Source organism: Monodon monoceros, unplaced genomic scaffold, assembly GCF_005190385.1.
Source record: "Monodon monoceros isolate NGI ecotype Baffin Bay Population unplaced genomic scaffold, NGI_Narwhal_1 Super_Scaffold_21, whole genome shotgun sequence".
In the NCBI taxonomy this organism is placed as follows: Eukaryota; Metazoa; Chordata; class Mammalia; order Artiodactyla; family Monodontidae; genus Monodon; species Monodon monoceros.
Window position 1 is genome coordinate 19,017,788 of NW_021703778.1, and position 144,179 is coordinate 19,161,966.

At 39.0% G+C, this 144,179-nt stretch overlaps 2 protein-coding genes across 11 annotated transcripts in view; both read left to right on the top strand.

Moving 5' to 3' along the window:
* Positions 1 to 915: 915 nt before the first annotated feature.
* Positions 916 to 90,289, top strand: ANKRD26 (ankyrin repeat domain 26). Of its 10 annotated transcripts, none has more exons than XM_029237769.1 (35): positions 916 to 1,285; positions 9,613 to 9,727; positions 9,890 to 10,063; positions 14,068 to 14,174; positions 17,987 to 18,057; positions 22,666 to 22,699; positions 25,141 to 25,213; positions 26,125 to 26,185; positions 26,275 to 26,474; positions 29,796 to 29,922; positions 30,225 to 30,286; positions 33,143 to 33,236; positions 35,279 to 35,377; positions 35,998 to 36,026; positions 36,119 to 36,191; positions 44,022 to 44,279; positions 46,719 to 46,801; positions 50,781 to 50,929; positions 53,237 to 53,404; positions 55,194 to 55,227; positions 55,511 to 55,652; positions 58,743 to 58,956; positions 60,824 to 61,007; positions 61,626 to 61,763; positions 64,606 to 65,562; positions 66,950 to 67,102; positions 69,959 to 70,029; positions 70,368 to 70,461; positions 74,837 to 74,949; positions 76,538 to 76,667; positions 82,368 to 82,658; positions 83,244 to 83,461; positions 84,846 to 85,074; positions 88,411 to 88,456; positions 89,645 to 90,289. In XM_029237769.1, the coding sequence occupies exons 1-35, from the start codon at positions 1,056 to 1,058 to the stop codon at positions 89,779 to 89,781; spliced, it is 5,358 nt and encodes a 1,785-aa protein (XP_029093602.1). In that variant the 5' UTR covers positions 916 to 1,055; the 3' UTR covers positions 89,782 to 90,289. The 10 variants fall into 10 exon arrangements, 9 of the variants coding, with proteins under 9 accessions (XP_029093602.1, XP_029093601.1, XP_029093603.1 ...); XM_029237768.1 differs by having other exon boundaries at positions 917 to 1,285; positions 53,234 to 53,404; positions 89,645 to 90,286; XM_029237773.1 differs by having other exon boundaries at positions 1,271 to 1,285; positions 14,068 to 14,094; positions 53,234 to 53,404; positions 89,645 to 90,284.
* A 50,281-nt stretch (positions 90,290 to 140,570) lies between these two features.
* Positions 140,571 to 144,179, top strand: part of CCDC3 (coiled-coil domain containing 3) — a 102,951-nt gene continuing 99,342 nt past the window's right edge. Inside the window, exon 1 of the mRNA XM_029238369.1 lies at positions 140,571 to 140,944. Within this exon, the coding sequence (XP_029094202.1) occupies positions 140,571 to 140,944 (374 nt within the window). The remainder of the gene's footprint in view (positions 140,945 to 144,179) is intronic.

The following is a 144,179-nucleotide window of genomic DNA, read 5'->3' on the forward strand; positions in this document are numbered from 1 at the left end:
AAATAATGCAGAGGTAAACATTTCCAAGAGAATACTGAAAAGGAAGAATAAGGAGGGGAACCTTGGACCTGTAATAGATATTTATATTTTATACACTACTGACGCTAGAAGAAGCAGACCAGAATGGAAAACCCAGAAACAGAAAAAACATCCGAGAATTAAATGTAAGATTAAGGGGTAAACTAGGTGAGGAAAGATGGATTGTTTGGGACAACTGGATAACCATTTTTTAAAAAGTTCTCAAACGTTACACCATGCTCCAAAATAAATCTTGAATTGATTAAAGATTTAATTAGGGGAAAATAAAAGCAAAAACTAAAATATAAGTGAAGAAAATGTGCAGACGGAACGCTGGGCCACAGGGGAGGGTCAGGAGGCATGCGGAAACGCGTCTTCATTTCATCAGGAGAACCTGCGTTGGTTTCTCCTAAGTTTGCACTTGGTGACACCTGTTGCCACAATCTCTGGAACCATGAAAACAGCTTTCTGTACGTACATCTGTTAAATTCCATGGAGAAAGCCTGGGGCCCAGAGGGATGTGGAAAGGAATAAACTGAGGGATAAGGAGATTTAGAGAGTATTTTTAGGGGAGCTCTCTGGGGGACGTGGCTTTCAGCATCCTGAAGCTCCACGCCGCTCTAGCCCCAGTCGCATGCGAAGACGACTTTCTCACGGGAGATTCTAACATTTGCAAACGTCCAGAAACGCTCAGCCAGCTCGCACCAACGTTGGAAAAGAACCCAGCGCGGCCCACAAAGAATCGCAGAGATTTCAGACGCTTGGGCCTCGCACATGCGCACTGGGCACTCCTGGTCTCCGGTCCTCTGTGCGCAAGCGCAGTGACGCCTTCTTACAAGGCGCGCACGCGCACTGTGTTTAGCTGTATCGCTTGGCTAGGGTTAGTCTGGGCTGAAACATGAGAAACCGCGGAGTTTCCCAGCTGGGATGTTGTGGCCAGACCGCGTTGGCTTATCTGTACCGCTAGTGTTAGGCTCAGGAGACTGTGAGAAGCCGAGGGGGGAGGTGAGGTGTGTCTGAAGCCTGTAGGCTCTGCGATGAAGAAGATTTTTGGCTTCGGAAGTAAGAAGGGCGAGTCGCCCTTCGGCTCCTTCACCAGCTCGCGGAGAGAGAGCGGTAATCGAATCAACTCCCGGCCCGAGTACCACATCCGAGACAAGGATCTCGGGAAGATCCACAAAGCTGCCAGCGTGGGCAACGTAGCCAAAGTGCAGCAGATTCTGTTGCTTGGGAAGAATGGCTTGAACGACAGGGACAAGATGAACAGGTAACCGGGGCGGGCGGGAGGAGGCGGGGCGGGCCTGGGTGGGGTCGCTGCTGTCAGTTTCCCCTCCGAGGCTCGTGGACACCTACGTGGGATCCCGCGCCCCGCAGACTTTATAGGCAGCAAAAGCCTTAGCTGGTTTCGGACCCGCTCATGATTCCCCTTATAGAGCACTTTACTGACAGTTTTAAAGTCATTTGACTGAATGTCAGTAACCACAGAAACGAAATTAAACATGAACAGTATCTTTTTAATGTACACATTTTTATACCGTAATGTTATATGTTACAGAGAAGTGCATAATGAGGAAAATGATGTCTCGTGACAGATAAACTAATGGACTAAAAATTCTTCAGATACAATCCAGTATCTTTTTGTAAAAAAAAATTTATTTATTGCTGTGTTGGGTCTTCATTGCCGTGCGCGGGCTTCTCATTGTGATGGCTTCTCTTGTTGCAGAGCACGGGCTCTAGGCGCGCGAGCTCAGTTAGTTGTGGAACGTGGGCTAGGTAGATGTGGAACGTGGGCTAGGTAGTTGTGGCTTGCCGGCTCTAGAGCGCAGGCTCAGTAGTTGTGGCCCATGGGCTTAGTTGCTCTGCAGCATGTGGGATCTTCCTGGACCAGGGCTCGAACCCGTGTCCCCTGCATTAGAAGGCGGATTCTTTTTTTTTTAATTAATTAATTTTAATTTATTTATTTTTGGCTGTGTTGGGTCTTCACTGCTGCACGTGGGCTTTCTCTAGTTGCAGCGAGTGGGGGCTACTCTTCATTGCAGTGTGTGGGCTTCTCATTGGGGTGGCTTCTGTTGTTGTGGAGCACGGGCTCTAGGTGCGCGGGCTTCAGTAGTTGTGGCATGCGGGCTCAGTAGTTGTGGTTTGCAGGCTCTAGAGCACAGACTCAGTAGTTGTGGCACACGGGCTTAGTTGCTCCACGGTATGTGGGATCTTCCCCGACCAGGGCCCAAACCTGTGTCCCCTGCATTGGCAGGCGGATTCTTAACCTCTGTGCCACCAGGGAAGCCTGCAGTATCCGTTTTATATCAGTGTACACCTATGTATATATGTTCTCTACGGAAGGACCTTAGAAGACAGCTTTGAAGTGGGAAGATGGCTGTGTCCTTGAATAGGAAGACTCATTTTCTTAAAATATGGTCTTCCCATATTTAAACCAAATAAGCATATGGTGGTTTAAAATTTTTTGAGTTTCACATGCTTTCTTTATTTGTTGTGATGAAATTAAAAGTTTTATGTAGTAGACAAAGATTTGCCCTTCTAGATATCAAAATGTGCTGTAAGTTCCCACAAATTATTCGTTTACTAACAACTGAAAAGACAGATAAGTGAATGGAACAGAATAGAAAATGCCCAAACACCCAAATATATGTAAGACTTTAGAACTTGAACTGATGACATTTCATATTAGAAGGAAAAAATAAATTGTTTGTAAATGGTGGAGAAGTAAACTGCTAACTATTTAGAGAAAAGTAACTAGATTTTTATCTCACAAAAATAAGTTTCAAATGGAGTACAGATCAAAAATTTTAAATATTCAAAGTGAGAAAACGACCAGAAGAAAACAAAATTCCTATTTGTACATTTTTTGTGCTGACAAAGACCTTCCTAAGAATGACTTCAAAAGCAAGAATTCTGGAGGTTGATTTAACAACATAAAAAAATTAAAACCCTCTGTAGATCAGAAAAGAAGATTAACAAAATAAAAGACAATGAACTTTTAAAATATATCAACATATTTGTATCAGGCAAGAAAACATATCTTCATTTTACAGAGAATTCTTTGAAATCAGTAAGGGGAAAAAACCTCTAATTTGAAATTGAGCAAAGTACTTTTTTGCATATCCATAAGTGACCAATGGATATAGGAAAAAAAATTAGCATTTCTGGTAATAAAAGGAATTTAAGTTAAAGAGGAATGAAAAACATTTTCCCTTCACAAGGTTTGTGACGATGAAGAACAGTGGTACTTATACTGCTGTTTAAAGTCTAAGTTGCTTTTGACTTTTCATATAGGCAATTTGGTGATAAGTAACACATTTAAAAAATGTATATTCCCTTTACACATCAATTCTCTTTATACAAATTAGAGGTAAATAATTAGAGATAAATTAGAGATAGGTTACATACAATTTGTTGTTCTCAACACTGCTTAAAATAGCAATGTATTAAGACGAACTCAAAGGATTTTAAAAATAAATTACAGTGTATCTGGTATGGAGTAATATGTGACCATTGAAGGTGGCATAGATAACAGATGTGTGTTGACCTGCAGAGATGTACTTTGGTAGAACATTGAGAAAAAAAAATCAGTTTCATTATATATAAACACAAGAAGACTATGGTCTTATCTTAGCCAAAAATATGATAAAATTTGTTATTTCTGCACACTTATATTATAAGTGAAGCTTTCTTTTCCTTTTAAAAAAACCTGTGGGGCTTTCCTGGTGGCGCAGTGGTTGAGAGTCCACCTGCCTATGCAGGGGATGCGGGTTTGTGCCCCGGCCCGGGAGGATCACACATGCCACGGAACGGCTGGGCCCGTGAGCCGTGGCCGCTGGGCCTGCGCGTCCGGAGCCTGTGCTCCGCAATGGGAGAGGCCACAGCAGTGAGAGGCCCGCATAAATGCAAAAAAAAAAACAAACAAAAAACTGTAATTTCTACAGTGAACATGTACAAAAATTCTAGTAAATGTTTAGTATTAGTGAAATAATCCTGGGAGAGAGCAGGAATATGAATCTTGTACAGATAAAAATAATTCCTCACTTTCTTTTTTTTTTGGAAGTTTTTCAAGGATTGATATCTTCTGACAACTTTTAACCTCTTCAGAAGTAAAGGGAATCTTTTTATCCATGCCTGTAGATTTTACTAGGTATATATTTCGCTATATACACGTTTTTGATTTTGTGTAACTTTATTACCTATAGTATGTAAATGATTATGGATTAATCATTTTACTTTATTGCAGTCTTATGAAAATAAAATATAGTAAATATAAGTGGTGATTATTACTATTGCAAAAGTTTATAGAGTTTTAGTTGTGTCCTTATGAAAATAAAAAATCAAAAATACAAATGTAAATGATTATTACTATTGCATAAGTATTGCTTTACTTCCCAAAAGTTTTCTTTAAAAATATCGAACTCTCCAAAGTAACAACTGACATCAGAAATACAAAGAATCATGAGAGATTACTACAAGCAACTATATGCCAATAAAATGGACAACCTGGAAGAAATGGACAAATTCTTAGAAAAGCACAACCTTCCAAGACTGAACCAAGAAGAAATAGAAAATATAAGCAGACCAATCACAAGCACTGAAATTGAAACTGTGATTAAAAATCTTCCAACAGGGCTTCCCTGGTGGCGCAGTGGTTGAGAGTCTGCCTGCCGATGCAGGGGACACGGGTTCGTGCCCCAGTCCGGGAAGATCCCACATGCCGTGGAGCAGCTAGGCCCGTGAGCCATGGCCACTAAGCTTGCGTGTCCGGAGCCTGTGCTCCACAACGGGAGAAGCCACAGCAGTGAGAGGCCCGCATACTGATAAAAAAAATAAATAAAAAAAATCTTCCAACAAACAAAAGACCAGGACCAGATGGCTTCACAGGAGAATTCCATCTAACATTTACAGAAGAGCTAACACCTGTCCTTCTCAAACTCTTCCAAAATATAGCAGAGGGAGGAACACTCCCAAACTCGTTCTACAAGGCCATCATCACTGTGATACCAAAACTAGACAAAGATGTAACAAAAAAAGAAAACTACAGACCAATATCACTGATGAACGTAGATGCAAAAATTCTCAAAAAAATACTAGCAATCAGAATCCAACAGCACATTAAAAGGATCGTACACCATGATCAAGTGGGGTTTATCACAGGAATGCAAGGATTCTTCGATATACACCACTCAGTGTGATACACCATATTAACAAACTGAAGAATAAAAACATATGATAATCTCAGTAGATGCAGAAAAAGCTTTTGACAAAATTCAACACCTGTTTATGATAAAAACTCTCCAGAAAGCAGGCATAGAGGGAACTTACCTCAACATAATAAAAGGCATATATGACAAACCCACAGCCAACATTGTTCTCAATGGTGAAAAACTTAAACCATTTCATCTAAAATCAGGAACAAGACAAGGATGCCCACTCTCACCACTGTTATTCAACATAGTTTTGGAAGTTTTAGCCACAGCAGTCAGAGAAGAAAAAGAAATAAAAGGAATCCAAATCGGAAAAGAAGAATTAAAGCTGTCACTGTTTGCAGATGACATGATACTATACATACAGAATCCTGAAGATGCTACCAGAAAACTACTAGAGCTAATCAATGAATTTGGTAAAGTAGCAGGATACAAAATTAATGTACAGAAATCTCTTACATTCCTAAACACTAATGATGAAAAATCTGAAAGAGAGATTAAGGAAACACTCCCATTTACCATTGCAACAAAAAGAATAAAACACCTAGGAATAAACCTACCTAAGGAGACAAAAGACCTGTATGCAGAAAACTATAAGACACTGATGAAAGAAATTAAAGATGATACAAACAGATGGCGAGAGATACCATGTTCTTGGATTGGAATAATCAACACTGTGAAAATGACTATACTACCCAAAGCAAACTACAGTTTCAATGCAATCCCTATCAAACTACCAATGGCATTTTTCACAGAACTAGAGCAAAGAATTTCACCAGTTGTATGGAAACACAATAGACCCTGAATAGCCAAAGCAATCTTGAGAAAGAAAAATGGAACTGAAGGAATCAGGCTCCCTGACTTCAGACTATACTACAAAGCTACAGTAATCAAGACAGTATGGTACTGGTACAAAAACAGAAATATAGACCACTGGAACAGGATAGAAAGCCCAGAGATAAACCCATGCACATATGGTCACCTTATCTTTGATAAAAGAGGCAAGAATATACAATGGAGAAAAGACAGCCTCTTCAATAAGTGGTGCTGGGGATACTGGACAGCTACATGTAAAAGAATGAAATTAGAGGAATGAAATTCCTCTAAAACTCTTAGAGGAAAACTTAGGCAGAACACTGTATGACATAAATCACAGCAAGATTCTTTTTGACCCACCTCCTAGAGAAATGGAAATAAAAACAAAAATAAACAAATGGGACCTGATGAAACTTAAAAGCTTTTGCACAGCAAAGAAAACCATAAAATAGATGAAAAGACAACCGTCAGAATGGGAGAAAATATTTGCAAACGAAGCAACTGACAAAGGATTAGTCTCCAAAATATACAAGCAGCTCAATATCAAAAAAACAAATAACTCAATCCAAAAATGGGCAGAAGACCTAAATAGACATTTCTCCAAAGAAGGTATACAGACTGCCAACAAACACTTGAAAAGATGCTCAACATCACTAATCATTAGAGAAATGCAAATCAAAACTGCAATGAGGTATCACCTCATACTGGTCAGAATGGCCATCATCAGAAATCTACAAACAGTAAATGCTGGAGAGGGTGTGGGGAAAAGGGAACCCTCCTGCACTGTTGGTGGGAATGTAAATTGATACAGCCACTATGGAGAACAATATGGAGGGTCCTTAAAAAACGAAAAATAGAGCTACCATACAACCCAGCAAACCCACTTCTGGACATATACCCTGAGAAAACCATAATTCAAAAAGAGTCATGCACCACAATGTTCATTGCAGCACTATTTACAATAGCTAGGACGTGGAAGCAACCTAAGTGTCCCTCAACAGATGAAAGGATAAAGAAGATGTGGCACATATATACAATAGAATATTACTCAGCCTTAAAAAGAAACGAAATTGAGCTATTTTTAATGAGATGGATAGACCTAGAGTCTGTCATACAGAGTGAAGTAAGTCAGAAAGAAAAAGACAAATACCATGTTCTAACACATAGATATGGAATCTAAAAAAAAAAAAAAAAAAGGTTTTGATGAACCTAGGAGCAGGACAGGAGTAAAGACACAGACGTAGAGAATGAACTTGAGGACACAAGGAAGGGGGACGGTTAGGCTGGGATGGAGTGAGAGAGTAGCAGTGACATATATACACTACTAAACGTAAAATAGCTAGCTAGCGGGAAGCAGCTGCATCGCTTGGGAGATCAGCTCGGTGCTTTGTGACCACCTAGAGGGGTGGGATAGGGAGGGTGGGAGGGAACGCAAGAGGGAGGGGATATGGGGATATATGTATACATATAGCTGATTCACTTTGTTATACAGCAGAAACTAATAAGTCATTGTAAAGCAATTATACTCCAATAAAGATGTTAAAAAATTATTGAACTCTCCAGTTATGTTTATCCATTGTTTAATCCATTTGTTCATCAAATATAACTTGAATACCTATTATGTAGCAGATGCTTTCTACTCAGGACCCTGCATCTATCTCTCAGAACTCTTTCATCCTTAAAAACTTCATGTTGCCCCCATGAGCAAGATGAGAAATTTAAAATTTGAAGTATTAAGGCTTAGTCTCAATTGAAGCTTTTCTCCCTTCTTTCAAACAGAAGCACTTCTGAAGGTAGGAAATTGTAAAGGATAACCTTTACTTGTCCTTTTGAACATTTATAACGGTATTAAATACTAATATTGATCGTTGGAAATGTCTGATTTCACACAATCTATAAATGTAAATATTGAATAAAATGAGCCATTCCTATTCATTTGAATCCTGAATTTCCTTTGGCTTAAAGTTTCCTGAAAATCAGAGTTAGAATTACTTTTTAAAAAATTCTTGTTTTGCTTGTTATTTTAGTTCTCTTTCCCCGTGCTGCTTTTATTTTATTATTTTTTAAAAATTGAAGTATAGGTGATTTACAGTATTGCTCATCATGCCTTTAAGAACTAAAAGTTATTTAAGTGCCAACTGTGTGACTAGAACTGCAGTAGACCTGTTATATAGACCATTATTTCATTTGATGTGAGGCACCATGGATTGTATGATGCCCCACTATTTTATATATTAATATAGAAATTTTTTTAAATGTTACCAACTCACAGATATAGAGAACAAACTAGTGGTTACCAGTGGGGAGAGGAAAGGGAGGAGGGGCAAGATCGGGGTAGGGGATTAAGAGGTACAAACTATTAGGTATAAAATAAGCTACAAGGATACAATGTACAACATGGGGAATATAGCCAATATTTTATAATAACTATAAATGGAGTATATAACCTTTAAAAATTGTGAATCACTATGTTGTACCCCTATGATATATAATTTTTATTTTATTATTATTTTTTTATTTTTGGCTGCGTTGGTTCTTTGATGCTGTGCACAGGCTTTCTCTTGTTGTGGTGAGCGGGGGTTACTCTTCCTTGCGGTGCGCGGGCTTCTCATTGTGGTGGCTTCTCTTGTTGTGGAGCACGGGCTCTAGGCGTGTGGGCTCAGTAGTTGTGGCTCGCGGGTTCTAGAGCGCAGGCTCAGTAGTTGTGGTGCACGGGCTCAGTTGCTTTGTGACACGTGGGATCTTCTGGGACCAGGGCTCGAACCTGTGTCCCCTGCATTGGCAAGTGGATTCTTCTCCACTGCGCCACCAGGGAAATTCCGTAATATATAATATTATACATCACCTATACTTAAATTTTTAAAAATGGCAACTTTAGGCACAGAGACAGAGATAATTAGACCAACAGGAAAAATGAGAAACGAACAGACAAAAAATGCTACCAATTATAGTTGTAACACATCATGAATTATAAATTTCATTCCAATGTCAGAGATGTTAAAATGTGAGAAAATGAGCATATTAGAATCATTGAAGTACAGTGTTCTCTCTAGTCCTCAAGATATATCTTCAAAAGAGGTATAATATCCTTTTACTTAATTGAAATGTTGCCCTTGTAAAATAATAGTAATAATTATGATAATATTATCTAATAATTATTGAGCTGTTATCTGTGCGAGGAACAGTTCTAAACCCTTTGCATGGGTTCTCATTTAAGCATCACAGTGGTGTCCTGTGAGATAACTACTGCTCTATCCCCATTTTGTTGATGAGGAAATTGAGGCACAGAAAGGCTAAGTGACTGCTAATAAGTGACACAGTTAAAGTCAAATTCAAACCCAAGTTGAGCTGAATCTCAAGGTCATGTTCTTTCTGTTCAAGCAGGTTGTTCTTTCGTTAATGTGGAGAGTAAGAAGAGCTAATATATATTGTTCTTTCTCCAGAAGAAAACTAAATATTTGTTTTAAAGGGATAGGAATAGCATGCTATTAAATGTTTTCAATCACATGAACAATTGCATGTTTTGACATAGTGCACTACAGTTTCCTAAAAACTCCTCTCGGTTTCGTAGGACTGCTCTCCATTTGGCCTGTGCCAGTGGCCATCCAGCAGTGGTAGCTCTCCTAGTGGAGAGAAAATGCCAGCTTAACCTCTGTGACAACGAAAACAGGACAGCGCTGATGAAGGTACATAGTAGCCAACCATGTCAACGTGAGATGGATTTGATTTAACTGCTTAGAATAAAAATGGATTTATCTCATTTAAATAAAACGAATTGGTGAAACTTCTGGAATGTTTACTCTGAATTCCTAGAATTTACAGTCTGTGTCTTGGCATAACACTTACAGGCCATACAATGCCAGGAAGAGGAGTGTGCAACTATTCTGCTGGAACATGGTGCCGACCCAAATGTCATGGATGTCAGTGGCAACACTGCTCTCCACTATGCTGCCCTTTATCAGAATATATCACTCGCAGCAAAGCTGCTTTCACATGACGCCAACATTGAAGCAAGGAACAAGGTATAGCTCAACTGTATTTACAAAATATTTGCAATACATGGTTGTTTTTTTTTGTTTTAGCTGCAGATGTTTTATCTATAATAATATGTATACTGAATACCACCCATCAGGGCCTGTTACCATGGAAACAACTCCAAAGCCAAGTCACGGGCTGGAGGAAGGTGGTGCTCACAGAAAGAGCACAATTCTGTCTCCCAGCCACCCTTCTACCCCAGAAGGAAAATCTTCCCATTAGGATATGCCTGGGAGTGGGTGGTGGTCTCAGAGCCCACACAAGACAAAGACCTGGGGGGAGTGAGGTGAGGTGGCGGCTGGCTGCTTGCAGGGGCTCAGGGAATGGGTGCTGTTGGGGATGGATGGGAGGAGGAAGGAGACCCAGTACCCAGCAGGGAGAGCTGGGTGAGTGCAGGTGGCCAGGGCAGGCAGCAGGCTCTGAGCCCTCCAGGACCCCAGGTTCTAAGATCGGGGAAAGTGGGGCAGGTCGTATTTGACACCCAGCAAGGGTGTTCACTTATGCTGGTGGCCATTTGGTCCACCGTGTACACCTTGGGGTCTTCCACGCTCAGCCTCGGGTGGCTCCTCAGCAGGGTTGTAGCTGTGCATGGGGAGCAGGTGATGGCGAAGCTGCTGTTCCTGCTTTTTCTTTGGGATACACATTACCTCCTCCTGCTGCAGCCCCACCAGGAACTCCCTCTGCTGACATAAATGGGGTCAGTTTTACATATTTGGAAGCTCAAGCATTCCCTGAGTGAAAATATTTTGAAATAACTTAATTATCTAAGATTTCACTTTAAATCATTATATTTCTAAAGGAGCATTAGAGGGTATAGCTTTCTTTTATGTGTCTATAGCAGATATTTGTGAAAACATTGCATTTGTTAAAGGTAAGACTTTTTTTTTTCCCCAAATATTTTTTCCCCCGCTCAAATTTTTTTCCTGATTAGTGTAAAACAACACAGAAATGCAAAACTTGCCTTGGAGATAGACTTTGTCCTAAAACTCAAACAAAACAAAAGCATTTTACAATAATAGCAATCTTGCTGCTGTTGACAAGTTCCTATTTTATTAAAAAATGATTTATGTAAAAATGATTTCTCTCTCATTGCCTAAGGCTTCAGAGGGAAAAAGGAAAAGGACAGAGCAGTTGAAATATGCAGGCTGGGCTTCCCTGGTGGTGCAGTGGTTAAGAATCTGCCTGCCAATGCAGGAGACATGGGTTCGAGCCCTGGTCCGGGAAGATCCCACATGCCTAGGAGCAACTAAGCCCGTGAGCCACAACTACTGAGCCTGCACTCTAGAGCCTGTGCTCCGCAACAAGAGAAGCCACTGCAATGAAAAGCTGCGCACCGCAAGGAAGAGTAGCCCCCGCTCACCGCGACTAGACAAAGCCCACGCGCAGCAACGAAGACCCAACGCAGCCAAAAATAAATAAATAAATTTTAAAAAATAAATAAATATGCAGGCCAATTTGGAAATTTGGCAGTTAGGAAGTGCCAAGAAGAGGTTTTTGGGTTTTTTTTTTCCCCTTCAGTTTATGTATTTAGGCAAAGTTCTTTTCAGGTTTCGGGGATAATAATTCTTATTTTGGGAAAGAGCCTAAGTGAATTGTAACCTTGCCTAGAGATCAATTTTAGGAGGACTCAGAGGAAATCAGATTGGCAGTGAATGTGTGGTGATTAAATGGGAAATAAGGGAGAAGAACAAATAATTAACTGACATATTATCCTGTTTTGGCAGAAACAGCCACTTAGATAAGAGTCTAGACTCTGCTCTCAAATCTAGAACGTCTTGATGGGAAGTAAAGGGTTTAAAAGTAATGAGATCAAGTTGCATTTTGAGTTTACTCGTCCCTGTTCTACCTATTTACCCAGAAAAATTAAATGTAGTTTTGGTGGCTCTTATCTCTTACACTTTTCTTTTTTTTTTTTTCAAATCCTCAGTTGAGAAAAGGAATTGGCCACGTGGGTAGGAGATGAGACCGACATGGTTGCTACACTAATTCTCAGCTAGAACTGTGCTCGTGAACCACAGTCACCTGGGAGAGCTTATAAAAACCTTACAAGCCTAGGCTCTCCCCTGAAGATTTTGACTGAATAAATCTAGGAAGGCCCAGACATGTGTGTTTGGAAATATTTCCTCAAGATTCTGATACAGCCCTTGGTTAAGAACAATGGAATGGATGAGTGTGATTTATAAATTCACAGATCTCAAAAATAAGAAATCTCTAGAAGAGTTGGAGTTTGATAGATGCTACTTCCATCAACTCCCTCCTTTCCAACAATATTAGCCTGACTTTTATGTTTCTCTGCCTCTGTGATTGAGAAGGTAAAAGGGATATTATTGGCAATATCTATTGGCTTGAAGAATAACTCCTTTTTCCTTCCAACCACTAATCATTCACTGGCACTCAGAGAGTCTTTAGAAATTTGCTTATGGTGAGTCATTTAATAAGTAGAGTATGACCCTTTGCGATTTTTGCACCTTTTGTTATCATCCAGGTCATTAGGTCAGCAGATGTCTATCACAAACAGGGTTTTCCTGACTGCAGTAGTAGTAAAGCATGAGCCTTCTTCTGGTGAAAGCTGCATGACAGACTCTTGCAGTGTGTCTGTTAGGTTCACTGGGCCCTGGCATAAGCAAGATGATAGTTTTAAACATCAAAACCCATGAAGTTAGTAACAGTACAGATAGGAATTGTTTTAATAATTTAGTTTCAGCAGTCTTATGAACTAATTATCCATTTGGTTAACATCAGGGAGAATTATAGAAATAGATTGTAGTTTTCTTTGGCATGTGGGATCCTCCCGGACCAGGGCACGAACCCGTGTCCCCTGCATCAGCAGGCGGACTCTCAACCACTGCGCCACCAGGGAAGCCCATAGATTGTAGTTTTAACAGGCATTGGAAACATTCTTGAAGTGGATATTATGAATCTTAATAGAAATTTTTATTACATGTTGGGACCCACTTTTTTTTTGTAAAACACATGATACTAAAGAAAGGAAAGGTTTTACATGCAAATATTTGCTTTATACCCACCCGTTTGGAAACACTCACAGCAAACATAACACAAGTGGGCTATAGACTAAATGTGGCCCCTGGATGTGTTTAGCTTTCCTCCACAAATTGAGTCAGCATTTAAAATTTAGGAGACTCATGCAGAAATCTGCGTTTCAGGCTTCTCTTAAGGAATCCAATCTGGTCCCCCTTGAGCCCACGCTACTGTTTGGTCTGCCGTGCAAAGGGTGCCCCTTCTGTATGGCGCGCGTTCTCCGGTTCGCTGGCCTCACCTGGGTTCTTCACTTACTTGGGTCGCCTACTTTGCCTCCATAAGCATCTGTGTTTCCAGTTCCTGTATTCCAGTTTATTTTGATAAATATTTCTAGATTTTAAAACAGTCATTAATTTATAATCTATTTCATATTTTAAAAGAATCTCTTAAGAATGGGATTGAAATTTTCAAGTTAGAATTTATAAGTTGGTTTTTTAAAAAAACTCTTTTTCTTTACATGTTCATGTGAAGAATCACATTCCCATTGGAATGTCTGTAAACCTTATGAGGTTAATTGGTTATCGTTGGATAGGTTATGCATGTTGCAGACAATATTATATCTTTCTCCTCAGCATTGTTCCTAAAATATGCAGTTGATTTAATAGTTAAATGATTATCTCTGGAGGAGTGTTTAGAGCGTATAGACTAGTATAGAGCAATAAAATAACTACCGTATACCTGATAAATACTGTGGTAGAAGCAAAGATCCTTGGAACCGGTAAATGTTGGAAGTGAGTTTTAGAGAATGACTTTGCAGTTAATCATGTGAAGAAGTGAGGAGCATTTTAAAGAGAAGGAAGCAGCACAGGGTGGGTGAGAAGGAAGGGGCTTCTTTTTATTTACTTTCTATATTAGATGTTTAAGTTCAGAGAATCTATTATAAGTTTTAAAATTCAGTTTAGAAACATGTAACTTTGTACCTTCTGTATAAAGTGTTTCTGCTGTTTTACAGGAGGACCTCACACCACTTTTACTTGCTGTAAGTGAAAACAATCAGCACATGGTGGAATTTTTAGTAAAGAAAGAAGCAAATATACATGTAGTTGATAAGATGAAAAGGTACGGTAGTTTGTTCTTTTTCTTTTTAAAAACCTTAGTGCTGTTCTAGAGTGGTGACAGAAAGATTAAATTAGTAAGAAGAGGATTAATGTATAATCAACACACCTTCAGGTGGAAAAGCAATTACTCTGACTCTGTATCATGAAAAATAATGTATAGCAGGATTCATATTCCTTTATAATATTGACTGATGTCATTTGCAACCTGATTTTTTTTTTTTTGTTCACACGATCTTATAATAGCTAAGGGATTTTGTATTAGTTTTATTAGCTTTATAAAATATGGATTCTACTTTTTAATTTACCTTATGACACAGTATTGAATTTCTTAATTCTTTTAGAATAATTTTTTAACCTCTACTTTGTGTATATATTTTTCCTTAAAAGATGCATGTCTTTGGGATGACTCTTTGCTTTAAATTACTTTCTTTGAAGAGTACTGATGTTATTAGGTTATCACTAAGTGATTGTTAATCACTATTACCAGACACTTTGGGCTCATCAGTTTTTATCCTTTTTCATTTCTAATACATTTTTGGGGGGGGTACGTGGGCCTCTCACTGTTGTGGCCTCTCCCGTTGCGGGGCACAGGCTCCGGATGTGCAGGCCCAGCGGCCATGGCTCACGGGCCTAGCCGCTCCACGGCATGTGGGATCTTCCCGGACCAGGACACGAACCCGTGTCCCCTGCATCGGCAGGTGGACTCTCAACCACTGCGCCACCAGGGAAGCCCCATTTCTAGTACATTTTGATGTTCTTATTTTTAATTGGTGAAGGTAGAGGAAGAAAGATAGCTTTAATTGGATAAACATTTCCTTCAATGAAGACAAGTCATAGGTGGGTGATAAGGAGGAAAGTGATGGGCTTTAGATTCAGGCTGGGTTTAATTCCTAGTTTTCCTACTTATTAGGTGTATGACCTTGGGAACGTTACTTATTATCAGCAAATATGTTTCCTGATATGAAAAGGAGGATAGTAGTATATCCTTCAAGGGTGGTTGTGTGGAAGAAAGATTACATATATAGTATTTCATTTAGTGCCTAGCACATGCTTATCAGCAACATTAACTGCAACCATGACTATTTTTATTTCATTATTATTAATATTATTGTTTTAAGCCTGCAAATAGCTTTTCCTTAACCTGACCTCTAGCTGATTTTGAAGTATAATATAACAGACTAAGGAAGAAATGGGGAATTCTTCCTTTATATACTCACCTGCTTCAGATAAGTGACCTCAGCATAGTTTCTTGTCCATCAAGGACTTTAAATTAGCAATTTCTTCTACATGCCATCTGAGTGGGACAGGAGGCTTCTTTTTTGTCCCTTCATTTTAGCCTTGGAGGTAATTTACAAAGATGAACACTTGAATGTGTAAATGGTCAGTTCTGCATGGATGGGCAAGATATTAACTTGGTAAAGTATATCAAATTAGCTGTTAAAGTTAGCTAAAGTTCCTAAGGGTGAAGTTATCTCTCTGTTATTTTAGAACAGCCCTCATACTTGCTGTAAGCGATGAATCAACAAATATAGTCAGGCTTCTTCTTCAGCAAGGTATTGATGTCTTTTCTCAAGATATCTATGGATGGACCGCGGAAGAATATGCTCTTATTAGTGGTTTTAATATGTAAGTGCTTACATTAAAATGCCAGTTACCACTAAACTGTGGTTAAAAATAATTTAACTGTTACTTGTTATGTGACAGGTGAGAGTTCTAGTTTGGTGCAGGCAGCTTGGGAATGGTGGTGAGATGTTCCCCATCATCAGCTGGAAACCAGCCGAAAGGCCAGACTAGTTAGATGTAGCAGTGGGCACAGGGTTCTTTATCTCAGGACTTTAAGACTTTATATCCTTAAAGATCGTAACAGTATCCATTTCATTCCAAGTGTAACCCCTGTGCATGGGGTACAAGTAGTGTCGCAGCTCTGATTTTTCTAACTTGTTATTTGGGTCTTGAAGTGTTTAGTTCATAGTTCAGCAGACTATCCTATATTTTCTCTTGGGGACTTACTTCTATACTCTCCCTCTTAAATTTTGCAAGAACCTAAGGGATTCCCTAAGATCAAAGAGACAGTCCTCTTCCACAAGTCATTTGGAGGGGAAAAAAAGTGCATTCTCACCGTTCTGTTGATTGCATTGATTCTATTGCTGCAGTGCTGCTACTAAAACTGGTCTTAGCAGGGTCTCCTTGGCAGCTGGATCTGGAGTCTGGATGTTGCTCTATAAAGACCTTTAATAACTTTAAAAGAAAAAAGAAACTGGTCCTGCAGTCGGGTCACGATCGACCTTTGCTCCCAGGATGCCCTTGCTGATCCAGATTCCTCAGTCTTCATGGTGATTCACACTTAGACTTCAAAGTGACAACTTTTTTAGTTCTCATACATATGCCTGTAGCTCAGCCACTGTTCCAAAGCACCAGCACCCAGTTCTGGCACCTGGGCCTCCTAGCTTTAGCCACACACACCCTCCCTGACACACTCAAAAACCTTATGTAGCCCACATCTTAGCCCAGATCTTCACGATGAGTTACCCTCTTACTTGTCTTTTCTGCTAGCAGATGTCAATGGGAACCGTTTTAGGCTTTCAGAGAGGTTCAAATGCTCCTGCCGGGAGAGAGCTGACTTTCCTTTTTCCTTTGTTACCAGACCTGAACCTCAAGGCTGCTTTATATCCTGTGGGACACTTTTTCTTAGGTCGTGGAAGGTCCCATATCATCCTCCTCAGAGTAGTGGGTGCCAGCTTGCCTGAGATTCCATAACTGAGGTTGGCCCCTCAAGTGATCTGTTTTCCATGATAATGAAAATCTTCTAAATGATTTACATCTGCCTCAACCTTCAAAGTATTTTCAGATTCTGCCTCATAAGGAACCCATTCACCAGAAATCCCTGAATCTCAAGTAGGTTAGTTGGCATTAGGAGAGGTAAGCCCTGTCCAGGACTTGTCAGCATCCATTGTAAAAGTAGGGTTATGTCTTCCAAGTGAATTGGAAATGAACATGGAGCTTAAGCATCATTCTAAGAAAGATCTGTTGGTTCAGAGTTTGAGTAGGTAGAGAAGGAGTAGTAGTGGTCCAAGCCAGGTCTGAACTTTGATTAGTTTTCTACTCTTGGTGCGATTAGCTGCGATAATGGGGGACAGTTATGTTATCTAATTTAATGAGGTCATATATTTATAAATAAATTCAGTTACAAATTATAGAATAGCTGAGAGTCCTTGAATTACAAACCACAAAGAAAGGACAGCTAATCACCCTGATTACTGACATTTTTCCTGAAAACTGCAACATTAGAATGTTAAACCTATGAAAAGACACGCACATTGGGTTTTTAATATGATTTTTTTAAATTAATTTATATATTATTTATTTTTGGTTGCGTTGGGTCTTTGTTGCTGTGCGCGGGCTTCCTCTGGTTGCGGTGAGTGGGGGCTACTCTTTGTTGCAGTGTGCGGACTTCTTATCGTGGTGGCTTCTCTTGTTGTGGAGTTCGGGCTCTAGGCGTATGGGCTTCAGTAGTTGCGGCACGTGGGCTCAGTAGTGGCTCGTGAGCTCTAGAGCTCCGGCTCAGTAGTTGTGGCGCACGGGCTTAGTTGCTTCGCGGCATGTGGGATCTTCCCGGATCAGGACTCGAACCCGTGTCCCCTGCAATGGCAGGTGGACTCTTAACCACTGCGCCACCAGGGAAGTCCCACAATTGAAGTTTTGATAATAGCTCTGACATTGTCTGAAGTGATCTAAGAATTTAATATATTTGGTAATTGTTTTTCATATTAGTATTAAAATAGTAATATTATTTATCACATTTTTAATACATAGCAATCGCCAACTGATTTCTGAATATAAAGAAGAAAAGAGACCTAAAACTCCATCTCAAAATAGCAACCCAGGTAAGACGTCTGATAGTAAATTACTCTTGGTGACCCTACCATAGATAAAGTAAGAGTGAGGAAGTTTTAATAATGAAAAAGCAATGAAAAAAAGCAGTGTGTAAACTCCATGTATATTTTTATTTTTTTAATTAATTTCTTAATAGTCTAGTATTCAGAATTGTTTAAGAAGTTAATTGTAGGTAATTTAAAATCAGAGACAGTATTGTCTGAAAAGAAATCCACCTATTTAATCATGGCGCCTAAAATCCCATATTATATCTTTGTGTAAATAAGAAAAAAGATTTTTCGGTTAGTATGTTGTATGTTTCCTCTATAATCACATGAATATTAGTTATTGTACAGTGATTAGCCTCACTAAAAAAGTTACCAACTTTAAGCCTGGGAACTCAACAGTACCTTCCTGGTACTTTAAACAGATGGCAAACAAGAAGAACTGCAAAGCTGAGCCAGTGTGCAGCGTACCAAGAAGAGATTATTTTTGAAAGATACCTACTGATAGTACAGAAGTCAGAAAAGCAATGCCTGGTAGAGAAGCACTGGTTATTTTCCATATTATTGTACCAGCGAGGTCTCGCTATTACCAACTTCATTTCTCACAAGTCCAGACAGAGTGAGATAGGCTGACTTCATCAGAACCAGATGTTTTCTTCTGTGTGTTGGATAATTGTCATGACACTATAATTTTGTTAGAACGAGATGGTCTGTTGCCATTAGTTAAAGGATTATCATAATATTCAAATAGCCCAACTGGAGACTCAGCAAATTCTAGTAAAAGCACAAAAATACTTCACATTAAGAAAAACACTATTGTGTTCCCTAGATGTGGCACCTAGCGCGTTGTACAATCTGTATGAGGACACCTCTAACATAGTAGACCTCTGTCCATCAAAGAACTTCTGTAGGTTGGTTTTACACATTAGAGGAGATACAGAGATGAAATAGAGCTTTGGTCTTCAAGGTGCCCATAATAGAGTTGTCCCTGGTTAATTTCTGTATTTTTTTAAATGGAATTTTCAAAGAAAACATTTATTTATTTGTTAATTTGTCCACAAATTAACTATCAAGTATCTTTTAGGTACTAGGCACTATTCTGATGTCACAGGATGCAAACATGTAAAAAACACAGTCCTTGGGCTTCCCTGGTGGCGCAGTGGTTGAGAGTCCGCCTGCTGATGCAGGGGACACGGATTCGTGCCCCGGTCCGGGAGGATCTCACATGCCGCGGAGCGGCTGGGCTCGTGAGCCATGACCTCTGAGGCTGCGCGTCCGGAGCCTGTGCTCCACAACGGGAGAGGCCACAACAGTGAGAGGCCCACGTACCACAAAAAAAAATAAAACGAAACAAAACAACAACAACAACAAAAACACAGCCCTTGCCCTCCAGGAGCTTGTTATTATAATGATCATTTTTATTATTTAGTATACTTTATTCTGTGCTTACTATGTCCCAGAGCCCACTAGGAGTTTATAAATTGTCTTTATGTATTTTTTTAAATTGCTGTTTCATATGTGCCAGATATTTTAAGTCCATGGTGAGGGATTCGAGTTTTTAAGAAGTGCATGGACCTTAAGGTAAGCGTGCAGAGTGAGAAGCTTGCCAGGTAGAGAGGCAGAAGGACAGCGTTTGGCTGGAGGAACATCTATCAATATCACATGTTTTGCAGAAAGAACAGCAGTGTACAGGCTAAGATGTACGAGTGGACTTGGCAGGATTTATGAGCAGTTCAGTTTTGCTGGTGCAGAAAGGGTGCTGTGGGGATGGTTGGTAAAGAACACTTGAGGAGGGGCTGGAGAAAAGTAGGGCAGGCACTGAGCTCCACAGCGGGACAAAGGGAAGGTCTCCTGGGGACAATCTGAGTCACATACTGCAGGGATCCTCCTCTAGGAATTTGAGTACCAGCCAATGATGAAAAGATGTCAGTGAATTATAAAGCCCTTAACTGAGGACTGAGGGTCTTGAGATGGAGGGAAGTATCATTATTCCACATAGATCAGTTTCTTTTTTTTTTTTTAAATATTTATTTTTTTTGGCTGCGTCAGGTCTTAGTTGTGGCGTGCAGGCCCCTTGTTGCAGCGTGTGGGCTTCTCTCTAGTTGTGGCGCGTGGTAGATCAGTTCCTATATTTGTTCATCTGAGTGTGCTAAATAAAACTCTCCTTCAAAATAAAAACTAAAAAGGAAAAACAAAAAAAAGAAAAGTAGGAGAGAATGGTGGTGATGTTGCAAAAATTTTTTTTAATGAAAATTTCAAGGAGGGAGTATCAATTATATCAAGTAAAATTACTGAAAAGAAAGTTGGATTTAACTCTTAAAAGTTCTTTGGTGGTAACCTTTTCATAAGGACAATTTAAGAGTCATAACATCTACTTTTTACATGAGTGGTACTTCTGATGTCCAAATATGGAAAAATTATCACATCTACCAAGGTCCTACCTAAGTTTTTCATAACAGCGGCAGCTGCCCACGTAGGGTCAGCGAAAACAGTCTGGCCTGGTGAGTACGCTTGCCTGCGTCTTCCCAGAGTTGTCAAAACCTGGGAGTGGGACTTCCCTGGTGGTCTAGTGGTTAAGACTCCTTGCTTCCACTGCAGTTCTCTATGGGTTTGATCCCTGGGGAACTGAGATCCTGCATGCCACTCGGTGTGGCCACAGAAACAAAAACAAAACAAAAAACTTGGGAGTCAACTGTGAGGAATTAAACCCTGCTTAGTTGGAGAAAATTAACTGATCTTTTCATTTTCTTTATAGGAACTTTCATACTTTAGAACATATTGTCAATCATCAGAATTCTTTGGTTTTTTTCTGGTTGAAATAGGATTGTTGCTTGTTTCAATTAGTTTCTGATGTCACTGTTTCATCTATCCCTTTTATGCCTTTATTCAAATGGATATAGAAATACAGGAATCTCCAAGGCAAATATCAAGAAAAACAAATTTGAGGAAGGTTATTCTGTGAAATAACCTGACTGTAATCACATATAACACATCAACCCAAATAATACAGACTTCATGTAAACAATGCAACTGTTTGAGAGGTTCCCCAAACCACACCAGGTTTGGCTCTTCCATAGAACTCCCAGGACTCAGCATGTGGTTGTACTCATGCTTGTGATTTATTACAGTGAAAGAATACCAAGCAAAATCAGCAAAGGGAAAAGGCACACGGTGCGAAGTCTGCAGGAAACCAGGCGCAAGCTTGCAGGTGTCCTCTCCCCGTGGAGTTACTGCATGTACTTCATTCCCCCAGCATCAGATTATGACAACACATGTGAAATGTTGTCCAGCAGTACCAGAGTCTCTCCCTCCCTCCTTCCCTCCCTCCCTTTTTTTGTTCATCAGCTTAAGATACGATGACATATGCCTTACAAGCTGAAGAAGCATGATTTCTATAATCATTTGCCACATAATGGGAAGGGTTGAGAAAAATGACATCCCTCACTACTACACAGCACTAACTGTTTGGACCGTGCTGCTCTATGTGTTGGGTCCAGATAGACTCTTGAGCAATGGAAGGACACAGTCTCAAGGGATTATACTTTTAAAATGTATATATATTTCAAACTTAAAAAAAATTCAACTTCTCCATCCTCACCATCCAGTTGACCCCATTTGCCCTTCCCTGCCTCCCTTTCAGGAGATTATCCTTTATAAAACTGGAATTACAAAGTCTTTCATGCTTATCTTGCAATTGGAAATAGGGCCAGAAAGAGTTTGTTTCCTGTGTTTTGCCATGCTCTAAAGTACAGTGCCTGTAGACCAGGCTTCCTTGTGACAGGGCGTTTTTACCCTGAACTGAAGAGCCGGAGAAGTTGTGTTACGTGATGGCAAAATACATGTATTCTCTATGCACTGCTCTGAGTGATGGAAGTCCAGAAATATCATGCTATTTAAGTTTGCTATTGTCAGTTTATGGTACTGATTCTACTAATGATATCATTTTCTGTCAGTCTCACAGTTTGGTTAGGATTATGGTCATTGTAAGCAGCACTTCACTTTTAGGTATCAAATTTTGATAAGTACTGTTCTTTTTTTTTTTTTCATTTCATAAATGTAAAGGTGGGGAAATGGCTCTCATGCATAATTAATTGCCTAGCAGTGGTATAATCAACATTCACTCTAGTATACTTTCCAGGTGTGGTTCCAAAGGAATACTTTTTTTAAAATAATTAATTAATTAATTAATTTTATTTTTGGCTGTGTTGAGTCTTCGTTGCTGCACGTGGGCTTTCTCTAGTTGCGGGAGTGGGGGCTACCCTTTGTTGCGTCATGCGGGCTTCTCATTGTGGTGGCTTCTGTTGCAGAGCACAGGCTGTAGGCGTGCAGGCTTCAGTAGTTGCAGCGTGCGGGCTCAGTAGTTGTGGCTCATGGGCTCTAGAGTGCAGGCTCAGTAGTGTGGCGCATTAGCTTAGTTGCTCCACGGCATGTGGGATCTTCCTGGACCAGGGCTCGAACCCCTGTCCCCTGCATTGGCAAGCGGATTCTCAACCACCACGCCACCAGGGAAACCCGCAGAGGAATACTTTTTAACAAAGCATCAGTCTTACACTTTTAATATTCTGTATTTTTCTATTGTTGATTTAAAATGTGTTTTACTTTTTCCTTTAATAGTGGATGAGAGTTCTGAAGAAGAGTCTTTAAGCAGGTAGGATTTTATGGATTTTTAAAACTTGTGTGTTTAACTAAGGGAACATGGAGAAAAGAAACTAACGTTTGTTGAGTGTTCTACTCTGGGTTAAACACTGTATTATGTGCTTAAATTTGTTACATCATAAAGTCATCACAACCGCTTTGCAAAGTAGCTGTGCTATATAGCTTACTTTAATTAATTAGGCAGCTGTGGTTTGGAGGGCTTGGTTAATTGACCCATGATTCCATAATCAACAAGTTGCTGACCTGTGATGTGACGGTCAGCCCCAGATCCACTCTCATGTCCCTCAGCAGAGATTGATAAGTACCCGTGTAGCACTGAGGTCAAGATACCCAAATCAGATCAACTCAGAAAGTCAAATTTAGTTATGTATTAACTCTGATTTAGAGTTTTCCTAAGAAGCCTGGTTAGTCCAAGCCTTTGTCCTGATATATTTGACAATTGCAGTGGTAACTAGTACCTTGTATTTACCATTAAGGTGTTATGGCAGATCTCAGGTAGCTGAGGCCTCAGAACCATAGGGTTTTATACAAGCAAGACCTCATTAGGCAGGTCTTCTTAGATATAACGATGTCTACTCTCCTTAAGGTGAATTAGTTTTCTATAAGAGAGAAGTATCTGCCTATAGACCATGTTATGTTAATTAAATTCAACATCTACATAGAGCATCTGTCTAGTTGATTTCTCTACTTACTGCCTTCCCAGTCTGGTTTTGGTTTTCCCTTCAGGGTAGTACCCTTGCCTGGTTTTCTGAAGTTTTTTCTTTTTTCCAAGAGTCTTTTTTCTTTTCTTTTTTTTTTTTTTAATAAATAAATTTGTTTATTTTTGGCTGCATTGGGTCTTCGTTGCTGCGTGTGGGCTTTCTCTAGTTGCGGCAAGCAGGGGCTACTCTTCGTTGTGGTGCACGGGCTTCTCATTGCAGTGGCTTCTCTTGTTGCGGAGTGCTCGGGCTTCAGTAGTTGTGGCACGTGGGCTCAGTAGTTGTGGCTCATGGGCTCTAGAGCACAGGCTCAATAGTGTGGCGCATGGGCTTAGTTGCTCCGGGGCATGTGGGATCTTCCCAGACCAGGGCTCGAACCCGTGTCCACTGCATTGGCAGGCGGATTCTTAACTACTGTGCCACCGGGGAAGTCCTGAGCCCATCCTTGATTCAGGAACCATTGCCTTCACAGGCTGAAATCTTAAAGGTTGGAGGCTGCTATTGAACAGGACTCAGGGGTGAGGCACAATGGTGATTTGGGAGGGGAGCCTATAGGAAGGAAGGTATTTAGGCAGTACATAGGGAAAGAGAGGCACAGCTGCCAGGACTCTGTTTCTACAGCACTGTCTCTGCTTGGGGATCTGAGTGCCTATGAGGGTTTTTAAGAGCTAGCTGTTTATGTGGACCTGAATAAGGCAGGACCTCTATAGGAAAACTAAGTAGACTTTATAATTTTTAATGTTTTAATCTCTCTGGGAATAGTTTAACATATAAATTAAACATATAAATTTGTTCTTTGACTTTTCTACATTTAACTTTCAAACATTTCAGGGGACTCCCTGTACTGTTTTAGAGTAAAGGGGAGGAATGGGGCCTTCTTTTTTTTTTTTTTTAATGAATTTATTTATTTATTTATTTTTTGGCTGCATCGGGGTCTTCATTGCTGCACGCGGGCTTTCTCTAGTTGCGGCGAGTGAGGGCTACTCTTCGTTGTGGTGCGCGGGCTTCTCATTGTGGTGGCTTCTCTTGTTGCAGAGCATGGGCTCTAGGCGTGCGGGCTTCAGTAGTGGTGGCGTGTGGGCTCAGTAGTTGTGGCTCGTGGGCGCTAGAGTGAAGGCTCAGTAGTTGTGGTGCACGGGCTTAGCTGCTCTGCGGCATGTGGGATCTTCCTGGGCCGGGGCTCGAACCCGTGTCCCCTGCATTGGCAGGTGGATTCTTAACAACTGTGCCATCGGGATAGCCCGGGGGGGCCTTCTTTAATAAGTGGTTTCCCTGCTGGAGAACCAAGACTGCCATTTTTGACGGACACAGATTAGTCTTTGAACCAGGCACGGACAATGGAGAAAGAACAGCATATCCTTCTACTTTGTTTTAGGTCATCAGGTTTGTTCCAGTTCTGGTAAACAAAAGTTATGTTACCCATTAATTGGGTTTTCAGTTCAGGTTTTAGGACTTTTGGTGGAAACAAATTATTCTCAGGCTCTGCCAGTATATTGGCTGTCACCCTTTGTTATGGGAACTGAGAATGGGTCTTAGCTAGATATTTCATAGGCTGGGAGAGGTGGAAGCAGAAATAGGTAACTAAAAGCTTTTCTAAAACAGAGGCCACATTTTAATGATGTCAAGAAACATCATTTAATATATAGACAACCAACCTTTCACTTGATTTTTGTTTGTTTGTTTTTGGTTAAAGAAATGAAGTCACTCATTTTTGTTACATATTTTTGCTCTGAAGGCTTTCCAACAAACCTGGTGTTGATGATTCATGGCCTACATCAGATGATGAAGACTTAGATTTTGATACCAAGGTAAAGTTCTCTCCTGTGAAAATTAGTTTTCCTGCTTTGAATTTAGTTTTGTGTAGTATTAACTTTTAAAGTTTAGCAGTGGTCTACCTCTCATTGTTTTATGTTTGTAATAGAAAGTTGGTCAGAGCAAACCATTTTATAAAAATATGACTAGTTGAATTTTTTTTTTACTTTGCTAAATACTGAACGTCGGGGCTGAAGAGAAAATGGGCTGGGAAGTAGATAGTAACAGGAAAAGTGTATTGAGAAGCGCTTTCCCACAAGGGAGGAAATACGAAATTTGGTCAAGGATAAGGATTCTTACTGTGACTTTTCAACCATACTGACGTGATTTATATAATACTCATGCTTAAATGAAATCTTTAGTGGTTACAGTTACTTACTGTAATAATCATAGAATTTTCCTGGGGCCTTTCAGTTCCAAAACTATATAGCATATATCATCTAGTTCTTTTTTCTTGGACAATTTTTATTTTGGTATCATAGAGTTGTTAGGAGAGAGCTTTTTTTTCTCTGTTTCTGTCTTTGGTTCTGCATTAAGCCTAAAATAACAGTCGAAATTATGGAAATTTAGAAATTAAAATTCTGTTTCTCAAAATCCATATTATGAAGGGATTTCGCTGTGTTTTCTGAAGCATTCCATTAAGCGTATATTCAGGGAATTCCCTGGTTGTCCAGTGGTTAGGACTCCACGCTCTCACTGCCAAGGACCCAGGTTCAATCCCTGGTCAGGGAATTAAGATCCCACAAGCGGTGCAGGATCTTAGTTCCCCGACCAGGGGTTGAACCCGTGCCCATTGCAGTGGAAGCATGGAGGTTTTTTTTTTTTTGGAAGCATGGAGTTTTAACCACTGGGTCACCAGGGAATTCCCAATACTTCTTATTCTTAAAGCTCCTGTTTTCTTCTCTAGAATGTCCTGAAACCAAGCTTAACAAAGCTAATGAGTGCTTCTCGGCAATCCAAGAAAAACAGTAAGTTATTTGAAGACTGTCCTTCTTGTGTTATTCACTGATTTGAAATTATGGATGTTCTCATGGACTCCACTTTGTTTTCACTATAGTAGAAGCAAAATGTGGCATCGTGAGACCAGAGAAGAGAACCTTCTTTGAGGACAATAGTTCTGATAGTGAAAATGAAGATGTGGTCGAAACCTTTCCCAAACCATCAATCAGACTCCAAAGCGTCTCTCATCCTGCTTTCTCATCACCTGAACCTCTCCCAAAACCTCTCAAGTCTTTAGCAGGCCCTGGTCTTACAAAGGTAAGTTGTTCTGTTTTGTTTTTAACTTTTTTTTTTCTGTGCTTTTTCACATACCAGACCCCTGATTCTTACAATGATGAAAAGAATCCCTTACAGAAATGGAATTCCTCAAGATCACGAGAGAAAACAGTGTAACAACAAGAGCAACATATGTGCAGGATTGAGATTTATGAACGTTGGTGGCAGTAAACCATTCTGAAGTATGCCATTATGAAAGGAAAGAATTAGAAAGCAACTAGAAAGAACAGCTAGATGAATATGAAGATGGGGAGGGGGATGAAGGGGAAGAATTCATTTAAGAAGGACAAGATGAATTTAAAGATTGAATGAGGGTCAAGATGAGAGAGATTATTATACAAACACAACAGAAATAGTGGGGTTAAGTGAGAGCAGGAACTCTATAAAATATGATAGAAATTATTTCAAATTCAAATTAACAAGAGAAAGTCAGGTCATGGGAAAAAGTGCTCGTACTCTTTTGAATGACGTATAGTTGATTTTTATGAAGAACTGAAAGAGAATTTGATCCTTACCTTTTTTGGTTGTTGTTGTTTTTTAATTGAAGTATAATTGATTTACAATATTGTGTTAGTTTCAGGTGTACAGCAAAATGACTTGGTTATACATATGTATATATCTATATTCTATTTTTTTCAATTCTTTTCCATTATAGTTTATTACAAGGTATTGAATATAGTTCCATGTGGAAGTTAGTTTTAATCTGAAGTGTTTTCCTTTTTAAAAAATTCTCACTTTTAAATTAGTAAGGTTATGTCTTATATTTAATCTAGCAAAACCTTTGTTCATAGATAATGCAAGATGAGCTCTGTTTTAGGCCTTATCAGATTTATTATGAATTAAGAATTTTTGGCCCTTCTGCTTCTTGTGGTTTCTTACTGTTTGGTATATACTTAACTTACTTAACTAATTTATCTTACTGTTTGGTATCATCTTGGTAGGCATTTTAGATCTTTTTGAGAATAGACAGAGAGGAAATAAATAAGTATTTTATCTAGTTTTTCACTAAGATTATAATTTCTAATTATGTAAATGAGGTTCTTAATTTCAAGTCATTAAATGAGAAAATTTTAAACTGCCACAGTCTTAAAGAAAAAAATATAGAAATCTTTTTTTCTGGAGAGATTCTGATTTATCTTTTCCTAGTAATATCTGTACATAATGGGCACATATACACGCATCAAATGAATGAAATCACAATTTATGATTTTTTTCTAATATAAACTACTTATTATTATAAAATAATAAGGAAGGAAAAATTACCAGCAGAGTGTACAAAATTACCTCTGGAAGACAATTTTTTACTTTTTAAAATATCTCCAGCAATAGGTACATTTCATGTTATTCTTGAGAAACTTTATTAACTTCAGTATTTATAGTTAAACTAGCATGTAAATATTTTGTTATACAAGTTAAACTAACATGTAAATTCTTTCATATCTAAAACTCAGGAATCCTGGTTACTTGATTTTTTAGTCCCTTTGTTCTTCCCTCGTGTGAATATTGGGTCCTATTTGTTAATCATAGATGTATCTGAGAACTTTTAAATCTCCAACTTGGATAATCATAGTTTTACTAATTTTTTTTAGTACTAAATCATTTCCGCAATCTTTAACTGCCATTCTATAAGGCGTAGATAGGAAGAGTTATTAGCGTGCTGTTCACAGGTGAATAAGAAAATCATGTGAATTTTAAAATAGGGTTTTATGTTTCTTTCGTACATCATAGTAGTACTTAAAAATGCCTTATAATTCCATAATCACATAAACATTCTCTTCTACAATTTTTTTTTTTTTTTTTTTTTTTTTGCGGTACACGGGCCTCTCACTGTTGTGGCCTCTCCCGTTGCGGAGCACAGCCTCCGGACACGCAGGCTCAGCAGCCATGGCTCACGGGCCCAGCCGCTCCGCAGCATGTGGGATCTTCCCGGACCGGGGCACGAACCCGTGTCCCCTGCATCGGCAGGCGGACTCTCAACCACTGCGCCACCAGGGAAGCCCTCTTCTACAATTTAAAACTTGTCTTTTAAGATTAATTTTTGAAAAGGAATCTTCTTGTAGTCTCTTGAGTTGGTGTTTTACAATTAAATCTTTTCATTAAACTTAAAAATGCTTATTGCTATTATATCCCAGAAATGAATATTTGCACATATTCATGAAAGAGTATATTTTATATCCTTAAACAAATGTTGCAATATATAATCGAAAAATTGAAGCTCATAGTTTTCTTCCCCAGTCTTGTTTATATTTTCAAAAGTTCAGAACTCTGCATAGGTTTGCATCATTTAATTATACCAGGTTAGTATATTTTACAGATATTTATCTTAACATCATATGCTTTTCCTGAACAAGTTTATCTATTACTAATCCAAATGCATTTATCCAAATCATCTCCCCTGGGTGCCTCAAATTTCTTATGCCCCAAGCTGAAGACATTGTCCCTGATGCTTTCCTCTTTCCTGACTCTTTGTAAGCTACTCTGTCATCTGTCTTCCCCATCCTAGTAGATAACATCACTGAAATACCGAAGCAGGAAAAATCCTGGACTCCATCCCTCCCTGAAATCACCACATCCTGTTGCTCATCAAGTTCAGTATTTTCTACCTGCTTACCATTTTTCATTTCCTATTACTTTCTCACTTATAATTTTGAGATGCTCTTTTCTAGTTTTGCTCCCCTGATGTTCATCTTTATGTTGCTGCCAGAGTGACCTTTCTAAAATATATTTGTGAAGATGTAACGCCTCTACTTATGTAGTGGATCCCCATCACGTGAAGGAGAAAGTTCATGTTCTAGGAGGACACTTGCTTTTTTTGGTTTGGCTCTGATCCTCCAGTTTTGTCTCTTCATACCATTCCTGGTAACTGTGTTCTGGTTTTCCACGTGACTTGTTATGTTGCTTCACGCCTCGTCCTTTTGCTCAGGCTGCCCTTTCTAGAATCCCCTTCACATCCCCGCTCTACACTGTGTCTGTCTTTTAAGACAGACCTGTCTTTGCAGCATTTCCTGAGCTACCCAGATACAGCTGACTCCTCTTTCCTTTGTGCCCTTCCTGTACTCTGTTCACATTAATTGTAGAGCTTTTGAATGATACTTTTCTGTTCTTATTTGTTTTCATGTAGCTCTACTTCTCCTAGAATACAGAGCAGAATCGGTCTTCTATTTATATTTCCAGCTTTTCCCCCAGGATAGTGCCTATGATTTGATAGATTCAGTAAATGTTTGTTGTCTTACTGATTGATTGAATGATCAAATGAATGAATATGATGTTTTCTGGAATTAGGTGTTTGTTTTATTTTTATAGGAAGGAGCAACAAATCCAGAAATTGGAGAAAAAGAAAATGATACTGATATTGAAAGTGCTCCACAAGAGCAAACAGATCATAACAATTTGACTTCTTTTGATGGAGCACACAAAAATAATAGGAGTGGTAAGTTAGTGAATATTTATGAACTTTTTTCTATGCTTAAAGGCTAGTATAAAAACATCTAAAGTGTGTAGATCCAAATATAGTATCCATTTCTTTTTAAGTATGTTTCTTTTGCTCTGTTTCTTCAGAAGTATCCCAACTACTACCAACTTTTTCTTCCTGAAAATGCCTCGACCCTCTGAAATTCTTTTCTGCTACTTTATTTTATTTAAATATTTGTGGATGGAGATAGACTTATACAGGTATTTAAAATTCATAGTAGTAAATGTTCTCATTAATGGATCTGTGGCTGCATTTTACAGATATGATGTCAGCGTTAGGATTAGGAGAAGAGGAAGGTATAGAATCACCTTGGGATTCTGAGGTACTGTCTTCTATTATTTTTTTTTTTTTTTAAATATAAGCACTGAGTGATGTTAAAACATAAAAGGGGGATGCTTTGACTTTACTTTCTCACCTTTGCATTTGCCCATCAAAATTTTTTCCTTATATTTTTAACCTGTAATTAATTAAATAATTGTGTGCTAAATATAATAACTACCACATAGTGCACTTTTGTTAATTTGCAAGATTCACCTAATGAAACCAGTGTAGTATAGAGCAAAAACCAAGGCTCAGAAGTCATAAGGAATCAGTTTGGGTTCTGAAGTTAAATTTATCTAAAAACTGAAGCATTATTCCAGGTCAGCCTATGGCCAAATGTATGTTTCTTTTCTTTTTTTTTTAAATTTTTGTTGGAGTATAGTTGATTTACAATGTTGTGTTAGTTTCAGATATACAGCAAAGTGAATCAGTTATACATATACATATATCCACTCTTTTTTCGATTCCTTCCCCATATAGGCCATTACAGAGTATTCAGTAGAGTTCCCTGTGCTATACAGTAGGTCCTTATTATTGATCTATTTTATATATAGTAGGGTGTATCTGTCAGTCCCAGTCTCCCAAGCAAATGTATGTTTCTTTGGTACATATAGATGTGTGAAACTCCTAGTGAGGTTCAGAGAGAAACAGGTTGAAATGTAGTTTTTTACCACTTAGACCTGAAAAAGATAGTGCCTGAGACTTGAAAGTATTATTACATTTGGATTGTCAAATAGATCTACAAGGAACATTTCAAGAGAAGCAAAAGAATGGGGAATAATAAGCATGTGGCGTTATAATAACCACAGTTTGGTTTAGCGATGCTTTAATAGGTACACACCATTTTGGATAGTTAAACTAGTGTGCGTTGAGTACCTTTATGGCAGCCGTACTTGAAGTAACGTAAATATAAAGTAATGATGACCTGTTGTAAAGTGACAGCTATGGAAAGAAATAAGAAGGGCCTGATCTGTTAGATATAGGCAGCTGATGCAGTGATACAGCACTGTTTAAAGTCAAAAGACATGGTAGCATCCTGGTTCTGTCACTAGCTGTGGGATCTCGGAAAAACTTGTCTACCCTGTTTGAGCGTCAGTGACCTCCTTTGTAAAAATGGTACTGGTACCCACTTCTCAGGTATGTGTAGGGAACAGATGTGGTAACAGCTGTGAACACACATTGTAAACTGTAAAGGGTGCTATAGAAATGTAAGACAAAAATGATCACAGTCGCAATTAGTGACTCACTAAATGCTGGGGCACTTTTTTAAAACCTGAAGGACAATAAAATGACGGTAGTGTTAAGAATAGGAAAATTAGAACGGGCATGTGGATTTCTAGTTTGGGGTATGTTAAATTTCTATAGACTGTTATCGGAGATCTCCTATAGGTATCAAGTGCTTTGGTACTTGAGGTGCTCTCGACATTTTAAATGTTTTGATCTTAAATAAATTCCTGTCATTGAATACCAACTATGTGCTGGGCAGTTGGACACTGACTGTACCAATTGAGGGGTTAGGCTGTAGTGGTGGGAACATAAAACCAAACAGGAATCCTTTATAAGTCACTGTTAAGTCCTTCATGTAAAGAAACTGGAGAGGGCTTCCCTGGTGGCGCAGTGGTTGAGAGTCCGCCTGCCGATGCAGGGGACATGGGTTCGTGCCCTGGTCTGGGAAGATCCCACATGCCGCGGAGCGGCTGGGCCCGTGAGCCATGGCCGCTGAGCCTGCGCGTCCGGAGCCTGTGCTCTGCAACAGGAGAGGCCACAACAGTGAGAGGCCCGCGTACCGCAAAAAAAAAAAAAAAAGAAAATGGAGAATGTTAAGTTAGACAACATTGAGAGAGTTTGTAGTTCGCATGGGGATGGGAGTGGGAGTGGAATTAGGTAGTCAGAAAAGATCTGCATGTGGGAAAAGCTACCAAGGGGAGGATGGGAAGGAGCCTGTCATGTGAGGGTCCAGGGGAGGGACATTCTGAACAGAGAGAACAGCAGATCCCATCTCTTCGTCATTTCACTCTCGCATCTTGGAATGACCAGGAAACAGGAAGTGGGGTAACTGTCCTTACAATCATTTTTATCATTGTTGTTGTATGTAGAAAGTAAAATGTGCATAATAAAAGCTTGGCACATTTAGATGATTAATAAATAAATGTTCTTATTCTTCCCTTATTAAAGCTTGCTGTACTTTTTTGAAGAGTTGCATAACTATATTTAAATTTTTTGCTATTATTTAAACATAAAAGTTTTTCTTACTACTTCGCTATTTTATTCAACTAGTTTTCCTATCAATAAAAATTTTATCAAATAACAGATTCTTGTAAGCCCTTGTTTACCTAAGTGAAGCAGCTTCTACAGTGTTCTGTTTATGCTCAACATGACATACTTCATGGTTTCTTTTCATGCCAAGTATATTATTTTAATACTAAAAAATTTCTGTCTTTAGAAATATTTTAAATTTATAGCAAGTGTACTTATTAAAGAATTTATTTAAATACATATTTTTTAAAAATACTCTCTTCTTTTGACAGGGAATGCAAAGTAGAGTTAGGTATTTTGAAGTTAATTCTTTGCTGAAATGTGCCTGTAAGTCAGTATTTTGTCTGTGAAAATAATTCCTCTGGCTTTCCATGCTCAGTTTACAGAGTCAGTAGCCAAATGAAGATAAAAGATATACTTGATCTAGAGAGTGTGTATGAAGTTTTCTATTTAAATGTTTGGGTTTTCAATCCATGCTTCTCTTATTTTTAAATCTAATTGCTTGTAAAGTAGGAAATTTTTAAAAAGTAGGGTATTTTCAGGTATTAGAAGGGGATTAGGAAATCTTTATGCAACTCATTATTAATATCAATTTTAACAGAGTATCTCTGAGAGTCTTCCACAGAAGTATGTTGATCATTTATCTGGAGCTGCAGGTCAAAGAGGAAAAAATATATTAAATGGACAAGTAGAAGGTAAGAACTGTATTTTTATGAAAAAGTCATTTGGCAGCATGTTGATTTAAAATGGGAATTCTGATATATTCTAATAGCCAAAGAAAATCACCTGTCGGTTAAGAGGAAGAATCATTCCTCACACTGATTTCAAGTTGAACTGAGCCTGTCTCATTCTGGAAAAGAAGTGCTGTATCAGAAGAACTAAGCAGCTACATCTTTTTTTCTAGTCAAAAATCCATCAACAGTTTTTAGGCAGTTTTTATTTGGCCAAAAAGCAGTGCTTGAATACTTAACTGTGTGCTGTGTTCTATTTAAGTTCTGACTGTCCAGATGTTCTTTTGTAGATGACATGCCATGATATAATCATCTATCTCCATGTCTGTTATCAAGTTACACTATGAAGTGTGCCACCCTTTTGAGGTGGTCCTCAAAGACACAGTTTGCTTTTTGTTTAACCAAGTGTCCTAAAGCATGTACCTGAAGTTATATCATTTTTTATTCTAAAAAGCTATGCAGCTTATATTCTGAAAACTATTACAAAATATAACACTGTTGATGTAAAAAAAAAAAAAAGAAAAGAAAATCACCTGTCAAATGCATAGTGAGGAAAAAGATGAGAAAAGGAGGGAAGCTGTGTATCTTATCTGGTGTCAGCCACAGATTAAATTGAGAGTCCCCTTTAAGGAGCTAAATTATTAATTCCTTTTCAAGGTACTCTACAACCTAAGGAAAGTCGGGAAATGAGGAAGAGGAAAGAAGGAATAAAGAATGAGAGAGGCAGCGGTTACAGGGAGTAAATGAAGGAAAAGGAAGCAGGGGTCTGTGGAGGACGGTGGCAAAGTAAAATAGGTCTTTAGAAAAAGGAAGAGAAGAGTATTTGAAACGTGAGACAAATTTGAAGTGAGCTTCCAGCACCAAAACTTTTCAGAGACGAACAGTAAATCTTTCCCACTCTTACTGTGGGAATGTAGAAGCAGACTCATAGATCAGAGTTTCTCAAATTTTAATTAGTCCCCTGGGGACCTTGTGAAAAGTGCACATGCTGAGCAGCAGGTCTGGGGTTGTGCATTTCTGACAAGCTCTCAGAATAGCAAGGGTGTAGGCTTGCATTTAGAGAAATCTGGAAGAGGAGCCACTGGATAGTTCAAGACAGAACAGGATCAAGGAAAAGCATTATTTTCTTTTTCTTTCTGAGCGTGTTTATAGCCAGAGGGTAGCAAAGCGTTGAAGTAGAACTTATAGATGTAAGGTACCACTGCTAAGCAAAGAGGAAAAAAGAAGTGGTGGGGATGATCCATAAAAAGAATGTAAAAGGGGAAGAATTAAGACCACAGATCCAGAGACTATCTTTGAAGAGGAAAGAATATAGTGAAAGGAAAGAGGGAGGAAAGAAGGATGTTAGGGAGGTGATTGTGGAGGTGATGAGGAAACTTGAGAGAACTCTTGTTAGATGACTTCAGTGTATTTACACTGAAGCAAGGTTACGTCATTGCTGCCCCAGAGAATACTGGAAGCAGGAGTGGGTGCTAGAATTGAGGTAAACCCCAGCTCCTCCTTGTAACTATCAGGCATCAAAGATATATGTTGTGTTGGTATGTGTTATTCAAATGAGATTAATTTGAATATGGAAGCATTGGCTGTTTTTTTTTTTTTCAAGATAGGTTTTTTTTGTTTGTTTTTTTGGCTGCTCGGCTGGCATGTGGGATCCTAATTTCCCTGACCAGGGATTGAACCCGTGTCCCCTGCAGTAGAAGCATGGGGTCTTAACCACTGGACCGCCAGGGGAGTCCGTAAGATAGCTAATTTTTTGATGATAATTGTTTCACAAAAATCCTTTTAAACATTAGCATGATATACTGAACCAAACTAATTTTGGAAACAAAAGCAATTAATAGGGTTCATTCCCTAAATGCTTAAATTGTTATTTTTAGTAAATACTACACTGATTTTGAAATATTAAAGATTTTTAATATCTAATAATTCTGTGGCAGTAAAATTTACTTTTTCCTTTTTGATAATCGTACTTCGATATTGAAAACTTATAATACATTATTTCTTAGATGTGCCTTATATACCTTCTTGCATGAGTGGATCGAGAAACTTTAAGATGACTAAACTAGAGGATCCAAGAAATGTAGGCATACCAGTAGCCCACATGGGTATGGAAAAAAAATGAATATTTTTATGAACTATTATTCTACAAGTGTATATCCAAGCTGATCAGTTCATAACACTTTCTCTGATGAGAAATGTATTATATACATTCAACTGAACTGTCATCCCAACTGTGCACTTCCTAAATTACAGGACAAATTGAAGAACATGATAAACACTTGTAGTATAATGGTGTAAATGATGCTGCTGTATTGCATTCAAGATATGCTGTTGCATTTTACCATCAGCTTTCACATTTACCTTCTCGGGGTCATGATTTGTTCCTCTGATTAAAGATCACTTTTCTCCTCATCCATCAGCATGTTCACATTGGTACATGTGCATTTTTCTATTTTATAAAGGCTTTTGGAACATAATCTTACTTTTGAAATCTTAACTGCATGTTTTATTAAACCTGTACTCCTATTTTTTCTTCAGTATCTATAGTGGATTCATATGTCTGTCTTGTTGCCGTCCTAACTTCCCCCAAGAAACAAAACACCAAAACCTAAAGTATTCACTGCCAAGGCCAAGCATGAGGATTCTGCTCAGTACTAACTGCATGAATATATAGGTGGCTTTCATAGTTACGTGTAATTGATTCTATGTCCCTTTTGCCTTTTAGATTCTCCTGAAAAATATCCTCACTTGAAGGTAAAAACTTATATTTTTATCTTGAATTATTAACTACAGATTGTATCAAATGTGCATTATTTATTAATCAACTTGTTTCAAAACCCATTCAGCCTGCAGTTGGAGTGAAAGATTCTGTTCCTAATAAAACAGTAGGAATGAAGGATTTGCAGACATCCAGATCAGGTAAATTCTGCAGTGCAAATTTCCCTCTGGAGAGAGGTACACTAAAATATTTGAAATGCTCACAGCCTTCGTATTCCTAATTCTTTTTTCTTTTGTTTTTGCAAATTTAATTGAAGGATTTGACGTAAATAAGGCACGTGTTATTGTTGGTATCCATGTTTTGAAAACAGGATATTTACAAGCATAAGAAAAAGATATTTTTAAAATGTAAGCTTTAACTCACATGTTTCTATGTATGTTTCAATACCCTAAAGTTCCCAGTTTGGAATCTCTGTACTTCTTAGGGATTCTCAGAGGTAAATTATTAGAGTCTAAGATTTTTCCAGTTTTATAAAATGCTTATTTGAATTCTGACCTTTACCTAGAGTAAAGCTTCACTTGCTAACATGTCAATTGTATTTCAACTTTAATTATTTCATTTTAGTGGTGTTACACGGATGAGCTTAAGCCAACCAGATGTTTTGATTAGCAGACTCTGTGTGTGTGTGTGTGTGTGTGTGTGTGTGGTCTTTGATTATTAAAAGTGGGGGAAAGTAATCATACCTTAATGATGATTTGATAGACACAATCTTTTAAAACAGTAATTCTGAAAGTTTTTGGCTTTAAGATCCTTTTATTTATTTATTTGTTATTTTTTTATGAGGCAGATATAGGATCCTTTTATACTTTTAAAAATTATTGAGAATTCCAAGGAACTTTTGTTTAAGTAGGTTGTATCTACTGATGTTTACTGTATTGGAAAATAAAACTGAAAATTTTAAAATACAAGCGCACACAATCATACATTCTATTAGCCATTGGAACTATGATGTTATCACATATCTTGACTCTGGAAAACTCCACTGTACATTTAAAACAGAATGAGAATGGAAATAACGTTTACTGTTATTGTGAAAATAGTTTTGGCCTCTTGGACCCCTTGAATGATTAGGTCTTGGGACTCCAGGGATGCTCAGGTGACACTTGAGAACCACTGTTTTAAACCATTCACAGAGCTTATGGATGTGAAATGATAAAGGGACCCTTGTGATGAAACAGGATTTAAACTTTCACTTTTACATTTCCTGCTTTTTTCTTTGATTTGTCTTTTTTTTTTTAGGTTTTTTTCTTTCTTTTTTTTTTTTATACAGCAAGTTCTTATTAGTCATCAATTTTATACACATCAGTGTATACATGTCAATCCCAATCGCCCAATTCATCCCACCACCATCGCCAACCCCCCGTGGTTTTCCCCCCTTGGTGTCCATACGTTTGTTCTCTACATCTGTGTCTCAATTTCTGCCCTGCAAACCGGTTCATCTGTACCATTTTTCTAGGTTCCACATATATGTGTTAATATACGATATTTGTTTTTCTCTTTCTGACTTACTTCACTCTGTATGACAGTCTCTAGATCCATCCACGTCTCAACAAATGATCCAATTTTGTTCCTTTTTATGGCTGAGTAATATTCCATTGTATACATGTACCACATCTTCTTTATCCATTCGTCTGTCGATGGGCATTTAGGTTGCTTCCATGACCTGGCTATTGTAAATAGGGCTGCAATGAACATTGGGGTGCATGTGTCTTTTTGAACTGTGGTTTTCTCTGGGTATATGCCCAGTAGTGGGATTGCTGGATCATATGGTAATTCTATTTTTAGTTTTTTAAGGAACCTCCATACTGTTCTCCATAGTGGCTGTATCAGTTTTCATCCCCACCAACAGTGCAAGAGGGTTCTCTTTTCTCCACACCCTCTCCAGCATTTGTTGTTTGTAGATTTTCGGGTGAAGCCCATTCTAACTGGTGTGAGTGAGATGATACCTCATTGTAGTTTTGATTTGCATTTCTCTAATAATTAGTGATCTTGAGCAGCTTTTCATGTGCTTCTTGCCCATCTGTATGTCTTATTTGGAGAAATGTCAATTTAGGTCTTCTGCCCATTTTTGGATTGGGTTGTTTGTTTTTTTAATATTGAGCTGTATGAGCTGTTTATATATTTTGGAGATTAATCCTTTGTCCGTGGATTTGTTTGCAAATATTTTCTCCCTTTCTGAGGGTTGTCTTTTCATCTTGTTTATGGTTTCCTTTGCTGTGCAAAAGCTTTTAAGTTTCATTAGGTCCCATTTGTTTATTTTTGTTTCCATTACTCTAGGAGATGGATCAAAAAAGATCTTGCTGTGATTAATGTCAAAGAGTGTTCTTCCTATGTTTTCCTCTAAGAGTTTTATAGTGTCCGGTCTTACATTTAGGTCTCTAATCCATTTTGAGTTTATTTTTGTGTATGGTGTTAGGGAGTGTTCTAATATCATTCTTTCACATGTAGCTGTCCAGTTTTCCCAGCACCACTTATTGAAGAGATTGTCTTTTCTCCATTATATATCCTTGCCTCTTTTGTCATAGATTAGTTGACCATAGGTGCGTGGGTTTACCTCTGGGCTTCCTATCTTGTTCCATTGATCTATGTTTCTGTTTTTGTGCTAGTACCATATTGTCTTGATTACTGTAGCTTTGTAGTATACCCTGAAGTCAGGGAGTCTGATTCCTCCAGCTCCGTTTTTTTCCCTCAAGACTGTTTGGCAATTCGGAGTCTTTTGTGTCTCCATACAAATTTTAAGATTTTTTGTTCTAGTTCTGTAAAAAATGCCATTGGTAATTTGATAGGGATTGCATTGAATCTGTAGATTGCTTTGGGTAGTATAGTCATTTTCACAATATTGATTCTTCCAATCCAAGAACATGCTATACCTCTCCATCTTTTTGTATCATCTTTAATTTCTTTCATCAGTGTCTTATAGTTTTCTGCATACAGGTCTTTTGTCTCCCTAGGTAGGTTTATTCCTAGGTATTTTATTCTTTTTGTTGCAGTGGTAAATGGGAGTGTTTCCTTAATTTCTCTTTCAGATTTTTCATCATTAGTGTATAGGAATGCCAGAGATTTCTGTGCATTAATTTTGTATCCTGCAACTTTACCAAATTCTTTGATTAGCTCTAGTAGTTTTCTGGTGGCATCTTTAAGATTTATTTCTTTTTCTTCTCTGATTGCCGAGGCTAGGACTTCCAAAACTATGTTGAATAATAGCGGTGAGAGTGGACATCCTTGTCTTGTTCCTGATATTAGAGGAAATGCTTTCAGTTTTTCACCATTGAGAATGATGTTTGCTGTGGGTTTGTCATATATGGCCTTTATTATTTTGAGGTAGGTTCCCTCTATGCCCACTTTCTGGAGAGATTTTACCATAAATGGGTGTTGAATTTTGTCAAAAGCTTTTTCTGCATCTACTGAGATGATCATATGGTTTTTATTCTTCAGTTTGTTAATATGGTGTATCACATTGATTGATTTGTGTATATTGAAGAATCCTTGCATCCCTGGGATAAATCTCACTTGATCATGGTGTATGATCCTTTTAATGCATTGTTGGATTCTGTTTGCTAGTATTTTTTTGAGGATTTTTGCATCTATATTCATCAGTGATATTGGTCTGTAATTTTCTTTTTTTGTAGTATCTTGTCTGGTTTTGGTATCAGGGTGATGGTGGCCTCATAGAATGAGTTTGGGAGTGTTCCTTCCTCCGCAATTTTCTGGAAGAGTTTGAGAAGGATGGGTGTTAGCTCTCCTCTAAATGTTTGATAGAATTCACCAGTGAAGGCATCTGGTCCTCGACTTTTGTTTGCTGGAAGATTTTTAATCACAGTTTGAATTTAATTACTTGTGATTGGTCTGTTCATATTTTCTATTTCTTCCTGGTTCAGTCTGGGAAGGTTACAGCTTTCCAACAATTTGTCCATTTCTTCCAGGTTGCCCATTTTATTGGCATAGAGTTGCTTGTAGTAGTCTTTTAGGATGCTTTGTATTTCTGTGGTGTCTGTTGTAACTTCTCCTTTTTCATTTCTAATTTTATTGATTTGAATCCTCTTCCTCTTTTTCTTGATGAGTCTGGCTAATGGTTTATCAATTTTGTTTATCTTCTCAAAGAACCAGCTTTTAGTTTTATTGATCTTTGCTATTGTTTTCTTTGTTTCTGTTTCATTTATTTCTGCTCTGATCTTTATGTTTTCTTTCCTTCTGCTAACTTTGGGTTTTGTTTGTTCTTCTTTCTCTAGTTCCTTTAGGTGTAAGGTTAGATTATTTATTTGAGATTTTTCTTGTTTCTTGAGGTAGGCTTCTATAGCTATAAACTTCCCTCTTAAGACTGCTTTTGCTGCATCCCATAGGTTTTGGACTGTTGTGTTTTCATTGTCATTTGTCTCTAGGTATTTTTTGATTTCCTCTTTGATTTCTTCAGTGATCTCTTGGTTATTTAGTAACGTAGTGTTTAGCCTTCATGTGTTTGTGTTTTTTACGTTTTTCCCCTGTAATTCATTTCTAATCTCATAGCATTGTGGTCAGAAAAGATGCTTGATATGATTTCAATTTTCTTAAATTTCCTGAGGCTTGATTTGTGATCCAAGATGTGATCTATCCTGGAGAATGTTCCATGTGCACTTGAGAAGAAAGTGTAATCTGCTGTTTTTGGATGGAATGTCCTATAAATATCAATTAAATCTGTCTGGTCTATTGTGTCATTTAAAGCTTCTCTTTCCTTATTTATTTTCATTTTGGATGATCCATCCATTGGTGTAAGTGAGGTGTTAAAGTCCCCCACTGTTATTGTGTTATTGTTGATTTCCTCTTTTACAGCTGTTAGCAGTTACCTTATATATTGAGGTGCTCCTATGTTGGGTGCATATATATTTATAATTGTTATATTTTCTTCTTGGATTGATCCCTTGATCATTATATAGTATCTTTCCTTGTCTCTTTTAACATTCTTTATTTTAAAGTCAATTTTATCTGATATGAGTATTGCTACTCCAACTTTCTTTTGCTTTCCATTTGCATGGAATATCTTTTTCCATCCCCTCACTTTCAGCCTGTATGTGTCCCTAGGTCTGAAGTGGGTCTCTTGTAGACAGCATATATATGGGTCTTGTGTTTGTATCCATTCAGCAAGCCTGTGTCTTTTGGTTGGAACATTTAATCCATTCACGTTTAAAGTAATTATCAATATGTATGTTCCTATGACCATTTTCTGAATTCTTTTGGGTTTGTTTCTGTAGGTCGTTTTCTTCTCTTGTGTTTCCCACTTAGAGAAGTTCCTTTAGCATTTGTTGTAGAGCCTGTTTGGTGGTGCTGAATTCTTTTAGCTTTTGCTTGTCTGTAAAGCTTTTGATTTCTCCATCGAATCTGAATGAGATCCTTGCGGGGTAGAGTAATCCTGGTTGTAGGTTCTTCCCTTTCATCACTTAAGTGTATCATTTCACTCCCTTCTGGCTTGTAGAGTTTCTGCTGAGAAATCAGCTGTTAACCTTATGGGAGTTCCCTTGTATCTTATTTGTCGTTTTTCCTTTGCTGCTTTCAGAAATTTTTCTTTGTCTTTAATTTTTGCAAATTTGATTACTGTGTGTCTCGGCATGTTTCTCTTTGGGTTTATCCTGTATGAGACTTGCTGCACTTCCTGGACTTGAGTGGCTATTTCCTTTCCCATGTTAGGGAAGTTTTCGACTATAATCTTTTCAAATATTTTCTCGGGTCCTTTCACTCTCTCTTCTCCTTTTGGGACCCCTATAATGTGAATGTTGTTGCATTTAATGTTGTCTCAGAGGTCTCTTAGGCTGTCTTCATTTCTTTTCATTCTTTTTTCTTTATTCTCTTCTGCTCAGTGAATTCCACCATTCTGTCTTCTAGGTCACTTATCTGTTCTTCTGCCTCAGTTATTCTGCTATTGATTCCTTCTAGTGTAGTTTTCATTTCAGTTATTGTATTGTTCATCTCTGTTTGTTTGTTCTTTAACTCTTCTAGGTCTTTGTTATACATTTCTTGCATCTTTTCAATCTTTGCCTCCATTGTTTTTCCGAGGTCCTGGATCATCTTCACTATCATTATTCTGAATTCTTTTTCTGGAAGGTTGCCTATCTCCACTTCATTTAGTTGTTTTTCTGGGGTTTTATCTTGTTCCTTCATCTGGTACATAGCCCTCTGCCTTTTCATCTTGTCTGTCTTTCTGTGAGTGTGGTTTTTGTTCCACAGGCTGCAGGATTGTAGTTCTTCTTGTTTCTCCTGTCTGCCCTCTGGTGGATGAGGCTATCTAAGAGGCTTGTGCACGTTCCCTGATGGGAGGAACTGGGGGCGGGTAGAGCTGACTTTTGCTCTGGTGGGCAGAGCTCAGTAAAACTTTAATCTGCTTGACTGCTGATGGGTGGGGCTGGGTTCCCTCCCTGTTGGTTGTTTAGCCTGAGGCAACCCAACAGTGGAGCCTACCTGGGCTCTTTGGTAGGGCTAATGGCAGACTCTGGGAGGGCTCACGCCAAGGAGTACTTCCCAGAACTTCTGCTGCCCATGTTCTTGTCCCCATGATGAGCCACAGCTACCCCTGCCTCTGCAGGAGACCCTCCAACACTAGCAGGTAGGTCTGGTTCAGTCTCTCCTGGGGTCAGTGCTTCTTCCTCTGGGTCCCGATGCGCACACTACTTTGTGTGTGCCCACCAAGAGTGGAGTCTCTGTTTCCCCCAGTCCTGTCGAAGTCCTGCAATCAAATTCCACTAGGCTTCAAAGTCTGATTCTCTAGGAATTCCTCCTCCTGTTGCCGGACCCCCAGATTGGGAAGCCTGACGTGGGGCTCCGAACCTTCACTCTAGTGGGTGGACTTCTGTGGTATAAGTGTTCTCCAGTTTATGAGTCACCCACCCACCAATTATGGGATTTGATTTTGCTGTGATTGCACCCCTCCTACTATCTCATTGTGGCTTCTCCTTTGTCTTTGGATGTGGGGTATCTTTTTTGGTGAGTTCCAGTGTCTTCCTGTCGATGACTGTCCAGCAGCTACTTGTGATTCTGGTGTTCTCACAAGAGGGAGTGAGAGCACATCCTTCTACTCCACCATCTTGGTTCAGCTCTGATTTGTCTTAAGAAATTTAAATCTGACAATTTTACTTTCTTTAAAAAAAAGAAAAATATTTTTGTTATGTATTCATTTCCTGTCTCATGGCACTGTATGCTTTTTTGATCTAGTGTGGACCTAGACTTATCCTATTTTTACCTGGAAACAATTAGTCACTCAAGGCTATCATTTCTTTTGTAAATTTATGATATTTATCCAAGGCTTAAAAAATGATTTCTAAAGATACATTGGTACATTGAGGAAAGTCCATCTCATTGTAATTAAAGTAGTACCATTCATTAAAAGATTTTTTAAAACCCATGTCTCTGGAACACACAATACTGTCATGCATATTTAAACATAAAATAAATGGTTAGACATAATTTTGTTAATGAAAAAATTCATATGTTGAAGAAACATAATTATTAATAAAGTTCTTATGGTATACAGAATATATAATAGAGATTGATGGGTGAATCAAAGTAAGTAATACTAGAAAATTAAAAAGTAGAAAAAATGAGGGGCTTCCCTGGTGGCGCAGTGGTTGAGAGTCCACCTGCCGATTCAGGGGACATGGGTTCGTGCCCCGGTCTGGGAAGATCCTACATGCCGCGAAGCGGCTAGGCCCGTGAGCTGGCCGCTGAGCCTGCACGTCTGGAGCCTGTGGTCTGCATCGGGAGAGGCCACAACAGTGAGAGGCCCGCGTAAGGCAAAAAAAAAAAAAAAAAAGTAGAAAAAATGAGAGGCAGTAGTTAAAATATCTATATGAATGGCAATGACGTGTAAGATACAATAAGCTATGAAGGAGTAGTGTGTTTGGGGGGAGAGGAGGACATGGGACTGCTTCTCTGAAGAAAGAATTTGTTCAGGTTAGTCAAATTTGTATTAGTATTCACATTCTAATAAATGGAAACTTTGTTTTCAGATTTTTCAGATTGGGATTCTGCTAGTTTGACGCTCAATAATGAGACTTGTCAGAGAGCCGGGCATTTGAAAGTTGATGATAAATATCCATTTGTGTCACAATCAATGACCAAAAATCAGTCAGCAGCCACAGAATTTGGACAGATGACCTTAATAGATAAAGAAAAGATTAATATCGGAGCGGTGTTTCTGTTAGGGAATTACACGCTCCATGACCTGTGTGAGTCACAACTGCCAGAAAACAGAGAAAGCAAACAAGGTAATAAATAAGCACAGAGCACTCAACCGTAGGCCACCTCGGCATGGCTTCACCATAATCCTGATGTTTCCAAAATCATTTTGTGGCAAAATCTGCTTTGTGTTTACTCCTTTTATTCAACCTGCAGCCAAACGTCTTTTAGCAAGACGTTTGCATTCTTCCTCTGACCAAAGCAACATAATAAATAACAAAGAGAATTAGGAGAGAGATTCGTTAGGCTAGTATTTAGCATACACCTGAGAGTGGGTAGCAGGATTATATTTAGAATTTTGGGACTAGTTGGGAAACCTAGGTAGACATCTCAAGATTCCTTTCTCAAAATGTAGTTTTTTTAGCTTTATTTTTGTTTAGCTCTGAATTCATTAGTATTAGTTATAACTATATTCAATGTAACTAAAAAAGCACCTCCAAAACCAAACACTAAACTATTTCTTGTATTTTCTATGAGTTTATATATTTTAGAATTGGCTTTCCCGGCGGTAATGGGAGTCATTGGGGATTGCTACATAGTCCCTCCTTCTTAGCTGTGTCCGCATAGTATATCAACTTATTATTTTTAATGAATTAATAGTTCACAAGGGATATTGGTTTTAAGGAGTGCTGATCATTTAAAAATAGTATATGGAAAATCAATTCTAATTCTACTAGGATGCCCAGTCTATTGATTAACCACACCTAATATATGTTCTACATAAATACCAATTAATTTAGTGCCCTTGATCCATCACATGATCAGGGCTATAGTAATAAATCATACACTGTTTTCTTTTTCCAGTCCTATAGTTTTATCCTCTTGTCTTTCCTTACCTGTAGAATTAATGTTACATTTACAAAAGATTCTCAGTTATCTCCTAGAGTAGTGACTACAAGCTATAAACTCAAAGTTTTTTTTATCTATACAAGTGACTTGTTTGCTCTCATTTCTCCATGAGCTTGGTAGGTCCAAGAAGCACGAATTCAAACGAAACACCTACACGAGCCCCCTCAACACAGGAAGATGTGAAACAGGAAAACTGGAAACTAAATACAAGCAACTTAAAAGAGTTCATGCAGATCATTTCTCTTCTCAGTTGATACCTTTTAAAGTAATAAGCAGAGTCTAGTTCTTGAGGGACCCAGGATTCGTGCATTTATTTATTTAATAAAGATTTATTCTATGCTGGGTCCTGGTAATTTTATATCTTAAATATTTCTGGAAACAGTCCCTCAGTGTAGGCCTGCATCATCTTTTTTTTGCATTATAATGCCATCAAATTCGTCTCCCTCTATTTATTTGTATGGCCTTCAAATTCATCCCTCCCGCAGCATTTAGAGTGATCTATCTCAAATGCACCAGTGATCGTGAACCACTCTTTAAAGCATATTAATGTTCAGCCATCTTAGAATGACACGAGGCTTTCATAATCTAACTTCTACCTGACTCTCCCTCTCTAGCCCTTTCTGTCTGTCCTTTGCTCTGGAATTCTGAACTGCTGGTGATGCTCTCTCATCTATCCCTGTATTTTAGACAAATATTCACCCTGTTTTATGTATGCTTCTCTCCCTGTCTTGCTACAGCTTTCCATGCTCTCTCCCTTTCCTGTCCTCTATTCCCTTGAATCTGACTGACCTCACTGTGTAAGTCTCAGCTCAGGCATTATCTCTAGAAAAGCCATCCCTGACACCTTTTATCTACATTCTTCTTTAAACTGCAATGTTTAGTACTGAGCAGGAACTCAGTAAATAATTATTGAGTAAAATAAATAAAGACTGTGTATATAAAGATGATTTCAAGAGATTGTTCTCTACAGTCTAGGAGCAAAGAGGATAGTCGTGAAGAAATAATTTACAGTTCAGGTGATGAAGATACACTAGAAAAATCTATAAAGTACTAAGGTAGCTACTAGGAAAGAGATACCTATTTGGGGAAAGAGAACTGTAATCAAGGAGGACTTCACAAAGCAGGCTGGGTCTTAAAAGATGAAAAGAAATTTGTCAGAAGAGTAGAGGAAAGCATTTCAGATTAAGGAACTGATAAAAGCATGAAAAGTAACAGTAATTTTGGAAACCATGAATAACGTTGCAGTTGAAGCTTGGTGTGTTGTTAAATCGGTACTATTATGAAGTAGAGAACAGAGTATATTGTGACTTTATATGTTTGTCCTGTATTTTTAAATTTTGTTTGGTTTTTGATTGTTCTGTTCATTGATGTTTGGTGGATGAATTTGTAAATGAATCTTTGAGATGTTTGTGTGCCTGTAACATGGTGACATCTGGTATTTCCCAGATGGTTAGTTGAAGTTTTAGGTAATTAGAAGTATTTCTTAAAGAAGTAAATATTCAGCTAAAGATTAAGCTTAATTTAAATTGTCATTTGATAAATTTTTTAAAATCTATTTTTATAAAGATTATGTCTTTTATCTAACTGTTCTAAATAGTTAATTTTAACTAAACATATAGATTTGTCAGCAGAACTAGACTTAGAAATAACATCGGAGGAAGCACAAGAAAGGCTTGATGGAAGTGAAAATAACCACTCACAGGTATGTAAAAATGTAAATGTAAATTTCTGGCTCAATATTGTTTTCTATGCTTTAACGACATAACAGAGTTCAAATGAAATTACCTTTCAAAATTAACCTCTTAGAATCAATAGATAATAATTTAATATTTAGTTTTTATAGTGCTTTAATTACAAAGCTTAAAATATTGTTAGAATCTATTATAATTTATAGTTAAACTTTGTCCTTGGAATTGAGGCAAAAAAATTTCCTGAATATTGTTTGCTTCTTCCTTACATGATAAAGAAGGTGATAATCAAATACTGAATTGTATGATTAAGCAGTTGAAATTATGAACAATATATCAATGATGGTCCATGAGTTAGATTCATGGAAGGAGAAATCATTCCCAGCTGTTCAAAATTTGCAGTTTCAAATTGCCAGTCACTAATGCCAAGATTAAAGATTTATTCTGTCTTGTGACCTCTATGTAATCAACCTAAGGAACTACATTCAGGGAGAGAAGGGGTCATACAATCAACCCTATTGCTTATTAAGGAATCAAACCTTCCAGAATTGGACCTTTGTTGTTAGGGTACAAACAATAACTTTCTAAATTATTTCATTTCAGGGTAGGAAACCAGTAAATATTATTAAACAATGTTTTATCCACTTTCATTAGTGGATATTAGAATAAAATATAACTGAATGAAAGCAGGTATTATATCAATATATAATACTATCATAGTATATAATTTGCATTAAAATTTAGGAATTTGTTCCTCTTTCTGATTGGTGTTAATTGATTTTGGCTCCTAGTAATTTAAGGTTTGTCTATTCTCCAGTTACTAGTCCTTAAAAAAAATCCTTATGTGCACATAGGGACTCTTAAGGTACGGTGAGGTGAAATATTTTTAAGTAAGGAAGCCTTTGTAACATTAAAAATCATCTCCTAATTAATTTTTGGTAGATTTAACATATATGAATTATTTAGTTCAAACAAACAGTGACAAAATTGGGTTTGTGAGTTCATGTTTTTCTCCTGTTTTAGGCTAAGGCAAGTTATTTTTCACTTCTTAGTTGTAATCCAGTGATTTGTGAGTAGCTAAACATAGATTAAGAAGTTTAACGGTTGAATTTTAATTATTCTCTAATTTTTCTTTGTCCATACTTGATTACTTAAGGATAAAGTTATTTTACAAACATGTACCCTGACAGAAAAGACATCTGAAAATCAAATGAAGCCAACTAATCTTCCGCTTTTGCATCTGCAAAAAATGCCTCAAGAACCAGAAATGAATAATGAATGTGATAGAGAGGACATATCTGTATGTTCAGGACTTCCTTGTGTACAAAAGTATGAGGAAATGTGGACCAAACCAGGCAAATTAGAGTGGAAAAATAACTTAAAACTCATCACAAATGAGTTAAAGCAGAAGTTTGGTGAAATTTTTGAAAAATACAAAATTACTGTTTGTCCTGAGGAAGAGCCACTACATGATACCCCTAAAGAAGGAGCAAACATAAAGGAAATACCTTCTAATTTGACAAATAATATACCTGACTGTGAGGCAAAAGATGCATTTGGAGTATCTGTCTCTCTAGCATTCCAAACATTTCCTGAACAAAAAGAACCCAGTCTTGAAAATGTTTTTCCATCTTATTTAACCTCTGGGTACTGGGGACATGCTTGCCCATCATCTTCACAGCTTTATTTAAATGAAAATAAATTAGACTATGAAAGTGATAAACCAGACACTGAACATGTTTTTAACAAAAATGAGGAGAGTTTTTATAATGATACAAAAAATAAAAAAGTAAGGGACCCAGTAGTTACATTTGAAGTGCAAGAAGACCAAGAGTTTGATATGCAAATGGTACAAAATATGAACCAAAATAACACTAATTGGAAATTAGACACCGGATGTATACCTCAGTCTAGTGATCCCCAAAGACTTTTTGATTTATGGCTTGCCCGCTCCAATGAAATGAGACACATGATTCAAATAAAAAGTCGTGATATTTCTGCTGTTACAAATACTTATAAGAAAACCAAACCAATACAAGACTGGTTCCAGAAGCCATTGCTTGCAGATAATTGCAGTGCTAATAACTATAAAAGCATGGAACCTGAATTAGAAAATGGGAGTTCTTCTCCACCGAATAGTAACAGAACATCCAAAGTGTATCTAAATGAAGAATTACAGCAAGATATGCAAAGGTTTAAGAATGAGATAGGCATGTTACAAATACAGTTCCTGGCTTTGGAAAAAGAGAAAATTCAACTTCAAAAAGAGGTAGAGGTTCATTTGCTGCTACTTTGTTCTTTCTCTTTATCAATGATCTGATCCATTCTGATTTTCCACTTATTAATAAAATGGGGTCAGCTAAATAGGTAATTGTGTAGAAATAGATTACTTCTGCCATCTAAATAATAGGAAACTATTTTCATGGCTTTTGTTCCTTAATCAACCTTAAGTCTCTCTCTGTCAGTCTTTCATATGAACTGGGAAACTAATTTAGCTACATACCGTGTGACCTTCTGAGCCAGAATAAGCACAAAGGAAATTGCTTAAGAAATATAATCAGCTAGGGTTTGGAGGTTTTTAAAAATCTATTGGGTTTTAAATATAAATTACACTTCTATAGTATGGGAAGGAAGCAGTGACTGAAAGAAGGGACATAAACACGTATTCCCGCTAAACTAGTCTCTTTATTGTGCTTTAGTGTGTGCGATCTTCTCTGCTTTACTCAATCCCTTGGCACTTAGAATTCCAACATGGCCACTTCAAGATATTTTTAATAACAAATACATGTACTCCCACGTATTCTTTAATCACCACTCTCAGATGTTTCTGTTGAGTCAGACCTTTACATTATGTTGTTTAATAAAATGTGGTAAGTTTTGACATGTATGATTTTATCATATAGGTAGTATAAACCCTCAGCAAAAAAAATCAGTATTTATCTCCAAAGGAGAAAACTGAGTTTTGACGTGCGGTGAGTTTTTTTTTCCTTCCAGTAATAGATTTTTTAATTTGTTTGTTTGCTCTTTTGTGTAAGAGGTGCATTGACTGAGTTTTAATGATAGACAAAAATCTGTAGATATTCTCCTTTAAAAGAAAAAGAGATGAGCCCTACCCCCAACTGAGGCATTAAATTACTTTGCCAAAGTCACACTTTTAACTTATCTGATTAATTTGATGAATTCATTTGGTAATTTATCAGATTCAGGGTTACAGAATTGTATCATCTCTTTTGGTGCCATGAAATGCTAGGAAATGCCACTTTAGGGGCTTTGGACAAATCATTGAACCTTTCTTGGTTTTATTCCCATTATTGGTAAATAGTGGAGCTAAAGTAGATAATTACTTCTATACCCTTAAGCTATAAAATTTCATGGTTATTGAATGTGAAATTGGGAGGCATTACTCATTTTCCAGAGTTCCACACTAACTAACAATTCATTAATTTCACTCTACTCCTGTTTTTTGGTAAACTTTGGTTCATATATTTTAGTGAACACCGTCACTTTTTTGATATTCCCAGGATCCAAATGGAAAAAGAATTGTAAAAGGCAGTGGGGGAAGAATAGCTTCAGTGCAGAAAGAAGAATGTTTCCTTTTTGTTACTGAAGCACCAACGTGTCACATCCTCTAAATTTGGCTGTTTAATGCAAAATCCAGGCGGTAAAGACCGAAGAGGACAAATTTTGTGTCTTTGTCTCTTTATTTCTCTGTCTCTGCCATCAGACGGGGAAGAGTGGATGTGAATAGCTGCACAACATTAAAAAGCCCTTTTTGAAATTTTTAAAACTTTATTTCTTTTCCTCAAACAGAAAGAAGCAGAATTTACAAAAATTTCAGTGACTTGTAATTAAAAAAAATTAAAGTAAGCACAAAACTATTTTTATTGCTTAAAACCGGGGCAAACTCTGAGTCAAATAATTAATGAAAATGAAAAGGTCTTTATAATGAATAAGGTGATAACAGTTATATGTAGTGTCAAACTTTCATTAAAGGTTGAAGAAGAAAAGAATAAGCACAAAAGTAGTGAAATGGAAGTATCAGAAAACATATATGATGATGATAGTGGACTAATTCAACAGAGAAAGAGCAGAAAAACTAATAACCAACAGTTTCCTACCATGGAGAATGAAGATTCTGATAGGTAAGCCTATGTCAGTACTTAACAATAGATAATTGTTATTTTCCTATAAAACAAGTTCTCATTTGAGCTAATGTTCATGATTAACAAATTTTATATTTTACTAGGGTTATAGTTATTTCTAATACTCTTGTCCTTTAGCCTTAATACTAGAGTTAATTGGTTAACACACCACCGTATTACAGTATTAGAGTATTCTGGATTTGACTGTATACTTACCTTTACCAGTGTGTTGTATATTTAAATATATTTTGTGTTACTAATTAGCGTCCTTTGATTAGAGCTTGAAGACTCCTTTCATCATTTCTTGTGAGGCAGGTCTAGTGGTGATGACCTCCCTCAGCTTTGCTTTGTTTGGGAAAGTCTTTATCTTTCCTTCATTTCTGAAAGACAACTTTTCTGGATAGAGTGTTCTTGGTTGGCAGTTTTTTTCTTTTAGCACTTTGAATATGTCATCCTACTCTCTTGAAATCCGTTGATAGACTTATGGGGATTCCCTTATAATTTACAAGCCTCTTTACTTTTGCTGCTTTTAAGACTCTCTCTTTGTCTTTGAGTTTTGACAGTTTTGTTATAATGTCTCCTGGTGAGGATTTCTTTAAGTTGAGTTTGTTTGGTGACCTATAAGCTTTAGGAACTTGGATATCCAAATCTCTCCCCAGGTTTAGGAAGTTCTCAACCATTTTTTCTTTAAATAAGCTTTCTGCCACCTTCTCCCTATCTTCTCTTTCTGGAACTGCAATGATTTATGAATTATTTCTTTTGATAGTATCTGGTAATTCATGTAGGCTTTCTTCCCACTTTTTCATTCTTTTTTCCTTTATTCTTCTCTGATTGGATTATTTCAAAGCTCCTATCTCTTAACTCACAGATTCTTTCTTCTGTTTGATCCATTCTGCTGTCAGTGTTCTTTATTGCATTTTTCATTTCATTCATTGTATTCTTCAGCTCCAAAATTTCCATTTGGTTCTTTTTTATTATTTCTATCTCTTTGTTAAACTCCTCATCTTGTTTCTGTATTACTTTCCTGATTTTGTTGGGTTGTCTTTCTGTGTTTTCTTGTAGCTCACTGAGTTTCCTTAAAACTACTATTTTGAATTCTCTATCAGGTAGATTGCAGATCTCCATGTCTTTGGGATTTGTTACTGGAAAATTATTGTGATCTTTTGGTAGTGTCATGTTTTCTTGATTTTTTTTTATGTTACTTGAAGTTTTGCATTGCTGTCTTTGCATTTGAAGTAGCAGTCACCTCTTCCAGTCTTTAATAACTGCCCTCTCCAGTGTACCCCAACTTGCATTTTTTTGTTCCAGTGGTATGCTGGCACTTCTCTGCTGGAAACCTGGATTTCCACAAAGGCTCTCTCGTCTGTGGGTGATTGTCTAAGACAGTGTTTTCCAGGGGTTCCCTGGACGTTGCTAAGAGTGGCTGGAGCCAGTTCATGGGCCATGCAGGGTCCACAGCAGGGATGTGGTCTGTATGTCTGTTACCACTTGGGTGGGCAGGACTCTTCCCAGGTCCCTTGGTTTATGGTGCTGGATCCTGCAATTCCCACAAAGCCACTTTTGTCCATGGATAGATGCCAAATTGTTGCTGGTGGTGGAGGGATACTATGAGGTACCTATTTTGCAGCCCTGATGCTGACATGACCCCAACATGTGGGTGTTTAAAAGTAAATTTTCCCCCCAAGATATTTCCTTGAGTTCTTCTTTCATGTTATATGTACCTCATGTTATTTTTAAAAATCATGTAAATTAAACATTATATATCAAAACAAAACAATATAGTAGAAATCTAATTATTACTCCCATGTCTAAGAATCATTGCTTTTAGGCAGTGAACTTCAGCTTTTCAGTGTAGCACTTGAGGTTCTTCAGAATGTCTTTCCAGACTCATCTCTCTGCTTCCTTCCATGTATTTTGTACTTTTCCTTCCAAGTTCCTAGGAAACACCTAGACGCCATGTGCCTGATCTTTGTGCTCACATTCTAATCACCAAGTAGAATGATTTTCTCCATTTTCTTTTCCTCATGACCTCCTGTTTATTTAACCTCTTCTGTAAAGCTTTCCTGTGTTCACTTGTAACTTTCATATGTCAACTCTTACATATCATGTTGTATCATAATTGTGTATCTGTCTTTGAAGCAAGAATTTGTATTTGCTTGCATATGGTTGGTACGTCATAACTGTTTTGTGAACTAATAAATGACTTATGATGGGTAAGAGTTGGAATTTTTTTAAAAGTTGGTTTTTTATTCTTTATCAGTAGAATTATTAGAAAACATTGGCTTTTTTATGGATTTTTTAAAGTAGCGGTCCTGGCGTGCATATGAAGGAAGTAAAGAAAAATGAAAATGAAAAATGGACATCAAAAGAATGTGTGATTACACCAATGTTTGAGAAGGCTGATTCACTGATCGGTGGTCTGCTACACATGAATGATGACAGCAGTTTAAGTGAAGTAGATCAGGATGATGGCAGGTAAAATCTACAAATTCTTTATTTTTAGGTCAAGAAATATTAGCACTGAATACTTTTTCTGGAAATAGAACAGCATAATATAGTGTACAGGCCACGACAAGAGAATTCTCAACTATACCAGATGAACGCTGCTGAAAGGTTAAGATGAGGACGAGTGGCTTTGACCAGAAGTAGTTTCAATAAATATTCCCCATGGAAGTTGGACTGTAGTGAATAAGTATAAACGGCTCCTTAGGGAATACTTACTGGGAAAGGCAATAGAGAACTGGATGGTAACTGAAGAGGAATGTGGAGTTCAAGGGAGTTTCCTTTTTCTTTTTATGTTAAGATGGGAGTTTTTAGAGTATGTTTGTATGCTGTTGGAAATGAGCCAGTAGAGGATGCATTTATTCCGTTTAATCTTGTTTGCATGTCCAATATTAGAAAGCTTATTGATTGTATTACATTATCTTTAAAATATTATAGTAAACTAATTGTACATAATACTTCTATTCACGTATAGTTTTATGGTAAGGGCTTGTTCATTGATTTTGAAGTGTAATATTCTTATATAATTGAATATGCAGATGCGTACTTAAAAATTATTCTATCATACATAGATTTTTAAAAATTATATAATCATAAATTTACAAACATTTAGTCCATACTGAATAGGATTTAGTCATTCCTTGATAATTCTAGATGACAGTATCATCATGAGTGGCTATGGTTTTGTAAGGTACTCTAAAACAGATTATGTTAACTTCATAGTGGTTTAGATTCCAGGGAAAAGGGTAAGATTTTGTTTATATTCGATAGAAAAAAAACTATTAACAATCTATCACAGATTATTACTTTCGGATTATAAAGTTCTAAATTACAAAAGTCATGCTTCCTATACTAAAAGTGTCATTAACACGTATTGTGCGCTAAGTATATGTTGAATGCATGAATAAACAGCTGAATGGGTGAATGAATGCCTGTCGATGAATTTCTTTACAAAAGCAAATCTTTATTGAAAATAGAATTCCAATATTGCCTAGGTCTAAAGCCTTTTTATTTTTAAAAAATATGGGTAAGATTCAGAAATTATTATTTATAGTTATAACTAGACATGGAATAATAATACAGATCCATTTGCTATCATATTACTTAAAAGCACTTAAAAATAAATATTACCTTCTCATCATATTGTGAAACACAAGTGTTGAAGCCAGATTTCCTGGGTTTGAATTCTGGGTCTGCTGCTGATCTGCTGTAGGGGCTTGGGCAAGTTACTTAGCCTTTCTGTGCTCCATTTCTTCCTGTGTAAAGGACCTAATGTATTACCTCTCTCGCAGAATTGTTGTGAGGATTAAAATGCCTTTAAGACATGTAAGGTGCTTATAATAATGCATAGCAGTTACATAGTAAGTCCTCAAAAAGCTAATATCATGATTATTAAAAAAGAGTTTCTTTCACATAAGAACTTAATACTTTCCAAATAGGTTTTAGTGCCATAAAGTTAGTTTTTATTGAAAATGACAATAACAAAAAACCCTGGTATGTTTCTTCCTGTCAAATAATGCAAGTAACATTATGTTTTTCCTTTTCCTTTGATTGTCAGCTTGATCTAATTTAATGTTTTGTTAATATTATTATGGTATATTTTCTTTGTCCTTTAATGTTACTCTTTCTATTTATTGTTTAATCTCTTTTATAGAAAATTAATTACCGATGCAAAGATTTTCTGTAAAAAACAATAGGTTTAGGTATTCTTTGTATTTTAAGTATTTAATGTTTGCCTGAAAAGAATCGTTTGTTTTTTTAGGGCTACAAAGGAAACATCTAACGAAAAGAACAAGGTAGAGTAAAAAATTAGTTATAAAAAATATTATCCTGTAGTAAAAAATTACTTTGTAAAAGGTATAGTGGAAAAATAAAAAATCTTCCTTTGTTGTAGAGACATTTACTTTGAAAAAATAATTTAGAAACACTGTTGATAAAATTATCCCTTTGATAAAAATCTGTTCTTTTAAAAAGTATCTGTGTTTTTGCTTTAATAAAGAGATATTTATCATCTCTGTACACTTAGTATATTTTATAAATATTTTGGGGACATTGTGAAATAGTATTTTTTATTTGTAGGTCAAAGAGCAAATTGATTCTATGGATGACCTTGATGACTTAACTCAGTCATCTGAAACAGCTTTTGAGGATTGCCAGATGCTTTACTCTAATTATAAGAATCCCATGTTGCTAATTGAACAACTTGGCATGGAGTGTAAAGGTAGGACCATGGTATAAATATAAAGCCTTTTTGTGTATACTGTTGTAATATTTGGTAGAATTCACCAGTGTAGCCTCTTGGGCCTGGAATTTTCTTTGTGGGAAGGTCTTTAACTAGGACTTTAGTTTCTTTTTTAGATATAGGGCTATTTAGTTTATTTGTTCTTTCTTGATTGAGCTTTGGTAATTTCCCTCTCTCAAGGAATTTACCCACTTCATCTGAGTTGCCAAATTTATTTACATAATGTTCATAATATTACTGTCAGTCTTTTAATATCTATAGAATCTGTAGTAATTTCTCATTACTCATTTCTGTGAAATTGGTAATTTGTGCCTTCTCTCTCTTTTTTTTTTTTCATTATCAGCCTGGCTAGAGGTTTATCACTTTTATTCATATTCTGAATATATTTGGTTTCACTGATTTTTAAAATATTTATTTATTTATTTATTTATTTTTGGCTCTGTTGGGTCTTCGTTGCTGTGTGCAGGCTTTCTCTAGTTGTGGCGAGCGGGGGCTACTCTTCGTTCAGTATGCAGGCTTCTCATTGCTGTGGCTTCTTTTGTTGTGGAGCATGGGTTCTAGGTGCGTGGGCTTCAGTAGTTGTGGCACGCGGGCTCAGTAGTTGTGGCTTGCGGGCGCTAGAATGCAGGCTCAGTAGTTTTGGCACACAGGCCTAGTTGCTCTGAGGCATGTGGGATCTTCCCAGACCAGGGATCAAACCCATGTCCCTTGCATTGGCAGGTGGATTCTTAACCATTGTGCCACCAGGGGAGTCCCTCATTGATTTTTCCATGTCTTTTTTGTTTTGTTTGTTTTGTTTTTTCTCATTGATTTTTTCTTTGATGTTTTTTATTTCCTTTCTTCTGCTTGCTTTGGGTTTACTTTGCTCTTTTTTAAAAAATATTTATTTATTTATTTATTTATTTAATTTTATTTTTGGCTGCGTTGGGTCTTAGTTGCGGCACGTGGGATCTTTCGTTGCAGCGTGTGGGCTTCTCTCTCTAGTTGTGACGTATGGGCTCAGTATTTGTGACACTCCAGATGGGGTGTGGGCTCCAGCGTGTGTGGGCTCTGTAGTTGCGGCATGCTGACTCTCTAGTTGTGGCTTGTGTGTTCAGTAGTTGCAGCGGGCTGGCTTAGTTGCCCCATGGCATGTGGGGTTTTAGTTCCCCGACCAGGAATCGAACCCACGTCCCCTGGATTGGAAAGCAGATCCTTAACCACTGAACCATCAGGGAAGTCCCCTAATTTTCTCTTTTTCTGGATTTTTATGTTGGAAGCCAAGGTCATTGATTTGAGACCTTCTTTTCTAATATAGACATTCAGTGCTATAAATTTTCATGCAAGTAAGCAGTATTCCACAAATTGTAATATATTATGTTTTCATTTTTATTCAGTTCAAAATACTTTGTAATTCCTCTTTTCATTACCTCTTTAATCCAAGGGTTATTTAGATGTGTGTTATTTAGTTTTCAAATATTGGAGTATTTTCCAGAAATATTTTTGTTCTTGATTTCCAGTTTGATTGCTTTGTGGTCAGAGAACATACTTTGTATCACTTAAATCCTTTTGACTTACTCCTTTATTTTATAACCCAGAATACAGTCTTTTTTTGGTAAGTGTTCCATGGCTACTTGAAAAGTATGGTGGTGTTCAAGTCTACAGTATCCTTGCTGATTTTCTGCCTGCTCTTTCTATCACTTATTCATTGAGGGGTGTTGAAATCTCAGACTGTAATTGTGGATTTGTCTATTTTTCTTTGCAGTTCTCTCAAGTTTTGCTTCATATATTTTGAAGTTATTAGGCACATAAACGTTTAGGGTTGTTATGCTTCTTATTAATTGACACTCATCATTATGAATGACCTTGTTTATTGCTGATAATGTTTTTTGCTCTGAAGTCTACTTTGTTTGGTATTAATATAGCCAGTCTAGCTTAGCTTTGTTTTGTCACATGTTAGTGTGGTATATCTTTTTTGTTTGTTTGTTTGTTTGTTTGTTGTGTGGTATATCTTATTTCTAACCTTATTACAAATTTATGTCTGTGTGTTTAAAGTGCATTTCTTGTAGGTGGCATACAGTAGGGTCTCGCTTTTTGATCCAGTCTGACAATCTGCTTTTTCTTAAAAATTAATTTATTTATTTATTTTTGGCTGCGTTGGGTCTTCATTGCTGCACATGGGCTTTCTCTAGTTACGGCGAGTGGGGGCTACTCTTCATTGTGGTGCGCAGGCTTCTCATTGCGGTGGCTTCTCTTGCTGTGGAGCACAGGCTGTAGGCCCATGGGCTTCAGTAATTGTGGCATGTGGGCTCAGTAGTTGTGGCGCATGGGTTTAGTTACTCCATGACATGTGGGAGGACCAGGGCTCGAACCTGTGTCCCCTGCGTTGGCAGGTGGATTCTTGACCACTGCGCCACCAGTGAAGTCCCTGACAATCTGCTTTTTAATTGAGGTTTTCAGACCATTTTCACTTAATGTGATTATTGATACAGTAGGTTTGAATCTGTCATTATGCTGTTTGATTTCTGTTTATCCCATCTGTTCTTTGTTCCCCGCTTCTTTTTCTGCCGTCTTTTAGATTAATCGAGTAATTTTTATGATGTAGTTTTATTTCTTTTTTGTTTTTTTGGTTTATTAACTGTAACTCTTTTGTTTCACTATTTTAGTGGTTGCTTTAGGGTTTACAGTATTTTACTTAGGGTTATCACAGTCCACCTTCAAGTAATATTGTACCACATCATATATAGGATAAGAATATTACAAAATAGTTTACTTCCACTTCTTCTCTCCTTGCCAGATCCTCCTGGATCTGTGAGATTGTAGTTTTCATTAAGTTTAGAAAGTTGTTGGCCATTCTTTTCTTCAAATATTTTTCTTCTGTCTCTTTCCTCCACCTCTTTGGGGCATTGTATATTTAACCACTTGAATTCCTGGTCAGGGAATTAAGATCCCGTATGCTGTGCGGCATGGCCAAAAAAAAAAAAAATGTATTTGTTCAATGTATGGATGAGTGAAGGTGAAAATGCACAGTGCTTTATACACAAAAATTACTCATATTTTATTTCTATCTTTGTTTTCTTCCTAATGCAGATTCTGTTAGCTTATTGAAAATTCAGGATGCAGTTCTTTCATATGAAAGATTAATAGAACTTAAAAAAAATCACTGTGAACTACTTACAGGAAAAAATAAAAAACTGGAAAGTAAGGTTAGTGGGCTACAAAAGGAGCTATCAGAAACAAAAGAAATGAAATCACAGTTAGAGCATCAAAAAGTGGAGTGGGAACAAGAGCTCTGCAGCTTGAGGTATTGAACATCTTGGTTTTAAAGAAATATTTGAACTGTTTTTATTTACTGTAATACTACAGATGTGTATTTACTTTAATACTATGGGAAGTTTTATAATTGCTAACTTACCTGCTGGGATTTTACAGGGGAGAAAACTTCATTAGTATTGTGGAGTGTGAAATTCTTGGAAATAATATAGCAAGTTCTTAACAGTGGATACTTCTACTAATAATTTAGTGTATATATTTCCAAATCATCATTTTCATGGCCATACAGAAGTCCTCCATATGAAGCCTCATTTTTTTTGTAATCTCTCTTTTTTTAAAAATTTTATTTATTTTTTTTATACAGCAGGTTCTTATTAGTTATCCATTTTATACATATTAGTGTATACATGTCAATCCCAAGCTCCCAGTTCATCCCACACCCCTGCTTTCCCCCCTTGGTGTCCATACGTTTGTTCTCTACATCTGTGTCTCTATTTCTGCCTTGCAAACCAGTTCACCTGTACCATTTTTCTAGATTCCACATATATGTGTTAATATACGATATTTGTTTTTCTCTTTCTGACTTACTTCACTCTGTATGACAGTCTCTAGATCCATCCACGTCACAACAAATGACCCAATTTCGTTCCTTTTTATGGCTGAGTAATATTCCATTGTATATATGTGCCACATCTTCTTTATCCATTCGTCTGTCGATGGGCATTTACGTTGCTTCCATGACCTGGCTATTGTAAATAGTGCTGCAATGAACATTGGGGTGCTTGTGTCTTTTTGAATTATAGTCATTATTTTTTTAACAAATTGAATTTCAGTTGTTTTTCATTTTTCTGTATTATATTTAATGCTACTAGGAACGTCTCTTCTATAAATTCATTTCTACATTTATGATTATTTATTTTGAATAAATTCTTTAATATTGTGTTATTTGGTTAAAGTATGAGAACTTTTAAAAAAGGTCTTTGATCCATGTTTCTAAATTGTTCTCCAGAAAGTTTATATTACTTTACACTCCCACCCACAGAAGTATGAAATGGCCATTTTTCTCAAAACAAAATTAAAAAAAAAATTTATGCAGTTTTATTCTTAACATATGCATGGATGAAATAAAAGGTAAAAATGGAAGGTGATTACTGATTAGTTTATTCAATATCTCTTTCATACAGAGATAAAATTAGTTCAAAGGTTTGTGCTGAAAGCACAAAATACTCTCTATTGTTTAATTAATTAATATGGATCCTGCCTTACGGGATTTAAAATGATTTATTAAATAGATAATAATCAACAAGTTGAAAATGTTGCAAAAGAAGAAACATAAAAAGTGTGGGGCAACAGATATTAGATTCCCTAGCCTAGTCTTGGATTACAGTGTCTGAAGATATATGTTCTGTAAAAGACATCTGCAGATTTTATCTGGCACTGTAAGTCATTTAGGGGTAACTGCAGTATTTTATGAAGTTGAAATTTTATTTCTAGTCAACTTATAAACTTGTTTCTAAACAACAGCTTCTCTTTTTAATTAGTAACTAAATTATCTGTCCTAAAGGAGGAGTAATTATGACTGTGGAAAACAGGGTAATTTTCGACCTCACTTCACTGAATAATTTCAAAATTTCTTTCCTACACTATTCACCAGAGTTACTCTGGACTAAAACTTACTTAAGTGGCAGAATGTTTTTTCATTGCTACCTTTCAAGTGTATATATCTTTATGAAGAGATTGAAGTGAGGAATTAAAAATATGAGACCTAGAAAGGAAAACAAAACTGGAGAACAGAAATTTCATTAGGATAGTAAATCAGCGGGTGAAGAGCCAGATCATAAAATGAACTTTTTATTTCCTAACAAAACACATTTTAAGGTAAACATATTTAACTGCAGATTCACCCTAAAACAAGAAGAAGAGAAGAGAAGAAATGCTGACATGTTATATGAAAAAATTAGGGAGCAGTTAAGAAGAAAAGAAGAGCAATACAGTAAAGAAGTTGAAATGAAACAACAACTTGAACTCAATCTCAGAGCACTAGACACGGAACTGAGGACTGTGAGAAATAATCTGAATCAGGTAAGTTAATCTTTGGTGAAAATTTCAAATTTCCAACAGTATTTCATCAGTATTATTTGTAATATCTCTTTGATTTAATATATATTATTTAGGTTTAAAACAAATAAAAAGTGTTATCTCATCCTAAATATGAACTATGACATTTTTAGCTTAAATTATTAATTTCTTGCCATTCTTAGCTTCTAATTCATGCTCTGTGTATGTTTTCTGAATGGAGGAATGGAAGGTAAATTGAGCTTAATGATTAACATAAGGATTGGCATTTTTGGTCCATTCGAAAGTAATATTCTTAATTCCAATCCATGTGTTAATTTTGGCTTTTTTATGTTAAAATACAGGCTAAATTGCCTTGAGACTGTGATGGAACTAGTTAAATGCTTTGTAAAAAGATTTTCTTTCACAGTACTATATCTCCCTGTATTTTTGCTCTGTGATAAGTTTAGCAGTCATTTAAATTAAAATCTTAAGTTATTCATGTGGGATAAAGATCCTTGTGTTTATTTAAAAAGGCTACTTCCTTGTAACAGTTTTTTGTTTTTTTTTAAATTCTGCTCTTAAGCTTTTGACTTTTTTTTTTTAATGGTATGAGACCAAAAACCTCATGAAATGTGTCTCCAGGTTGTAGAAGAGCGAAATGACACTCAGAGGCAGCTTTCTCGAGAGCGGAATGCCAGAATTTTACAAGATGGAATCCTGACCAATCACCTTGCCAAACAAAAGGAGATAGAAATGACTAATAAGGAAATGAATTCTGAGGTATTTTCTTTAATCATTTTCAAATATTTGTGTGTATGTATCTGTATATGTATATATATATATATATATATATATATTTTTTTTTTTTTTTTTTTTTTTTTTTTTGCGGTACACGGGCCTCTCACTGTTGTGGCCTCTCCCGTCGTGGAGCACAGGCTCTGGACGCACAGGCTCAGCGGCCATGGCTCACGGGCCCAGCCGCTCTGCGGCATGTGGGATCCTCCCGGACCGGGGAACGAACCTGTGTCCCCTGCATCGGCAGGTGGACTCTCAACCACTGTGCCACCAGGGAAGCCCTATGTATATATTTTAAAAACCAATACTATACATCACAGACAGTATAGAGGATATTTTAAAACCTATTTAAGTATATTTGGGGGGGGTGACGTTTCTCGTCCATTGGATATTTAATATTTTTAATTCAAACATAATTGAATTATCTTTAATTAAATTTAATTCAAGTAGTATTTTTAATTCAAATCCATTTGTCTGCAACAGTCAAGCAGTGACATACAATAGCCTCATCCAAGGAGAGGCTTTTAATATTTTCCATAGGAACTGATGAACTTTTCATAATCTCAAAACTATTGCTACCATCTAGAAAAGTCTGCACCCTGATGGTGGTTTAGGCAGGGAAGACCATGTGTGCTCCACCATCGGCCACACTACCCAACCAAATCCCAGCACTGAATACGATCTTGCCCTCTGCTTTGGAGTGAACATGTCAATCACTATGCACCTCATCATTTTCAGTGTCTAAATCAGAGTCTGTTCTTGGTTTCACTGTCATTTCTTTAACCAGTACCCCATCAATGACATTTTTACATCATTTACAGTTTTTCAGTATTGTAAAAGCTGCAACATTAGTTGTAAAAACTTTTTTTTTTTTTTGCGGTACGCGGGCCTCTCACTGTTGTGGCCTCTCCCGTTGTGGAGCACAGGCTCCGGACGCGCAGGCTTAGCGGCCGTGGCTCACGGGCCCAGCCGCTCCGCGGCATGTGGGATCTTCCCGGACCGGGGCACAAACCCGTGTCCCCTGCATCGGCAGGTGGACTCTCAACCACTGCGCCACCAGGGAAGCCCGTAAAAACATTTTTGAGCGCTTAAAAAAATTATTTCCTCAGAATAAACTTATAAAATACCAAAAAAAAAAAAAAGAAAACCCCAAAACAAACAAACAAAACAACATTATGGTTTTTGGCAGTGATTTCAGTTCCTTGATAGATTAATAGAGAGGTTAGTTTATCCCTTCCACTGATGGTAAGGAGGAAAGGTATAGCCAGTTCAGAGACCGTCTTTTGGATGTCATTCTTCTACTTGTGAGAAAATTAACACTTTGCTCCATGTAGTGTCCTATTTCAGTACAAGGAACTTTTGAAAATAGTGATAGATATGCCATAATATTTATTTAGTGATAATTTATTGATACGTATTTTATTTGTAGTGAAACAGTTCACTGTATTTCCCCCTACCTTACTATTTTAAGCATTATGAAGAGAGAATAAAAGTGATTGCAGCAGCGAATAATCTCATGATTTTCTAAGATCTCTATAAATTTTACCTTATTTACCAGTAGTGTGTGCACCATTAGTGAAATATGAGGCTCATTTCATATTTATATGTTTGTACTGGACAACTAGCTGTGGTTTGGTGTAAGGGGACTCATAGTAAAGTCAGAAGACCTGGAGAAAAGCCTGCAGCTTGCTTGTATTTTTGACTTCCTCATTTCCAGGACTGTCATAGCTAAATGAGTTAATTGACATTTGTAGAAGTGCTTATTTAGTACAGTTATCAGTAGATGTAATTCTTGTAACTGACTGTAAAAATATTAGAAACATAGAATATTTATGGAATATTCTCAGGACTATACAAATATTAGAAACGTAGAATATTTATGGAGTATTCTCAGGAAAAAAATTTTTTAGGAAATTTAATCTGTCGAAATATATACAGAGCTAAGGCTTTTACTATGGGGTAGCTGTATAGGTTAGATAGCAGATGTAATTTTTTTTAAGCTAGCGGGTGGTATTTTATTTTATTTTTTATTGAAGTATAGTTGATTTACAATATTGTGTTAGTTTCAGGTATACAGCACAGTGATTCAGTTTTATATATATATATACCTTTATAGATTCTTTTTCCAAATATTGAGTGTAGTTCCCTGTGCTACACAGTAGGTCATTGTTGGTTATCTGTTTTTTATATAGTAGTGTGTATATATTAATCCCAACCTCCTAATGAATCCCTCCCCCTCTTTCCCCTTTAGTAACCGTAAGTTTTTGTTCTATGTCTGTGAGTCTCTTTCTGTTTTGTAAATAAGTTCATTTGTATCATTTTTTTTAGATTACTCATATAACGATATCATATATTTCTCTTTCTCTGTCTGGCTTACTTCACTTAGTATGATAGTCTCTAGGTCCATCCATGTTGCTGCAAATGGCATTATTTCATTCTTTTTTATGGCTGAGTAGTATTCCATTGTATAAATATATCACATCAGATGCAATTTTTAAGTGTAGTCAGATTTATTAATCTTTTATTTTAAGCCTTCTGGGTTTGTTATAATTTAGAGAAAGACCTTTCCAATTCTGAGCCTCTTAAGAATTCTCTTGTGGTTTCTTTTTTGCTTTCGTGGATTCATTGTCTTTAATTAAATTTTTGAACTTTTGAAGATTTCTGCTTGTAAGAAGTCTGAGGTTTGTATCCAACCTTATTTTTTCCAGTTGGATATCCACTTATTGCAGCCTTTTCATTGTATAAACATATAGGTTAGTCTTTCAGAGGAAATCATGAAATGTCAATTTATTGAGTACTAGCTAAAAATCTCCTTTGTTTCACTTAGGTGTCCGATAGTCCTGAAAAAGAAAAAGATCTGTTACATAAAAACCACATGTTGCAGGATGAAGTTGCCATGCTAAGACTTGAAATAGACACAATAAAATGTCAGAACCAGGAAAAGGAAAAGAAATATTTTGAGGACATTGAAATTGTAAAAGAAAAGAATGATGATCTTCAAAAGACAATAAAACTGAATGAGGAAATATTAACAAAGACAACATTCCAATATACTGGACAACTTAGTGTTCTGACAGCTGAGAATACAATGCTAAACTCTAAGCTGGAGAATGAAAAACAAAGCAAAGAAAGACTGGAAACAGAAGTGGAATCCTACCGTTCTAGACTGGCTACCGCCATACATGATCACCATCAAAGTCAGACATCAAAAAGAGACCTGGAACTTGCCTTCCAGAGAGCAAGAGATGAGTGGTTACGCTTGCAGGACAAAATGAATTTTGATGTGTCTAACCTGAAGGATAACAATGAGATGCTTTCCCAGCAACTTTCTAAAGCTGAAAGTAAATTCAATAGCCTAGAAACCAAGCTCCATCACACGAGGGATGCTCTCAGAGAAAAGACTTTGATGTTAGAGCATGTACAGAGAGACCTAAGCCAAGCACAGTGTCAAAAGAAGGAAATTGAACACATGTATCAAAGCGAACAAGGCAAAGTGAATAAATACATTGGAAAGCAGGAATCCTTAGAAGAGAGATTATCTCAACTCCAGAGTGAAAACATGTTGCTCAGACAGCAACTGGATGATGCGCAAAACAAAGCCGACAGTAAAGAGAAGACAGTAATTAACATCCAAGACCAGTTTCAGGATATTGTGAAAAAACTTCACGCTGAAAGTGAAAAACAAGGTCTGATGCTGGAGGAAAGAAACAAGGAGTTAATCAATGAATGTAATCATTTAAAAGAGAGAATGTATCAGTATGAAAATGAGAAAACAGAAAGAGAAGTAAGTATCCAAGAAGAGAAATAATTCTCAGACTTTCTGAAAGAAAATTCAAAGTGATTTTGATTATGGCTAAATGTTGAATCTAGTTGAATATAAAAAATATATAGACTATAAATCTATAGACTGTAAATCAGCCTAAAAGCATACCTTGTATCCAGCAAATAAAGAATTAGACCTGAGAGGTGCTTTACTTTGAGTAGAGACATTGTGTCACCTATGAAATTTTAAGAGATTAAGTTATAACTTGTTAATGGGTATAGACAGGTATTAGTAATTTACTCTTCTACTGCTAAGATAATAATTTTAATCTTTATGTCACATTTTAGTATCATGATGAAGGAGATAAATGAAACGCTCAGATCTAAACTGAATTATTTTGAAATTAAGATTCAGTTGTGTGTATTACCTTGACAGTCAATTCCAGATTTCCCAGATGAACTGATGTGTTGATGCCATATCTCATAGTACTTTTCCTTCAGTAGCTTGTCATAACTTTTTAGTTGATATAATTTTATTTTTATTCATGTCAATTTGAATTAATTTGGGAAATAGTTCAGCCTCAAACCATGTATTCTTATGACCTCTCAACTCTTTAAAGGCATCTACTTTTCATTAAATCATAATTTGGGATTAAAGTAGTGAGCTTTAGCAAAACTATACTTGATTTAATCTTCCCACTTCTATTTATAATTTACTTGGAACATTTTTACAAATAATTTGCTCATAATTCTCATTTCAAGGCTCAGTTACTATCATTTGGATATAAATTTGTCCAATACAAAGAGAATTGTAGCTCTCTGTGACTTATTAATTTGACATTGGACTCCCATTTTCAGACTAGTGAGGGGTGGCAGATTCATGAGTAGCAGGAATAGAGTGGGGGACAGGGTCATAGGGGCTGCCATCGGGAGGCAGAGGGAGGCCCTGAAGGTCTCATTTTAATTGTAGGAATTAAAATGGGAATGACCTCATTTTAATTCTGAGATAGGAATCTATTGAGCACTGGATTGAATATGTGAGGATCTCTGAAGTTAATGGAAGCCTCCAGTAGAGAAGAGGGAAGATGTTCCCACCACTCGTCCCACCTACACACCCATTTCTTTCTGACACTTGAGGAGGTCCTCAAGCTCTGCAAATTGATCGGGAAGGGCGGGGAGTGGATAGCGGGACTGAATCCATTGTCTAAGTAACTTAATAGCGATAAGGCCAGAGGGTAACACCTTCTGTGTCTTAAACCAAATTCAGTGAGCAGGAAGGTGCACATACGAGAAGAAGGAGACAAATTGATGTCTCTGGTGATAGTTTTCAAAGTACATATGTTGGAGTTATCTATTATTAACATAATAATAAGGTAGTTTATAAAATCAGTGACAGAGTATCTTATTAGGCACTTGTGAGACAACTTCAACAAGAATTGGCTGATACCCTAAAAAAGCAATCTATGTCAGAGGCTTCACTGGAGGTCACGTCACGTTATCGTACTAATTTAGAAGATGAGGCACAGGATTTAAAGAAAAAATTACGTCAAGTCACCAGTCAGGTATGTATGAAATTTAACGTGTCAATACTTAATGTATAGGATAAAGTGTTTTAGGACACTAATTTTCTTGGACGGCTTTCTTTTGTATTTTCGTTACAAGTAAATTTATTACAATTTTGTTATCTTTATATTGCACTTGTTTCTTAAACTCTGACTTTCATTCTGCCGTTTGCATTATATATTTTTTCTTACAATGTTTATTTACCCTTAGGAAAGTTGAGAATTGTGCATGATTCATCACAGAAGTTGACAGACTTTTTTTCTATTAAACAGTATTTTTTAGTGATATCTCTACTACCATGATGAAGCAAGCCAGATAAAATCAGAGGATAATGTTTAATGGAATGTTCCATAAAATTGTCATTTTTCATCTTCACTTTCGTGAATGGATATAGTATCTGTGGATATTTATTTCATGGATTTCAGAATAACTTGTGCAGAAAGGTCATTATACAAACCAGTTGAAGTTAGGCATTGCCTTCATTTTCTTTTCATTTTAGATATATTGTAGAAGCGTAGAGATACTCAGATCGTGTATAGTATGTACACCCAAAATAGAAAATTATATAGATCCTGCCATTGTATTTTTAAGAAAACTATTGAGATAATTCACATATTGTATAATTCACCCATTTAAAATGTGTAGTTGAATCTCTCCTTGTATATTCAGAGAGTCATGCACTTGGCACCACAGTCAATTATAGAGCATCTCCATCACCCCCAAAGGAAAACCCTGCATCCCTTAGCCATCACCCATGGCCCCCATCTCCCTCAGCCCCAGCAACCACCAGTCTAATCTCTGTCTATGTAGACGTGCCTGTTCTGGGTATTTCATATAAATGGAATCACACAGTATGTGGTCCTTTGTGATTAGCTTTTCTCATTTGACGTAACATTTTCGAGGTTCATCCATGTTATAGCGCATATCAGTACTTCCATTTCTGTTTATTGTCGAACAGCATGTTATGTGGCTAAGCCATTCATCCATTCATCAGTTGATGGGCCTTTGGGTTATTTCCACCTTTGGGCTGTTAATAATGCTGCTGTGAACATTCATTTACAAGTTACTGTGTGGACATAATTTTTATCTCCCTGCTGTTGGATTTTATCCTCTGGGTTAATTGGCTGATTTCACCTTTTCTTGGCCTTTACTCATGCTGTCCTTTCTGTCTTTACAGTTTCTTTTCCTCCTGCCTAATCTTCCATTTATTCAGACCTGGCCCCCAGTCTTCTCCATGAAGCTCTCTCTGACTGTCCTAGCTCTCATTGACCCTGACATCTAGTCTGTGAAGAACAGTTTTGCCCTCAGTTTTACACTTTTAATTTTTTTCATGAGAGAGAATCTTGTCTAAGTATAAATTTGTCTAACAGGGAATATTTATTGATATGCACGGCACCTGTCTTGCATAAATTGAAAATATTTTAGCTTAACAGTTGCTAGGATACAATTAAGTACTTTATACCATACCAATAATTTTTTCTTGGAGCTATTGATATAATAAATCTTTTATTAAAATGTATTTTAATTAATTAAATATAAAATTAAAAGCTCTTAATCTAATAGAGGAGAATCGTTCAATTAAATGCTCTTTTTTTTTTCCCTCACTCTGGAAAAAAAATCTAAATTTACCTTCCTTCATTATGCAGCCAGAACTGGGGATTTTGACATTTATAGCATTTCACCAACTGTAAAGCTCTGTGGATAGCTTCTCCGATATCCATACCACATAACCTTAACTTTCTCATCCGAGTACTTTCTAGACATAAACAGTCGCTGGGAGTGAACTGATTCAGAGCTTTGATTTAGCAATAGGGTGATATTTCCATGCCAGTGACTTAACCCTTCCTCTGATGGTCATGTAAGTTATGTACCACTCAATCCAGGAGGTGCTATTCGCATATTAAATTCATGATCACTGCCCTCTGAGTAGTACAGAGAGGAAGTAAGTTATAAATTATTATAAGTGGAAGAAAGTACTGGTTGATTAGTGGAATCAGTGAAAGTTTTTGAAGTACTGGGCACATACATTCTGGTCCTCACACTCCCCGTTTACTGCCAATTTCAGTGGTATGGAGAATGCTTTCAGTGGGACTTGTACAGGAGGCCACTTCTGTTGGCGCGCCATCTGCCTAAAATATCAAATTGTTTAGAACATAAAATACAGCAATTGTAATAATTCTGATTGTAAACACTTAGCATTTACTATGTGCCACGTACTTTTCTAAATATGTGATGTTTACCCCCCTCCCCCAATTTAATCTTCCCGACATCCCAGTGAGGTCAGTGCTATTATTATCTTCATTTTACGGCTGGAGAAACTGAGACACAGAAAATTTAAGTAATTTGCTCAAGGACATCCAACAAATAACTGGTGGAATTGGGACTCAAACCCACGCGTTCCGGCTCCTGTGTAGATACTGCCTCTCACACTAGTCGCTGAGGCATCTGGCTGTCACCAACAGTAGTGTGTAGTGTGAACGTTCATAATCACTGGAAGAGCTGTGGTCATTCACACATGTGGATATTTAAAATTATAATTGGTATAGAGCGTGGAATAAAAAATATAAATGTCTTTCCCCATTTGGCCAATTTATAAGTTCGTGTATTTATGTGATAAAATATAATTTAAAGCGTGAGTGATGTTGTGGTTTAGTACTAGAGGTCAGTAACTTGTAAAGGGCCAGATAGTAAATATTTTAGGCTTTGTGGTTCACAAGGTGTCTGTTGTAGCAACTCAACTCTGCTGTTGCAGCAGGAAAGTAGTCATAAACAATATGCAGATGAAAGACATAAAAACAGATGATGGCGGATTTGCTAGGTTATCAGTAATTTAAAAAAATTTTTTCTCCTTTTAGTTGCAAGAAGCACAGGATCGACGTACAGAGGCCATGAGATGTGCTGAGAAGACGCAGGATCACATCCAAAAGTACAATTTGAAGCAGCACAGAAAATAACTTAAGTATAGAGCAGATAAGCAGTATAGTATGAGAATTATATCAGTAATGACAATAAATACATCATTGTGAGGCTGGGTAAACATTTCAGCTTTGAGCTATTTTGAAATGCATAATTTTTATCCATTATTTCTAAATTTTTCACATTATCCACAGAACACAACTAGAAAATGGCACAATTGCCAAATCATCTACTTTTCAAAATTCTAAGAACGTATGTAATTGAACCTGCAGGTGTTTGTTCAGAAAATGTGTGTGGTATTTTAAAAATCTATTTGTAAGAATAATTATTTTAAAATATGCATTTTAGGCTTGAAATTGAAAATGCCAAGTTAAAAGCTACAGTCAAAAAGCAAGCCGGCAAAATTGAACAGCTTCAGAAAAACCTGTTAAGTACGAGTTCAGTAAGTCAATCTCTTAATTTCTGTCATGCTGAAAAGGAATTTTAATTTTTATACTAGTAATATATAAGAATATTTTGGACAATATGAAAAGTCTCATTGATAAAAGAGTTTATTTTTATATTGATACTACTTGCTACTAGTAGCATAATTCCTCTTTATAGAGGAAGTTGACTGAAATAATAAAATTGATTTTTCTAGTAAGATTTTAATTAAAAAGATTGTGACAGTCCAAAAGCAATATTTTATATATACCACATTTTGTTAATTCATTCATCTGTCAATGAACACTGGGATTTTTCCACCTTCTGGCTATTGTTAATAATGCTGCTATGAACAGTGGTACACAAATATCTGTTTGAGTCCAGAAATTTGAATAATGATTTGATCTAGAATTCTGAATTTCCCTCGTAATCTAAACCCTCCAGTGCTATTTTGAGAATGAATTACTTTTTTTTTTTTTTTGCAGTATGCAGGGCTCTCACTGTTGTGGCCTCTCCCGTCGCGGAGCACAGGCTCTGGACGCACAGGCTCAGTGGCCATGGCTCACGGGCCCAGCCGCTCCGCGGCATGTGGGATCCTCCCGGACCGGGGAGCGAACCCGTGTCCCCTGCATCGGCAGGCGGACTCTCAACCACTGCGCCACCAGGGAAGCCCAAGAATGAGTTGCTTTCAATGTTGTAGTTCGTTTTCTTTATCAAGAAGGAATACTAGGTCACTATGCAAGCATTTTTCTGAAAGGAATATATTTTTTCCTTTCTTGGATTTTATTTTACTTTTTTTTTTAAAGATTTTTTTGATGTGGACCATTCTTAAAGTCTGTATTGAATGTGATACAATACTGCTTCTCTCTTATGTTTTGGTTTTTGGGCCAGGAGGCATGTGGGATCTTAGCTCCCTGACCAGGGATCGAAATCCCTGCATTGGAAGGCAAAGTCTTAACCACTGGACCTCCAGGGAAGTCCCCCTTTTTTCTTTAAAAAAAGAAAAGAGATACCAGTGAAAAAGTAGAAATGGCTGCTCAGTCAGGGCCTTACATAGTAACAGGTGCTCCTAGCATAGCAAGTTCAGGAACAATTTTTTTCTCAGACAGTTGAGTTAATCAGCCTTTCAAAGGTGTAACAGCCAGTCTCAGAAAAGACTGATGTGTAATCCAGGATTCCAATTTATCAATGTATAGTGAAAGCTATGTAACTATTTACCAAGCAGAAAGGGATTCTCCTGCCATTTATATTCTCCTTTGTAGGGGAAGCTACCTATGATTTAAAAATCAGAACATTCTATTGTGAACCCTAAGTTGGAGGGATGAGGTAGATGCACCTACCAACTCGTCTCTTTCCATCACAATAGTTAGATTCATGCAGTGTCATTATACAGATATACCTGTCAGGGGAACTAGAACATTCTATTGACTGGCCCTTCTTGTGTTCAAAGAAACATTGAAAATTATTTTTTCTAGACTTGATATAAATTAGTCACATTGTATTAGCATACTTTTCTTACAAGTGACAATACAATATGTTGACAAAAGGAGTCTCATGTGAATGAGAGTGCCAGATGTCCCCTTACATTGTCAAACAGAAATCTATTCGGGTATCAGAAATTGAAAATTTTGTAAGAATACCCCACACTGATTAAGCATATTAAAAAAATAATGAGGGATTTTCTGTAGATTCCTATAGAAATGAGTTAGGATTATGACATAGAATTATTGGCCACTTTAAGGTCTACACAAATCAAAAATTTAATGAGACAGCTTTTCACCAACTCAGTCAGTAGCCCTGGCTTCTCTAGAAAGTTCTCATCTTAGGAATCCCCAGGCCAGAGCCAACCTGAGTTAAGATATATGGTCAGCACAGTGTTGAGATGAAGAATCTGGGCTGGGAAGAAGAGAGAGCTCTATCTGACTCAAGACTCCAAACAATATAGTTGAGTATTCACCTGAAAGGAGTGTCAGAAGATTTCCATAAGGTCAGGTCTCTATGGAATAGGAAATTATTCAAAAGAAAACAAGGGCAGGGACTTCCCTGGTGCAGTGGTTAGGAATCCGCCCGCCAATGCATTGGACATGGGTTCGATCCCTGGTCCGGGAAGATCCCACATGCCGGGGAGCCACTAAGCCCGTGCGCCACAACTACTGAGCCTGTACTCTAGAGCCCGCGAGCCACAACTACTGAGCCCATGTGCTGCAACTACTGCAGCCCACGCGCCTAGAGCCTGTGCTCTGCAACAAGAGAAGCCACCACAGTGAGAAGCCCGCGCACCACAGTGAAGAGAAGCCCCCACTCACCGCAACTAGAAAAAGCCCGCATGCAGCAACGAAGATCCAATGCAGCCAAAAAAAAAAAAGAAAACAAGGGCAAATAATTGATAATCTGATCCTTGTGAAAAACTTTCACATTATAAAAGAAAATAAAGACAAAGTATGCTGGTCAACATGCTAAGGGTGAGGGTGCCCCCCAAGATTAGAAAATAACACTACACTCAAAGTAACACCAATAAGAATAAACATAAAGTGTCCAAGAATAGCTCTGTACAAGGATAATCCACACCGAGTAATGGCTCATGAGTGTGGCTGAGGATGTTGTCTATGAGGAGCGAGAAGCGGGAGAGAAAAGTACAGGTGATCTCAGCAAAGGGGTCAAGGCTGGAAAGGTAGGTTAGGGAATCCGGTACGAAGCCTTGAGATGTAAGGAGCCCTGAGAGAATTTAGAAAGAGGATTAGAAAGGGTCAAGGACTGAACATCAAGGGTTACTGTCATTCAGACTGAGGTGGGCTCAGAGGAGCAGAGGCAGAGTGTGGTCATGTTAGCAGTTGCTGCTGAGAAGTAAAGCAGGGTAAGGACTGAAGAAACAGTTCTTGATGACCCTCAAAACTTTTAGTGGAGTTACAAGATTGAAAGTCAATTTAGTGTAAAAGAAGAGAATAAGTGATGAAAGATGAATTGTGGATGAGACCATGCGTTAAAGAATGTAAGAGTCCGGGGCTTCCCTGGTAGCACAGTGGTTAAGAATCCGCCTGCCGGGCTTCCCTGGTGGCGCGGTGGTTGAGAGTCCGCCTGCCGATGCAGGGGACACAGGTTCGTGCCCCGGTCCGGGAGGATCCCGCATGCCGCAGAGTGGCTGGGCCCGTGAGCCATGGCCGCTGAGCCTGCACGTCCGGAGCCTGTGCTCCGCAACGGGAGAGGCCACAACAGTGAGAGGCCCGCATACCGCAAAAAAAAAAAAAGAATCTGCCTGCCAATGCAGGGGACACGGGTTCGAGCCCTGGTCCAGGAAGATCCCACGTGTCGCAGAGCAGCTAAGCCTGTGCGCCACAACTACTGAGCCTGCGCTCTAGAGCCCACGAGCCACAACTACTGAGCCCATGTGCCTAGAGCTCATGCTCCGCAACAAGAGAAGTCACCACAATGAGAAGCCCGCGCAGCACAACGAAGAGTAGCCCCCGCTCACCACAACTAGAGAAAGCCCGCACGCAGCAACAAAGACCCAACGCAGCCAAAAATAAATAAATAAAATTAATTAATTAATTAAAAAAAGAATGTAGGAGTCCAGTGGCGGGGGTGGGGATGAGAGAAAAAGCTACAAGAATCAAGAAGAAGTTACATTTTTATTTAGTGTATAGAAGACTTAAACTTTATTTAAAGAGAAGAATGGTTAATAGAAATGGAGAAATTGAAACCTATGGAAGAACGCTTACAGAGAATGAAAGGCTTTATCTCATGTTGTGTGGGAATTTTTCAAAGATTATATTAGTAAGATGTGATTTAACAAAACCTGGAATATCTTAAACCATTGATGAAAATGTTTCTAGGGCATCTTTAGAAACTAAAACGTGAATATAGCCACTCTTTAAAAAAATTTCATTAGCGTGTAAAAACCTCTGTGTTATTTATTTATTTATTTATTTATTTATTTATTTATTATTATTTTTTTGGTTGCTCCAGGTCTTGGTTGCAGCAGGCGGGCTCCCCAGTTGCAACAGGTGTGCTTCTTAGTTGTGGCATGCAACCTCTTAGTTGCGGCCTGCGTGTGGGATCTAGTTCTCTGACCAAGGATTGAACCCAGGCCCCCTGCATTGGGAGCACGGAGTCTTATCCACCATGCCACCAGAGAAGTCCCAAAATGTCTGTTTTTAACAAATAAATTTTGGCAATTTAAATTCTAGGAAAATGATGAAATGATGAAAATGAAAAATCGATATAAGCTGTTTCAAGAAAAGTCATTAGTTTTGAAGTCTGTCCTTATTGGCATCAGGTTTATAAACTGCGTTTCACTATAAATGTATATTACTCATGAACTCATGAGAAGTAATATTTTTAAGAAAGAAGAGTAAGTCTCTAGGTTTTAAAAAATAATTAAAATTTTTTTTTCAAAGTCTGAGGATGAAAAGGAGCAATTAAAGAAATATATTGAGTTAAAACAGTCTCTGGAATATAATTTGGATCAAGAAATGAAGAAAAATAGTGAATTAGAAAAAGAGATTATTGGGTAAGATTTTAATATTTCTGATAATTTCAACTATTAACTAATTGATTTAACTATAATTTTGTTTTATTAAAACCTTAGATACAAATTCATTTTGTATGTGTATATTCATACTTAAATCATCCATCCTATTTAAAAGTTTACCTTAGAAACTCACAGCACAATCTGAAACTGTTTTGAGTGCCCCAGTATTACAGCTCCTCTTTAATGATTTCTAAAACAATAACAATAGAGTGCCTTGCATATAGTAATGTCACTCTGCTCTTCATCATCTACCTTGAATTTTTATGTCTGCAAGATATCTTTGCTCTTTTTTGGTAATCCTGCCTTCTTTTAGTTGTGTTCTTCCCCTTCAGCGTTCAAGTATTTTAATATCTAAAAACCTATTTGTGTCACTGTTTAACAACATCAAAAACTACCTTGATTTTGCTTATATTTTCTTTCTGCTCTAAAAGTTTAGTTCTAGAATATACATACAAAAACATATGTATGACTTAAAGAATAATAACATTAGTGATCATGTTTTGACCACTCAGATTAAAAAAAAAAAAAAATAGAGTGTTTCCCAATGTCTGTGATGCCTCCACATGGCTTCCTTTCTGGTTATTTGCTGAGCATAGTTAGCCCTCAGTATCCACAGATTCAACCAACCTCAGATTGAAAGTATTCAGGGGGAAACAAATTCCAGAAAGTTCCGAAAAGCAAAACTTGGATTGGCCTCAGGTGGCAACTATGTCCATAGCATTTATTTACATTGTATTTATAACTACTTACATAGCATTTACCTTGTATTAGGTATTATAAGTGATCTAGAGATGATTTAAAGTATACAGGAGTATGTGCTTAGGAGGACTTGAGCATCTGTGGATTTTGGTATTATACTTATGGTTCTTTCCTGATTCTCATTAGTATTTTTCTCTCATTTAATTTTCTCTACATTGCTTGGCATTTTGTTAACATTGTGCTGGGCAAGATTTCTAGATCTCTTAAAACAGCTTGAAGAGACTGGTACACATTCTCTCTCTGCTGATTTCCTTTTTTATGAAGCTCAGCCTGGTTTTTTTCCCCGTCAGCTCAGACTCCAAAGATTTTTCTTTCTTGTTTCTTTTTCTGTTTTGAGTGAGTGTCGATATTTTTTGTGTGTTCTTTCTTTGCTTCTTGTAGAGGCTGTGGTCAGTAGGTACCAAAATGTCTTTTTGTGTCTTTTCAAAACATTCACATATGATATGCTTTTCTTCTTCAACTTGGATACTGATCTCTGGTTTATAACTAGTATTTAATAATAAGTTAATATTTCATATTAACATACTAAAAATGAATACTAATAACAGCTTACTTATAAGAACTGTATAATATATGTATACACACACTATATTAACTCTTAGCGTGTGTCATAAAATTTTTCTTCATATTATTTACCTAAGATTATAATTTAGTCATTATGCTTTCAAACAATATTGGATTAGAACATATGAGAAAGAATTATAATTTATAGCATTTATTTTATATGATAGAACATATATCTGTTTAAATAATTATTAATTATCTACTCTTAAAGAACTTGACTTATTCATTCTATGCATTTCTACAGACTTAAGAAACTCTTAAAAATGCCAAGAAGGAAGTTAAATGAATATGAAAATGGAGAGCTTAGTTTCCATGGAGATTTAAAAATCAATCAAATTGAAATGGATATTCAGATTAATATGCTAAAACATAAGGTAATTTTTAATCAGTTTTGGGACCCAAAAGTCACTTAATTTGGGGAAATATAAATCACTCCATGCTTTGAGCAGTGAAATGCAGATTTGTCTCTTAATGTTTTAGATTTGATACCGGTAAAAAAGACAGCTTTTTCCTATATCATTTTCCCATAAAAAGGGCACACTGTTGACTGTCTGTGTCTTGAACCATGGCTAGTGATCTGAAGCTGAGCAGCACACCATTACCCCAAAGCATCCATTATTTTTTGGTGACAGCTTTATTGAAATATAATGAACATACCATGCAGTTCACTCATTTAAACTGTACAATTCAGTGACTTTTAGTATATTCAAAAAGTTATACAGTTATCACCACAATCAATTTTAGACCATTTTCATCACCCTATAAAGAAACCCTATACGTTTCAGCCATCACCCTGTGCCAGTTTTCCCTTCCTCGTATTCCCAGCCCCAGTACCACGACTGTACTCCCTGTTTCTATAGATTTGCCTATTTTGGGTATTTCATGTCAGTGGAATCACAGAATATGGGGTCCTTTGTGACTGCCTTCTTTCATTCAGCATAATATTTTTAAGGTACGTCTGTTTTGTAGCGTGGATCAATACTTCATTTCTTCTTATTGCTGAATAATATTCATTTGTATTGACATACCACGTTTTATTTATCCATTCATCAGTTGATGGACCTTTGGGTTGTTTCCATCTTTTTGGCTGTTGTTAATAATGCTTCTATGAACATTCATGTCCAAGTTTCGGTGTGAACATATTTTTTTCATTTCTTTTTGGAATATACTTATGAATGGAATTGCTGTATCATATGGTAACTCTGTTTAACGTTTTGAGGAACTGCTGTACTGTTTTCCAGAGTGGCTGCTCCATTTTACATTTTTATCCAAAGTGTGTAAGCATTCCAATTTCTCTACATGCCCGTCAACACTTGTCATTACCTGTCTTTCTGATTATAGCCATCCTAGTAGGTGTGAAGTGGCATCTCATTGTGGTTTTGATTTGCGTTTGCTGATGACTAATAATGTTGAGGCACTTTTCATGTGCTTATTGTCTATTTGTGTATCTTTGAAGAACTGTCTATTCAACTTTTTGCCCATTTTTAAGTTGGATTGTCTTTTTATTATTGAATTGTAAGAGTTCTTTTTGTATCCTAGATACAAATCTTCGATCGGATATAGGATTTTCAAGTATTTTCTCTCATTCAGGAGCTTGCCCTTTCCCCTTCTTGATGGTGTCCTTCAAACCACGGAAGTCTTTAATATTGATGAAGTTCAGTTGGTCGATTTTTGTCTTTTGGTGTCATATCTAAGAATTGCCAAATCCAGTCATGAAGATAAACACCTGTGTTTTCTTCTAAGAATTCTGTAGTTTTAGCTCTTGCATATTGAGTTAATTTCTACATATGGTATGAGGTAGAGGTCTAATTTTATTCTTTTGTATGTGGATATTCTGTTGTCCCAGTACCATTTGTTAAAAAGACTCTTCTTGCCTCGTTCAATTATTTGGCACTCTTACAATCAGTTGGCCATAAATGTGGGGCTTTCCTTTTAGATCCTCAATGGTAATGCATTGATCTATATGTCTGTCCTATGCCAGTACCAAGTCAGATTTTATGAGAATTCTTTCTTAGTCATCTTGCCTATTACCAGTTGTTTTATGTAATAATAAAAAGTCAGTGTAGTGGAATGTCTTTAACTCTACTTCCATGGAGGTTTTTTGCCTCTTGAAGGAGCCTGTGGCCAGCTTATGCCTCACTGACCCCATGACATGATGGGAAGTGGGTTTACAAAGGTAAAGTCCATTCCTTTTTTTCTCCCTCCATTCAGACCTTTAGTCTCTCACCCAACGCCCCCCACTTCACTCCAGTTTCCATCAAATCTTGGTCACAAGATCTGCTGACTTAGTCTGCTATCTGCTTCATTATGTTTAGCTCATTATAATTCATAGACTCATCCATAGGTTTCACCATCTAGGAGGAGATTAAGTCTGGGCTGTCAGCTTTCCTCATTGGAAGTCTCTCTAAGCCATCATGTTGCAATTCACAATTAAATCTTTTGACGTGGTTCTTGTGTATAACACTCATGCTGATCTCGTTCTTGACATAGATCCTGAATTCTCAGAAACCACAGTTCCCTGTATCTACCTTCTTTTATTTAAAAAGAAAGAGATGCATAGCTGTACTTTATAGCTTAACACATAATGAATAGAATAACTATTTCATCCCATCCAAAGAAAAAATTTTAAGAGTATAGCTGTTAAAAACCAGGTAGGGCTTCCCTGGTGGTGCAGTGGTTAAGAATCTGCCTGCCAGTGCAGGGGACAATGGTTCGAGCCCTGGTCTGGGAAGATCCCACATGCTATGGAGCAACTAAGCCCATGCGCCACAACTACTGAGCCTGTACTCTAGAGCCCGCAAGCCACAACTATGGAACCTGTGTGCCACAACTATTGAAGCCCATGCGCCTAGAGCCCGTGTTCCACAACAAGAGAAGCCACTGTAATGAGAAGCCTGTGCACCTCAACGAAGAGTAGCCCCCACTCGCCGTTAACTAGAGAAAGCCTGTGCGCAGCAACGAAGACCCAACACAGCCAAAAATAAATAAAATCAATTTTTTTAAAAAGGTAATAATCAATTTATCTGGGACAAATAATAGATTAGTAATTTGAATTTCAAAATTTCAAAGCCAGTTTTTATGATATAGAGAAGCACTGTGGTACAGTGTAAAAATGAGATAGTCCTACCTTCCCTTACAAACAAGCTTTAAGTAAGGTAAAGGAAAAATTGTATTTAATTATATACTGCCAAAGGACACTGCATTTGTTTTACTACTGAGAAGATTAAAAATGCTTCCATGATGTTTTATTTCCTCTCTGAGGAAAGGACAATGAAGATTGAGTCCTAGATTAATAAATATTCAAGGCTGCCTATCCCTTAGAATTTCAGTTAATTGAGATGAAGTAAAAAAGTCTGATTTTGGTAATTAAACTGACGATTTCTAGTTGTTTTTCAACTATTATACTTCATATGTCTCCTTGCTTACCAACCTTCCTTATCTTCAAACTTGAGGGGAAATTCTGAAGAGGCATACCTGCCTATCTGTAAGAAATTGTAAGTGAAGGGAACCTGCCAAAAACTTCCTCCTGAATATTTCTTATCTGCTTCTTCTCATCAGCACTGTTTGTCATTTCAAATTAATCTCAACATTTATTAGATTCCAGTTTATAGGAAACCAATTTCTACTGTGTCGAAGTTATGTTTCTTATTATCTCTTTTTTTTTATCCACTTTTCTATCTGTTTTTTTCCTAAAAATCTCCTCAAAGTTTAGTAGCTTAAATAAGCAACGTTTATTTTGTTCACAATCTATACTCAGGAAAAGCATAGCCAGGCGAGCTGGCCTCTCTTCCCCTCAGTTGGAACACCTACCCTGAACATCGAGGCTCTCTTTGTGGCCTGAGCTTCTCACAACATGGGGCTGGGTTCCAAGGTTAAGAGCCAGGCAGAAGCTGTGTTGCCTTGTCTAACCTCGCCTTGCAATTCACACAGCATCTCTTTCACCATATTCTGTTCATTAGGAATAAGTCACTTATGCTTGGCCCATAGTCTACCTTTTTTTATGGAATAAATTTTTTTAAAAACTTATGGATACATTTAAAAACCAGCATAATCTACCCACTGGCCACAATTTTTTATATTCCTTCCACATGAAGAATACACTTATCCCTACTCAGTTCCCCCACAAATCTCAATTATTATGGTGTCAGGCTCAGGCTTGAGTCCAGGATCTTACCGTCTTTCACCAGGTACGGATGGGGATGAGGCTCCTGGGTGTGGTTTCTAGAGTATAGCCCCTTGAGTACCAATCCTCTCAGTACTAAGACTTGAGAACTAAAGGGACAAATTTTCTGCCACCCACATACCCAGCATTCTGCTAAACTGCTAAAGACGCTCCCATTCAGAAATGGAAAATGGAAGACATGCTGGTCCATAGCAGTTCTGAAATACAGCCTCATACCTGCTGCCAGCTCTTTGGTTAGGACTTAGTCCCGACCACGGAAGGGATTCTCCTTTGCTGTACCCTCTGAGCTCTTCGTTCTGTCCTTTTCGTAAGAAATGACCTGTGTTTGCAGCTGAGTAGTGTTTCTCAAGCCAGCAAGGGAAGAAAATGACACTGAAACCTGGAGGAAGGGGGACTTATAGAACTTCTAAGAAAATCCCAAAGGCCTCTTCTCATTTTGTACTGTCTTGGTCTCTGTTAATCCAAGCTAGCAAGCAGTGTTTTTGTCACCACAGTTCTCTTTAAAGCTTTGAGTGTCCTGTGAATTTTATTGGGGTTCATGCCATTGGAAAAGCTACCCTCCCAAATCTTTTTGAGATAAGCTCTTCCCCTTGGGCTTCTTGTGAAGCTGTTGTAGGACGGGAAACCTTGTAGGATGATGCCTTTAAAATTCTTATGCTTTTTTAAGATCCTTAAAGGAATTTGAGGCACCAACTTAAGTCTTTCCAGGGTGTTAATAAAGGGTTCTACAGTCTTGGCTTCATCTTTAGACCATGTTTTCCTGGCAGCACCCTAAATCTCATCTTAGCCCAGAAACTATTTCTTTGTTTTAGCATTATTTGGGCATGTGGAGATGCTGTAAATGGGATACAGATATTTGAACCCAATGAGTCCTGGATCCTTTATATTTAATAGTCTTTTTTTTTTTTTTAGCTTATCCCTCTCATCAGTTTTACTTTCAGCTGCTTTGTAGCTAGAGTCCCCCTTCCTCCAGGTTGCAGTGTCATTTTCTTCCCTTGCCTAGAAGCTGTCACCTTCAGCCTCTTCAAGGGCCGTCAGGCTTCCATTAACAGTCTTAGGAAGCCCTGGGAATTTCGTGAGATAAGTGTGAAAGAATTTGTAGACATGTTTTAAAACTACCACATCCACTTGCCTTGTCTTACCAAATAATCATTCTGTCTAAAGGGAAGTTCTTCCCAACTCAGTGTCGTTGAAATTCCAGCAAGTTTTTTTGTTTGTTTTGTTTAGTATGTTCTCTTATTCTGTGGAAAGTAACAAAGCATTACAAGAATTAATGGCACTTTTTTGTTCAGAAAAATTTATGGATCATCTCGCTAAATTATTACACTGGGAGATGTGATTTCTCCTTAACCCTGTGAAGCATTTCTCCTTGGAATGCAATTCAAATTAGCATAAAATATTTGTAGTTCAGAAAAAAGGCTTATGGTATTAGAAGCCATATTTACAAGACTCATTAGAGTCTGATTTTCAGAGTCTTATTTTGGGAGGCATTTATTAATTCAGCCCTAAATAACTCAATATGATATCCCTAAAACTTTAAAAATCATGGAGGGTTAAGATGAGGGTGGGGAAGGAGTAAGAGACTTTCTACTAAGAGGTGACTTATAATCATTTTATGGAGGAAAGACATGAAACAATAGAAGAATAAAAGAGTATAAAATCAAATGCAAATGTTGTGTAACAATGATGACGGTAAAGGATATATATTTGTGGCTCTTGGTGGTTTGAACTTTTTTCTTCATTTTCTTAGTAATTGAAGGTCCTACATGCTACAATATAGACACCATTTTATTGTAACTGAATTTATTTTAAAAGTTGATACTGGATTTGAGTTAGGCTATTCTCAAGTCTACGTCCCTAATTACCAAACGATTTTATTTTATTCATGCAGATTGATGACCTTACAGCAGAACTGGAAACTGCATCTTCAAAATGTCTACATCTGGGTGCAAAAAATCAAGTTCTTCAACAGGAGTTATTATCTATGAAAGTAATGCAAAAGAAATGTGAAAAACTAGAGAAGAATAAAAAGAAGTTGGAACAAGAAGTAGTGAACCTCAGAAGTCATATAGAAATGAATATGATAGAACACAGTCAAGTAGAGCAGTATAAACGGGAGATTGAAGAAAGAGCAAGACAGGATATAATAGAAAAATTAAAAGAAGTCAACCTATTTTTACAGGTTAATTTTTTGATCTGTAATGTGCTTCAATTCACTTCACTATAAATTACATTTCGGATGTATACATTTTATGTGTTTCTTCTACTTCCCTTATAGTAGTTTGTTTTGTAAATTCCTGGAAGGAAGGTGGCATTTGTTTCTCCCTTTAAATATTTTGGTTTCCATCATTATTCTCACTAAATTGATCTTTCAGAACGATTCTCACTAGAGAATCATTCTATTTTTAAGACCAACTGGTATAAAACAAAACTATTAGGATGAAAAGAAAATATTGTGATTTAGAAATTGTACTATACTCTTGGATTATTCTTAGTTGTATTGTTCAATGTAAAAACTTTTAAATTGATCCTATTATTCTTTGAATTATCAGATTACATGGGTACAAATATAAGAATGATCCAACTTTAATTTTATAATTAAGATTTAACTCAGTTTACATTGATGATAAATATTTTTAAAGTTCAGCTTTTTTTTCACATTTAAAATTGCTCTCTGAATCATTGACGCAAAACTAAAGGGCACAAATATACTATAATTATTCAGGTTATAATTATTTTAAACATGTATCTTTTTATTTTACTTTAGACACAAGCAGTATCTCAAGAAAACTTAGAGCAGTTAAGAGAGAATAATAATGCTTCAGTAAGAAGTCAAATGGAACTCAGAATTAAAGATCTGGAATCTGAACTCTCCAAAATGAAAGCTTTTCAAGAAGATTCTAATAAAACAGAATTGGAAAAATATAAGCAACTCTACCTCGAAGAACTAAAAGTTAGAAAGTCATTGGCAAATAAACTAAACAAGTAAGTCAAAACATAGAATCATAGAAAATAAATTTAAATTTAGCTCATTAATTTGCCTCTAAAGCATAATTTTTATTGAGCCAGGTTCATGAGATTAGTAGGAAGTGAAAGCTAACTAGATAGTATAACTTTGGAAAATGATGTTAGTAAGTGAAGTCGCCTTTAAAATGTTAGTCCAGTTTGCATCTCCCCACCTTTTTGTTCGTTTTACATAACTTTATTTTTTATATTTTCATATATTGGGTTGGCCAAAAAGTTCGTTTGTGTTTTCCCATAAGATGTTACTGGAAAAACCCAAAAGAACTTTTTGGCCAAACAATAGTTAACCTGATTTAGTCTTTAAGCTAAGTGTTTTTGAAACTTTGTAATTTAGATAAAATTTCGTGTTGGAATTCCCGTTAATAGAAATATTAACGAGTTTAATTATTTTTTGGAAGATTACAGCTTAAACGCAAAGCGTCACATTTTAGCATTTGGTAAATTTACTTTCTTGATTATGATCTTTGGTATCATCGCTAGAGGGCGCCCTGAGACAAACTACTGTATTTGACGTTTTTCTACTCTACATAAAGGCATGCTTGTGAAATAAGGGGAAAGTAACAGAGGGGCGAAAGGCCGTATCATTCACAAAGTGTCTAAAAATAACACGGTGGCCTGCGTGGGGGGTGCGTGGAAGACCGCAAGGGCAGATCCCACCCCCAGTGCTTCAGTAACAGTGTTACCGGTACCCGTCCGCAGCCTGTTAGGAACCGGGCCGCACAGCAGGAGGTGAGCAGTGGGCAAGCCAGCAAAGCTTCACCTGCTGCCCCCCATCGCCCCCCATCGCTCGCATTACCGCCTGAACCATCCTGACAACCCCCACACACCCCCATCCATGGAAAAGTTGTCTTCCACGAAACTGGTCCCTGGTGCCAAAAAGGTTGGGGACGGCTGCTCTAGATTATTCCTCAGTGCCGAATGCTTAATTTCTCTGAGGTAATGAGTGAAATGTGTATACAGGGGTGGTGAAAGCAAATGCTTGAAAATGTCTTTAAGGGATGGTTTGTTTTTTCATCCCTGAACTGGTTTACTAAAGGTGGGTGTCTAAGTGCAGCCATCGCAGAAGGCAGCAAGCGTCACCTGTTAAGCCGTCTCCATCGCTGACACCATTTCTTTCCTCTCCTGACTTTGACTTACTTGTTAGTTAAGGATCCCCCAGACACATATATACTTCTTTAGAACAATTTTACACCTAGAATTGTTTATAGTAGGTCTGCTCTGAGCCATTTTCAGTGTTAAAACGTGGTTTAATGGGACATTCCATTTACTATTATGGCAATTTAAAAAATGCAAATCATTTCGGGAAAATGAAATGAATGAAATTGGTGTTTTGCCATCTTTCCAGGACTAATGAGAGGCTGGCAGAGATCAGTACCAAACTACTGGTGGAGAAACAGCAGAACAGATCTTTACTCAGCACTCTTACTACGAGGCCAGTCCTGGAGCCACCTTGTGTAGGAAGTCTTAATAATAGTTTAGTGCTCAATAGAAATCTTACTCCAGGAGAAAACTTAGAGATTTCTACCTCAAGTTCACGTCCTTCAAATAAGAGCATGGAGATTTACTTGACCAAGGTTAGTTATATTATCCTTTTTCCCTTGGGTTTCAGATTTCTGATAATAACTCTTGTTTTTAATTTAGTGAAATTCTGAATTGTTTATGTGACTTACACACACGAAGTAAAAGCCATAATTAATTGTGCTAATAAAGAGACAGAAATTTTATGATTTTTTTAAAGTCTCTGGATTTCTCATTTTCAAGAGAGATTTATCATTAACTTTATTCAGTAAATGTAATTAAACTGACAAATTTTAAATTTCTTGAAAAACTGCAGTTAAATTCTATTTTAGAAATTAAATATTATTGCCTAATAACCAAAGATATACTTTCTAATTGATTTCAGTTTGGCAATGGTTCATAATCATTTTCAAGTTTTGCTGCACCCTAGTTTTTCTACGCCTAAGCATAAGTGAATGATTGGCATCCAAACACTTAACCATATATGGATTTTTTTTATTTAAAGGAATCCTAGATAAATCCTTTTTGTGAATTAAATAGACTTGTAGCACTAAATAGGTTAATTTCTGTTTTTAAGTTAAAATTTTTTGTCATTTTCGTACATGAGAGTGCATCCTTAATTACTGTTTTACTTAGAGCATTTTTATTGAATTTTTATAAAATGTCTTGCTGAGCAATTGTAGAACATTTCTAAATACGTAAACAAAGCAAATATTTACATTTTTAAAATGAAGTCCACTTATGTCTCTATCTTGCCATCACCTGGATGAATGATGACTATGATGGGGAGTCTTTAAATTGCAACTGGTTTTCATTGTGTATCATTGTTATTAAAATATCCATCTCACTCAGTGCACAGGGTTTTATGGTTTTGATGGTGTTTTCATGATGTTCTTGATGCAGAGAAAAGTAGCTCTTGTTAAATGAAGTCTCAATCTGTTTTCTCATTTGGCTTCACATCGTAACAAATCATAGAAGAGCAAAGCTAAGGTTTCTTAGACAGTGCTGTGGCTAAATTGGGTCTAAGTGCTTCAGAGCCGTGAAACTGGACTCCAGGGTCAAAAAGAAAATGCATGTCAAGCCCTCTGTCAGTTGCTAAGCATGATGTAAACTTAGAACGTTCTCATGGGTTGTCACCCAAAAAATCAGACAATGTATCATTTTACAAGATGAAGATGAAAGAGTGTGTGAATGCAAAAACAATGTGAGAGAAAATTTCTGTGGGAACTTTTTCCTTTAATTTTTTTGGAGGAAAGAGGTGTTTATTTTTTTTTAGTAATTCTAGATAAATCGAAAAATAGTTTATTTTAAACTCAATGTTGTAGTTACTAGGTATACATAGTTCCCTTGTGGGGTCTTTGCCAAATCGTGCTGGTTTTAATAAGAGAGATTGAAGAGCACTACTTACTCTATCAAGATGCAAAGACATGTCTCCATAATCACTACAGAATGCCACAGAATAGTTATTATACTGTTGCTGTTCACATAATTTTTTTTTTTGCGATACGCGGGCCTCTCACTGTTGTGGCATCTCCCGTTGCGGAGCACAGCCTCCGGACGCGCAGGCTCAGCGGCCATGGCTCACGGGCCCAGCCGCTCCGCGGCATGTGGGATCTTCCCGGACCGGGGCACGAACCCGTGTCCCCTGCATCGGCAGGCGGACTCTCAACCACTGCGCCACCAGGGAAGCCCCCTTTCTTTTTTTTAAAAAAAATTTTTGCATGAAACTGTATTATATAAAACAGAGACAAATATAGAGCTGTTTAGCTAAAGGAGTGGCTGGAGACCCTGAAGCTGTGACTTCTTTGTCCTTCAATCCTGCAGTGTCCTCAGTGGGACCTTCCATTTCTATGGGACATAGTTTGGAAACTACCAGTTGTGAGAGAATCCTTCTAACTAAAAACCTTTAGAATTAAAACTTGCTGATATATTGTTTTCCCATGTATAATTTTCTCACCTTTCTGTATTTTTGTTAAATGGAAAAGTTTAAAGAAAAATGCAGGTGTGTTCTCCTTATTAGTGTTCGACTTTCAACTACTTCCTCCAGCTGAACATGATCCTCACCTAGAAGTCAACATGAGGGTCTCGGAAGTACATATTGAGGACAAGAGCTTTTGGGGGAAAAGAGAGTAATTTTACACGGGTCATTCCCTAATTCAATGCATGTAAAAACGTGACCTACATTTTTCAGTGTTTATTAATGGTAATAAAAAATCATTTCAGTAAAGGCTTCTTCCTTCATCTGTTATGAATTATTAATTTCACAAAACCTGTCTAGTAATGTTGTCACATTATTCATTTTATAGGGCCTCTCTATAGTGCTGTTGTCAGAAAAGTGTTATGGAAAACAGTCTCTGAAAATATTGGGAAACCTACTAGCCAAAAAATTTGTCTTCGCACCTAAAACTTACAAAGGCGTTGGCTATCATGATATCATTATCATCACAGTGTTTATTATGTTCAGTATACTATTTTAGACCCTGTTTAGTTAGAGGGTGGCTTTTATAAGAAAGGTTTTTAAAAGAACACTCTAGGCGGAGACACTTGTAATACAGTTTGAAATGTTCTCACACATTTCATAATTAAGTAGATAACTATAATTAGTCAAATGTTTCAAAAAGTTGGCCCTAATTTCTAGAATGGAAACAAAGTTACAGTTAAAGAATTATGTGTTGTTTTCCTTGTTTCTAATTCTAGAAAGTCATGAATCAGAAACTGAGTTTGAAAACTGGCTCTAGCCTCTACTTTTCCTTTCTTCAAGCAGATTTTCTGAAATAAATGTTCTAGTCCTAATATAGACAGCAAAATACCTTTACTTAATTTTTTGCCAGTAGAATTTTGACATGACATTACAACAGAACCATTTTCTTCATTTTATGTATTTAAGATTCTATGTTGAAAAACTATTACCATATAACATACCTTAAAATTTTGGTTTTATAGAAGTGTTAAGAATGGAAAACTCATTTTAAGGAAAAATCCATTAGAGTAAAAAAAACTGATTAAATTTTATAAAGAGCAATTTTTCTAAGAATTGCAAAGTAATGCATTCATTGTAATATATGACTTGAACCATTTAAACTTGTTTGTACCAATAAGATCAAATATCACCCCCTGAAATTATGTATTTTCAATAGACTGATATTTATCGTACTTTTTATCAGATTAATCTAAATAACATTACATATATATGTTCTCTATCATCTAAAATCAAAATAAGTAGGAATTTATTTTATTTTATTTATGTGATTATTTTTCTATTCAAGCAATCCTCAAATTAGCTCTAGTCTCTAGAAGTATTATTTAAAGGCCACATTTCATGAGCTATACATCATTCCCACAAAAATGTCTCTTGTCTAACTTAAACATAAATAATATTTGACTTATTTCAGATGCAGCAGGAGATGGAAAAAAATATAACTAGAGAACTAGAAAAAGGTATGTTGCCGAAATGTATGAATTCAATTTCGACATTGATTTCGGACATAAACTGTAAATATTCAGTAGTAAATGGTATCTCTTTCCATTGTTTGGATGACAGATACTATTGATAGGCTAAATATCTTTTCTTATACATATCTAATGAAAACTGTGAAAGCATGAACATTCATAATGAAAGCTATCCTGATTCCTCATTTATTCATCATGTTCCATAGCTTTAAAAAAAAAATCTCAAAAAGCCTATGTATTTCTTTTTATTTCTGGCTGTATCCTTCCTCTACTTCTGCCATCCCTGTGGAACTGTCAACCTGCACACTGATGCTATTAGGAAACATGGAGTTCATCAACTTCTCAAGTTTCTGGCAGTGATTAAGGCCAAAAAAACCCAGACTCAAGCAGCCACGTTCGTGTAGCTGTCGCTTAGTGGCTGACATTAAAATTTCCTGTCATTGACTTCGTCATTGGTTTATCTTTTGCTCTCAGGAAAAATTCCAAATTCCTTATATCCTGGAGTAAAAACACCCAAATCAGTTTGGGTCCTGCCATAGTATTCAGCCTTATCTCTTTACTACCTTCCTCTGCCCCTTTGCTCTGCATCTAATCAAATAGACTGCTTACAATCCCACAGGTGCTCTTCCTCACCTTTAGTCTTTGTATGTGCTTCTTCCCTCCATCTCCCGTACTTTTTCCTTGTCCTTCAGGTATCCACTTACATACCACCTCCACCAAAAAGCTGACAGTATTGACACAAAGCTGGGTGTCCCTTCTGAGTGTTCCTTGTACCCTCTTTTATACCTGTCATAGTATTTATGACTCTGTATGGAAATTGCCTGTTTGTCTGTTTTTCCAGTTTCTAGTATATGATTTTTCAGGGTGGACTGTGTCACCTTCATCTTGTAATTCCAGTGCTTGTCACAGCACCTTAGCAGATGGTTGTTGAGTAAATGAATGAAGAATGAGAAACTCAGAAGCTCTGATACTCAGCCACAAGAGCAATGAATTCATCGTGCAACCATGGGCAAATTATATAATAGTAATCTTGTATTTTGTGTTATGTCGTGTATAGATATTTTTCATTCTTCTGAACGCTTAGAAAGGTCTCAGCTTTTTTTTTTTTAACTAACTTATATGTAGTTAACGCAAGTATTTTAGGTAAAGAATATAATCGTTTCTTTTTCTTTTCAGCTACCGCTGACTGTGAAGCTGGATCCTATAGAGCGTCTCCTCTAGGAGCTACTGATGAGTCAAACCTAAATCAGGATCTAGTTTTGAAAACATCACAAGAATATGTACAGATTTTGAAGAAAAATTATATGATCTAAAAGAGAAATAGTAAAAATTTCCCTACTGGGTTGTTTGCATAACATTTTAGTTGTTTCCCATTAAACATGATGTGAAAATCTTTATTAAAGGAAACTATTTTTGTATTATATGTGTATGATGAAAATTTATATAGTATTTTAAACCATGTTTCTCTGCATCTAACTTACTTTTAAGCAGATTTTGTGAATCAAAACACTGTTGAGTTTTACATACTCAAACTGAGCCCTGATACCAGCACCCAGACAACCAAACTTGTCATTAATATATAGTGGTGTTGATTGATAGCTTTTTTGTATTTCCAATTTTATCACTATATATAGACCTAAAGATTTAGACAGACATCATTTGGATATACTGCTGCTATGGCTATTGTCAATGTTAGGGTTTTTTAAAAAATATTATTTATTTATTTTTGTTTTTGTTTCTTGCGGTACGCGGGCCTCTCACCGCTGTGGCCTCTCCCGCTGCGGAGCACAGGCTCCGGACGCGCAGGCTCAGCGGCCATGGCTCACGGGCCCAGCCGCTCCGCGGCATGTGGGATCCTCCCAGACCGGGGCACGAACCCGTGTCCCCTGCATCGGCAGGCGGACTCGCAACCACTGCGCCACCAGGGAAGCCCTATTTATTTGTTTTTGACTGTTGGGTCCTCTAGTTGCGGCGAGCGGGGGCTACGGGCTTCTCATCGTTGTGGCTTCTCTTGTTGCGGAGCTTGGGCTCTAGGCGCGCAGGCTTCAGTAGCTGTGGCATGCGGGCTCTAGAGCACAGGCTCAGTAGTCGTGGCGCACAGGCTTAGTTGCTCCATGGCATGTGGGATCTTCCCGGACCAGGGCGAACCCGTGTTCCCTGCATTGGCAGGAGGATTCTTAACCATTGCGCCACCAGGGAAGTCCTTATTGTCAATGTTTGATGTATTACAATTGTTATAGTGCCATAAAACTTAGTATATGTAACTTTAAACACTCATTCATAGATCTTTCCTCATGGAGAAATAAAATTTGCCTAAGACTTTTCACCTTTTCTATTTATTTACTTACTTACTTTTTGGAAACAGTCTTAAAATTAGAGAAAAGTTCCAAGCACCAGACTCAAACAGACATTTTCATAAAACTACCATATCTCCCATATATTCTCCTAATGTAACATTTATCTTTCCTAAACGTCATTTGTTCTCCCATAAGTGCCCTTCCCTCCCCCCACCAAGAAGTCATGTTTTTCAGAAGATGCCTTTCTCCTACTCCCTGTCACTTAAGTAGTATATAAGCCCCCAGTTGTAGGCAGCCCCTCAAATCACGTTTCTTTGTGAACCCCTGCATGTAGTCATACACAGTTAAATGTTTTTTTCTCATGGTAATCTGCTTTTGTCAATTTAATTTGCAGATTCCCAATTAATGAACCTAAGAGGGTAGAGGAAGTGTTTTCCTTCCCAGCAATTCCAAGAGCTAAAATGTTAGTAACTCTTACTTACATCCTTTATTCCCTTTTCTTCTGTCCTTTCAGTGTACTTAGTTGGCAGAACTCTATAAGAGGTTGCTTATCATTCTCCCCACTTACCTTCACCCAGGCATCTACGTGCTGCTGAAGAAAACTATTCTACTTTTATTTAGTTAATTTGCATCTTCTTCTTCACAATGTCGATTTCAAATCTCCTCTCTCTCTAAACTTTTCACCCTGTTTTTTCCCTCTCATGTGTACCAGGCAATCTCATTTCCCACGACAAACTTCTTGAAAGATTTTCCTGTATCCCCACCCACTCTAGGCTGTCTTCTCCTTCCCCCATTCTCTCAAAACTACTCCGAAGTCACTGATGACTTCCACATCGCTGAATCAAAGTGACACCTTTCCAGTCCTTGTCTAACTGAATTTCTCATTCCTCTTGGCATTCAGTATAACTGACCCCTTTGAGACACTCTCTCCTTTTGGCCGGGCTTTTAATACTCTTTAATTTTATCCTGAATGCACGCACAGCGTATTGTGATCAGAGACAGAGTTCTTATTAGTATCTCACAGTAAATACAGAGGCCTTCCTCCCTCGCCCAGGCCTGCACCTGGGGCAACATGGTGAGAACAGGTCAGTTGTTCTAAGCCAGCAGGTGAAGGGCGGGAGGGAACTGGTTTTCCCTGCTGCTTGTGAAGGGGTGGGAGTTAGCCGTCCTCCTCTCCTGGGAAGCATCTCCTCCTCACTCTGGCCTTTGGTATGTAAGTAAAACTGTTACGCACCCCAACAAGGGTCCTTCTGCCCAGTGTCGCTCCCACCAGTAGAATGAGTTGGGTTCAGAAGCAAAGGAAAGCTATACTCTTTGATCAAAGACTGGAGAGGCACAAGCTCCTGCTCAAGAGGCCTTGGGCGGGGCTGCTTCACAGGGGTCCCATCAGCAGGGGAGGGGGTGGAGTTCTTGCGGGGGCAGGCGCAGGCGCAGGCGCAGCTGCTCCCCATCGCAGGGCCCACATGGCCCGGCACTGCCATCTTGAATGGGGTTGTCATGTGCAGCGTTCCTGCGTACGGTCAGTCCTCCCACCCCCAGCTGGAGCATTGGCACAGCCATTTCACACCCGGAACTTGTTTCTGAAGTGCCGGGTGCGAGGCCTCTGCACGAAGCACCCTGTGAGCCAGTGAAAGCAGACTAAGAACAAAGGCAAAAAAGGTTAGACTTTATTTTACTACCGAGATTCTATTTTTATTTCCTGGGAACAGCTGATGGCTTTGCCAGTGATGAAATCTCTCCAGGAGCCAGACCCCGAGTCTCCAAGTTTCTGGGCCTCATTCCTCCTTGAAATGTGAATTCCTAGGGAGATGGTGCACCTTCGGGGACCTAATCAGAGCTGTAACTATTTGGTCCTCCTGGGGGGATGAGACTTTATGAATCCTTTCAGATCAGAGCAATTAACTAGACAAATGGCTGTAGATGTGAATCTCACGCTGCACAAAGAGTCTCAGAGGGCCAGAGCTTTTTACAAGATCGCTGAGAAATCCCAGGAAATTTTGCTTCCCCACAATTCCACCCCTCATTCCGGAAGGAGTTTTAGCCCCAACATCGGCCACTGTAACCAGTCCAACCAAACTTGAAATTGGTGGGCACCAAATCCTTTGGGTTTGTCTTAGCCAACACTTAATCAGAGCTGTGATCAGCAGGACCCTGACTTAGCAAAAGAAGTTGGTCTCAGCTGAACTCCCCTAAATCTCAGATTCAGGCATCTAGCCGAGTCCCCCAAACCATTAGGGACTACCTTGGGAAGGCAGGTGGCTCCTCCTTGTGTTTCCATATTAACCTTTGCAACCTGGCCCAAGGCACTGTAGGGAAGCAAAATTTGTCACCCCCAAACGTGTCTCTTTGGCACGAGAATTATTTTAGGCTGAATAATTTTAAGTGGAAGACTCAGGAAGTCTTTCTTTTTACCACCCCCTTAACTGTTGAAGAGTTTAGATAAAGGGCCTGGTCCGAGAAGACCGCCATCACTAGAGACACCTAGAGGGAATATGAGCGAGGTGCGGTTAAGAGCACTACAGTTATTTACAGGGAGTTCCAAACATTTGCTTTTCCACCTCCATGTGAATTGCCTTCTTCCACTTTGTAGTCCCAAACCACTACCCATAACATCCTCTTTTGTCTTTAGCTGAAGATGGTATTTAAGGGGAGGGTTTTAGCCATTCTGGTGAGTTACTCAGTTTTCCTGGGTCTCTCTCGTGTGTACAGGGAGTATACATGTTAGTAAGCTTTTTTTTGTTTTTCTCCTGTTAATCTGTCTCACATCAATTTTATCCTGAGACCAGCCAGACAAACCTAGAAGCATAGAGGAAGGTTTTTTTTCTCCCCGACAGCAGGTACCTTAGTACAGGTAGCGATGCTAATTTACAAGTGGCACAGACTTTGCCTCGCCTGCAAGGAAGGAATCTGTGGCAAACTCTGTTATCCATACAATACTAGCCAGTGAGTTGAAGCTCACCTGAATGCCTTCAAGCTGACGTGGGGTCATTGTGTTAGTCATACTGCTTGCTGCAGGACCAGCCAATAAATTGAGAGACGAGTTGTTGGAGCAAGGAATAGCGACCTTATTTGGAAAGCTGGCAGACTGAGAAGATGTCCCAAAGAACCGTCTAGCCTGAGTTAGAATTCAGGCTTCTTTTATACTGAAAGGGGAGGGAGTAAAGTCAAACACTTCCTGGTTCCTATCAGCCTCCAGAGGGGAGGTGTTACTTTTTTCCTCCCTGTAGTCATTCACAGGTGGGCCTGGTCAGCATGCTTCCTGGGAGCTAAACAGAGGTACTTTAGCTTAATGCTTATTACCTGGGAGGCAGGGTTCCCAGAGATGGGCCACTGTGTATAATTTAAGCTTATAGGCAACATCCCCTCAGTGATTAACTTGTAATAGAATACGAAGGTTCTTCGCTTTGTATGGTATTGTACAATTGTTCACTTCAGCAGAAATCAGGGACAAATTTCATACTGCCTTTTGTGAAAGAAAAATAAAAATGGAGTCGGTAATGCTCCCTAAAGAGGGTTCTCTAAAGTGGAGCTGGGAGGCCATTAAGGGGTGTGACATATGCAAGTCTCAGCCTGGATGGAATCTGACCTTTTAACCATTTATTGTCCTAATGAAGTCATCCAGAACATCTGCCAGAAACTCAAGCTACTTCTTGGCCCCTACCCTAAAATAACTTGTGATCCCTTAAGGACAAGTATTTCCTGACTCGTATCAGAGTCAGTCATAATTCTCATCAGGCCATTTTTGTCAACCTGTGGCTTTTTGTCTTTATAAGCCCCTGACTCTCTCTCGGAACACTCAGTTTTATGTGAATCTGTGTCTCCCGAATTGAAATTCTTTTTTGTTCCTTCCAGTTTTATTGAGATATAATTGACATGAAGCACTGTATAATTTTAAGGTGTACAGCATAATGATTTGACTTATGAGATGATTACCACAATATATTTTACTATAATTATAAACATAACTATATCCCTGTTGCCAGGATATAGTGAAACATAACTATAGCCCTGCTGCTGGGACATAGTAAAATTATTAGTCAGTGTTCTCCAGAGGGGAAATAAAAACAGTATGGGATTACCTATCTATCTATCTATCTATCTATCATCTATCTATCCTCTATCTATCTATCAATATCTATCTAGCTCTGTCAACAGGTCTGAAATCTGCAGGGTGGGCCTGCAGGCTGTAAATTCAGGGAAGAGTTGATGTTGCAGTCTTGAATCTGAATCCCCAGGACAATAGTCTGGAAACTCAGGCAGGGTTTCTATGCTTCAGTCTTGTAAAGAGTTCATTCCACTTTGGGGAACCTCAGTCTTTGCTCTTAAGACCTTCAACTGATTGGATGAGGCTCATGGACATTATGGAGGGTAATCAGCTTTATTCAAAGTTACTGATTTAAATACTAATCACATTTAAATACACCTTCACAGAGGGGACTTCCCTGGTGGCGCAGTGGTTAAGACTCTGCGCTCCCAATGCAGGGGGCCCGGGTTCGATCCCTGGTCAGGGAACTAGATCCCACATGCACACCGTAACTAAGAGTTCGCATGCCACAACTAAGGAGCCTGCATCCCTCAACTAAGGAGCCCACCTGCTGCAACTAAGACCTGGTGCAACCAAATAAATAAAATCATTTCCTCAAGGAATACTTAATGGTATGGTAAAGAGCTCCAAATGTGATGTTTATAGAAGCAGGATACAAAACTGTATTTAAATATATATATCTATTTAAATACCTTCATGGAAACATCTAACTTGTGTTTGACCAAACAGCTGGGATCATAATCTAGCCAAGTTGGCACATAAATTAACTATCACACTGGGCAAATATTTTAACTATCAATTTTAAGAAGAATATTGAAATATTCTAATATTTTTCCAGTTCTAGGCTAGGTTTTATGGAGAACCTATAATGCAACCTGTATATTCCTTCCTGCCCCTCTGCAAGAGTTTTTTATTGTTTTAATTTTTAAAATTTTTTATTAGAGTATACCTTTATAGCAGGTTCCCACTAGCTAGCTATTTTACACATGGTAGTGTATATATGTCAATCCTGATCTCCCAGTTCATCCCACCCTCCCCTTCCTTCCTGTGTCCACATGTCCATTCTCTACATCTGTGTCTCTATTCCTACCCTGCAAATAGGTTCATCTGTACCATTTTTCTAGGTTCCACATATATGCATTAATATATGATATTTGCTTTTCTCTTTCTGGCTTACTTTACTCTGTATAACAGACTCTAGGTCCATCCACATCTCTACAAATGACCCAATTTCATTCCTTTTCATGGCTAAGTAATATTCCATTGTTTACATGTACCATATCTTCTTTATCCATTCTTCTGTCATTGGACACTTAGGTTGCTTCCATGTCCTGGCTATGGTAAAGAGTGCTGCAATGAACACTGGGGTGCATGTGTCCTTTTGAATTATGGTTTTCTCAGGGTATATGCCCAGTAGTGAGATTGCTGGGTCACATGGTATTTCTGTTTTTAGTTTTTTAAGGAACCTCCATACTGTTCTCCACAGTGGCTGTATCAATTACATTCCCACCAACAGTGCAAGAGGGTTCCCTTTTCTCCATACCCTCTCCAGCATTTGTTGTTTGTAGATTTTTTTGATGATGGCCATTCTGACCGGCGTGAGGTGATACCTCATTGTAGTTTTGATTTGTATTTCTCTAATAATTAGTGATGTTGAGCATAGGAGTTTGTTATTGATTTTGTTACCAAACCAAACTTGGGTCCACTTGCCCAATGCACAGCAAAGATAATCTACTGACACCAGGTTGTGATGAAGGAAAGTGTGGCGTTTATTCCAAGGTGCCCAATGTAGCGCCAAGCAAGGAGAACAGACAGCTCAGGCTCAGTAGACCCAAACTCTCCGATGGCTTTCAGGGAAGGGTTTTTAAAGGCAACATTAGGGGTGAGGATGTAATGTGCCAGATGAGCTTGTGTACGTCCTTCTGGATTGGTTGGCGGTGAGGTAACAGGGTGGTGTTTTGGAAAGCAACATCAACACCATCAGGTTCCAACCGGTCTGAGGTCTATGGGCTTGTAGTCAGCATGCAGTTAACTTCTTCCACCTGGTGAGGTTTTCAGTATCTGCAAAACAGCTCAAGGACATATATGGCTTAGAATATTATCTATAGCCCTTGAGGAGGAACTAAAGGTCCTTGACTTTGTTTTATGGCTAAACTATTATTATTTTGTCTTGCTTCACTATTTTCCTTTTTTCTCACGTCCCTGATTACATTTGCTCTTTGGAACCGGGGGAAAGCCTAGGAGGCTAAAGGTTTTCTACAAACAAGAGGCAGGGGCCATGGGGAGGTCCCCACTGGGTCCTGCTCCATTGCAATTAGTTTTTCTTTTTAACAGTGTTTTTCCCCCCTTATTTTTTAATGGATTCAAGAGGAGGGGAGAGGGTTCCTAGTTAGTTTTTCAATCATAACCCACCTAAACTGGAAGGTCTAGAAAAACCTCTCTCCTTAAAATAAAATAATCTGTGTGTCATATTCCCTCACCTCAGATAATAAATGCGTGTTATATCATTCGAAAAGCCACAAAACCAAAACCAGCCAATTCCAGAGCTCTAGTCTATGTGCTGGATGCTAGAGATGCAACAACAAATAAAATGTGGCTTCTTCTCTCTAATTGTTTGTTACCGGTTGTCATGTTGATCCTTATGCTAATGACTCACTGGAGTAAATAAAACAAAATCACTTTATGAAACTGCAAAGAAAATGGGAAGGAAGTCGTAGGAAAGACCACTTAGCTTCTGAGATATTTATTAGGAGTTGGAGAGATTTGTTCTAAAGCCTTGTTCCAGCAGGAAACAATTAAAAAAATTTTTTATTGGAGTATAGTTGACTAACAATGTTGTGTTAGTTTCAGATGTATATAGCAAAGTGAATCAGTTATATATATATCATACCTATATAGATCCATTATTTTTCAGATTCTTTTCCCATATAGGTGATTACAGAATATTGAGTAGAGTTCCCTGTGCTATACAGTAGGTCCTTATTAGTTATCAATTTTATATGTAGTATTGTGTATATGTTAATGCCAGTCTCCTAATTTATCCCACCCCCCCCCATGCTTCCCCTTTGGTAACCATAAGTTTGATTTCAAGATCTGTGAGTTGGTTTCTGTTTCGTAAATAAGCTCATTTGTATCATTTTTAAATTAGACTCCACATATGAGTGATATCATATGATACTTGGTTTTCTCTGTCTGACTTGCTTCACTTAGTATAATAATCTCTAGGTCCATCCATGTTGCTGCAAATGGCATTATTTCATTCTTTTTTTATGGCTGAGTAAAATTCCATTGTGTATATGTACCACATCTTCTTTATTCATTTCTCTGTCGATGGGCATTTAGCTTGTTTCCGTGTCTTGACTATTGTAAATAGTGCTGCAGTGAATGTTGGGGTGCATGTATCTTTTTGAATTATGGTTTTCTCAGGGTATATGCCCAGGAGTGGGATTGCTGGATCATATGGTAGTTCTATATTTAGTTATTTAAGGAACCTCTATACTGTTCTCCATAATGGTTGTACCAATTTACGTTCCCACCAGGGTTCCCTTTTCTCCACACCCTCTCCAGCATTTGTTGTTTGTAGATTTTTGATGATGGCCATTCTGACCGGTGTGAGGTGATACCTCATTGTAGTTTTGATTTGCATTTCTCTAATGATTAATGATGTTGAGCATCTTTTCATGTGCCTACTGGCCATCTGTATGTCTTCTTTGGAGAAATGTCTATTTAGGTCTTCTGCCCGTTTTTTTATTGCATTGTTTGTTTTTTGATATTGAGCTTCATGAACTTTTTGTATATTTTGGAGATTAATCCCTTGTTGGTCACATCATTTGCAAATATTTCCTCCCATTCTGTGGGTTGTCTTTTCGTTTTGTTTATGGTTTCCTTTGCTGTGCAAAAGCTTGTAAGTTTGATTAGGTCCCATTTGTTTATTTTTGTTTTTATTTTCATTGCTCTAGGAGGTGGATCAAAAAAGATTTGCTGTGATTTATGTCAGAGAGTGTTCTGCCTGTGTTTTCCTCTAAGAGTTTTATAGTAGTCATCCTTACATTTAGGTCTTGGATTTTGAGTTTATTTTTGTGTATGGTGTTAGGGATTGTTCTAATTTCATTCTTTTACATGTAGCTGTCCAGTTTTCCCAGCACCACTTACTGAAGAGACTGTCCTTTCTCCATTGTATATTCTTGTCTCCTTTGTTGTAGATTAATTGACCATAGGTGCGTGGGTTTATGTCTGGACTTTCTAAACTGTTCCATTGATCTCTATCTCTGTTTTGGTGTCAGAACCAGTGTTTTGATTACTGTAGCTTTGTATCCTAGTCTGATGTCAGGGACCCTGATTCCTCCAGCTCCGTTTGGGAGGATAGCTTTGGCTATTCAGGGTCTTTTGTGTTTCCATGTAAATTGTAAAGGTTTTTGTTCTAGTTCTGTAAAAAATGCCATTGGTAATTTGATTGATAGGTATTGCATTGAATCTGTAGATTGCTTTGAGTGGTATAGTCGTTTTGACAGCGGGAAGCAATTTGCTCAGGATGGTTCTAGGTACGCCTAGGTAGGCACCTGATATTCATTAAATCAGATCTGATTTTCCCAGCCTGTGACTCTTTGCGCCCAGCAGATGGCGCCAAATGACTGGCCATGATTCCAATACACGGGCTCTTCTTTGGAAAACATGAAATGTTATTATAAAAGCCCAGCACCTTAAACAGAGCATTCATATTGTCTGTCTGCGACGCTTTATTTTGCTCTGTTTTAGCGTGATGTGAATCAAAATGAGAAGCAGACAGTAAAATGGTTGCCTCTCCTGGCATGTGGTAATATTGTGGAATAATGAAAATGTAAGTCCAACACAGAGACAGCCCAGTAAAACAGCACCTAAACATAGAGCTGGTGTGGGGAACTCGTGTGTGTGTGTGTGTGTGTGTGTGTGTTTGTGTGTGTGTGTGTGTGTGCGTGTGCGTGCGTGCGTATGTGTGTGTGTGTGTACTTGTGCTTCTGAGAAAGATAAACAATAAAGAGTGGAAGTGATGAAACATACTTCAGTAAAAGGTAAAGAGAAAATATTGTAGAAAAACCTATAAAGAGAGTAAAAAAGTTGGAGATGAAAGAGAGAGAAAGAGAAGGGAGAGCTCAAGGGAGCATGAGACTAGGCTACATGGATACAAGTATTGACATGGGAACTCCAGGAGACAGCATCCTATTCCTCTATTTCTTGCAGTTCTAATAATAATTGAATTTCTAATGAATATCATAAAAGTAGAGGACAAGAAAAAAATACAGTAAGTCATCTGGAACCAATTCAATGGAATTCTTCATTCCAAGGGACTCTAACTTCGTCTCACAAAGATGGAATGTTCCATACCCCTCACAGCACCTGTTACAGAAGGTGAAGTCGAAGCTGCAGGTACTGAAAGAGGAAACTCCCTACTGTGGAAAAGGAGAAAAGAAAAACGCAGCATTGAGTTCGAATAGTAGACCTACTGAGTTCACTTCTTTGTTAAGCTTTTAAAATCTCCCCGATTAAAAGAGAAAGTCTGCCTCAGATAAGGGGGGCTGTGAAGAGGGAGGTTGTTCCTGCTGCATCGAGGGATCTATCAGTTCAGAAGCTGCTTCCAGAACAGGGCCACCCACATCCTAATTCGGAAAACAGTTCCCTGTGTCCTGCGTCACCTGTTGGGAGACTTTTCAAAAAGGAAGAAAAAGAAAAGCAGTCATGAGATATTCCAATGAGCAACCACAAGCGACTGAAGCCAGGACCAAGACTCTACTACCATGGTTTGCCCAGGAGACTGCGGCTCCTCTTAGGAATCCTGCAAGTTATAAAACTCCTGAGTGAAATGATGCTACAGGCAGAAGTGTCTTTAAAGCATCGTAGTATAAAATATTATGGGCTTTGCAATTTACCTCAATTCCAATGACCTTACCAAAAACTAAACTTGCCTAAAAACTAGAAGTCCCTTTCTTCCAGGAGAGTTGATTTGTTACAAAAAGAGTATGACACCCAGGTTCTTACAGGTTTGAGTTTAATTATAAAATCTATGGAGGGGAGAGGTGTTTAATCCAGATTATTCCAATTAATCCTTCAAAAGATGCCTTCCTTTTTTTCTGTTGGCCATGCCACATCTATGCAGGATCTTAGTTCCCTGACTAGGGATCGAGCCCGTGCCCCCTGCAGTGGAAGGGCAGAGTCCTAACCACTGGACCGCCAGGGAATTCCCCAAAAATGCTTTCTAAACAAGCTCTGATTAGCCAGTGGCTCTCAAACTTGTGTGTTAATGAATCACCTGGGGTGCTTGTTAAGATGCAAATTCCCAGGCCTAGCTCCAGACTCTGATCAAAGAGGTTGGGTTTGGAGCCTAGCAATTTGCATTTTAAACAATCATTTCAAGTGATTCAGATGCAGAAGATCCAAAGACCTCTCTTAGAGAAATATTGCCCTAAGCAAAGGCAGGATTGGTCATTCAGGGAGGCCTTCAAACTCACTTCCCATCTATCCATCCATCCATCCATCTATCCATCCATCCATCCATCCATCCATCCATCCATGCATCCTTTCAGTCATTCCCTCCCTTTCTCCTGAACTCATTAATTCAAGAAACATTTCTGGTGCCCTTGCATTGTACTAGGAGATGTTGGACGTAGTAAATACGAAGAGACTCAGTTCCTGCCTGGAAGGTATTTTATACCTAATGACTGATAGGCTGATATATATATATATATATATATATATATATATATATATATATATATACATATATACATATATTATACATATATATTATATTATGTTAAATATATAATCTATTTATATTATATATCATATATATATGAATGACAATGTCAAGTGGTAAGTGTTGAATTTACAGCTGTGATACCGAAGAGTGTTGCAGGAATTTAGAAGAAAGTTGCATGGACATGAGCTAGTGTGGCTGGGAAAGGAAGACAGCTCCACGGAGGACGTGGGATGTGGCCTGGGCCCTGAACGATGAGAAGGAGGCAGGATATTTGAGAGGAAGGAACAGTATTAGCTTCCTATCATGCTTGTTAAGCAAGGTTGTTATTAATACCCATAAGCCTGCACTAAAGATAGCAGAGTGGCAAGGCATGGCCAGGGATTAAAAGGATAATCTTATTACCTGCCTTCAGAGGAGCCATAAAGGATGAGAAGCCGAAAGTTCCTGACTCAGCGACATCATCTCCTTGTTTTTCTTCAGTATTCTGGTGCCAATTGGACCATTTTTTACTTTAATAAGTTGATAAATAGTAGGAATGCTTGACATGGCATGTTTACTGTATATATCCTGTTTTGCTCTTAGGTCCATATCTATTTCATCCAGCTGCTTTAAAAACGTTTAAATTATGGTCATAAGACATAAGAAGGGCATAGACAGTTAGCATCATTAGAAGAGGATCAGAACTGTTAGAAACCAAGGGAGGAAGATGAGTTTAATTAGAAAGTACTTACGTAATAAGGAGAGCTGTGTTCCTGAAGACTTATGCTTAGACATATGACTATATTTAGCTCTATTTTGCCTATCTCATTACGTGAAAGACATTTTAATCTAGCTACTTTGTTTTTCTTCTCCAGCTCTTCTTCCCAACAACCACAAAGCATCAAAAACAAAATATTTAAGCCAATTTTGTCCAGGAGTTTTCACTGACCATGTAGAGAAGGGGTATTACTATATTACCACCACCACCACACTTGGTGGGAAAGGGGACGGACTCTGGAGCCAGACAGTTGGGTTTTTAATCTTAGATCCGTCACTTACTATCTGTGTGGCTTTGCTGTGCCTCAGTTTCCTAGTCTGTAAAGTAGACATAAATAGGGTCTTGTGATGGTTAAATGAATCCATACATACACAGCGCTTAGAACAGCCCACATAATAACAGCTCAGTCAGTGTTAGCTATTGTCATGAGCTCTGGTGTTGAGGAAGGTACACAGGAGCAAGTTTCTTGGGATATGTAGATAGATTGGAGAGATGCTAATATGTACTTGAAAATCACCTCTACTATGGGGCTAAAAATTATTCAACACCGCCCTGAAACTTTTTTTTTTTAGCATTTTATTGGCGTATAATTGCTTTACAATGGTGTGTTAGTTTCTGCTTTATAACAAAGTGAATCAGCTATACATATACATATGTCCCCATTTCTCTTCCCTCTTGCGTCTCCCTCCCACCCTCCCTATCCCACCCCTCTAGGTGGTCACAAGGCACCGAGCTGATCTCCCTGTGCTACGCGGCTGCTTCCCACTAGCTATCTATTTTACATTTGGGAGTGTATATATGTCCATGCCGCTCTCTCACTTCGTCCCAGCTTACCCTTCCCCCTCGCCGTGTCCTCAAGTCCATTCTCTACATCTGTGTCTTTATTCCTGTCCTTCCCCTAGGTTCTTCAGAACCATTTTTAAAAATTAGATTCCATATATATGTGTTAGCATACGGTATTTGTTTTTCTCTTTCTGACTTACTTCACTCTGTATGACAGACTCTAGGTCCATTCACCTCACTACAGATAACTCAATTTCATTTCCTTCTATCCGCCCTGATACATTATTTATATTCTTCCTTGTAAGAGGAAACATTTAAGACTATATATAAGAATGCACAATAAAAAGCCATATGACACAGGTCTTAAAACATGAGAAGAACAAGGGTAGGGACATAAAAGAGAACTGGAGAAGAACTAGTACAAAATTCGTTCATGGCCTTTGTCTCTGAGCTTTCTAGTAACCATTGCAAAAAGGGAAACCTGATCGGTTACTCACAAGATAAAAACAGGCCAATTGTTCAGGAGAAACACATTTACTTACAGAATTAATTATGCAATTAAGACCAGAGAGGATACTCCCAGAAGCCGTCTTTAGGATGAAGCTGTGTAATATAATAAAAAACATCTTTAACGTCTTTCCATCAAATGAACCAGAGTTTCACAGGGTACTCCCATGACATTCCTCAAATCACCACCCCCTCCAAGCACATGTCAGTAGAAGTTTTATGAGGAGATGACATCTGTGCGCAGTGCTCAGCTCTGTGCTGTTTCTGCTCTATGGAGAGGAAGATTTTAGAACGTCTGGGACACCCGTGACTTACCCCCATTCTGAGTTGTTTGGCTTCTTGAGGCACAGTTGTACCTGGCCTCCCTGAGACAGGCATTATCAAGCCCATTTCACAGATAAGAGACTGAATCTGAGGGTAGTTGGACAGCTAGAAAACTGTGGGGGAGGATTTGACCTGCTGACTCCCAAGCCCTCCCCAGTCTCTGGCTGTGCCTTCAATCACCAGACTTCTCAGCACCCTGCTCCCTCTTCCTCACCTCTCATTTATTTCTTTAATCCATTAACATCTGATTTTTATGTCTGCAACTCCATTTAAATTGCTCTGGCAAAAGTTGCGAATGACATTTTCATTGTCAAATCCATTTACCCTTTTCTCAGCTTTTTTTTTTTTTTTTTTTTTTTTTTTTTTTAAAAATTCATTTTTTTTTTTTTTCTTTTTTTTTTTTTTTTTTTTTTTTTTAGTTTTGAAATAATCGATTATTCACTCTTTGGCATTCTGTTCTCCTTTGGCTTTGGGGGCACTAAATACTCCTGGTTTCCCTCCCCCCTCCCCTGTTCCTTCTGTCATTAGCCTTTAGGACCTGCTCCTCTCCACCCACCTCCTATAGGTTGGAGTTCCCCACGGTTCCATCTTTTGTCCTCTCCTCATTTTACTCTATGCATTTCCCCCAAGAAAGCCAATCCTGTCCCATGAATTCAGCTGCCATCTTGAAAACACTAATTCCCAAACTTACACGGTAGTTGCGTCTTGTAGGGGGTTGAGTTCTAAGATCAGGGTCAGAGGTAAGAATAGCATTTGTCAACATGAGACTTGTTCATTGTTTCCTCAGTTGAATTAGAGATGAAACAGCTGGCTCAAATTTTGAGCTATTATGCAGGAAAATGTTTCTTTAAAGACTGGAATTATACTCAAAATGGTGAGATTTTCATATTGTGAAGACCTACAAGCGAAATGAACCCATTTGGAGGAAGAGCAGATTCACACCTCCCATTTCTCCATCAGTTCAGAGCCTGGAACCATAGGGTAAAATTGCATAAAGAAAACAATTTAAATAATTCTTCCCCACTCTCCCGCACAGGTGAATTTGCATGTGTAAAAATGACTCCCTGTGTCTCTACAAACTCGCACTGCTTGCCTATTAGACGGTTTCATTCGGTTGTCCCACAAGATTTCAATCTCAACTTGCCCAATATTTAATCTATTGTCTTCACTTCCCACTCAGTTTTAATTAGTTATAACAAGATGTGCACTCTATATTATTGCTGTGACAAAGATACTCCCAATTCTTAGTAGCTTAACCAGTAAAAATGCATTTCTCATCTGGGTAACAGTCCAAGGCAAAAGTTCCAGGTCAGGAGACGGAGGGTGAAATGGGGCACAGGAGATCCACTCCACAAGGTCATTCAGGGATCCAGACTCAAGGAGTTGCAGCCACCTTCAATATGTGGCTTCCAAGGTTGCCTTGGTGTGAGAAGTAGGGAGCAGAAAAGAGGATGGCAAAGGCCCATCTGAGTTTTAGTGTCACATTACTGCTGTCCCACTCCGTTGGGCCACCTAAACGTGTGGGAGGGGAGCATAGCACCCAACTTTGGTGGAGAGTCTGTCACACTTTCCCTTCCTCTCCATTTCTAACTTTTTCTTCCACCAGTATTTGCTGTGTCTCAGTTTCCTCTTCTATAAAATGGGCCAACAGTTGTACTCCTCACAGGGGTTGTTGTAATAAGTGAGATAATCTATGTAAGACAATTAGAATGTGCCTGACTCATAGTTGATGCTCCAAAGTCAGTTAACTACTATTGTTATTAGTCAGTTGCAGGAATTCATCAGCCACCCGGTTGCACCAGGCTACAAACTCTCTTCCCCATAACCAACTTCTCCAAGTCAGCAAGTCCTACTTAGCTACTTAAGAAATACATGCATATTTACGTTTCCTTAAATGCAAGGAATAATGCTTCTTACATGGAAATTAAAACATATGGATTTGGGGACTTCCCTGGCAGTCCAGTGGTTAAGATTCAGTGCTTTCACTGCTGAGGGTGTGGGTTCAATCCCTGGTCGGGGAACTAAGATCCCACAAGCCATGAGACGTGGCCAAGAAAAAAAACAAAAACAGAAAACAAACGTATGGATTTGGATTAAAAAACAAAGCCACTCTCCTTGGGGGATCCAATGTATTCATATGGCTTCAACCGCCATCTTTAATATACAACCTCTATGACTGGATTAGAACTCCCCGCTGGAAGAGATCTACAAAACTCTTCTTATTTCCTCATTTTAAAACTGAGGAAACTACAGCCCGGGTAATGGCAAAGCTGGCACTCAAAGCCAGGTCTCTGAACTCCAATCAGGCACTTCACTGGACGCAGCTCCCTTCCTACACGAGCACGTTCACATACTCCTCTTGATTCTCATTCCTGTGTTGACCTCCTAGTTTAATTTCACAGAAAAATAAACTAAGCCAAAAAACCAAACATTCGTCCTCACAATTTTTAGTTGGTGCCTATTAAACGAAAATGACTGCTGCACGAATTTTCTCTAATCTCCTATGTTACCAAACCAATTACGATTCCAGAGTGTGTACTAATTTCTGACGCTTCTGCCTGGTTACTGGGATCCCTTCCTGCTTTTTCTTCTGAGCGGCAGATGGCGCTGTGCACAAGCCTGGAAACGTTTTTTTCCATACACAGGGAAAGTTGAGGGAAGATGTGCTCAAGTTTCTTGCTAAACACTCCTTAATTTTATAGGCATGCTTACCCTCCTCTTCCCAGGTTTGCGTGCTCACATTGAGTGTGAGCTGTGAACTAACAGGCACGAGTGATACACTGTGTGTAATTTGTATGGTCCAGGACATTGTGGCAGGGACTGCTGGTTCATCATTGAACTTGCTTCCTCTTCTTCCTGGTTACTCAGCAGGACCACATGTCCTGGTTTCCATCATAGTTCACTTTGGCCATGTGACTGAAATGTAGCTAACGGAAAGAGAGAGGAAGTGATCTGTGCCATTTCCAGGGCTCGCCTATAAAAATCTCCTGTGCTTTTTCCCCTCCACTTGCTGGATGTATGCCCAGGATGACCTTGGAAATCATGGGTTGAAGGTGGCAGAGTTGCCTCCATCCCGGGTCCCTGAATGACTGCATGGAGCCAGGTACCCCACTGACTTGGGCCCACATTGGGCTGTTACATGAGTAAGAATTAAAGTCTCACGTGTTAAGCCTCTGAGATGGTGGAGTTTATTGCTGCAGTGGTTAGTCTACCCTCACTGAACAAAATTAATTGGTGAAACCTACTGTTCCATGTGATGTTCCTGGGGAAGATGTTTAAAGAAGTATCCAAATTTCTGCACAATTGCATATCATTTTCCCACATCAGACACCAAACAGGAAGTGACTGTTCCCTGTCAAAGGAGGTTTCAAAGGCTTCCTCACCCCAATTGTTTCAGCAAACAAAGGACTTCATCTGCAGCCTGGAAGGCAGGCAGATAGCAGGGAGAACGCAAACGAACTCAGGATATAGACAGAGAATATGGCACGTGGTCAAGTTTACTTATGAGCAAAGCAGATAGCCAGCAAGTTGCCGAGCATATTGGAGTGAAGTAAATCCTTCAGTAGGAATAAAGGTACTGTAATAAGGACTGTCCATGGTGGGGAGATTGTCCTTAAAGCTGGCCACAAACAATTTCTCCCCTCCCTGTATACATAAGTTTCTCCTACATCAAGAGCGGTGTTCTCTCTCTTCTGCCTTGAATCTGGGCTGGCCTTGTGACTTGCTTTGGCCAACCAGATGCAGTGAAAGTTCTGGGCACAGGCAGCTTCCACTCTCTTGGAACCCAGCTGCCACAGTGTGAGGAAGCCCAACTAGACTGTGAGATGAAGAGAAGCCCAGGTGGGGAGAACTCAGAGGCTCCAGCCAATGGCCAGGACCAACCACCTGCCATCTGAGTGAAGTCTTCTTGGCTGTCCTGGCCCAACTGAGCTCCCAGCTGAAAGCAGCCGCATAAGTGACCACAATCTACACCACATGGGGCAGAAGAATTGTTGATGTAAGGTCAAGCGACCCACAGAACCGTAAGAATTAATACATCGTGCTCTTAGTCATTACATTTTGGGGTGGTTTATCCTGTGGCAATAGGTAACCGAAGTGCAGGAAAAGTCATAAAAGCTCCTGAGCAGATGCTTCAGGACACGGCAGAGGACAAGACACGCTGAGGCGGAGAAGAAAGTCCTTCAATGACAAATTACTAAATCCCCTATGATTGAGTCTGCTGGGCCAGGAGGACCCAAAGACCATTGAGATGCAATCCTTGCCCTCATGGAGCTCATGGCAAAGCAGAATGACAGAAATGCAAACAAACAGCTAGTTACTGGACTGGCTTTTGTGTGGGGGACAAAAAAAATGGGAGCAATCCATTTTTAAGAGCTTAAGTTGAGTTTATAAGATGAATAGGGCTTGATGAGTGGCTGAAGGGGATTGCAGTGGAGGAGAAGAAGCATTCCAGGCATGGGGAGATCACACACAGAGTCAGGAAGGGGTGGATCGTGATGGTAAAAAGAAGGAGCACAGGCAGCCTGCAGAAGCCGGGCTGAGAGCAGGCAAGCCAGGTGAGGCCCACCGTTGCAGAGGGCCCTTGTTCTTAGCACAGCTGCCTGGCTGGGCTCGGTGCCGCCCTCTGCCGGGAGACACCGGGAGTTGTGTCACCGCCATGCCTGCCCACGCAGCTCACCAGGGCCGAAAGAGGAGCTCTTATTTTGGTCTGAGCAGTGTCCGAATGAAGTATCAGGTTCCGGTTTGTAAGTGACAAGAGAATAAAAAATCAGCATCCCTCACTTGTACAAGTGGTAACCCTTCTGTTTCTATCACCTATGGTTTTTCACAAAGGGCATCAGTTTGGGCTCTCTGTGCTTTTATTACATAAACCAGTAGTCGCCAAGTGTTTTTATCTCACTAATTTTAACCCTCCTACCTACAAAAATAAGTACGTAGCACTACTTTCAGACCTGTGGTATTAGAGAAAGAGAAATGAGTTCTCTTTCTAAGGGTGGAGGGGAAAGGCTTTACCCCTGGCCCTACCACCTGTTTTGGGGGCCAGGAGTATCTGAAATTAGATGTGAAAGAAGATCCACTGGATCTTCTTATTTAAAAAAACATTGAATTTAAACAAAAAATTATGGTAAGAACACTTAACATGAGATCTACCCTCTTGACAATTTTTTTTTTTTTTTTTGCGGTACGCAGGCCTTTCACTGTTGTGGCCTCTCCCGTTGTGGAGCACAGGCTCCGGATGCGCAGGCTCAGCGGCCATGGCTCACGGGCCCAGCCGCTCCGCGGCATGTGGGATCTTCCTGGACCGGGGCACGAACCCGTGTCCCCTGCATTGGCAGGCGGACTCTCAACCACTGCACCACCAGGGAAGCCCTTGACAAATTTTTTAGGTGCATAACACAGTATTGTTAACTACAGGCACAATGTTTTACGGCAGATCTTTGTGTTTTTAAGAAATTTAACCTAAGCCATACAAATACATCATCAATACAGATGAATAACGTATCCATACAAATATGTATATGGAAGTTACCAGAACAAGTCAGGTAAGCAGTCAACAAGGTTTGGAGAATATACTTCCCTTGTCGTCTGTGCCTTCCAGCCTCCTCCTGAAGCCCCTAAGAGGGACCCTCCCATCCATCCCCTGAGGGGAACAGCTGCACACCTTCTGCAAGAGGAACCCAGGAAATGGGCTCCCTCCTGTCCCCTCCCCGGTAGCACATTCCTTGGCTCTCGTCCATTTCTGCTTTGTCTTGTCCAGGCAGAACTGTTTAGGCCTGAAGTCTGCTGCTCCCCAGTCGAGAACTTTCATCATTACCCTTCCTCTCTCCTCACCACCCCTTGGGTCTGGGGCCTGATACCCGCCTGTCCCAGGCCCGCTACCTCCTACCCTCCTGCCCGCTCTCCATAGCAGCTGGACTCCTCCTTTCTCCCCAGCCTTGTCTTGATAATATCTGAAGTCCGTCCTTAGTAGACTAGTGTTCTACCTCGTGACAGCGCTTCCCTGATTTTGCAGAAACAGTAATAATATCAATACAATAATAACAGTAGTGACAGCAGCCATGTGTATGCTTACGAGGTGCCCTGAGCTTTATACTTTACAGGATAACCTACAATGCCCAAGGTGATGCTGTCATTCCCACTTAGGGATGAGACAGTTGAGGCTGAGGGTTTAAACTTAAATATTTGAGCTGGAATTTGCACACAGATGGCCCGCCTGTCACCAAAGCCTGCATCTTTCTGTCGCACCCCATGGTTTTTCTTTATCACTGTGGGGATTAGTTTATATTAATGCCGAATCAGTGCTGGAATGGCCTTGCCGGGTGAGAAGTATCCCTCTTCATCCCCAAGCAAACAATCTAATTTGCAGGCTGTGATCAAAGTAGACAGATAGATAAATGAATGGATAGAAAGATAGAGAAAATAAATTCATTGGAAATACTTGAGATTCATTTGGGGACAGAGTTAGAATAATAATTCAAAGGAATTCCAGTGTCTAGAGCTTTGTCTTATTCACATATCACTGTTACCACTTTTCTCAAAGCCCAGGGCCCAGAAACGACCCATGAGTTCTGCCCTCCTACAGATGTGGTTTATTTAAGCATTTAAACGCCAACATCCCACCTCCTGGCAGTCAGATTTCTCACACTCTGACAGCTTCAGAAACTAACCAGGGAGACGACGTGGATGCAGCAGCCCAGGGGCTGCACAGACCTGCAGGCTGCCCTTCCCTTTGTCGTGGAGAAATAATTATCCTGTCGCTCGGCCTCCTTCACAGGCTGAAAACAGACCCTCACCCCCAACACAGGCGCATCCGTGGCCGTGATAAAGAAACGTCTCTCTTCACCCCACGCGCTCCCAGGTTAACACCTGGCCAATTTCACCGCCTTTCGGGTTGGCCATTGCCTGTCCTGCGGAACCCAAAATGACAGATTTACGCCACGCTGTGGGTTTGGATCAGAAAGTGCCCTTGAGCAGACGTTTATTCTCTGCTTCTTCCCAGCCTTAGCTACTACCTGGAAGAGCCAATGGAGAGAGAAAACAAAACAAAAGCTCGTTTCTTGTTCTTGGGAGCTAGGCAGAGGGATGTTGGACATCTGCTACAGCTGTTCTCCACACCAGGGAGACATTGAATCAGAAGACAATGCGTTAGCCCCTCAAAAACAGGGTGAGAGTCCCTTCCGTGCCGAGGCAGTGAGAACAGCTCCCGACTGCATGCACGTTAACTCCCCCCCCACTGTCCCACCCCAGTCTGTGGAGACGGGTTGGTGATTGAGGGTTTCGAACTCTTTGTTTTCCCTCCAATGAGCATCCAGCTGATGGCCTCGCTGGGTGTTGTTTATTCCCTGGTACTTCGTGGGCAGTTTTCTCTGAATTTTAACCCCTAGAACCTGTGACCTGATGGGCTGAGAGCTCTTATTTCCATCATGTTTCAGCTGTGCCCTCTCCCTTCGACTGTAGGCAAACCATTTAATTTCTGCTCCCCTTGTCTTCCTGTAAAAGGGAGTTTTGGGGGGATAATTTTCCAAGAAATCTCAAGTGGTTTTAAGATCAAAAGGTAGTTTTGATTCCTTATCTCGTTTCTTCCAGCTATTCTGAGTTTTGTTCTCCTTGGTTTGCAGAGGCTTATAAAACTGCATTCGTTGTTTTACAGATTCACAGGTGAGAGCAGAGGTTTCCAAAGAGCAAAGCCAATCTGCGCTGAGGCTGAACGAGTAATCCATATAGTTGGTCTTTGGTTCTAACCAGCTCTCTCGTTCTGATTAGGTGCGCAGAGTGAAGGTACAGGCAGACAGGCTTCATGGTTCCTGTGTTCCAAGAACAGAGGTGCTGCACAGGCTCGCTCTCCAACCTTCTTTTCCAGCAGGTATGACTGATTTGTTTGAATTTTGAGCTGCAGTCAAGAGTGGAGAGTCTAATTAGGATCTCAGTGCTAACCAAAATGTTCAGGACTTGTGCATAGAATATTGACTAATTTCTAACTTGAAGTCCTGTAGTCTTCCTGGTGAATAAAGGGAAAGGGTAGCGGGGGCTTGTTCTTGTGTATCTTCAGTGGTGGTGTCTTAGATCAAATGCCTAAGATGTCCCAGAATGTGACCCAAGTCAGGTAACCCAACCCTCTTTCCCATGCAGTAAACAACTTCAGGGGCTTCTCTCCCCAACGGTGATACTTGAACTGTGTATTCTCAACATCATCATGATAGTATAGCCTACACTTTGTGTTTTGCAATGAGAAGATGGACAATTCAAACCAGTTGATTAAAATCCACGTGGCTCTGGAAGTAATGAAAAACAGTCAAATAATGAGGCACGATCTCTCTGTCTCATACATACACACCACTCATATATGTTTGGATTTTATTTTTACTCTACATCTAATTATAACCCTCTCTTGGCTTGGCCCATGCTGTCAATGACTGTGGAGCCCAGAAAGACAGCTGAGGAAGCACCAAGCTGACCGTCCACTGGTGGTTATTTGAGAGTTGATCATAATACTTCAAGTTCATGGCTGCAGTGGGGGCTGCCCAGCATCAATAGCACAGAAGGCTTCCTGTTGTACCAGAGCCTCCATCTAAAAAGGGATGACATCAGTAGGAAAGCTGGGGCAGAAGGTAACATTTCCGTAGCAGGTAGCAGGTAACAGTCCATGAAAACAAACTGATCTCAGGTCCCCTTGGAGAGTTTAAAGAGTATTTGTCCTGAACAGGTCAGGCCACATAGGCAACACACAGGAGACTCAGCTTGGAGCTCTGTGGACCAGAGCAGATGACTTAAAGTCTCTCTCTATATAACTATGTGTTCTTTGGGGGAAAAGATTGGGGTGGGGGATCAAGTTGGTTTGGGAAATTCTGCACTAAACAAAGTTAAACAGCCTTCTTTAGCCTTTAATATTCAGGTTTTATCTCAAATCTCTAAGAGGGGGAAATGAGAGGGAGCTTTTCCCAAATGTTTTTGACCTGGGAAAAACAGGTCAAAAACAGGTCTCTCTTCACTGGGAATCCCTAACATTTCAAAGGCCACTAATGTCCCACCAAACCCAGTTTGGAGAAGGCTATTTGGAGAAGTCAGGGAAGCTCCAGCTGTCCAGGGTCACCAGCTCCACTGAGACTCAGCTCCCAGGTCAGTGGGGTCATTCCAGGGGGGGTGGCCTTCACATTTGGGCACCCACATCCATAGGGGTGTGTGAAGGCTTGCTAAGGGTACATGGATTAAAAAAAATTTCTAGATCCACAACCTGCATGTGCACGCTTTCCTAAAATCACTCTGCCGAGAGCTGAATGGCAGTAAGCCATTCCAGTGGGGTGGAGGGTCTCCCCTCCTACAAAGGCCGCTTCATAAAGGTGAGACATGTTTCTCTCTCCTCCTCTTCTTACTATCATGCATGCCCCAGGGCCCACAAATCTCTGGGGTGCCAGACAAAATGCTGTTTTTTGAGAAAGCGAATGAGTCTATTGACTTAGTAATCTTTTTGCAACTCAGATGATTTTTAATTCTTTGCTTTCATGAAAATTGAGGGAAGACCTAATTGAGCTGTCAGAGGTTAGATTAAAAATAATTTTGATGATAGATTACCCTATCAGAAGGAGCTCAGTAATTGACATTTCTGTGATAAAATTCCTTTCATTCTCATATATTTATTTTCATGAAAAAGTTTTCACAGTGCTTACAATAACTGTAACAACAGTAATTGTAAAATGGGAATAATGTTGATGAGGAACCCCTTCTATTTTAGTAAGAAGTCTGATGAAAAGTAGTTTTTCCAATAAAATTGTACTTTTTATGTTTAATAATTATTTATAAGAATTCTATTTTGATAAATCACCTATTAATAGGATCTATAAATCACATTAATTTGATAAATCACATATAAATAATTCTGGACTGAATTACTAGTAATTCAGTCCAGAATTATTTCTTTGATACCTAGAGCTATTTGGCTACAGGGTTTAAAAATTAATTTCAAATTAATTAAAGTGTGCAAGACCAATTTCAAGTTATAAACATATTTTTGCTACAGATACTTATTACGGGTGATCAATAAAAGAATTTTAGGCATAAAATAGATCACATTAACATAAAAGTATGTGAAGAAAGTGGAGTGGAAATACAACTTTAAGGAGTAAATGAATAATGTTTGCCTATTAAAGACGAGCTTGTTGGTGTATATTAAAATGAATTATGGTGGATATCACATGGCTGTGATATTAGATTGTACTGGAAACATTGAAAAAAGTCATTAGGATTTTACTTTTAAATGTTTAGTATTTCCAATTCACCAGAAATTATATCCTTTGCAGCTCTTTAAACTGATGAAGAAATGTTTTAGATGTTAACTTAAATAGCTGTGAAAAGACATATAGTTTTTTTTAGTCAAATGACAGTACTAATATGCATTTTGAAATACGCACAAGTGAATAATTTGAAAAGACGTATAGTTAAAAAAATTATTTTAAGGGGTAAACAAGCAGGAAGTTGAAGGTCTCTGCATCCAACAGCACATAAGGAGAGTGAAAAAATAGGGGTCCAGAAATGGCCACATTAGGTCTGAATCAGGCTCACTTCACACTCCCTCCCTCTGCCGTCCCTCTAGTGTAGCGTCCAGGTCTATCCAGCTCTTGGTGCCCTCAAGTCCCAACTTAATGTCCCACGTTACCAGAGGTCTCCTCCTCCCAGAGGTTGCACTCATTTGTTTCATACTAAATAGCCAACCACGTTGACCTGGCCCTGGGACCACCTCACGGAACCATCCTGGGATTCATGGTCCCCTGCCCCACGCTCCTTGCCTTGTTCTTACCCCAAATCCCAGAAACCTTCAGAAGGTAGAAAGCCCAGGGTTGGTCCCGGTCCCCAAGCCCTAGTCCATGCATCACCATCTCAACAACTAGCATTAATTTGTAGGTTTGCAGTTTTCAAAGTGCCTCCCTCTTTATCTTCTTTTACCCTTTACCACAACCTGCTGTGATAGATGAAGATAGAAAGAAGATGGATGTATAGATAGATAGATAGATAGATAGGAGAAACTGGGGCTCAGAGGATTTAAGTGATTCTCCTGTGATGACACAGCAAGAAATGGTGGAGTTGATATTTGGATCCAGGTCACCTGTCTTCAGATTATTTGCTTTATGCACAACATCTCCCTGCTCCAAGTCCAAGGTCAAAGAAAACCAATTGGAATCTTTTGAGTCTGGGGTGGCCCACTTAGCACCCTTAATGATCACACCTCCGGAGATGGTGGTAGGTGTTAGCATGTGGTCCTGGTCTGATGGCCACTGTCTGGGGCCATCCCACTTCATCAAGATTCTCTGCCAGACATTTGGAAAGGACTTACTGCGAGGGGAAATCAACACATATGCGTACTTATTGCAGAACAAGATTACTTAACTCGGAACAGGATATTATGGTGTGGAGCCCAGACGAGCTGAGTATAAACAAACATTCACATAAAAATGTGCAAGATTTGCCGTGAGTGGTGTTTTAGTTTGTATAGCTGTACCAGAAATAAGACTTGATTAGTAAAATACCAGTTATCTAGCTTTAGTTTTGTTTTTTTAATTTATATTTATTTATTTATTTTTGGCTGCATTGGGTCTTTGCTGCTGGGCATGGGCTTTCTCTAGTTGCAGCAAGCAAGGGCTACTCTTTGTTGTGGTGTGTGGGCTTCTCATTGTGGTAGCTTCTCTTGTTGTGGGACATGGGCTCTAGGCGCACGCAGGCTTCTGTGGTTGCAGCATGTGGGCTCAGTAGTTGTGGCTCGTGGGCTCTAGAGCGCAGGCTCAGTAGTTGTGGTGCACAGGTTTATTGGCTCTGCGGCACGTGGGATCTTCCCGGACCAGGGATCAAACCTGTGTCCCCTGCATTGGCAGAAGGATTCTTAACCACTGCGCCACCAGGGAAGTCCCTAGTTTTTATTTTTAATTAAAGACACCAACTTTTAGAAACCAAGAGAAATACTAAATCTGTTTCAACTTACCTCAAAGCACCCAAATTAATAGTTATTTCTGGTTAAGTTGACTTTACCTATACTTTTGTGTTATTTTTTGGAAAACTTTTGAGGATATCTCTTTTGTGTGTGTGCATTCAGACATACAGTTTGGAAAAATAATTACTCCGTCTTTGGAGCTTGATTTTTTTATCCTTCAATGTGAGGTATTTCATTTGAGGCTGAGCTCTTGAGAACATGATAAAGTTAACTGGGGTCTCTAAGAGTGGTTGATTCCCTAGGACCTAAAGGAGCCAGTCTGTAGGTAAGATGCACAGTAAATCATTTTAGTCCACTTAGCGCATGCAGGACATAATTTACTAAAGGACTGCAGCATCATAAACAGCACAATGTCACCCTCCAGGACCACCTGGAAGTTCAAGTGTACAGATGGCCAGGAGTTTAGAAACCTGGAACTGATTCTGCTTGTCCTTGTTGCTTGGCTCCAGCTGTTTACTTCTGAGGACAGCTCAACTTGCTGGTTAGTCAGGCTCCACTGGCAGCTGGGACCCACTGGCTTCTAAAAGAGTTGACCTTGGGCTGATGACACTCTTAACACAAGTTGACAGGGTTGCCAACATTAGATTCTTGTGTGGAATTTAGAAGCAAATCTGGGTGAAACATTGGGGCCCTTCCCAAGCAGAAGCTGAGTAACCTGAAAAACTTGCAAATGAGAGCCCCTGATGCCAGTTGTCTGCTCCCTTCCGGTTCCTCTCATCAAGCCTGGGCTGGACCAGCTGAGTGTAGAACTTCATCTGTCTGTGACTGGACTGTCAGTGACCGATATGCATAGACTGTCAACTGGGAAGGGTGTAAGAGATCACTTTACCAGGGTAAATGACCACCCAGAGGGCTACTGGCATTTGGGGCAGGAAAATCTCTTTCTGTGAAAACTTTGCTGTGCAGGAGAAACAACATCCAGGCTTCTGGCATTTACGTATCACTAATGCATCTGCCACCATTATTATGACAACTAAAAATCACCTCTCCCAGATTTTCAAATACGGGGGAGGTGGGGAGAGGAGGAGAGGGTCATATTATTTTCAGCTGCCAATGCTGCATACAGGGAGGACACAGGGCTCCAGGGAGGAGGACCATAATGCAAATTACAGTGAAGTCAGAAGTTTCCTCTGATATCTCTTGACTTTAAACATCCTCGTGCTACTATCCATCTGTAAAGTAGGAATTCATTTACAGATCAATTTACTCTTCATGGTCAGTGTTTGTGAAGTGCTTTAAAGTCCTGTGCAAAAGATACTACATAACTGCCCCAGATGATTTATTATCTATTTGTAGTATAGGGCAGTAGCAACAGGAGTATAAATTACAGAATAAAATTTATATTGGAATCCATTCTGGAAGTACTTAAAAAAGAGAGATCAGGGATGGATAGAGCACAACTGTGTCCAGAGTGACAGCTCTGGGAGGGCAGGTCTGGAATAGTCTGGAATATTCTCTATATGTCCCAGTCCTGAGCACCAAGCCTGGCACTGAGCTGACAGTCAGCCATCATGTGTTCATTCAAACTAAAGCACATGCATGTTTGCATTTGAGCTGCTCTCTTAGATAGTTAGTCAAAAGGTGTACCTTGGAGTTTCATTTCTAATTACTCCAGGGCTTCCTGACCAGGCTCCTCTGGATTATGGTGTCGAAACCGGACCCTCAAAGCAACCCAGATTGAGCGGGAACTCAGAAGGAATCACCTTGAAGCAGGTATGCAAGATGTGGTCAAAATGAGCCACCAGTGCTGCTGGGCAGGCGTATAGAAGAGGCCCCCTGGCCAGCCCATAAATCCCTCGCTCCCAGGAGCTCCAGCATCCTGAGCAAGGTGCTGGCTGCCAAGTGCTCTGAGCTGCCGGGAACTTCATCTGTATTCTTGTTTCTAATCTGCAGATCCAGGCTCCGTGTCTGTAAATACAAAGAAAGGAGCAGGGCTGGGTAGACAAGCAAATACATGCGAGCACCGCCGGCTACTTCTTGCTACTTGCCTTCCAACAAGAGACGTGGAGCCTCTACTGCTGAGCCTCTGCAAGTCCTACAACTTTGTCTGTGATAGGAGCTTCCTCTTCTGGAACACAAACACTCTTGGTTGTTTTTTTTTCCTTAACAATCAACTTTTGTTCTTTCCTGGCAGAGCGCCTACACAGCCCTGGGCTGCTCTTTCTTTAACTGGATTGTGGGAACATCTCTCCTTCCCAGCTCTCCTAGGAAACCCATTAGGGATCTCCACTGGAGAAAAGCTGTTTCTTGGGGTTCCAAGTGGTTAGTTACATTCCTCCACCTGGATCCAGGGGAAGAGTAGTGTAGCGTGGACACAGGTTATACGCCCACCAGTTTCACCAAATGAGGCAATACAGAGTGTCCACAATATCAAAGGATGCTCCTCTGGAAATCATAGCTAGCCAGGGGGTTTACAGCTTAAGAAATGGCTTTGCAACCAAATTCAGGGTGTGGCAAGTTCTTCAGGACTCCGGACCCAGTTTTTTTCAACTACCCAATAGCATGGGAAGAAAAAAGGGAAGAGAGAGAGGAATGCTGTAGTGTGAAAGAAACTTAAGAGACCTAAGTCACATAATAACCTTATACAGTGTTTCAAATAAACCTATGGTAAAAAAAGATTGTTCTAGGTATTTGAGGAACTTTTACGAAGTTGGGTATCATAATTTTGTTGGGTGTGTTAATGGCATTATAGTTATGTGATAGAATATTTTCTTCTTTTTAGATGTCTAATGAAGTATTCAGTGGCAAAATGACTCGAAAACTTGGATTTGCTTTAATAAACCCTAGCTTAAGGAAAAACGACTATTCATGAAACAAGCATGACAAAATGTTGATGGGTATTGAAGCTGGATAACCGGTACCTGGGTATTTGTTATACTCTATTTTGGGGTATATTTGGAATTTTTTATCAAAACAATTTAACAGGGAAAAATTAAATGGTTTATATAAAAATATGAGAATTAGTTATGGGATAAAGTTACTTAACATATTTAAGGCTTCTTTTACTTTTTGTCTAGTTTAGAGAGAGCCTGGTTTTCTAGAACTTCTCTGACTTAAACTCTTTGAAGACGTTTCTATTTGCAAGTTGCGTATGGTTTACCTGGAGTTTATGGATTGTTCTACATTTTGGAAATACTGCTAAATTTTACGGATTGTTTTACATTTTGGAAATACTGCTAAATTCAGTGATGTCAACTGAATTTAAAAGAGATCAAACAGGATTCAATATTTTCCACCTCTTTTTTCAGTTTTTAAAATAATTATTTTATTTTATTTTAAAATTAATTTTAAATTGATATAGTTGATATACAACATTATATAAGTTTCAAGTCTACAACATAGTGATTCACAACCTTTAAAGGTTATACTCCATTTTAAAATATTGGCTATAGTCCCTGTGTTGTACAATATATCCTTGTAGCTTATTTATTCTATATATAGTAGTTTGTACCTCTTAATCCCTTACCCTTATCTTGCCCCTCCCTCCTGCCCTCTCCCCACTGGTAACCACTAGTTCTCTATATTTGTGAGTCTGTTTTTTTTTGTTGTATTTACTAGTTTCTTTCATTTTTTAGATTCCATATTAAGTGATATCATACACTATTTGTCTTTCTCTGTCTGACTTATTTCACTTAGCAAAATTCCCTTCAAGGCCATCCATGTTGTTGCAAATGGCAAAATTTCATTCTTTTTAATGGCTGAGTAGTATTCCATTGTGTGTGTGTATGTGTGTGTGTGTGTGTGTGTGTGTGTGTGTGTGTACGTACGTATACCACATCTTGTTTATCCATTCATCTGTTTATGGACACTTAGGTTGCTTCCGTATCTTGGCAGTTGTAAATAATGCTGCTGTGAACGTTGGGGTGCCCGTATCTTTTCAAATTAGTAGTTTTGTGTTTTTGGATATATACCCAGGAGTAGGAATTGCTGGGTCATATGGTAGTACTTTTTTTTATTACTACATACCGGTGGATGGCTACTTCCTAGTGGTATTAGACACTTAAGCCCCTTTTTGCTTTCCTTCCTAGGGGAAAATTTTGTTTGGTGGTGTGTTTCTATTCAAGTTCATTTTCTGAAGGGTCTTCCCAAGTGGTTCCAATTCCAGGGCTCCTTAAGTCATGGAACCATAAATTATGTGTGAATGGTTACCACAAGACTTTGATATTTTTTCTTTTTTAAATAATGTACATTTTATTGATATAATCGACATATAACATTGTGTTAGTTTTAGGTATACAGCATAATTCTTTGATACATGTATTAATTGCAAAATGATCACCACAATAAGTTTAGTTAACCCCTAACACTACACATAGTTACAAATATTTTTTCCTTGGGATGAAAACTTTTAAGATTTACTCTCTCAATAACTGTCAAATATACAATACAGTATTGTTAACTACAGTCACCATGCTGTACATTATATCCCCAGGACTTATTTATTTATAACTGAAGATTATACCTTTTGACCACCTTCACCCATTTTGCCCACTCCTCTACCTATGGCCATTGGCAACCACCAAACTATTTCTGTATCTGTGAGTTCAGTTTTTGATTTTTAGATTCCAGATACAAGTGAGATCATACAGCATTTGTCTTTCTGTGACTTGTTGAGAAACAATAAAACAGTAAAACAGCCAGTTATTTTACTAGCAAAATGGTTTACTCAGGAAGAGCAAAGAATTGCAATTTGGGACATGCAATCTATAGTGAACCACAGGCAAGTTCAGAGAACAAAGGAGAGGAACCTTCTTTTATAGAGGAGAAGGGGGAGTTGGAAGGGGCTGTTATAAACAAGGAGTCCATTGGAGGAAACTGAAAGTTTTAAGTGTAGTGGCTTTTTACTGGCTGAATTGTGACAGTCTATTATTGCCTGGCCTGCTACCGGGCAAGGAGAAATTCTTCCTCCCTTCTGCTGTGTAGTAAAGTAGTAACCTTCCTCCTGTGGGAGATGAAAATGTACCTCTCTTCCTGTTGGATCTGCAATTGACATTGAGTGGTAGAGTGTGAGAGCTCCCCCTTCTGGCCCCCAGCTCCATTTTATTTTATTTTACTTTTTATTTTTTCGGCTGCCTTGGGTCTTCATTGCTGCATGCCGGCTTTCTCTAGTTGCAGTGAGCGGGGGTTACTCTTCATTGCGGTGTGGGCTTCTCATTGCAGTGGCTTTTCTTGTTGCGGAGCATGGGCCCTAGGCACGTGGGCTTCAGTAGCTCTGGTGCGCAAGCTCAGTAGTTGCGGCCTGTGGGCCCTAGAGCACTGGCTCAGTAGTTGTGGCGCACGACTTAGTTCCTCCGCAGCATATGGGATTCTCCTGGATCAGGGATCAAACCCGTATACCCTGCATTGGCAGGCGGATTTTTAACCACTGCACCACCAGGGAAGTCCCCCCAACCCGACTCCATTTTTTTTTTTTTTTTTTTGCGGTACGTGGGCCTCTCACTGTTGTGGCCTCTCCCGTTGCGGAGCACAGGCTCCGGACGCGCAGGCTCAGCGGCCATGGCTCACGGGCCCAGCCGCTCCGCGGCATGTGGGATCTTCCCAGACCAGGGCATGAACCCGCGTCCCCTGCATCGGCAGATGGACTCTCAACCACTGCGCCACCAGGGAAGCCCCCCGACCCCATTTTAAATGAGGTTTCTGTTTATCAGTTTTCACAGAAACCCCATTTTAAATGAGGTTTCTGTTTATCAGTTTTCACAGACTTATTTCACTTAGCATAATGCCCTCAAGGTCCATCCATGTTGTCCCAATGGCAGGCCTTTTTATGGCCGTATAATATTCCATTTTATATTTATCATATTTTTCTTTGTCCATTCATCCATCAGTGGACCCTCAGGTTGTTTTTATGTTTTTGCTATTGTCAGTAATGCTATAATGAACGTGAGGGTGAAGATGTGTTTTACAGATAGTGATTTTGTTTCTTTTGAATAAATACCCAGGAGGGGATTGCTGGATCATATGGTAGTTCTATTTTTAATTTTTTAAGGACCCTTCATGCTGTATTCCATAGTGGCTGCACCAATTTATATTCCTGCCAACAATGTACAAGTGTTCACTCTTCTCTGCATCCTCATGGACACTTGTTATATCTTGTCTTTTTGTTAATAGCCATTTTAACAGTTATGAGGTGATACTTCATTGTGCTTTTGATTTGCATTTCCCTGATAATTAGTGATGTTGAGCACCTTTCCATGTACCTTTTGGCCATTTGTATGTCTTTTTTGGAAAAATGTCTATTCTGATCCTCTGCCCATTTTTAATAGGATTGTTTTTCTTTCTATTGAGTTTTATGAATTATTTATATGTTGTAGGAATCACATTGAGTCTATAGATTGCTTTGGGTAGTTGGACATTGCAGTAATATTAATTCTTCTAATCCAAGAGCACAGAATAGCTATTTGTTTGTGTCTCCTTTAGTGTCTTTCATCAATGTTTTATAGTTTTCAGCATACAGGTCTTTCACCTCCTTGGCTAAGTTTATTCCTAGGTATTTAATTCTTTTTGATGCAATTATAAATGGGATTATTTTCTTAATTTCTCTTTCTGATTTTTGTTCAAGTAATTCAAGGGATTGTTGTATATTGATTTTGTATCCTGCAACTGTACTGATTTTTTAATTAGTTCTAACAGTTTTTTTGAGGGATTTTTAGTGTTTCCTATATACAATATCACGTCATCTGCAAATAAAGACAGTTCTACTTCTTCCTTTCTAATCTGGATAAGTTTTATTTATTTTTTCTTGCCTAATGTATCTGGCTAGGAATTCCAGTACTATGTTGAATAAAAATGGTGATAATGGGCATCCTTGTCTTGTTCCTGATCTTACAGGAAGAGCTTTCTGTTTTTCACCATTGAGTACGATGTTAGTTGTGGGCTTGTCATATATGGCCTTTATTATGTTGAGGTACATTCCCTCTATACTCACTTTGTTGAGAGTTTTTAATCATGAATGAACCTTAAATTTTGTCAAATGCATTTTCTGCATCTAATGAGATGTTCATATGATTTTTATCCTTCATTTTGTTAATGTGGTTTATTATATTTATTGATTTTCAGAAGTTGAACCATCCTTGCATTCCTGGAATAAATGCCACTTTATCATGGCATATGATCCTCTTAATGTATTGTTGAATTCAGTTTGCTAATGTTTTGTTGAAGAATTTTGCATCTATGTTTATCAGGAATATTGGCTTACAATTTTCTTTTCTTGTAGTGTTCTTGTCTGGTTCTGGTATCAACGTAATTATGGTCTCATGAAATGAGTTTGGAAGAATTCCGTTATCTTCTGTTTTTCGGAAGAGTTTGAGAAGGGCTGGTATTAATTCTTCTTTAAATATTTGGTAGAATTCACTCATGAAGCCAAGTGGTCCTGGACTTTTCCTTGTTGGAGATTTTTCATGACCAATCAATCTCTTAACTAGGAATTGATCTGTTCAGATTTTCTATTTCTTTAAGATTCATTCTTGATAGGTTGTATGTTTATAGGAATTTGTCCATATCTGCTAGGTTATCAGATTTTTTGGCATGTCACTGTTCATAGTAGCCTCTCATGCTCCTTTGTTTTTGTATCTCATCCTTGTAACGTCCCTCCTTCCTTTATAATTTTATTTCGCTCCTCTCTTTTTCTTGATTAGTCTAGCTAAAGATTTGTTTATTTTGCTTACATTTTCAAAAAACAGCTTTTTACTTTATTTATTTACTTATTTTTAGTTTCTATTTCATTTGTTTCCATTCTGATCTTTATTGCCTACCTTATAATAACTTTGGGCTTGGTATGTTCTTATTTTTCTAGTTCCTTATTAGGTTGTTTATTTGATATCATTCTTTTTTCTTGATGCATTTATAGTTATAAACTTCCCTCTGAGAACTTCTTTTGCTACATCCCATAAGTTTTGGTATGTTGTGTTTCCATTTTTATTTGTCTCAAGATGTTTCTGATTTCTCTTTGGATTTCTTAATTGACCCATTGGTTGCTCATTGGCATGCTGTTTAATCTCCACATATTTGTGAGTTTTCCAGTTTTCTTCTTGTAATTGACTTGTAGTTTCACACCACAGTGGTCAGAAAAGATGCTTGATATGATTTCAAAGTTTATTAAGACTTTCTCATGGCTTGACATGTGCTCTATCCTGGAGAATGTTCTATGAGCAGTTGAGAAGAATGTGTATTCTGATGCTGTTTGATGGAATGTTCTGTAAATGTCTCTTAAGTCTATCTGGTCTAGGGTGTCATTTAAGTCCAATGTTTCCTTATAGATTTTCTGTCTGGGTGATGTATCCATTGATGAGAATGGGGTATTGAAGTCCTCTACTATTATTGTATTGCTGTCTATTTCTCCCTTTAGGTCTGTTAATATTTGTTTTATAAATTTAAGAGCTCCTTGATATTTTTTAAAAATGCCTTTGGATTCCTTAACATGAATCAAACAATCAGAATATACTTGGTTCACTGGAATGTATATAAACGTGGTATGTTTCCTGCCCTTAACAATATCACAGGTCTAACCAAAAAGACAATGTGGAACCACAGGAAAACTGGAATTTTTGAAAGGCTCACGTAGGGTAGGATATCTGTTTCGGCAAAGTGTTTTTGAAGGATATTGCCATTCATTCCAGACCAAGTTGAGACTTGTCTTCTCTGGCCTTCTTTACTAGGTGGTGTTCATTCCTTTTTTTTTTTTTGGTTGCTAGTACCTATTGTTTAGCTGCTGAGCTACAAAACCCATCATAGCAGTCATGCCAAAAGGTGAGTTTCTTTTGCCTGGCTTTCAGGAAGTTAGCAGAAAAGTAATGTAAGACATGCTGGAGGAAAACAGGAGCAAAAAGCACTGAAGCTTGCAGAGGCCACTTCCACTTAGTAAAGGCCCCATATGTAAGATTGCAACCCAGAAATAGAGCAGTGGTGTTCTCTACTTGGGCATCCTGAAATAATCCCAGAACTGGGTGTTATAGTGATTTCCTTCCATCTCTTCTGTTTTTAACTCAAATGGACAAGATGAAACTGTTTCCTGAGGCGGTATCAAAACAGCTTTCCTCATGTCACAGAAATTTCCAGAAGTTTGAGACTTAGAATTGGAATCCGCAGTGGGGGCAGTGGTATCAGAGCCCACCGCAGGAGTACAGGGGAGAGGCTGGCATCCCATCAGCCTCCACTTTCATCCTTGATCACATACCACACACCTTGTTTAGTTGTAGAACAAATGACTCTAAATCGGAGGGAAATTCCACACACTATTAGATTATGCAGATTCATTCAGTATCTGTTGAGAGCTGACAATATGGCCACCACTTTGCAGAATGCAGTGATATGGTAGGGACTGAGACACCAGGTTTCCTATCCTCATGTCATTTATGGTCCAGCAGTGTCTGGAGAAATACCTCATTTGTAAAGAGACAGAAACTTGGTTTTGGTGAATTTGACTATCAGAAAGGGAGACAGTGCCCTTTGGATTTCACTGCCCTTCTATTTTCTGTATCTGTGGTTTTGCATCAATTTGTCCTCCTAGGACTCCAACTTAGACCAGCTATTTAGGGCATGGGGCCAAGAATCCAGCAGTAGTCTACAAATTGACTCCAATACCCATTTTTTTGGCGGGTGAAGTAGTATAATCAACTGAATCCCTAGAGTTTTGATTCTGCTCTGGCATCTGTGAGTGCTCTATGAACCGCAAATTAGAAAAAAATAGAAAAAAAAATTAAAATCCCAATGAGGTTGTTCAAGTGTCTGGGTGGTCTGGGTTACATGTGTTCCAAATTCTGTTCTGAGCTATTTCACTGACTTACCGACATTGAGACACTGTGTCTTATGTCAATCTGGCCATTGTAAACCAAGGGTCCTTGTCAAACATGCGGTAAACATTCTACGGCAGAATCATGATAACTCCCTAAGAGGAATCATGGTATCTCCTTAGTTTCCATCACTAACTGAGAAAAAAGAATATGAGGTTTAAATGCTGGCTCTAGCATTTACTAGCTGTATGACCATGAGAACTTGGGCAAGTTAATATAACCTCTCTGCACTATTGCTTTAGTTCATTATCAGTAAAATGGGACTAATAATATTTACCTTGTAGTGTTGTAGTGGTTAAATGATAAAGTCCCTGGTAGAGTGTCAACATGTACTGTGGGCAGGTGGTGGCTGCTCCATGAATGGTAGCTGTGAATGAGTTAACAATTAGTGTTTTAGTGCAGTGAGGAGTCAGAGAGAAAGGGGACAAAGGGGAGACTTCATATTATTATGGGATGTGAAGGAATTCCTGATAAGACATGATGAATGGGACACATTTCTGAAGGAAGCCATTGAATCTCTTTCTCACTAGACTCTTTAAAATAGGACACTATCCATCTCTTGAAAGAATTCACTATAGGGTGGATTACTTCCTGAGGTGCACTTTGGGTTCTGGGAAATGTCTGTTAGCAGAGGAATTGCTATTGAAATTCACCCATGGACCCAGACCCTGACCCTTTCTCATAAGCTCATCCCTAATAATGGCCCTACCTTCCAGGTTGGTGATAGACCAGCTCACTGGCCTTTGGCAGTTTTGTTTTCAAGTTTGATGGAAGCAGAGCTAGTACTGAAGCAGCAATTATAGTTCCTTTAAAAACAACCCAGATTGTCATGGAAACTGAAGGCAAAATGACAAAACTCCAAGGTTGGGGGGTATCCTTTGTTAAGTGCTTATGAAGGTATGTGAAAGGAACAGAAAGTTCAGGCCTGGAAAAATGACGGATCTATCTAAGAGGAGGAGATGAAAGAATAGGGAACAACACTCTTGGGGAGGCCCCACACAGCACTGTTGAAATCGTTGGCTCTGTGGAAGCATTTGATTAGAGAGTTTCAGTTACATTACCTCTCAGATTCATGCTGGGGTAAAAAAAAATCTTGTGTTACATTGACTACTATATGATTAAACTGAGAATCTCTGGGGAGGAAATCAAAATGGTCAGCATACATGCTTCCTGGCTAGATTTTAAATCCCTTAAAAAAATTACCTGTCGTTTCCTCAAAGATTAAATAAGAATGTAGAGTGTTTCCTAAGTTTCAGTGAATTCAAACATTTTAGATTTTTTTCTATCTCTATATAAAGAAGACATATCCCAGGTATTCAATGCTAAGTGTAGACTCCATAGCATTATGAAACATAAAGTACTCTTATTCGTTAAAGTCTCCTTCAAAGCTTAAACATGTATCAGAGAACAAAATTAACCCTCTGTTTAAAAAGTATACCTTTGTTCAAAATGTTCCTTATAAAGACTCTAGGCCTTTTAGAACTAATATCTGTAGAATTCTCCTACTGAATCAGTTTGTAAGAGCTGTAGGTTTTTAAGGCTTGACAAGGAAAGTACTATTGTAAATAATTTCAAGCCACACCTAGTTATCAGTGCCTAGTTAGAAAACTGGTGGGAAAGTGACCATTTAATTCTTCTTTATGAGTAAAGTAAAAAAAGATATGTCAGGATGAGGGGTGATGTTTTGGTGCTATTATGATATTTCCAGGGCCTAGTGATGGCCCAAACTCTGTTTTGTGACTCACTCCTTTTCTGCAAAGGGTTCTTGACCTGAGAGTGAGACTCAAGGCACAAAAACTAAATGCGAAACAAAATACAGGACTCTTTATATCCGAAGATAACTAATACTAGAAAAAGGCCACTCAAACGGAATTCACTTAAAGTGAGGACCAAAATTTCATAGTAGACAATGTAAAACAGTTTTGACAGGTATGATTTTTGATAAATAAAAGGCAAATTTAGAAAAATAAGTTTATTTTGTTTCATGATCAACAAAATGATCTTATAATGACAATTGTGCACTAAATCATTTGCTCAGCCAAAAATAAATGGAGTGTTGATTTGAAGGATGTGATAGACTGTTACTTTAGTGGCCCTCAATGAACCAAGCTTCTTTTTATTTGTATCCCTGTGAGTCCCCTCACACATTGATTCTGGGCTTGGCCGTGTGACTAACTTTGACCAACAGAACATTAGCAAAAGTGATGCAAGTGAAAGACTGGTTAGTCCTTGCACAGTGGACCTTGTCTTCTTAGAATGCTTCTTTTTGTAAACCATCCACCATGCTGTGAGAAAGCATAAGCAACCATGTAGAGAAGCCTCCCTGGAGGAGAATCAAGGCCTCTAGCCAAGTCCAACTGGGCTCCCAGCCTGTAGCAAGTACCAATTTCCAGCCATGTATGTGAGTCCATTTTAGATCTTATAGGCATCTAACTCCAAGCCTACAACATGTGAAGCCTAATAACCTCCTGGTCAACCCACAGAGTTGTAAGAAGTCATAATAAATTGTGAGAAGCCATTAAATTTGGGGTGGTGTGTTATGTAGCAATAGATTAACTAAAGCAGAAACTATTACCTCAAAGTGGGGTCCTGCTACCACATGTGGCATTGATTTTGAGTCTGGTGGAAGAATGAAGAAATTTGCAGAAATGACGAAGAGACTGTTAGTGGAGACTGAAGGGAAGTGAGGAACACCCTACTAGAAGCTGAAGGAAAGAGAACCCGAGTTATGTATTGGTAGAACAATTAGCAAAACTGTTTGCCTGTGGAAATATGCGAAATAAATAGAAAGGGTAGCTTATGAACCTGGGATCTGGCTAAGGGGATTTCTGGACAGTATGTTGAAAGTGAAATCTGGTTCTTTTTAGTTGCCTATGTTAAAGTCCAGGAAGAGCCAGTTGAGGCAAAGGAGGAACTGTTTAGATTTCAAGCAGAATTTAGAAGAACTAAAAAGGCACTAGAACTTGTGGGTTTGATAATAAAATTGCTTCCATCCTTAGTCTCTTCAAGTAAAAAATGGCCTTGGTTTGAGGATGAAATACAGGGTACTATTAGTAAAATATGACCTCCGGGTCAATGTCTCTGTTAAGGCGTCAGAAAGATTTAAGGACTACCTCAATGATCCTCTCAGCTAGACAAGAAAACTTGTAAGAATCTTAAAAGTACCATGTGAAGCAGAAGAGCTACCAGATCATCTAATAGCACTGTGAGAAATGTCACATTGTTATTGTTTTAAATCTTTAAATGTATGGGTGGTTTGTTAGGCAACAATAGATAAGCCAAACAGGGAGCTAATGATTTTTAGATGCACTTGTATAATGGTAGGATAAAATATCTTTGACTTCACATTTGACTTTTGATGTAATCAGAAAAAGGGCTATTTTTGCAAAAATATTGAAAAATTTTATTTAATTTTTCTACGTGCTTTGTATCTTTTATGTCATCATCTTTGTTTATTTTCTCTTCTTCAATTGTTAACTGGTCAAATTATCCCCATTTATTATTATTTTTAAAAATAAATTTATTTTATTTATTTTTGTTTTTGGCTGAGGTGGGTCTTCATTGCTGAGTGCCGGCTTTCTCTAGTTGTGGTGAGCGGGGGCTACTCTTCGTTGTGGTGCACGGGCTTCTCATTGTGGGGGCTTCTCTTGTTGCAGAGCACGGGCTCTAGGCGTGCAGGCTTCAGTAGTTGTGACATGCAGGCTCAGTAGTTGTGGCTCACGGGCTCTAGAGCACAGGCTCAGTAGTTGTGGTGCACAGGCTTAGTTGCTCTGCAGTATGTGGGAACTTCCTGGACCAGGGATTGAACCCGTGTCCCCTGCATTGGCAGGCGGATTCTCAACCACTGTGCCACCAGGGAAGCCTCCCCATTTTTTATTGGCTTGACATATATTTCAAGCAGTTTTGCAATATTGCTTTCATCAACTTCATGACATCCTGCATCTTTTGTAATATTTACAAGTTCTTTTCACTTCTTCTATATTTGAATTTATTATCTGCTATAATGCTGGTAGGATGGATACTAATGTCTCGAAAGAAAGGGTCTTTGGTTGGACGTTAATTTTATAAGTCGTCAGTTTATTAATGAATAGGTTTGCTTTAAGAAGACTTTGCTTCTCTTAAATAACCCAGACAATGGATTCTCATATAATGAGAGGCCCCCTGTACCACTCTATTTATAGCTAAACAGGCCCTAGTACCAGACAGTGCTTGACTCTCTGGTAAAACTGAGTTGAAGCATGTGATTTCGGCTCACAGTCTAAGAGGATCGTCTGCGTTTTATCCTGAATCTAAATCTTGGCACAAGCCACTCAGATATAACTTCGGGGAGGGAGAAAACTAGAGAGAAGTCTGGATCCCCTGGCCCATTTTAGCATGGCATTAGAGGTGGAAGAGGTGGAGAAAAGAAATGAATGCCCTGAGAAGACAGCTTTTGCATAGTCTACAGGAGGAGGCTGATGAGCGAGGTCTGCCCACCTGTGTTGTCCTTAAAGGCACCATGAACCTGCTCACTGGCAGATGTGGCCTGATGAATGTCCTGGGCTCTCACCAATTAAGTTAGTAAATCCTCATCTCTTGTGAGAGGACGGAAAAAGGAGGGGGTAGGGAAATAGAAAAGCAGGAAAAGAGGGCCAGAGATTCCCATCCCTCTACAGTGTCCATCTTACTGGAGAGAATCTACCTATTAGGTGATGGGAGGTTGGAAAGTCACAAAGCAGAGAAGGGAGGTAGGTGTTATACTCTGAGAGCAGATCACTCTCTATTTCTCTCTTAATTTTCCCCCGTGGAAAGGAGAAAAGAGAGCTGAGTAAAGGAAGCCACACTTCTGGGCAGAATTGCTTTAGCCACAGACTGATAGAAGCTGGTCACAGGAATGAGCTCTCATGCAAGTTGAAGTTCAGAACTTATTGCTGAAAAAAGCTGTAAGGTTTTTTTAAAGCCAATTTCCCCCAAAGTGTGTTACTAGAAATAGAAGGGAGTTGACTCCAAGGAAGTATTGAAGTGGAGTGAGAAGCTCTTGAGTGAAGATCTAGAGATTCGTGCAAGATTAAGCTGAGATTGAGAAGAAGAGAAAGATAGAAGGGAACCTATTGTACTTGGAATTGGTTTCTTTAAAAAAACGATTTCAGAAGAGTTATCTGCTTCTGTTGCTAAGTGTTAAGCTTAGCTATTCCCACAAAGAACTCATTTTTCTAAATAATGAGTAGAACATTTATAGCCATATTATATTATATTATATATTATTATATATAATAATATATAATATATATTATATTATATATTATTATATAAACATATTATATTTAGTTTTTTAGTTCAAACTTTTTTAGTTCGAACACAAAAATTAAATACATGATAAGGGAACATTTAAATTGAATAAATAGTTTTAGTGTTGGATTATCTTTCAGCTGAAGTTGTACATTTATAGATACAGAACATATATATTCGTTCATTCATGTAACTCAGTAGTGCCTGCTCACTGCTAGTCACTACATGTAGTGCTCACATTATTAACACAGGTTTGGAAAACTTATTTTTAAAGGCTATAATGTATAAAGTGGGGTTACTGGCAGTAAGTCATAATATTTTTAAATGGAACAAAATCAGTAATGGAAAACTCGGAAAAGGCAGAGATATTCTTCTGCAAAGTACTTTACCTTAGGGGTAGAAGTTGCTGAAATACTGATCACATTGTGCCTTTGCAATAAGAGCACAGATAGAAAGGTTGATAAATGCAGAATGCAAGTGAGAAAAATCACTTAGGGAAAAAAAAGACTCTAATAGTGATGCCTTTGGGGTTTTGCTATAAATGAATCCGTTGGACTTCTTCCTGATGCCAGAAAAAGGGCTGCAATCTATTTTTATGTATGTTTCAGAGCCATATGTATTCACCCTTTTAATGCAGTGCTTTCACAGTAAACATAAGAATTACCTGAAATCCAAACTTTCTATTCATTTCTCAGTGGTCATCACAATGTCCCACCAAGCCAAAATCCTATGAGATCCTTCCTCTGGAATAAAAGCCTGTTTCTCCAGCAAGCTTTTCAACAGGATTTGAACTCTTCTATGCAGCTGGCAAAAACATAGAACCAGCAAATTGAAAACACCCAGTGGTTTATATGTTTGGGTCTAAATAAAATTTCCCATGCATGCTATTCTATCAGTTTTATACATTCCTGGAGCAGGAACTGACAAGCTGAGCTAACAGGCAAGTGCCGAGAGGTGAAAATTGGTCCAGGATGCACAGTTTGTGAATTTACGGTCTGTTGAGTGGGCCCAGCTGTGTGTCTTCTCTTCAGCAGGAGGGCTCTTCCCTTTTAAGAACTTTGTTCCACTCCACCCACCATGGTTTCTACCACCTCCCCACGAGACTTCACTTCCTGTGGGAAAGAACCACATCTCAGGGAAAGTCGGAGCGGCTTTAGGATAATCACACAGATACCCTCTCTCCACTCCTCTTCCTCAACTGTGGCTTATTGTTTTCATTTCCTTCCAAGGACACTGATGTGAAAGGAAATGATGTGAAGGAAATGATGTGACACTAATGTCAATGAAACCCACCTTGCTCTCAGTCTGAGGGTTGGTTATGCTCTGAAATAGAAAGGGGAACTTGGCTTCTCAGAGGCTTATCTGAGACCCAGAGTGCTGAATTTTAACCTGGTCAGTTACTTGGACATTTAAATGAAGTTGTTTCAGAGGATGTTGAACGAGGTTTTCAAGCCATTCTTTCCCAGGTAAAGGCTATGTCTTCAAAGGCAAGCCTTTCTCTCCCCAGCTTATCAATGGCATCAATTTGACTTTTGGTGGATGTACCCCCCAAGAGGGACGGGGTCTCTGTTTTATTCACTGCTGTATCCCCAAGGCCTAGAATAGTGCCTGACACATGGTAGTTGAAACGTAAATGTTGAAAGTTATTTGTTGAAACGTACGTGTCGATTGATGAAGTTAGAGTGTCAAGATGCTCAATCCATGCCTCGTATTTCCATTTAGCATCTAAAAACTTACACAAAAGGATGTTGGGAATTTGGTTTGATGTACTTAAAATTACAACAGGAATTCTTACAGCCTCAGCTCAATTACTTGAAAAATCAGCTAGTCTCTCTGTTTCTGTTTTGCCAACTGTGAAAAGGGGTCTGGCCAAGTCTTCATTGTGACAGTAGAGTGAGGAAGTAAGCATGGTTCTTAAAACCTAACAGAGAGCCATGCATTCCTACGGGGTGCTCGTCAACCCCAAACTTAGCTCATTCTTTTTCTGAATGCAAACACATAAAATGGCATAGATTAAGATGTCTGTCAAGAGTTAAGCCTCCTTATTTTTATCTTCTCTTGACAGAATTGTCATGGATTCAGCACTGAAAGGGTCTTTTAGGCTAAATATTAGTCCCCAAATTGGATGAATTGGAACTATCAATATTATAGACAATACCTACATGTCCTAAACCTGCCTCCTGAAAATGTACTCTGCATGAATGTGGGGAAGAATAATGTATGTCGCATCTCAGCATCCCATAACATTCCTTTTATAGAACAAGATTCCCACAGAGTTTTAACACACAAAGTTGTCTCTTAAGAAGAAGGCCCTATTTGGGAGTGAGGGGACACCCGGCAGGGATTCCTGACCCCAAGCCCCATTCCCAGCACCCCCAGCTCCTGTAGTTATGTGATCCCAGGCAAGGCTTTTAACCCCTTGGGACTCCAGCTTCTTTATCTATGAAATAACATTGGCTTCCTGCCTTCCAAGGGAACCAGAAGGAAGAATGAGTTAATATTTACATAGCACATTGACAGCCTCCAAGAAAGACACCGTACAACTGGGAAATATGATATAATGGGAAGAACGTCCTTTATTTTTAACTTGTTGGTCTCTGGTCAGCCTTTCTGGGGCTATTCCATATGTACAATATTAAAATAACAGGCAAAAGTGAAAGAACGTTCTGAACCTAATTCAGGTAGGATGGCTCTGAATTGTAGCTGCTGGAGTCTTTGTTCATTTGTTAACTTTAGGGAGTCCAGGGACTCAGCTAGTGGTTATTTCCCCAGTTGCTGAAGGTGTCATTGGAATAGACATGGTTGACAAGGGGCAGAATCCCCACATTTGGTCTCTGACCCATGGGTGATGGCAACTATGGTAGGAAGGGCTAAGTAGACACCCCTAGGGTTTCCATTCATATCAAGAGAGTAAATCAGAAACAGTACTGCATCCCTGGGAGGAGTGCAAAAATTAATGTTGCCATCAGAGACTTGAAAGAAGTCTGGATGATGATATGTAGTGTAGGCCCTGACAGGTTTTTTTTTTTTTTGCGGTACGCGGGCGTCTCACTGTTGTGGCCTCTCCCGCTGCGGAGCACAGGCTCCGGACACGCAGGCTCAGTGGCCATGGCCATGGGCCCAGCCGCTCCGCGGCATGTGGGATCTTCCCAGACCGGGGCACGAACCCGTGTCCCCTGCATCGGCAGGCAGACTCTCAACCATTGCGCCACCAGGGAAGCCCCCTGACAGTTTTTTGTTTGTTTAGTTTTCATAGTGCAAGTGCCTGATTTAAGCTTTGATTGCCAAGGCATCCTCTTCAAAGTCAGCTATCTTGAATAAACACAGTGCCAGCCACAAGACTAGATAAAAAGCCAGGCTGTCCCTACTCCAACCCAGCAGCTCCTTTGTTAGAGATCTTGGTTGATTTCGATAACTGACCATCTAGGCTCCTGGTTTTCCTCTTCTTGTGCTTTAGGTTCCTGCTCTTACATTTTACTTATTTATTTTGAATTTTTGAATTTTATTTTACGCATTTTTTTATACAGCAGGTTCTTATTAGTCCTGCTCTTACATTTTAAACTCACCAATAAATAGTGAGCCTGCAAAATCCTAGGCAGCCCACCCTCAACCCCAATAAAAGCAGAACTCCAGGGACTTCCTGGTGGTCCAGTGGCTAAGACTCCGCGCTCCCAATGCAGGGGGCCCAGGTTCCATCCCTGGTCAGGGAACTGGATCCTACATGCTGCAACGAAGACCACGTGTGCCACAACCAAGACCTGGCGCAGCTAGCTAAATAAATAGATAAATATAAATAGATAGATAGTTAGATAACAGAACTCCAGGTCTGTGCTCTCTTTCTCTACCTGTGACTTTGCTGTATGACCCTATGGGTACCGTGTAATTTCTAGGACTTGAAAGTAATAAAATTTTCTTTTTTTTTCAAAGTTTCCTATTAGTTATTGCTGAGGGTATCTTACAATTATAATAAGAACCACAAGGGCTGGTCCAGCCACAATACTAGTTATCTATAGGCTGAAAGCTGCACAAAACATGACACTTATCACATCTCCATTGAACTCACCAGTTTGACCTGTGCAAAAGTCACACTGATCTTGAAGAATGAGTGATGCCTACTATAAACTTAATGAAGTGGTGACTAAAACTCCATCTGCTGCCCCAGATGTAGTATCTTTCCGGGAGCAAATTGACATGTTCTTGAGCACTTGCTTTGCAGCTACTGACCTGGTGTATGCCCTTTTCTCTATACCAAGTTGTAAAGGCCACCAGAAACAGTTTGCTTTTACTTGTCAGGGCTAACAGTGCACTTTCACAGTCTTGCCTCCGGGCTATACCAATTCTACTTTCTGTCATATTATTCTGGACAGATCTTGATTATCTTGACATTCCACAAAACATCATACTCCAAGCTCACTGATGACATTTTGATGATTAGAGTTGATGTTCATAAAGTAGCAGATACTTTAGAGGCCTTAGTAATGTGTCTGTAAATTAGAAGGTGGGAGATAGGTCCCACAAAACATAATACATATTCATCGAAAAAAATCCCCTTATAAGAGGACTCAAACTCAAGCTCAATGTAGTTCAAACCCCTGTTGTTCAGGAGTCAACTGTATATATCACATTTGAATGTGCTACCTGGACCCACCTATAGAATCAACTATAAGCCCGGTTTACAGATTGTTCTGTCTTGTATGCTAGTATCACTCAGTGCCTGCCACTCAGGGTTGATGCTGAAGGATGCTGGTGAGGGAAAACATTCCCGTGGGTAGAACTCTGAGCAACATACTTACTTGTACACAATGTCCAGACTGAGAGATGGCCAGCAGTACAGATGGATACCAACTCTTGGGCAGTTGATACTGGTTTGATTGCATACGTGTTAGGCATCACCAGAAAAACAGATGAATATATATATTATATGTATCACCAATACGAGATATATGTACATATATTAGAATATATAATATATATGTTAGGATATATCTACATTTATATATATTTAGGATACAGGCATATATCGTTTCATTATGCTTCCCTTTACTGTGCTTTACAGATATTATGTCTTTTTGCAAACTGAAGGTTTGTGGCAACCCTGTGTTGAGCAAGTCTATCTGTGCGATTTTTCCAACAGTATTTGCTCGCTTTGTGTTTCTGAACTTACCTTACTAAGGCTGACCCTGCTAACACCAATGCTGAGGGCTTACTATGTCAGCACCAGAGATCAATACTGATGCCCTGGTGGCAGGTTGACTACACTGGACCTCTTCCATCTTGGAGGGAGCAGAGACTTGTCCTCACTGGAGTAGATACATTCTAGGTGTGGATGCGCCTTCCCTGCCCCACGATGCTTCTGCCAGGAGCACTATCTATGGACCAAAGAACACCTTATTCACCGTCATGGTACTTTCCGTAGCATTGCTTCTGATCAAGGACTTCCATAGCATCTCTTCTCTCACAGCAAAGCGAATGCAGCAGTGGGCTCTTGGCCATGGAATTAACTGGTCTAACCATGTACTACATCACCTAGAAGCAACTGAGCAAAGTTTGAAAGCTTACTGGTACAATGTAATGGCTTACGAAGACTCAGTTCCTGTGTCAGGTGGGAGTCAACATCCTGAAAGGATGGGGTGCTATCTTAAAGGATATTGTAAATGCTGTGAAGGATATTGTACACGTTTGAAACAGAGAACATATATGGTGCTATCTCCCCCATAGCCGGAATATACGGGTCTTGGAATCCAGGGGTGGAAGTGGCTTGTTTGCCACTGAACCCATAGATTCAGTCATAGAGTTTTTGCTTCCCATCCCAACTACCTTGAGCTCTGCTTGTTTGGAGTTCTTAGTCCCCAAAGAGGAGCTGCTCACCAGGGGACGCTCACACCCAGGGCTCCAGGTGAAGAACCCCAATCAGCGAGGCCCTCTGCCAGACTTTACAGAGAAGAAAAGCGTGACTGATGTGTCTGTGAAGAATCCAGGAGAAGGACAACCTCTCAAAGGCCCTCGTGTCTGGAAAATACATTCTGGGAAGTATTGGAAGAGTTTTTATTCTGTCAAGTTTATACAACAAGAGAGACATCAGCCGTGCATACTGATTTTTATTTATTTGTTCATCTGAATGGAAAGAAGAGTCAGGATTTTAAGGTCTGTAGAAATGGACAAATGTTTTCCAGGCCTCTGAAGCACTTGAAGATACAATTAAAAAGAAAAACTTGCTTATTCTCTTGTCTGCATAAGTTATAGCACTAACTTAAAATAAACTTAATAACTTATAGAGCAGGGCTGCTGGTTAAAACAAAATTAACGTTAGTCCAATTACACCCTCATTTAACCATCACTGGTGATTCTGCGAAGGCTATTATTGTTCATATACTCTACTTACTTCTTGATAAAGGGCCCACTCATGCCTTTAAAACATTGCTTGTTTTGTCCATATTTTAATGCTGTAGTTAAGTGCATGGACTCTGGAATTTGATGCTGGGGTTTGAATCCTGGCTTAGTCCCTTTCTAGCTCTGTGATCTTAGTAAGTCAATTAACCTCTCTGTTCTTAAGTCCCTTGTCTCTAAAATGAGGATGATAGCAGTACCTGCTTTTTCTTAAATTAATTTTTTAAAATTGGAGTATAGTTGACTTACAATGTTGTGTTTGTTTCTGCTGTACAGCAAAGTGAGTCAGTTATATGTACACATATATCCACTCTTTTTTAGATTCTATTCCCATATAGGTCATTACAGAGTAGTGAATAGAGTTCCCTGTGCTATTCAGTAGGTTCTTATTAGTTATCTATTCTATATAAGCAGTACCTACTTCAAAGTGTTGTTTGGAGCATTACAATATGCAAAGTCCTTACAATGGTGCTTGGCCCATAGTAAGCGATGAATAAATGTTAGCAGTTGTTAATTTTATAATTTGGCAATGCTTCCTCTAGGTCGGCTTGCCAGGAATATAAACCCTTTTATATCCTCTCTCTCTTTTTCTCTAGCAAACCTGCAGAACACCTGCTAAATAACTTATGGATTGAATTGTGTCCCCTGTTCCTGCCCCCTCCTCCCTGCCCTACATTCATATCTTAAAGCCTTAACCACCAATGAGACTGTATTTGGAGATAGGACCTTTAGGGAAGTAATTAAGGTTAAATGAGTTCACAAGGGTGGTGATCTAATCTGATAGGACTGGTGTCCTTACAAGAGGAGGACGGACGAGACACCAGAGGTCTCTCTCCCTCTGCAGGTACACAGAAGGAAGGCCGTGTGAGGACGCAGAGGGGAGGCGGCCGTATACTAGCCTGGAAGAGCAACCACACCAGGAACCAATCCTGCTGACACCTTGATCTTGGACTTCCAGCCTCCAGAACTGTGAGAAATAAATGTGTGTCATTTAAGCCTCTCAGGCTATGGTATTTTGCTATGGCAGCCTGATCAGACTAAGACAGTGACTATGAAATGTTTTAACTCACATTTTCAGTGAGAGACAAATGAGAAGTCCTGATGTACAACATGTGATGCCATCCTCCATACCATTGGGAAAGTCTGGTACCTACCATGGGGGGGGTCGCCGTGAGGAGTCATATACCATCGGGACTACTGTCCACTTGCTTCCCTCAATATAACTACTTTTTCTACAAAATTAATTGAGGCCTCAGGCTGACTACTAGCTATGCAGGGGTTAGTTATTATCTGTGAGGAGCTCTTACTCTGATTTCTTTCTTCTTTTAGGCCCATCACAGATGATTTTGTAGGAATAAGAATTTGGTCCATTGAGTCACTGATCAGATTCTGGATTAGTGTGACCCAATGTTGGCTGGAGCCTTCCATTCTCTCAGGAGCTGGGCAGCGCTGGCTGGAGTCCTGGTCATTCCACTTCTTGGGATGCCAAAGCCCTCCCTAAGATGTCTTCTGGTTCCCTGAGGCTGCCCTTTTCACACACTCTTCCTCCCCTTTCCTTGTCCCACACTGGCTGGATCTGTGCCCCAGAGTTGCCTTTCAAAACCTTCCGTCACAAGAAGCACTGACGAATTTAGTTGTCTTAACCGAAGATTCAGGGATCACAGTAAGAAGATTTGGGGATCATGGGAGGTGAGGCCCAGCCTTGGAATTTTCTCTCCTGCGTCTCTCCACTCTTTTCTCTTTACCTTTCCTTCCAGAATTCCCTAAGAACTCTTCCCTTCAGTACAGAGAAGAATTCAGCTGGATTCTAAGATTTACACGCGCAGATACCCTGGTTAATATGCTCGCAGAACAAAGAGCCTGCCATTTTAAGGCAGTTTTGCTTATAAATTTATTATAAATATGTAATATGTATGACATATGCATATATGTATATTATATGCATGATATTATGTATATGTATTGCCTATATAAAATATTACATATTTATAAATATCCTCTTTTTTCTTCTTACTACATTAGGAACAATTAAGGCAATTTGGAGATAAAAGGAACAGCTGAGTTTAGGAATAAAGATTTAACTGTGGAGTTTGGGTCTCCTCACAGCCACTCATTGACTTCTGAAAAGCTGTTTGCAGTTTACTGCTGAATTTATTTCTCAGGTGAAGGGTATTCAGAATCTGAATGTAGGAATTATGTAAAACATGAAATCATGTAACTGTAGGAAAATCAGAGCAGTCTGGCTTTGGCTTTTCAAATCTTTAAGGCTTTCCTAAGAGCATTATTAAAAAAATAAGGGGGGGGGGGGCTTCCCTGCTGGCGCAGTGGTTGAGAGTCCGCCTGCCGATGCAGGGGACACGGGTTCGTGCCCCGGTCCGGGAAGATCCCACATGCTGCGGAGCGGCTGGGCCCGTGAGCCATGGCCGCTGAGCCTGCGCGTCTGGAGCCTGTGCTCCGCAACGGGAGAGGCTACAACAGTGAGAGGCCCGCGTACCGCAAAAAAAAAAAAAAAAAAAAAAAATAATAAAAAAATAAGGGGGGGTGGGGAGAGAGAATGAATGAATGAATCCAGAAAAGTTTGGTATATCACATTGAATTTCCTAGTTGACCTCTGCGATGGTAAAGTTAGATTTCTATGTTTTTGACTCTAAATGAACTACAGAAAATGCAAAAACGTATACAGCCTAATCATGGCAATTGACAGCGATCATTCTAAGGACGCCACATCTGGAACAGGCTTTGCGCCTGGAAAGCTTCGACCAGTCGGTCCGCGGGGCGCTGCAAGAGGTCTGGGCCGCCGCTCCCAGCACTGGCTTTTCCGCGGAGCCCGGCGCTCCCCAAACACGGCGCCTGGCCCGGGGCTACGGGTCCAGTGCCCCGCGTCTCCCGAGCTTCGCGCGCCCTTGGCCCGCGTCCCGCCTCCGCCCCTCCCGCCGCCGTCCACGCCCCAGCCGCTGGGGGCAGGAGGAGGCGGCGGTCGGCCCTCCCCGCGCCCTTTTTAAAGCGTCACGGGCTAGGGCCAGCCGGCTGATTCTGGCGGCGGAGGGAGCGGCGCGCCGAGCGTACAGGGCTGCGCTTCCCGGCCGGCGGGGCGGCGCCGTGGGCCGGCCGCTCCGGGCTCCCCGACGCCACCGGCGCCCCAGCTCCGCCCCGGGCCTCCCCGCCATGCGCCCCGGCTAGTGAGCCTCGGGCGCAGCGCCCACCAGGCCGGTCCCGCCGCTCGCCCCGCCGCCGGCATGCTGCGCCCGCTGCTGCTCGCCGCGCTCTGCCTGGCCGGCCGGCTGGGGACCTCCCGCAGCTGCCAGCTGCCCTCGGAGTGGAGACCCCTGAGCGAGGGCTGCCGCGCCGAGCTGGCCGAGATCATCGTGTACGCCAAGGTGCTGGCGCTGCACCAAGAGGTGCACGGCCTGTACAACTACCTGCCCTGGCAGTACGAGGCCGGCGAGGCGGGGCTCTTCTACTCGGCCGAGATCGAGATGCTGTGCGACCAGGCGTGGGGCAGCATGCTCGAGGTGCCTGCGGGCTCCAGGCTCAACCTCACCGGCTTGGGCTACTTCTCCTGTCACTCCCACACCGTGGTCCAGGATTACTCCTATTTCTTCTTCCTCAGGTGAGCCCGCCACCTCCCGCCCACACCACCCCCTCGGCCATCTGCGTGTGACCAACCGAGGTCACCTTTATTCTGTGCCGGATCAGTACTTCCCACGGGATCCTGGCCGTGCGTGCGATGTTAGATGATGCCTTGGGCTCCTTCCCATACTCGACTCTTTCCTGCTCCTCCCGACGTGTCTGCAACATCCTGGGTACCTCTGGCTAAGACTTGGCAAAAGAGGGATGATTCCTGCGCTTAAAGGACAGGAGAGTGTTTCAGGCAAAAGCTCTAAGTGGTTTCCAGCAACAAGTAGTCAGCCTATTCCAGGAGCAAAGGTTTATGCGGCGGGGTGGGGGGGGGCTCCGGTGGGTGGGCGGGGAGACTCTGGTCACAGTGCTTTGAGGATATAAAGGTAAATCAGGCAGGAGCCCTCTCTGATTGAGTTCCATGAAAGTTGGTTTGTGGTCCAGATGAAATGCTTGTGGATAAGAATTCAGGTGATGGCTTCGACTCAAGTTTGAAATAAAGAACAGGTGGAACCCTAATTTAGGTGGAACTCTAATATAGGTGGGACCCTATATTTTAAACTGGATTCGGTGGGAGTAGTTTGGGCTGGGCGGTGGTCAAAACAAAACCCCTTTGAAATCAGACTGTTGCTGGAATTCTGGTTCTGCTCTCCCTATGATTTTGAGCAAGTTACTGACCTTGCCCAGAACCTCAATAGCCTCACCTTCATAATGTGAGAAACAAGGCTGGTTGAGACTAAAACACAGTAACTCATGCAAAACACCTGGTTCAGGTTAGATGGGGAACGAATAGTTGCTCTATTCTGCGCACCTGCTTAAATGCCAAGATGGGAATGGTGTGGAATGCAACCCAGCTGTTGTCCTCTTGTTTCACTCGTGTTAGCTCATATCAGCTGCCAGCAGACCTCAATGCCAGGCTCTTCGAAATAGCAAAGGTTTATGGAGGAGGGACTTGGGGGGCGGTAAGGGCTCGGGGCGGGGTGTCACAGGGCTTTGAAGATACAGAGGTGAATTAGGTAGGACGCCCTGTCTGATTGGAGATTCCTGGAATCTCGTGCAGTTCCATGAAAGTTGGTCTTGTGGTCACGATGAAATGCGTGTGGATAAGAATTCAGACGATGGGTTCAACTGAAGTTTGAAATAAAAAACAGCAGGTGGAACCCTAAATGCATTGGTTATCTCCAGTTGAAGGAGAAGACTGATACGTTAGATTCCATTTTGAGGTTCTGTATCTATCAAGATGGCGAGTGAATCCACGGCTGTGATGGGCCGTGGATTCACTCGCTATCTTGATCTTCAGGGGATCCAGAAGATCCAGTCTTCCCAGCCCCTGGAGTAGCAGTAAGGATATATGGAATGACCATGACCTTGGCCTGCAGACTCACTTTTAGCTCTCGAGATTTCATGTCACTGAGAAAGAAAACAGTAAGTTCCACAGAGGGCCGTCAGTAAGCTCATGTCAACACATGTTTTCCATATTGAAGCCAGAATATCTAAGTTTAGAATACATGGCGTGCTTTGTGTTGGCTTGGGTGGTTTAGCTAGATTAAGCTGAGTTTTTTTTTAATTGCTTGAGAAGTACAGTTTCTAAATGAAGTCAGCAAGGAGTGAGACAGTATCTCCTTGATACAGAGAAACTTCACATAGATTTTTTTCATGCCTTTATTTAGGGAAAACACTGGGAACCCAGCTATAAAACTATTCAACAATAAAACTTTATTTTCCCAAGAAAAAAGAGCTGGGGCTTCCCTGGTGGCACAGTGGTTGAGAGTCCGCCTGCCGATGCAGGGGACACAGCTTCGTGCCCCCGTCTGGGAAGATCCCACATGCCGCGGAGCGGCTGGGCCCGTGAGCCATGGCCGCTGAGCCTGCGCGTCCGGAGCCTGTGCTCCGCAACGGGAGAGGCCACAGCAGTGAGAGGCCCACGTACCGCAAAAAAAAAAAAAAAAAAAAAAAAAAAAAAAAAAAAAAAAAAAAATAGCTGGAGTACTTGAAAAGACATTATTTTCTTTTCCGATTTTATAATGAAATACGGTTTTGTCTGCTGGCTCTGCGGTGGTCAGCCAACTCTTTTGTCTTTTGCTCTGACATGTTTATAAAACGTTAGGGCAGAAATACAGAGTCAAATTGTAGTCTGACAGATTTCTATTTCTCAGGGCTGTGTTGCCCTGATGTGTGTTAACAACCGCATACAAATCATTCCTCTTCTGTTATTCTGGGACCCACTGAGAAGAGAACAGATTCTGGTCAGTGTCACAGGAGAAAGTGGCAGTGGAGGCTCCCTGGTGACCTCTAAATGCCCCCTTTGGGCTGAAGGGTAACTCCCATCTCTCCTTTTCCTTTTCTTGACTTTATCTTGCCAGCAGGTACTTTACGTGAGGCTCTGTAAAAATGTTAACTAACTTTCATACTGTCCTCACCCTGTGCCAGATGCTTTACTTACTTTTTAAAATACAATCCTTACACCACCATTAAATAATAAGGCGCTGTTGTCACCCTCTTTTTATAGATTGTAAATTGAAGCTTAGAGAATTTAAGAAATTCACTTTGTGTCAGACAGGAGATAAATAGCAATGGTAGGACTTGAATCCCGGCTCATTACAACTGGCTTTCCTTTCACCAAGAAACACTCTGAGAAGGAAGGCCACTTGGGAGACACAAATAGACAGACACATGTGCACACTCCCCCATTCCCCAACTTACGTTTTTTGAAAACCTTTAAGAATAGACTCATGTGATGTGAGGCAGAGAAACAAAGTCACTCCTCTAATGAGAGCCATGTAAGACATTGTCGTATAATTGGCAGCTGCATCTAAATCAGTGAAGTTAGAACATACACTCACCATGCACAAAAATAAACTCAAAATGGCTTAGAGACTTCGTGCCTTTATGAGACTTTCTCTCATAAACATAAGACATGACACCATAAAATTAGAAGAGAGCATAGGCAAAACATTCTCTGACATAAACCGTGCCAATGTTTTCTTAGGTCAGTTTCCCAAGGCAATAGAAATAAAAACAAATATAAACAAATGGGACCTAATCAAAATCAAGCTTTTGCACAGCAAAAGAAACCATTAAAAAAAAGAAAAGAAAAGACAACCTATGGAATAGGAGAAAATATTTGTAAATGATGTGACAGACAAGGGCTTAATCTCCAAAATCTAAAAACAGCTCATACAACTCAACAAAAACCAACCCAATCAAAAAAATGGGCAGAAGACCTT

Bases quoted from the DNA above. Each gene is read 5' to 3' on its own strand.
- ANKRD26 (XM_029237768.1), top strand. From the start codon at position 1,056: ATGAAGAAGATTTTTGGCTTCGGAAGTAAGAAGGGCGAGTCGCCCTTC. The intron at 67,103-69,958 runs GTATGTATGAAA...TTCTCCTTTTAG, and splicing joins TACGTCAAGTCACCAGTCAG to TTGCAAGAAGCACAGGATCG. The intron at 83,462-84,845 runs GTAAGTCAAAAC...CCATCTTTCCAG, and splicing joins TTGGCAAATAAACTAAACAA to GACTAATGAGAGGCTGGCAG.